At 45.1% G+C, this 144,179-nt stretch overlaps 2 protein-coding genes, 2 long non-coding RNA genes and 1 pseudogene across 10 annotated transcripts; 1 reads left to right on the plus strand and 4 right to left on the minus strand.

Annotated features, from left to right (window-relative positions):
• Nucleotides 1-35,110: 35,110 nt before the first annotated feature.
• LOC120670188 lies at nt 35,111-37,366 on the plus strand. 2 transcript variants are annotated; one of them, XM_039950252.1, is made up of 4 exons: nt 35,111-35,280; nt 36,071-36,205; nt 36,335-36,505; nt 37,124-37,366. In XM_039950252.1, the coding sequence occupies exons 1-4, from the start codon at nt 35,119-35,121 to the stop codon at nt 37,181-37,183; spliced, it is 528 nt and encodes a 175-aa protein (XP_039806186.1). In that variant the 5' UTR covers nt 35,111-35,118; the 3' UTR covers nt 37,184-37,366. The 2 variants fall into 2 exon arrangements, with proteins under 2 accessions (XP_039806186.1, XP_039806185.1); XM_039950251.1 differs by having other exon boundaries at nt 35,141-35,280; nt 35,981-36,205.
• A 1,127-nt stretch (nt 37,367-38,493) lies between these two features.
• Nucleotides 38,494-84,505, minus strand: LOC120671201 (annotated as a pseudogene).
• Nucleotides 84,506-86,443: 1,938 nt separating this feature from the next.
• On the minus strand, nt 86,444-89,919 carry LOC120669899. Of its 6 annotated transcripts, XR_005672877.1 has the most exons (6): nt 89,215-89,740; nt 88,837-88,986; nt 88,664-88,740; nt 88,308-88,586; nt 88,107-88,233; nt 86,444-86,883 (listed from the first exon to the last, which is right to left on the minus strand). XR_005672877.1 is itself a non-coding variant. In XM_039949787.1 (3 exons), exons 1-3 carry the CDS (start codon nt 89,249-89,251, stop codon nt 86,664-86,666), a joined length of 384 nt encoding a protein of 127 aa, XP_039805721.1. In that variant the 5' UTR covers nt 89,252-89,726; the 3' UTR covers nt 86,444-86,663. The 6 variants fall into 6 exon arrangements, 1 of the variants encoding a protein (XP_039805721.1); XR_005672876.1 differs by having other exon boundaries at nt 86,444-88,233; nt 88,308-88,582; nt 89,215-89,848; XR_005672874.1 differs by having other exon boundaries at nt 86,444-88,233; nt 89,215-89,744.
• Nucleotides 89,920-96,509: 6,590 nt separating this feature from the next.
• LOC120670704 lies at nt 96,510-97,317 on the minus strand. Its single transcript, XR_005673331.1, has 2 exons — nt 97,133-97,317; nt 96,510-97,050 (listed from the first exon to the last, which is right to left on the minus strand). It is a non-coding gene; the product is annotated as an uncharacterized LOC120670704 (long non-coding RNA).
• Nucleotides 97,318-103,220: 5,903 nt separating this feature from the next.
• LOC120670703 lies at nt 103,221-104,129 on the minus strand. Its single transcript, XR_005673330.1, has 2 exons — nt 103,503-104,129; nt 103,221-103,418 (listed from the first exon to the last, which is right to left on the minus strand). It is a non-coding gene; the product is annotated as an uncharacterized LOC120670703 (long non-coding RNA).
• Between the last annotated feature and the right edge of the window lie 40,050 nt (nt 104,130-144,179).

Consider the following 144,179-nt stretch of genomic DNA (forward strand, 5'->3'; position numbering starts at 1 on the left):
TGTCATCACCGGTTCAACCGGTGAATGCTTTTTCCCAGTAACTAGCTGTTGCTGCTCCAACGGCTACTTGATCAATTGCACCGACACTCTTGAAAAGCACCGTCGGTTTAACTGGTGTATGTAAGCTTAGAAACCCCCAAAAAACAAAGTCTCTGGACAACTGCACCGACGCTTGTCTTCTGGCATCGTCGGTTCAACCGACGCCAAACCCTAGCCTCAGCTTCTGGGTCCATTGCACCGACACCATCATTTTTCCATCGTCAGTTCATCCGGTGCACTCTGCTGTCTCAGTCTTCTCTAAGCTCATTGCACCGGTGTATGTAATTTGCCTCACGTCGGTTTAACCGGTGAGAGCAAATTACCTCTGTCTTGGTCCTTTCGACCTGATTTCTTTGGGGTTTTGTATCTTTTCATCCCTTGGACCTATAAGCCTGATAATGATCATCTTAACATATATATTTGTCCAGTTGTGTGTGTCATCAATCGCCAAAACATTATATTGAAATATGGCATGAGAGGCCATTTTCGCTACACTATGCCTATAAGCAGTCTCGCTGCCCTGGGTCTAACAAGCCCCCGAGCTCTTCATAGCCGAGTCCTGCAGGCGTCGAGTACTTGGCTGGTGTCTTCGAGTACTTCAAGTAGTCAGAACGTCTTTCTGGTTGCTTCTGGGCCTTCCTTCGGATACGTCGAGTAGTCCTCCAAGTAATTCTGGTTGCTCCGAGGCTGTGAGGTGCTCAAGCCCCGAAATCTTGATCATATATGGTGCGCGAAGTACTCGCGCTCCATATGGAGTAGCCTCCGAGCCTTAGGTTGAATCGCAGAATCAAGCTAAGGGTCACTTCAGTCTTTTTTTCCTACTTTATTTTCCAAAAAAATTGAAAAATAAATCTCTGATGCACATATCCCGCAGCCCCCGAGTCTTGAATTTAAATCTCTCCATTTAGATTTAAGAATCATTGTAAACTTGTGACAAAAATGAAAACTTCCCTGAAAAGGAAAGAATTTGTTGGCATCCCAAATATTCACGAAATTGCCCCTAGAGACCGTATAAAGCCGGTTGAAAACTTCCAAGGGTTTTACCCCTTGAACTCCTAGCCACCGTCAACATCAGATTCACCTTTGCCTCTTGTCAGTCAGATTCTAAAAGCCCCTCTCTTAGCCCCCGAGCCAAAACTCGTGACTTTGAGATGGCTCTCAAGAACAACAAATCCAAGGTTGAAGAGGAAACTGTCGCCAATATGTCCACGGGCTGGCGTAAAAGCAAGATGTCTGAATCATTGGTGCAAGAATAGGAGAAAATGGGTCTCCTCCAAGAGCAGGGCGTGAGCCAATGGTGCGCTAGTGAAGGAGAAGATTACCCTATGGAAGGTACCCTTGAGACCGTTATGTTCCGAGATTTCGTAGAATGTGGTCTCACTCTTCCCGTCTCAGAGTTTTTCTATAGACTGCTTCAGTTTTGGGGAATCTAATTACACCATCTCACTCCTCAATCCATCTTGCATCTTTCCATCCTTACTCATTTCTGTGCGGCATTCCTTGGAATTCTTCCCCATTTCCACCTTTTTCAATATTTCTTCTTCCTTGCTCCGATCCCTAACGCCACCAATCCTACTGTTGTTGGGGGATATGAATTGGTACTCTGTCCTGAGACTTGAGGCGAGTACTTGGCTTATGATCCAGCTGGTAAAGGAGCCGAATGGAAGAAGTTCTGGTTCCATGTTGGGAACTTTGAATCTCCACTTCCAGAAAGAATTGCTGGCGCCCCCCAATTTCAAGAAAGCTGGTCGAGTAAAGGACCTGGTGACAAGCAAGTTGAAAATCATTCTTCGTGTGATTGCCATTATCAAAAACAAAGGAGTTACTGGAGATCATGTGGTCTTCTCATTTATTAGTCACCGGATGCAACCGCTCCAGCTCCGAAAGCATCCTGCCTTTAGATATGAAGGCACACAAGATTCCACCAGGATGTCTCCAGAATCGATGGCTCAGTCTGAAGTAGTCAAGAGGTGCTGCGAAGTACTCGACAACTTCGACAAGTCTTTGATACTTCGAACGCTCTTCTGGGCACAGAATCCTCCCGAGAATGCATGGGTATGTATTTTGAAAACCATGTCGAGTACTTATAGTTAACTGTTTTTGATCTTCTGACAAATCCTTGGATTCTTTCTTCAGAAAAATTATAAGACCTGGTATTGTATGCCTCCTACTTCTATAGATGCTGAATTTGATGACAGCAAGAAACGAAAGGCGACTCCCAGATCTATATTGCAGAGAAAAGTTCCTCGTCTTGATGCCGGCCAGTAAGTATATAATATTCTATTGATTTTATTCTGTTTGCCTCAATATTCTTATTCAGAATCTTGCTTTGCTAGGATCCAACATCTTCCGGCACATGAGAAAGATCAAGTTCAAGACTTTCGCAACTGGGTGTCGAGTGGTTCAGAAGGAACTGGTTGATCAGCCCCCGAGTCACCTGTAATTGGGTTGATCGAGACCCCAACCGCCATTTTGCCAAATGTAAACACAGCTAAAAAATCAAGCGAGCCAAACTCTGAAGCACCTGAAAATACTCCTGTAGCTGCTGAAGGAGTCTCCAAAGCTGGTGGGTCTGGAAGTAGTGGAGCTGAAGGGTCGAAAGGCCCTGCTGTTCGACTAGTGCCTTTCTAGTCTATGCCTCAGTCAACCCAGGAGGAGTTAGGAAAAGAACTGTTTGATGATCCACTGTTGTCTCTAGACAACATGAAGAAATTGGCAGACTCTACGCAGTGGAGCTTTAAATTTACCAAGGTGAGCCATGTGCCACTACTTGTCTTCGTCGAGTAGTTGTTGAGGTCTAACCAGTCTTGCCTTGAATGTCCCAGGATGTAGCCAATCGCTCCTTCCTGAAGTCTCATGCTCTGTATAAGACTGTAGACAATCGGAAAACCTTAGAGGAGCCAAAAGCCATGATTGCCAAATGACTAGATGAATCCCTTGCTGCTCGTAATAAGCTCTATGAAGCAAATCAACAGCATCATCTAGAGATTTGTGATATGAAGCGCCAGATCACAAATCTTGAAGAAGAAAGATCAAGGCTTCAGGAAGAAAATTCCAGACTTCAAAAGCAATTGCAAACTGCCCAAGCCTATAAGTATCCAATCTTTTGCTTTGACTTTGCTTTGTCAATGATAATTACTGAAAAAACCTTGCATCAGGTTCTCTAGAAGACCATACTCGACTAGTAGCAGCAGCTCAAGCTCTTGTGGATGTGGTTGGTTCTGAATAGGAGTCGTCGAATAACAAGTCCTTGGTGGAGCGTTTAGAAGAAGCTCCCCACAAAATTTTTGATGTCATGGCGGTTACCTCCAAGAATTACCTGACCCACATGATAGGAGTTGTCAAATCTTATTTGCCTCACTTCAACTTAGCTCCCATAGCTAAAGGAATATCTCCCACTTGTTCCGATGAAAAGTTCCGGGACTATTGTAAGGAATCAGAAGTGATTGGTGAGGAAATTCTGAAGAATATGGCAGAGTAGACTTCTTATAACAACTCTTGTAATCTTCATTGGGTTCTTGTCAATGTTCATAATTTGTATCCTCTTGGTGTGTCTTCAGAAGCATTATCTGATACCGTAAGATAAGTACAAACTAATTGATCAAGCAAGTAGAATACTCGAATGGAGTAATCCTTGAAGTTAATCATGTAGGGTGAGTCCCGTCGAACTACCCAGGTAGATAAACTTGTAAAGATATCTATAAACTACTCGAGGAAGCGAGTAGTATGTCCCAACCAAGGATTGGAGTAATCCATATGACAAAACTATTAGGTACGAACCCGTCGGGTTGCCCAAGACATAAATGTCAAAGGGATATCCAAAAATTACTCGAGCAAGGTGAGTAAGGTGTCCTTTAATCAAGGACTGGAATAATCCTTAAGGCAAAAATGATAGGTATGAACCCCGTCGGGCTATCCAAGACGTAAATGCCAGAAAGATATCCAAAACTTACTCGAGCGAGGCGAGTAAGGTGTCTAACTTGTAGACTGTAGTAACTACTAACATTGACCTGTTAGGGCGAACCCCGTCGGGTTGCCCAAGATGGACAAAATGTAGTAGTATCCATAACATACTCGAGCGAGCGAGTAGTTTTGCCTTTACTGCAAGGCTGGAGTTCTTTATAGTTGACCTGTTAGGCTGAACTCCGTCGAGTTACCCAAGATGGACAACTAGTAAAGGTATCCATACACCTTCTCGAGCTAGGCGAGTAGGTTGCACCCTTATATTAAGGACAAAGATGCGGCTTTGTGTAGTTATCCTGATGGAGAACTGTGTAAGCTATCCTGGATTGGTGATGCTGTCAGCTAGAGAAATTGCCTTTAATGTAGTCGATATGCCAGTAAAGACCCTTGCTTTATTAAACAAATCAACTGACATCACCATATTGCTTGGATCAAGTGTAGAACTTGCACAAGTGCTCAATATTCCAGGAATTCTGTACCTCATTGCCATCTGCATCAGAGATTCTGTATGATCCTGGTCTTGTAACCTTGGTTACGATAAATGTTCCTTCCCATCTTGAATTTAGCTTGTGCAGTCCTGTCTCATCCTGGATCCTTCATAGAACTAGATCTCCAATGCTGAAGGATCTTTGCTGGATGGGTCATGGTAGCGTCTGACTCCTTGAAGATATCTAGCCGATTGAGTTAGAGCGTTGACTCCGGTCTCTTCGACTGAATCTAACTCAAGTTGTCGAGCTTCATCTGCTTCTCCTTCTTGATAAGCTTCCACTTTTGGAGATCTCCACATGATGTCTGCCGGAAGTATGGCCTCTGACCCGTAGGTGAGAAAGAAAGGAGATTGTCCAGTTGCTTTGCTAGGCTAGGTTCGCAGTCCCCAGACTACATGTGGAAGTTCTTGAATCCACTTGCCACCTTTCTTGGTGTTGGCATCGTAGAGTCTTTTCTACAAACCGTTGAGTACTAAACCATTGATTCGCTCAACTTGTCCGTTTGCCCGAGGATGAGCTACTGAGGCATATTTGACCTTGATGCAGGAGTTGTCACAGAAATCCCAAAAATATTGTGACGTGAAGTTAGAACCAAGATCTGTAATGATGGTGTGAGGAAAGCCGAATCGGTGGATAATGTCAGGGATAAAATCCACTGCTCTGTCGGACGAGATCTTGACAATGGGCTTGTACTCGATCAACTTGGTGAACTTGTCAACTGCTACCCACACATGATTGAATCCTCCTGGAGCTACGGTTAATGGTCCGATCATGTCCAAACTCCAATAGACGAACGACTATGATGGAGCGATTGTTATCAAGTTATGTGCTGGGACGTGAGTCTTCTTGCTGAAGAATTGGCAGCCAGGGCACCGTCTGACCAGGTCTTCTGCATCCGAAACAGCTGTTGGCCAGAAGAATCCTGACCTATACGCCTTGCCGACTAGTGTCCTTGATGCAGCGTGATTGCCACAAACTCCTTCGTGTATTTCTCGAAGGATGTCTTTGCCTTCTTCAAGAGTAACACACTTCATGAGGATGTCTGAAGCAGAGCACTTGTATAGGTTGTCGCCAACAAGGACCAAACCCTTGCTATGCCTGATGATGCGGGCAGCTTCAGCGCTTTTAGGATCAACATGTGGTGGAAGCTTGAACTCCTTGATGAAGTCGATAAACTGAGTCCGCCAATCTTCTTCAATCATCAGTACTTCTCTGACTGTGGCCGGGGCCTCCGTGTCAGTGGCTTGTTGGCTTTGTGCCTTAACTGATGGGTGATGAAGTTCATGGACAAAAACTCCTGGTGGAACAGCTGCTCGAGTAGATCCAAGTTTGGAAAGGACATCGGCTCCCACGTTGTTGTCGCGATCGACGTGGTGGATTTCCAATCCAGAGAACTTGTTTTTGAGCTTTCTGATTTCTTCAACGTATGCATCCATGGTATCCTTGTTGATGTCCCATTCCTTATTGACTTGTTGCACAGCGAGTAGAGAATCACCGTAAATGAGTAGTCGCTTGATGCCAAGAGAAATTGCTAGTCGGAGACCATGTAGCAGTGCCTCGTATTCAACTTCATTGTTGGAAACCTTGAATAGGATTTGGAACACATACTTCAATTGCTCTCCCTTGGGGGAGATGAATAGAACTCTGGTGCCACCTCCGTCGAACTTGAGTGAGCCGTCAAAGTATATTACCCAATGCTCTGGAACGTTGTGAGGTGCTAGAATATGATTTTGCCGCCATTCAGCTAAGAAGTCGACTAGTGCCAGTGACTTGATTGCTGTTCTTGGCTTAAAGTTGATTTCCAAGGCTCCTAGTTCAACTTCCCACTTTGAAATCCGTCCAGTGGCATCCCGATTGTGGAGTATATCCCCCAATGGGAAATCAGTTATTACTGAGATCTTGTACTCGTCGAAGTAATGTCGGAGTTTCCTGGAAGGTGATTAGAATTAGATACAGAAGTTTCTGAATTGATGGATATCTAACCTTTGATTCAGAGAGTACTTCGCTGATGAATTAGACTAGTCACTGAACGCCATAGGCATGGCCTTCCTCCGGGCGTTCGACAACTATCACCGTACTGACTACATGAGTAGTCGCAGCGATGTAGAGGAGTAGTTCTTCGCCAGGTAATGGAGCTGTCAGAATCGGTGGTGACTGGAGGTGATGCTTGAGGTTTTCGAGTGCTTCCGCGGCTTCTGTAGTCCATTCGAATTTATCTTGTCGCTTCAAGAGCTTGAAGAAGGGTAAGCCCCGTTCGCCAAGCCTAGACAAGAATCTATTCAAGGCTGCCATGCAGCCTGTAAGCTTCTGGATGTCCTTGATGGTAGCTGGGGCATCCATGGCCATGATGGCGTTGATCTTCTCTGGATTGGCTTCAATTCCTCAGTTACTGATGATGAATCCGAGTAGTTTTCCAGAGGGTACGCCAAAGATGCACTTGGTTGGGTTGAGCTTCCAGTGGAACTTCCGGAGGCTGTTGAAGGTCTCTTCCAAGTTAGTAATAAATTGATCCTGGGTCTTGGTTTTGACAACGACATCATCAACAAAGGCTTCAACATTGCGATGTAGCTGGTCGGAGAAGCACAGCTGTATCGCACGCTGGTAGGTAGCACCAGCGTTCTTCAACCCGAAGGACATGGTCTTGTAGTCGTATGCCCCGTAAGGGGTGATGAAGGCCGTTTTGATTTGGTCTTCTTCTTTTAGGGCGATCTGATGATACCCTGATAGCAGTCGAGGAAGGAAAACAAGACACATCCTACCATCGAGTTGATTACTTGATCAATGCATGGTAGCCCGAAAGGATCCTTTGAGCAGTGCTTGTTTAGATCGGTGTAGTCGACACACATCCTCCACTCGTTGTTGTTCTTCTTATGGACGAGCACAGGGTTAGCCAGCCATTCGGGATGATAGACTTCCTTGATGAACCCTACTGCGAGTAGTTTTGCCAGCTCTTTCTTGACGGCTTCTCGTTTGTCCGGTGAGAAACGCCGTAACCGTTGCTTCTTTGGTATGGCTTTAGGGTCGACCTTCAAAGCATGCTCGATCAACTCCTTGGGCACCCCTGGCATATCTGCTGGTTTCCACGCAAATACATCTTGGTTGGCCCTACGGAAGTTGACGAGCTCGAGTTCCTATTTATCACCCAGTCTTGCTCCGATGATGGCTGTTTTAGAGTCATCTCCCTCTTGTAACTGGATAGTCTTGGTGTCCACATCACCGATTGGTTTAACCGATGATTGGCTTGGCTTCTTGGAAGGCATCGGCTCCTTGAGTGAGAGTTCCTTAGTAGCAGCAAGTATTTCGCTGACAGAACTATGGACTCGGATTGTGGCTGCATGATCTATTGCTTCCTTGTCACACTCGAAAGACTTGAGGAGGTCTCCACATAGTGAAAGGACTCCTATGTTGCCTGGCATCTTGAGGAGCAGGTAGACATAGTGCGGTACTGCTATGAACTTGGCTAGTGCAGGTCTTCCCAAGATAGCATGGTAGGAAGATTCGAAGTTGGCTACTTCGAACTTGATGTATTCTGTCCAGAAGTTCTGTTCTGTACCAAATGTAACTGGGAGAGTAACTGAGCCGATTGGCGTAGAGGAATTCCCGGGGACGATGCCGTAGAATAGAGCCTTGCTTGGAGTAAGCAGACTCATGTAGTTGAGACCCATCTTTGCCAAAGTACTTGCAAAGATCAGGTTGAGTCCACTTCCGCCATCAATGAGTACTCGAGTAAGGTTGGAGCCCTGGATGACTGGATCGAGTACTAGCGGGAACTTTCTAGGTTTAGAGAAGCTGGTCCATTGATCTTCCCTGGAGAAGGTAATGAGGACCTCACTGTATTTTAATGGCCTCTGAATTGCTGGCTCGACTGAGAGGATCTCTCGGAGTATGAGCTTTTGAGCTCGCTTGGAGAAGCTGGGATCTCATCCGAATATGACATTGACAATGTTTTGTTGTTGTTGGAAACCATCGTGGTCTTTCTTGTCATCTTCATCATCTTTGCCTTATTTTTTCTTAGGGGTGTCTGCAGGTGCCGACTGGAAGGATTTATGCAGGATCGTGCACTCCCACATCGAGTGGTTGCTCTTGGGGTGGATTGGACATCTCTTGTTATGAAGAATCTTGTCGAACTGGTCCTACGGCTTGTCGCCCTTCTTACCACACGGGGTGCAATCCATAGTACCGACTGTGTCGTCAGGCTTGCGTTTACACGCAGGATCTCACTTGTTGCTGGGCCCTCCACGGTCATTGTGGCGCTTCCCATTGTTGTCACTGTTGCGGCGCGGGAAGCGACTGCGTTCTTGCTCTTCTTCATCTGCCCAGCGTTGCATCATGTCTCGTAAATCCACCACTGTTTTGGGGCGATTACGCCCGAAGTCGCGGTACAGAGATTGGACTGTGATGCCGCTCTGGAAGTAGTCGATGACGTCGTCATCGGCGAAGTTGGGGATGGTGGCTCTTGTATTGTAACACCCGGTTTATAAAAGGACATAAACCGAGCAATCATATACGTGCCAGGATCAAGTCACACGTATATACAACAGAATGAACAGTATATCACAGCACATATCACGAATAAGACATAATAAATCGAAATACGAATGTTATTTATTACATTAATGACAAAAATGTCTGATACAGCGGAAGCGAAGTACAAATACGATAAAAACTCTCCGAAGCTGAGCAGGGCGCCACAGGGACGTCGACTGGGAGACGAAACGCCTATAAGTCCTCGTAGTCCTGGTAACGCTGAGCGAACTCCCTCGCATCGCAGGAACTGATCAGCAGTAGAGTAACCGAGAGGAAAAAGTAGAGAAGAGGCAAGAGTGAGTACACAACTTGTACTCAACAAGTATAACACAAACTATGAGGCTCTAAGGTTGGCTGACTCAACTGCATTAGCTTTTAAGTCTTGGCAAAATTTTATTAAAGCTAATTACTACAAGTGGATGAATTACCATAAACCCAGTTACATAGTAATTAATCAAGATTAATCATGTTACTACTGAGAACCAAACCAAAACCACCAAGGTAACCCCGAGAGGCACCTCCCACGTCGGAAGGAGATAACCCCACTAATCAAAAGGAGGATCTGGGCCGCTCATGACCGTGAGCACGGCTAGTATACCAGTTTTACACTCTGCAGAGGTTGCACATCTTTACCCACAAGTCGTGAGCTACGCCAGTTGTTCATCACACTTCCTTAGGTGAGATGACTAGCAAACTCACTACGAGGCCGTTACAAAGGACACGTTGGTAAGGTGTAACCGCTAAGGATTCAGTCAATGCAACGATGGTGTCCACCTCGAGGGGGTACAAGACACACAGACCAGCCTCGTAGCCTGACCACCATTGAAGCTCGACTCCCCTCTTGCCCCGTCGGTAAGTTACTCCCGAACCAAAATGGCCTAATTAGTAAGCCAAGACCGTCCCATTCCAGTCTTGTGGTAGTGCTGTTGTCCCAGGTTGTTGCTCTATGAACCGGTCCTTATGGAGAGTAGCCAACCAGGCAGTAAGCACCGTGCTGGCCCCCTAAACCATGTTTCTAACAAAACCAATTTTAACGAGACGTGAACCACTCAAGCCACACAGAGGGTCACTCTCAGAAATAAGTTTCATATACCATTAATCAAATTAATTAAAAAGGACCAAGTGTGTTATAGCGCGGCACCTAGCACAACTAACCAAAATGCAACCCAAGGATATATATAGAGGATATAAACTGGCTAGGAAATCCTTATAGGCATACAGTATTAAAATGCAGTATGAAATTGTATTTAAAGATGATAGGTTGTTCATGTTATACTTTCCTTCCTCGTACTGCTCCTGCTACTGCCCAAAGTAGTCAGAAGACGGCTGCTCCGGGTACTGGTACTGGGGCTCCTCCGGTAGCTCAACGTCTACTCACGAACACATGGACAAAACCAGGGCACAACAATAAGCATACAAGCAAACACTAATAAAAACTAAGAAACAGTACATCAATACATAAAAACAGCACACTAAACTAGTCTAAAACTATTCTACGCGTCACAACGATCGCGTGGACATAAAGAACACCTAAAACGGAGCTAAAACGCATAATCTACGCTAAAAACAAGACCCAGGGACCTTTTTGTAAGAAAACTGAAGTTCCAGGGGGTTTTCTGCAAAAACCGAAGGCCTAAACGTAATTACCGGGTAGATCTAGGGTCTAACTCGCAAAAGAACTAAATCTGGATGGCGGGTTCGAAATCTAAAAAGCTTAGGGTTCAAAACATAAAAACCAGGACTGAACTGTAAATACTTTTACACAGCTCAGGACGGCGGGTTAATTTCCATAAAGCGCAGGGGTTCTTCAGCAAAAAGGTCAGGCCGAACCGTTATGGGTGGCTTGAGGCTGTTGGATCTAGATCTGAGGGCCAGGATTAGATTGGTCCTGGATCTAATCCGGATCGTCCACGCAAGATTGGACGACCAGGGATGAGCTGGACCGCGGGCGGCGGCGCTGGGTCGCCGGAGCACGGCTCCGCGGCGGTGAGCTCGCCGGGGAAAGCCAATCCGGCGCTCCCGGGGTCCGCTCGGGGTTCGGTTTGGCCATGGAGCACCGCCGTGGCGTGCGTAATGCACTGGAGGCCACAGGGAGGCGGCTCGGGGCTCGGACGGGGTTCGCCGGGGTGAGAGGCGGCGCTGGATCGCCGGTGAACGTGCCAACACGGTTCTAGGCCTCGATTCGGGCTCGGGGATGGCCTACAGGCTCTAGTATCTAACGCAAAAGAGAGAGGAGGTGGAAACGGTCCTCACCGTGGCCCGAATCGGGCGGAGATGAAGTGCAGCGGCGTTGGGGGTGAGGTACGGCGGCGCGGCGTGGACCGGCGTTCGCGGAGGAGGGCGCTGCTGGGGTCAAAGTCGAGGAAGGTGATCTCGAGGAAGGTCCTGGCGCCAAGGAGGAGCTCCGGCGGCTGCTCTTGGTGGCGGAGCTGGCCTGGATGTGCTGGACCTCGGCGGCGCAGAGGTTCTGCGCGGTGGAGCAGAGGCGGGGCGTTGGGGGGGCAGGCGGCGGCTGTGGTGTGGAGTCGTGGGGGCTCAAAGAAGGCTGGGGTGGTGTTTAAAGGGGGGGCACCAGGATCTCGGCGTGCGGGCCGTTGGGCACGCGGGTGAGTGTCACGACAAGGATCACGGGAGGAGACCGGTGCGTGAGCGGAGGGTGCGGGAGGAGGGAGAAGGGGCCGACAGGTGGGTCCGGGCGTCCAGAGAGAGAAGTGGGTGCTGGTTGATGCGGCATGCGGTTGAGTCTCTGGCGCATGGGCCGCGGTCACGCGGGGAGAGGGAGGAGCGGGCCGCGTGAGCGGTTGGGCCGAGCGGGGTGAGCCGGCGGGCGAGCGCGCTGGGCGAGCTGACGAGCGGGGCGTTAGGCTGTTGCAGGAGCGGTAGGAAGAGGACTGGGCCGGTGCGGGGTAGACGGGCCGCACGAGAGGGAAGGGAGGATGTTGTGGCGCAGCTGGGCCGCCGGGCTGGCGCGCTGGGCCAGGGAGAAGGGGGAAAGCTGGGCTACCACAGGGTAGGGCTGGGTTTGAGCTGCTGGTTTTCCTTTCCTCTTTTCTTTTCCTATTCAAACTAACTCAACCAAATCTATTTGAATTCAAAATTTAATTTGAATTCAACTCTAACACCCAAACAAGTAAAACAATGCACCAGCATGAATGCACAAACATGTTGACCCTAAAATAATTTTAATTACTTTATGAAGCAAAAATAAATTATAAATGCAAGGCTAAACAAATTAAATCCTAGAAAATTAAATAAAGCCAATTAAATTTATTATTAAATACTGAAATTTAATTTAGGGTGCTCTGTAACACTCGGTTTATAAAAGAACATAAACCGAGCAGTCATATACATGCCAGGATCAAGTCACACGTATATACAACAGAATGAACAGTATATCATAGCACATATCACGTAAAAAGATATAATAAAGCGAATACGAATGTTATTTATTACATTAAAGACAAAAATGTCTGATACAGCGGAAGCGAAGTACAAATACGATAAAACTCTCCGAAGCTGAGCAGAGCGCCACAGGGACGTCGACTGGGAGACGAATGCCTAGAAGTCCTCGTAGTCCTGGAAGCGCTGAGCGAACTCCCTCGCGTCGGCAGGAACTGAGCAGCAGTAGCGTATCCAAGAGGAAAAAGTAGAGAAGAGGCAAGAGTGAGTACACAACTTGTACTCAACAAGTATAACACAAACTATGATGCTCTAAGGTTGCCTGACTCAACTGCATTAGCTTTTAAATGTTGGCAAAATTTTATTAAAGCTATTTACTACAAGTTGATGAATTACCATTAACCCAGTTACATAGTAATTAATCAGAATTAATTCAGAAACCACTGAGTACCAAACCAAACCAAGCCACGCGGGGAAACCTGCCTCGTCAAAGGAAGATAACCCCACTAATCAAAAGGAGGATCTGGGCCGCTCATAACCATGAGCACGGCTAGTATACCAGTTTTACACTCTGCAGAGGTTGCACATCTTTACCCACAAGTCGTGAGCTACGCCAGTTGTTCATCACACTTCCTTAGGTGAGATGACTAGCAAACTCACTACGAGGCCGTTACAAAGGACACGTTGGTAAGGTGTAACCGCTAAGGATTCAGTCAATGCAATGATAGTGTCCACCTCGAGGGGGTACAAGACACACAGACCAGCCTCGTAGCCTGACCACCATTGAAGCTTGACTCCCCTCTTGCCCCGTCGGTAAGTTACTCCCGAACCAAAATGGCCTAATTAGTAAGCCAAGACCATCCCATTCCAGTCTTGTGGTAGCGCTATTGTCCCAGGTTGTCGCTCTATGAACCGGTCCTTATGGAGAGTGGCCAACCCAGCAGTAAGCACCGTGCTGGCCCCCTAAACCATGTTTCTAACAAAACCAATTTTAACAAGAAGTGAGCCACTCAAGCCACACAGAGTGCTACTCTCAGAATTAAGTTGCATATACCATTTATCAAATTAATTAAAAAGGATCATAATGTGTTATAGCGCGGCACCTAGCACAACTAACCAAAATGCAACCCCAAAGGATATATATAAAGGATATAAAGTGGCTAGGAAAGTCCTTATAAGCATACAGTATTAAAATGCAGTATGAAAATGTATTTAAAAGTAATAGGTGTTGTTCATGTTATACTTGCCTTCCTCGTACTACTCCTGCTGTTGCTCAAACTGCTCAGAAGATGGTTGCTCCGGGTACTGGTACTAGGGCTCCTCAGATGGATCAACGTCTACTCACGAACACATGGCCAAAAACAATGCACAACATAAACATACAAGCAAACACTAACAAAAGCTAGGAAACAGTACATCAATACATAAAAACAGCACACTAAACTAGTCTAAAACTATTCTACGCGTCACAACGATCGCGTGGACATAAAGAACGCCTAAAATGGAGCTAAAACGCATAATCTACGCTAAAAACAAGACCCAGGGACCTTTTTGTAAGAAAACTGAAGTTCCAGGGGGTTTTCTACAAAAACCGAAGGCCTAAACGTAATTACCGGGTAGATCTTGGGTCTAACTCGCAAAAGAACTAAACCTGGATGGCGGATTCGACTGTAGGACGAAAGCCTAGATAGAACTGGTCGAGTTTTAGGACTTCTTCTCTCCAATCCTTGTCTGCTGAAACTATTTTACTATTATACCCCTTGAATTCTATGCCTTTTACATCATGAGTATCAGCTAGGTGACTCTTTTATAATATTACGATAGCACGTTCTGCGACGCGTTGTGTTAGTCGAGTCGCGTGCTAAACTCGGCTAAGTTGTGAAATTTGTATGCTTGTTATTATGCAAATGTTTGATTTGGATCTTTGGTTGATTGTATAGTTTAGTAGTTAAATTTGTTTAAAGAAAATCAGTCTTGAGTTAAAGTTAATTAAATAATAAAATGAGTTAGAATGTTGGGGGTAAAACCATCCACTCTATCCTCTCTACCTTATCATGCCTTGGGTTTCTCCTGTCTTGCTTGTTGAGAAGAAGGATAGTGCGAAGAGGATGTGATATCCAGGGATTCACAGACGAGGATGTCACCGACGAGGACGTCAGTTTCTGTAAGGGGGTAGGGATGTGACACCCCGTCCTACAGATAGTACAAGAGAAGTTGAGAATCTCTCAGTCGAAACAGAAGAGTTATGCTATAGTTCCTTTTTCCCAGATTTATGTAACACCTATCTGGAGTTTTTCTCTCTTCCTTGACCTTACCAATCTGTGTTTCCTCTTTGCCCCAGCTCAGATGTCGGCAGAACAAAAAGACCTTGGGGACAGTGCAATGGGTGATGGTGAGAAAACTTGCCCATGTTGCCAATTCTATGGTGTTCCTTGTCGTCAAGCTCGTGCGACTGAAGATGAAGCCACAACTAGGAGGAACCAGAGGTTGTTCAACGGTACAAAGAGAAAGATGTCTCATCAAGAGCAGCTAGCAGAGGATTCCCTTTTCCTTGACTGTCCATCGGTCGATGAGCTACAGACCATCCAGAAGAGAAAGGATCTTGAGTGCTCTAGAGATACACAGGCCAAGAACCAAGCTCTCCATGATTATGTTGATGGGTTGACTATCACTATGAATGTGATTCAGCCACGCGGTCGCAGGGAGTCCAAAGAGCAAGCAGCAGAAATGATGCAAGATGTGATGCTAAATTCACATGGAGGTCAACCAAGTAGCGCCATTCACCACCACCGCATGTGCTACCAATGCGGGCAAAAAGGTCATTATGCCAAAAGTTGTCCACAGAAGCACCTTTCACCGACTCCACGGCAGACAGGACAGTAGGGGCGCCCAGCCCAACCCAGGACGCCACGACAGGGGAAGGTGAACCATGTGACGGCCGAGTCAGCGGCCGAGTCTCCGAACGTGGTTATTGGTACGACCATGGTCAACTCATATCCAGCTATGGTGCTTTTCGATACTTGTGCTACACATTCCTTTATTACACAGTCTTTTGTCGAGCAGCATGGTATTCGTACTAACACATTAAAGAAGTGCATGTTAGTATCTTCACCTGGAGGACAATTGAGGTCTCATATCTCCTGCCCCAGAGTCAGTGTTTCCATAGGGAGGGTAAAGTTCAGTGCAAATCTGATGGTGATAGACACTAAGGGTATTGATGTGATTCTGGGAATGGATACTCTTGCCAAGTGGGGAGTCAGAATTGATTGTGCTCAGCGGTCAGTTCACTTGTTAGCATCTAATGGCCAAGAGGTGACAGTCAGTGCTACAGAGCCTTCTGGTTTTCTTCATCAGATGGAGGCTAGACCCACGGATGGTATTCGCGTGGTGTCTGAATTCCCGGATGTCTTTCCGGAAGACTTGCCAGAAGAAGGAAGAGGAGTTGATGAAGACATATCCTAATCTCTTTGCTAGCCAGCCCAGAATCTCGGGACGAGATTCCTGTAAGGGGGTAGGATTTGTAACACCCTAAATTAAATTTCAGTATTTAATAATAAATTTAATTGGCTTTATTTAATTTTCTAGGATTTAATTTGTTTAGCCTTGCATTAATAATTTATTTTTGCTTCATAAAGTAATTAAAATTATTTTAGGGTCAACATGTTTGTGCATTCATGCTGGTGCATTGTTTTACTTGTTTGGGTGTTAGAGTTGAATTCAAATTAAATTTTGAATTCAAATAGATTTGGTTGAGTTAGTTTGAATAGGAAAAGAAAAGAGGAAAGGAAAACCAGCAGCTCAAACCCAGCCCAACCCTGTGGCAGCCCAGCTTTCCCCCTTCTCCCTGGCCCAGCTGCGCCAACCGGGCGGCCCAGCTGCGCCACAACATCCTCCCTTCCCTCTCGTGCGGCCCGTCTACCCCGCACCGGCCCAGTCCTCTTCCTACCGCTCCTGCAACGGCCTAACGCCCCGCTCGTCAGCTCGCCCAGCGCGCTCGCCCGCCCGCTCACCCCGCTCGGCCCAACCGCTCGCGCGGCCCGCTCCTCCCTCTCCCCGCGTGACCGCGGCCCACGCGCCAGAGACTCAACCGCACGCCGCGTCAACCAGCACCCACTTCTCTCTCTGGACGCCCGGCACCACCTGCGGCCCCTTCTCCCTCCTCCCGCACCCTCCGCTCGCGCACCGGTCTCCTCCCGTGATCCTCGCCGTGACACTCGCCCGCGTGCCCAACGGCCCGCACGCCGAGATCCCGGTGCCCCCCTTTAAACGCCACCCCAGCCTTCTTTGAGCCCCACGACTCCACACCGCAGCCACCGCCTGCCCCCCCAATGCCCCGCCTCTGCTCCACCACGCAGAACCTCTGCGCCGCCGAGGTCCAGCACGCCCAGGCCAGCTCCGCCACCAAGAGCAGCCGCAGGAGCTCCTCCTTGGCCCCAGGACCCTCCTCGAGATCTCCTTCCTCGACTTCGACCCCAGCAGCGCCCTCCTCCGCGAACGCCGGTCCACGCCGCGCCGCCGTACCTCACCCCCAACCCCACTGCGCTTCATCTCCGCCCGATTCGGGCCACGGTGAGGACCGTTTCCACCTCCTCTCTCTTTTGCGTTAGATACTAGAGCCTGTAGGCCATCCCCGAGCCCGAATCGAGGCCTAGAGCTGTGTTGGCACGTTCACCGGCGATCCAGCGCCGCCTCTCACCCCGGCGAACCCCGTCCGAGCCCCGAGCCGCCTCACTGTGGCCTCCAGTGCATTACGCACGCCACGGCGGTGCTCCACGATCAAACCAAACCCCGAGCGGACCCCGGGAGCGCCGGATTGGCTTTCCCCGGCGAGCTCACCGCCGCGGAGCCGTGCTCCGGCGACCCAGCGCCGCCGCCCGCGGTCCAGCTCATCCCTGGTCGTCCGATCTTGCGTGGACGATCCGGATTAGATCCAGGACCAATCTAATCCTGGCCCTCAGATCTAGATCCAACAGCCTCAAGCCACCCATAATGGTTCGGCCTAACCTTTTTGCTAAAGAACCCCTGCGCTTTATGGAAATTAACCCGCCGTCCTGAGCTGTGTAAAAGTATTTACAGTTCAGTCCTGGTTTTTATGTTTTGAACCCTGAGCTTTTTAGATTTCGAACCCGCCATCCAGGTTTAGTTCTTTTGCGAGTTAGACCCTAGATCTACCCGGTAATTATGTTTAGGCCTTTGGTTTTTGCAGAAAACCCCCTGGAACTTCAGTTTTCTTACAAAGAGGTCCCTGGGTCTTGTTTTTAGCGTAGATTATGCGTTTTAGCTCTGTTTTAAGCGTTCTTTATGTCCACGCGATCGTTGTGACACGTAGAATAGTTTTATACTAGTTTAGTGTGCTGTTTTTATGTATTGATGTACTGTTTCTTAGTTTTTATTAGTGTTTGCTTGTATGCTTATTGTTGTGCCCTGGTTTTGGCCATGTGTTCGTGAGTAGACGTTGAGCTACCGGAGGAGCCCCAGTACCAGTACCCGGAGCAGCCGTCTTCTGACCACTTTGAGCAGCAGCAGGAGCAGTACGAGGAAGGAAATTTTGACATGAACAACCTATCATCTTTAAATACAATTTCATACTGCATTTTAATACTGTATGCCTATAAGGATTTCCTAGCCAGTTTATATCCTCTATATATATCCTTGGGTTGCATTTTGGTTAGTTGTGCTAGGTGCCGCGCTATAACACACTTGGTCCTTTTTAATTAATTTGATTAATGGTATATGCAACTTATTTCTGAGAGTGACCCTCTGTGTGGCTTGAGTGGTTCACATCCCGTTAAAATTGGTTTTGTTAGAAACATGGTTTAGGGGGCCAGCACGGTGCTTACTGCCTAGTTGGCCACTCTCCATAAGGACCGGTTCATAGAGCGACAACCTGGGACAACAGCGCTACCACAAGACTGGAATGGGACGGTCTTGGCTTACTAATTAGGCCATTTTGGTTCGGGAGTAACTTACCGACGGGGCAAGAGGGGAGTCGAGCTTCAATGGTGGTCAGGCTACGAGGCTGGTCTGTGTGTCTTGTACCCCCTCGAGGTGGACACCATCGTTGCATTGACTGAATCCTTAGCGGTTACACCTTACCAACGTGTCCTTTGTAACGGCTTCGTAGTGAGTTTGCTAGTCATCTCACCTAAGGAAGTGTGATGAACAACTAGCGTAGCTCACGACTTATGGGTAAAGATGTGCAACCTCTGCAGAGTGTAAAACTGGTATACTAGCCGTGCTCACGGTCATGAGCGGCCCAGATCCTCCTTTTGATTAGTGGGGTTATCTCCTTCCGATGAGGGAGGTGCCTCTCGGGGTTACCTTGGTGGTTTTGGTTTGGTTCTCAGTAGTAACATGATTAATCTTGATTAATTACTATGTAACTGGGTTTTTGGTAATTCATCCACTTGTAGTAATTAGCTTTAATAAAATTTTGCCAAGACTTAAAAGTTAATGCAGTTGAGTCAGCCAACCTTAGAGCCTCATAGTTTGTGTTATACTTGTTGAGTACAAGTTGTGTACTCACTCTTGCCTCTTCTCTACTTTTTCCTCTCGGTTACTCTACTGCTGCTCAGTTCCTGCCGACGCGAGGGAGTTCGCTCAGCGTTACCAGGACTACGAGGACTTCTAGGTGTTTCGTCTCCCAGTCGACGTCCCTGTGGCGCCCTGCTCAGCTTCGGAGAGTTTTTATCGTATTTGTACTTCGCTTCCGTTGTATCAGACATTTTTGTCATTAATGTAATAAATAACATTCGTATTTCGATTTATTATGTCTTATTCGTGATATGTGCTGTGATATACTGTTCATTCTGTTGTATATACGTGTGACGTGATCCTGGCACGTATATGATTGCTCGATTTATGTCCTTTTATAAACCGGGTGTTACATGTATCGAAGAAGCGCTTGATGTAGGATCTGATCGACTCGCCTTGCTCCTGCTTGCACATGGACATGGCGTGTCGAGTAGCTACTCGATGTAGCGACCCTTGGAAGTTGTCGATGAAGGCCTTCTTGAAATCATCCCACGAGTGTATGGACTCGTGTGCCAAGCTTTCGAGCCATGTGAGGGGTGCGGGCTCCAGGTCCATCGGGAAGTAGAGGACCTTGGTGTTGGTGTCTCCCCATGCAACACTAACAGCAGTCGAGTATAACCGTAACCATTGAGCAGTGTCTTGCTTACCGTCGTACTTCTGGATGTTTGTCGGCTTGAAATCCTTTGGGTACTCGATGTTGTCGAAGACTCTACTGAGGGCGGGGAAGCGACCGGAGTTGTCCGCAAGCTGTGCTCTACGTCTTGCGTTGATAATATCCGTGCGTCCATGATGGAATCAACTACCTCTTCCCTGTTGTTCCCGCGGTTATTGTTATTGTGGTTTGGCTGAGGCTTAGGGGCTTGGTTTACTGGTGGTTGGCCGCCCCTAGGGCGATGGCTGCTCGAGGCTTCTTGATCCTCTTGATTTCTTTGGTTTTGCTGCTCCTGTTGGTGTTGACGCTGGCAGCCTCCGGGGGTACGGCTTGCCTGAGGTATGACTGTTGCAGTAGCCCTTGATCGTGTACCGTGGAGTGATGACAGCGTGTTCTGTCTCTCGAGTTGTTCAACAGCGTTCTTGGCGAAATTTATGACTCGTTCTATCTCTGGATTCCGGGGCATCGTCATGAGTCGCAGGGTTGCTTCTGTCATCGCAGCAATTGGTGTTCGGAAGACCGGGTCTGCGACGTTGTTGAATTCGTTGTTGAGGTTGCGCGGAGGAAGACGAGCACGTTCAGCTGCATGAACCCTGCGCTCCTCTTTACATCGATTTCTTGCCCTGCGAGCTGTGCGAGTAGCTTCATCTTCATCTGGTGGAGCATCTTGAGTCAGATTATCTACTGAAATCTGATACAAGGCTTCGTTTGGATCATGCTGACTAGCTTCAGGTTGTTGGATGATGACTGGAACCAAACGTTCAGGCGAGAAGCTTTCCAAATCTGATTCATAGTCAGCCAGAACAGTTTCTCTGGAACCAGTTTCCCTCTCATTTGCGAGGGGAGTACCGTGTTGAAATGGAAGATCATCAATACTTGCGACTTCCCGAAGGTTGTCGAGTAGTTCCGCGAGGGTATGACTTCGGCAATATTTGAGTTGCATCTTTGCCAGCGCATTGGTGATGCAATCCAGGCTGTCTTGAGGTGACTTGACTGGATCTGGGTATACGTCGAAAACGTGTGCCTCCCGGCTAGCGGTGACCAAGTGGTTTTCGACACGGAGTAGATAATCCAAGCTATTTTCATAGATGGATTTAATCATCTGTTTATAAGCAGATGATGAATTGTGCAAGCCGAAAATGGGTTGAGCAAAAGGTGTCCCAATCTGATTAGATTTCGGTTTGAGATTGATCTGAGTCTAAGTGGAACTCGAGTTGTCTTCGAGTTTCGCCTCGATGTCCTTGGCGAAGTCGGGAAGCAACATGATGCCGTGATTGTTTGATCCAATGAGTTTGTTGGAATCTTTCAACGTGGTGATCTTCAGTGCGGGAGAGTTGGTTAGATGGCTGTCGAAGCCGCCCGAACCATTGGCGATGCAGACCCACGAGCCGAAGATGAAGGTGATGCCTTGAGGAGGCGCCATGGTGCTGAAAGCGAAGGTGGCCATCGAACTCATCGATGAACTCGCTGAGTCCCCTACCTGGTGTGCCAGCTGTCAGTGTTTACCACCAAGACTGCTCAGGGATATCCTTAGCAGTAAGGTTTGTAGGTAGGGATCGACGGCTCTGGAACTCGATGGTGCAAGGAACACAAAGATTTAGACAGGTTCGGGCCGTGAGTTGGGTAATACCCTACGTCCTGTGTGGTGGTTTGTATTGCCTTAGGTGTTGATTATCCTTTGGAGGGGGTCCCTGTTTGCCCTTATATATTCGGGGGGACAAGGTTACATGGAAAGTCCTAGCCGAGTACAGTTGGAGTCCTACTACAACACAATCAGGTAGTTTCCTTTGTACTGCAGCTAGTTCTATGCCTATTCGGATAGTTACAAGAGAGGTAAGGTACATCCATGAGTTATCCCTTACTATAGAACATTCTATGCCTATAAGCAGTCCCGCTGCCCCGGGTCTGACACTGTTGTCTGTGTTCGGACTGTTCCCGGCCCACGACCCGGCAGACCCTTTGTGGCTAGACCGGATGGCCAACCTGCACGTGGTTGCGGGTATCGACCCCGTCGGAACTCTTCGGACGACAGCACAATTCTTTAATGCACTGTATCGTGTGCAGGTGTTCCAAAGTCAAGCCATGGCTCAGCTGGTCGACCAGGCTCAGGCGCTGCAGATGACCGTGCAGCTACGAGACGAGCAGTTACGTGAGACAAGCGATGAGCTCAAGAGGTAGGACACGATCACGGACCGCGACGCGACGCAACAGTTTTTGGCGGATTAGCTCCACGACCTTCAGTTGGACCTCGACAACGCCCAGGGGCAGCTTCACCTGCAGGAGCACGCGCAGGACGCTATTCATCCTCCACCCGAAGTGATGCAGGTGGATGGAGAGGACGAGCCCCAGGAGGTGCATGGTGTTTTCGAGGTGGACTTCGAGGATCAGGCTCCACAGCTCACCACATGCTGGACATGTATCCATTTCAGCGTATTCCTTACGAAATAAAACACAGTCATTGACGCATGCATGTATTTTTTGGTAGTCTAGGCCAAGATCACGGACTACCTTTTGCACCTTCTCTAAAGTGTTTGGAACACAATGACCTTCAGGGAGCAAAGGCGTGAACAGCTGAATAATAGCCTATAATGCAATATTACTAAGACCGAATTTGCACTTAATCTGAAATAGCCTCACAATGAAAGATACCTTAGTAGCCTCTTTGAAACCTGGATAAAGTTCCCTCTTTGCCTCTGTTAATAATTTATAGAATGTCTTGGCACTTTCATTCGGCTCTTCAGATTCAGTATCCATGATCTCTACATGTATCGAACAATGGATTAATGACTCCATCATATCCTTTACAGAATCACGGTCACCAGTTCCACCTTCATTGCCAACCCCTTCACTGATGCCTCCAAATGAATATTTTTCTTCTCCTTCCCCTTGGATAAAACTTTCAGAAAAGCCTCTATGAATCAAATGAGATCTAACTTCTTTAATTGTTTTGTAGGACATTGAGCGACATCTAGTGCATGGACAGGGTGACGTTTCTGCTTTCAATGTTCCAGCAAATGTATGATCTATAAACTTCTTGAATCCTTTTTGCCACTAATCTGCTTGTTGCGGCAAGCGCATCCAAGACCTATCATTGCCCAAAGACATGCTCCCTAATCTCTTCAATTAAAATCACACACTGATTAAAGAGATCAATATGGCCTGCATAAATGACAATGAAAAAGGCACGTATGGAATTAATGATCTGCACAACAGATGAGTGTACATATATAATATCTATGCAAATATGTGCTCATAAATTCCCTATTGGATCTTTAGTGCTGATTACATGTACTACGTACATCTCAATTCAATTGGAAAACATAAACTTCATTTATTAACATACGCACAAAAATTTTACTACATTAGCTGCATGTTTATTTTATTTCCTATTTGATGCAGATTGCCTAGAATTACAATCAAACCTCAATAATAATCTTTAGTCCAGATTTTCATCGAAGCCATGCCAAGCCCCAGCCCTAAGATTAATTAGTCTTACTCCTACCGCAATTGCACAACTAGTTTGTACAAATCATCAGCCATGAGCCATGAATTAATAGGAAAAATAAATAAGATCATGGAGCCCTAACCTATATATATACGTACTGTTGGTGGCCCACCATCCAGAGGCAGCCGCCAACCGAGACGAGAGTCCGATCGATAGCGCTAGGAGAAAGTTCGACGATGCCCGGCCGCCTGTTTGTTGCCCCGCGCGCCCTAGCTTGTGGTCGCGATCAAACCTCGCGATTGTCGGGCGGCAAAGCGCGGCAGCAGGGGTCGCGCTTCCCGATCGTCGGCCAAACCGCGGCAGGAGGGTCGCGCCTCGCCATCCAATCTGGACGGCATCTGTTTTTTTTTCTTGGGCCCACTAGTTAGTTAATTGGATCCAATAATGTATGTATCATGGATTAGTTCACATATAGGTTGTAATGCCGCAAGTAATGACATATGAGTTGTGATGATGTGGTGGTAAGACATGCTTCCCTTCAGGGTGAGGTTGCGGGATCAACTCCTGTTTCTCTTGATTTTTAAGCAAAATTATTTTCTCTTGTCCAACATTTATTTTCTCTTGGCCAACATACTAATAAATAAATTAATGCCAAACATAAGCAAAAACATCCGTGTATTGCAGTGCTAATGCTTGTAAGTTTGCTCCTTGAGACCACGTTCAAGCTCCATGTAGGGTTTTTTTTTTCTCATTTTCAGATATTCTTCAATGTGCGCCACATTTATTGCAACAACCGAATAAACCATACAGCAACAAAAAAAATTAGTGGCAATACCATATTCTTTCTTGTAACCGCTTCTATATTTAGATGCAATATAACCACTAGTTTTGTAGCACAACATATCGGTGGCAATATTATTTACCAATCGCAATGACTAAGTTTTGTGGCAAAAACACTTAATTATATATTGCCACGAAAACAAACTTTATGACAACAACAACCTCACTGTGGCAAAAAGATCATCATCTCAGAACCAGATTTGTTATTGTGGTGAGAGCATCAATATTTTGCAACCAAATTACAAAATCGATGCAATACCACCTATCTAATGCAACTAATTCAGTGTAATTGCAAAGATTTCAATGGCAATAGGCCTAAAATCTAGTAGTGTAGGAAACTACGTATATCCGATATTTATACCAAGTTTATTCATAGCAATGCATGGGCAAAATTATCTAGTATAAGAAATACAAATTATATAATCATACGTCCAATGTAAATATTCAGGCTACATAATTTACATCATGGCATCTATGGTGTATTGACTATCCATATCTCTCGCCTCACGTCAGTCGCTGGCTAATTTTAACTGCCGTTGTGGGCCACGCGTCGTGGGTCTCTGCGACTACTTTTGAGAGGGGAGCGTCGTCAGCAGTTACTGCATCACGGGCACGAGTTGTTAGGTATCGGTCGGATTGCATGGGAGCGCCATGCATGACCACTGACTCGCTGGCGGCAGCGCAGGACGAAGACTCGCTGCCGCCCATGCTTCCATTGATAATGGGATCCAATGCTTACCGGTAGCTTCGTTCTCTCCCTGATTGCTCACCGGTCACCGCGTTGGCGGTTTTATCTTCTTCTCTTTTTGTCATGCAAAATTATTTCCTTCAAGAACATAATTCTTAATTGCTTTTAAACGCTAGTTTAGAGCGCTCATCTCGGCGTGCATGATGTTTATTCATTTTATTTTGTTTTAGTTCATGAAACTACAAACAGCGTCCTTATGAGTCTATGATGTGCTAGCACAACACTCATTTTTAGAAATCTAGGCATTTTTCGGTATATTTTAATTCCAAAATTAACAATGTGATTAAACAATATTTTCATGACTATAGTGAGTGAATCTAAACATGTGCAAGTGTTTAAGATTAACACAAAATTGAACAAAATAAAACATATGAGTTTCAGATTGTACCCCAAGACGGGACCAGTGCCGGAGGCACCGGTTGCGTCGTTACCAGCTGGAACAGAACTCATTCTATTCGACTGGCCTTGCTTAATGTAGCCAAACGACGTCGATGCAGGATGATGTTCGCAGTGAAGTCCCACGAACGATCTCCAGGAAGTAGACGAAGTAGTCGTTCTGGTCGCCGGGATGTAGACGAAGTAGTCGTTCACGCCGCCAGAAAGTAGACGAAGTAGCCGTTCAAGGAGCAAGCAGTCGCGTTAAGACGCTCCCAAAAACCTAATTGCCCGCTATCCCGTGCAGGACCTTCAGCGAGCAGAGGTTCCGGAGGCCTGCTCTCGCTAGAACTGTGTGAGCAGTGCTAGCGATGGGGATTGCAGAAAGCAGCTGAGGGAGAAGGGAGTGGTCTCCTAAGCAGGAGTACCAGAAGCAAGAGCTTGTGAGTGAGTATGAGAGGAGACGGGCAGGTTTATATTGTTGTGTGGTGCTCTCAGATTCAACGAACCTGGACACTCTACTAGCGATGGGGATTGCATAAAGCAGCTGAGGGAGAATGGAGTGATCTCCTATTCAACAACAAAACGTTCTCATCGCACCGCACCGCACGTCCGGCCGCGCCGCACCCACGGCCTCGGCCCGCCCCGACGAGCGAGCGCGTGTGCGTGTGGCTCACCAACCTCCTCTTACCGGCTTCACAAGTGGTGTACACAGGGTTCACCCTTTAAGTCGGATGAGATCTTCCTCAAATCCCGATACGGAATTAAGCAATTGATTCCCTAGTATTTAATAGTGGGCTTTGACAGAGACTTTTCAAGCCACACTAGAAATGTTCTCATTCCCTTCTTTATATACCAGTATTTGGCAGATACTTTTAAGTTGAACTTCCATCTAGGACAAAGGCTACACTTATTCACAATTGTACAATGGACTATGCCTTGAATTGACAGTCTTGTGCAAACAAGTTTGACCAGAGCCCTACACTGGTACTAGGATGCATAAGCATCCTCGTTGTTTGGAGCTTATAAGTCGTACTCCAGGCCTTTCATGAGTTCCTAGAGAGTACCCAATTCTCATAGACTATGACTAGTAGTCAGACTCATATAGGTGTATTCCTTTCATATGTTCTATAGGACAACGTCTTTGTTTCAAGAAAATAACTCATTTGTTTTAAACAAACCACCTGGAACACATTAAGATATAGACCAACCTGCCATACAAATTAGAAGAGAAATGCACTTTATACACGGAATGAGCCTTTTTACAAAGGTTTTCTTCCCTCAATCAGACTTTAGTTTGTTTCACCAATCTACTTCACGGGATCTCCGATCACGTAGGACAGGTCACCACTATAGAATGACTCACATGGGTTTCAAGCCCAATTCCATAGATGCATTATCTATCACATTCTGTGAAAGACCCTTTGTAAACTAATCTGCCAGATTTTTAGCCGTCTGAACATAGTCCAAGGCTATTACTCCGGAGTTTCTCAATATTCTGACAGATTTCAACCGCCTTTTCACATGTCTTGATGACTACATGTTATCTTTTAAACTATTCACCTTGACAATCACCGTTTGATTGTCACAGTTCATTACAATTGCCGGTATCGGTTTTTCAACTATCGACAAGTCCATAAGGAGCTCACGAAGCCACTCAGCCTCAACAGTGGCGGTATCTAATGCTATGAGTTCTGCTTACATAGTTGACCACATTAAGATGGTCTGTTTGCAAGACTTCTAGGAAACAGCTCCACCACCAAGTGTAAACACATATCCACTTGTGGCCTTTATCTCATCAGCATCAGAAATTCAGTTTGAATCACTATACCCTACCCTAGGGTACCCGATGTAGTGAATTCCATAGTCCATTGTGCCCTTTAGATGGCACATTACTCTTTCAAGAGCCTTCCAATGATCATCTCCCGGGTTTAAAACAAACCGGATCAGTTTGCTTACAGTAAACGAGATGTCAGGTCTTGTTGTATCAGGTCTTGTTGCACTAGCTAAATACATCAATGATCCAATGATCTGAGAATATCTCAACTGATCTCGCATTATCCTTTTGTTCTTCCTTAGAATTAAACTGGCATCATATGGTGTTGAGATAGGTTTATAGTCGCTATAAACAAAGCGACTTAATACCTTCTCCACATAGTGAGACTGTGTAAGAATCACCCCACCATTGCTCTCTTTTACCAGCTTTATATTAAGGATAACATCAGCATCTCCCAGATCCTTCATCTCGAAACTTTGAGATAAAAAGTCTTTCACTTCCTTAATCACATTAAGGCTAGTGCCAATGATCAGTATGTCATCCACATACAAGCACAAAATCATTCCTTCAGCCCCACCATAGCGATAGTACACACATTTGTCAGCTTCGATCACAACAAAGCCAGCAGACGTCAAAGTTCTGTCGAACTTTTCATGCCACTGCTTAGGCGCTTGCTTGAGACCATATAAAGATTTCAACAACTTACAAACCATTCCTCCTTGACCCTTTGATACAAACCCATCTGACTGATCCAGATCTCCTCTTCCAACTCTCCATTGAGGAAAGCCGTCTTAACGTCCATCTGATGAACCAGAAGACCATAAGGGGCTGCCAAGGAAAGTAACACTCGAATTGTGGTCAATCGTACAATTGGTGAATAAGTGTCAAAGAAATCTTCTCCTTCTTTTTGGGTTTAACCCTTGGCCACAAGTCTAGCCTTGTACTTTTCAATAGTACCATCTGGCCTAAGCTTTTTCTTGAACACCCACTTGCATCCAACAGGTTTACATCAATAAGGACGTTCAACAACCTCCCAGGTTCCATTAGACATAATAGAATCCATCTCACTCCTCACTGCTTCCTTCCAATAGTCAGCATCAGGAGATGAATATGTCTCTTCAATGGTTCTTTGTGTATCATCCATAAGGTATACAATGAAATCATCACCAAAAGACTGTCAAAAGACTTTACAGTCTTTTGCTCTTTCTAGAAGCATTATTGTTATCCTTCTCAGGATTTTCCACAAGTGTATGTTCATTGTGTTCTATCGGCTCAGTAGAGCTATCATCCTCGATAAACTCTTGCCTAGATGAACTTGTTTCGTCTCTAATGGGAAAAATGTTTTCAAAAAATGTAGCATCTCTAAACTCCATTATTGTACCAACATGCATGTCAGGTACTCCAGATTTCACTATTAAAAATCTATACCCAATGTTGTGAATAGCATAACCTAGAAAGACACAATCCATAGTTTTAGATCCAAACTTACGTTTCTTGGTTATTGGCACACTCATTTTGGCCAAACAACCCCATGTACGTAAGTATGAAAGTGTTGGCCTTTTCTTCTTCCATTCCTCGAATGGTGTTATCTCTTTATTCTTTGTAGGAACACAGTTTAGGACATGACATGTAGTCAATATACCCTAACCCCACCATTCTTTGGAAAGTCCCGCTGTATCTAACATGGCGTTAACCAAATCAATTAGAGTGCGGTTCTTTCTTTCAGCAACCCCATTTGACTGAGGAGAATAGGGACGCGTCCTCTCATGAATAATACCATATTCCTCGCAGAATGAAGTGAATAAATTTGATAAGTACTCACCACCATGATCTGATATAACTCTTTTGATCTTTCTCTCAAGTTGGTTTTCTACTTCAGCTTTATAGATTTTAATGTAGTGTAAAACTTCATCTTTTGACTTCAACAAATAGATGTAACAAAATCTAGTGCAGTCATCGTTCAAAGTCGTGAAATATCTTTTACCACCTTTTGTCAACACGCCATTCATTCGCACAAATCAGAATGAATTAATTCTAAGGGAGCCAAGCTCCTCGCCTCCGCGGCCTTATGAGGCTTGCGAGTTTGTTTTGATTCAACACATACACGGCACTTACAATTTTTGACAAAAGTAAACTTTGGAATAAAACTCAAATTAGCTAAGCGCATCATACAACCGAAATTAACATGATAAAGCCTCGAATGCCAAACATTTGATTCATGAATGTTAATAACATTGTATGCAACTTTATTACAAACATCTAACAAAGACGGAACAAGCCTCCGCTTTCATAACCTTTTCCAATGAAAGTACCAAACTTATACAAGACACATTTATTGGACTCAAAGACTAACTTAAAACAATCTCTACATAGTAGAGAGCTGCTGACTAGATTCTTCTTGATGGTGGGGACATGCTGCATGTTCTTCAGCTGCGCGGTCTTCCCCGAAATAAATTTCAGATTTACCGTACCAACACTAAGAACACGCGCATGCGATCCGTTACCCATCAGCAAGGAGGAAGTCCCTCCGACTTGGTAATAAGAAAACAAAGAAGCATGAGCACAAACATGAATATTAGCACCAGTGTCAACCCACCACTTGGGTGAACAAAAAACTGAAAGAACTGTAGGTAATAAATTATTGTACCCCGATGTTCCTCCAAGCTCGCTAATTACCATGTTGGCAGACTTCTTGCCTTTGTGCTCTGGACACTTAGCAGCAAAGTGTTCCTTACTCGCGCACACATAGCAAGCTTCCTTCTTCTTCTTCTTGAAAGTGGTTGTCTGCTTAGCCTTTGATTGGTTTAGCGGTGGCTTTTTCTTATTCTAGTTGGAGTTGTTCTTCTGAACAAGATTGGCACTTGAAGTACCAACAACTCCTTTCCCATGTATGTCTTTTGCTCTCGCCTTCTCTTCAACATCAAGAGTCCCAATGAGTCCATCTATGGTGAACTCTTGTCTCTTGTGTTTTAGTGAAGTAGCAAAGTCCCTCCAAGAAGGTGGCAGCTCAGAGATAATACCTCCGGCCACAAACTTATCGAGTAACACACATGGAGACTCTTTGCTACAATTTTTGATATCTTTTGCCAGAGTATGTATTTCATGAGCCTGTTCCACCACAGAACGATCTTCGACCATCCTATAGTCTAGGAACTGCTCCATCACATACAACTCACTGCCGATATCAGACACTCCATATTAAGCCTCAAGAGCATCCCACAAAGCTTTGCCAGTTGGCAGCCAGATATAAAAATCCACCAGGTTTTCAGCGAGGACACTAATGATGCATCCTCGAAAGAGGTTATTGGCCTCATCGAACGCACTCCTTTCCTCTGGAGTGAACTGTTCAGGCTTCCCCTCTTTTACATCCATCATTCTCAGTGCTATCAACCATAGTATAAGCCGCTCACGCCAACGTTTGTAATTAGAACCATCAAATGGTGGTGGTTTGATTGTTGCCGCAGAGCTAGATACCGAAAGCCTATTAACATGATCAGGTTTTTGGATTGTTAGAAATCTAGGCATTTTTTGGTATATTTTAATTCCAAAATTAACAATGTAATTAAACAATATTTCCATGACTATAGTGAGTGAATCTAAGCATATGCAAGTGTTCAAGATTAACACAAAATTGAACAAAATGAAACATATGAGTTTCAGATTGTACCCCAAGACGGGACCAGTGTTGGAGGCACCGGTTGCGTCGTTACTAGCTGGAATAGAACTCATTCTATTCGACAGGCCTTACTTGATGTAGCCGAACGATGTCGATGCAGGATGATGTTCGCAGTGCAATCCCACGAACAATCACCAGAAAGTAGACGATGTAGTCATTCTGGTCGCCGGGATGTAGACGAAGTAGTCGTTCACGCCGCCAGGAGTAGTCGTTCAGAGAGCAAGCAGTCGCGTCAAGACGCTCCCCAAAAACCTGATTGACTGCTATCCTGTGCAGGACCTTCAGCGAGAAGAGGTTCTGAAGGCCTGCTTTCGCTAGAACTATGCGCGCAGTGCTAGCGATAGGGATTGAAAAAATGCAGCTGAAGGAGAAAGCGATGGGGATTGCAAAAAGCAGCTGAAGGAGAAGGTAGTGGTCTCCTAACCAGGAGTACCAGAAGCAAGAGCTTGTGAGTGAGTATGAGAGGAGACGGGGTAGGTTTATATAGCTGCGGTGCCCCGGCGTAGAGCGGCGAGCGAGCGCGCGTGTGGCTCACCAATCTCCTCTTACCGGCTTCACAAGTGGTGTACACAGGGTCCACCCTTTAAGTCGGTTGTGATCCTCCTCAAATCTCGATACGGAATTAAGCAACTGATTCCCTAGCATTTAAAAGTGGGTTTTCAATTCTTTTAATTGCATTGATGAAAATAAATGGGCCAAGCCCATAATTCCAACACTCATCTCAGTAGAAAATAAGCAAGCTTAGATTTCACCTCCCCAAGAAAATTCTCCATCCACTTGTAGTGAAATTGTGCGTCAGGGCACACTGGCGCACGAGCGTAGAAAAAACTTATCAATGTCTGTTTTTATTTTTGTTTTTCCATTTCTCCCATTTTTTCATAGAGGGTGAATCGCAACTGTTCACAAGCATGTGGAAACTCAAATGTACACTAAAACTCTGCTTGCCCTCAAAAAAATAAGTTACGTTTTTTTTTTCAAATTTCAGTGCTAAAATTTAAAATTAATAATGGTTATTAACTACATATCAAAATGAACCTTTTTTTGGAAAAGGGAAATTTTATTGATTTCAAGCACAATACATCAAGGTGATACATCGTTTTGAAATTTTTCCGACCTCTACCTAACCGACACACAGTCCAAAAGAGTTTGACATAGAACCTTCGACACTAATGACTGTCAATCATAAGACTAGACCGCCACCCATATACCCGGGCAAAAAAAATCCTTGGCCCCCTATTTCAAGAAATGAGATGCCGCTACAAACTTGTCCTGCAAAGTATGCTTTTGAAGGATAGATTTTTTTGTTATCGAACACCACAACATTTGTGCATAGTTGAGTAATTAACCTGCAAAAAGAAAGATTTTTTTGTTATCGAACACCACAACATTTGTGCATAGCCAAATAGACCAACACAAGGCTGCCGTGCCCAGAAGTACTAGTGGCTTATATTCTTTAGGAATTCTATTGAGCCAGCTCCCAAACATAGTAGGCATATTTTGAGGTTTTGGTATGTCCTAAGCCGCATAAAGCGAAGCCCATACCATTCTCGTGAATCGGCAGTCAAAAAACAGATGTTGTATCGTTTCATTTTCATGACAGAAACAACACTGTTGGTTCCCCTGCCAATTCTGTTTTGCAAGATTATCTTTTGTAAGAATAACACCTCGTCTAAGATACCAGAGAAAAATTTTTATCTTGAGTGGGGCTTTTAATTTCCATATTCTCTTATTTAGGTTAGGAGTGTTCTGATTGATTAATCCCAGATATTGTGATTTTACCGAAAAGATACATGTCTGGTAGACGTGAGACAAGATTATTCCATATCACCAACTTATTGCCAATTAGATCTCTACGCCAGGAGAGATTCGTGATCTGTGTACTCAGTACGTCAGCCAGCGTATCCTGCTTCTTTCTGACAATATTATAAAGTTGTGGGTATTGATCCCGTAAAGGACTATTTCCTAACCAAGTGTCTTCCCAGAATCTTACTTGAGACCCATCATTTATTATGAAAGTCCCAATCTTAAAAAATCACGTTTTACCTTCATCAGGCTCGCCCAGAAATGTGAATCTCCACTCCTCCATTGGACCTGTACCAAAGGTTTAGATCCTAGGTATTTATTGCGTAAGATCTGCTGCCATGTACCATCTGTTGTTAACAGATGGTATAGCCACTGACTGAGCAAAGCTATGTTTTTTAATTCCAAATTGTGAATCACTAGTTCCCCTTGATCCCTTGGTTGGCACAGGATGTCCCACCTTGATAGCCGATACTTTCTTTTATGTTCATCACTTTGCCAAAAAAATCTGGATCGAAAATAATCCAACTTTTTACGAACCCCTTTTGGGATTTCGAAGAATGACATCATGTAGATGGCAAGCTACTAAGAACAGAATTAATGAGTGTTAAACGACCTCCAGTTGAAAGATGTTTACCTTTCCAACTATTAAGGTGTTTTTCAAACCGTTCTTGGATCTTCAGCCAATCACTATTAGACAATTTCCTACCACAGACCCTACGAAAGTATCACAATAACTGATCATTGAGTCTGGGTGCTTGCAGTAGGCATTGGCTTTGTACCTAGGAGGAAGAGGATCTGGTGTAATGAATGGGAATACCTAAGTATCGGATTGGAAAAGAACTTGGGTTACAGCCATAGATTCCATGTACTGGCTTTCGTAATTCTTTGCTTCTCCAAAGCAGAAGATTTCACTCTTATAGAAATTAATTTTGAGGCCTGATAGCTGCTCAAACGCACAAAGAATAGTCTTCATGTTATGAGGGTGCTCCAGGTTATGATCCATAAAGAGGATTGTATCTTCAACATGTTGTAGTATAGATAGCCCATCATCTACCAAATGAGGCACCACACCACTCAGCAAACCTTCTGATTTTTCTCTCTTAATGAAAAGCGCGAGCATATCGGCTACTATATTGAAAAGGATAGGTGAGAGTGGGTCACCTCGCCTAAGTCCATTCTTTGTTTGAAAATATGGACACACCTCATCATTGGCGTTTATTGCTACACATCCGCCTGAGATGAAAGACTTAATCCACTCAATCCACTTGTGTTAAAAGCCTTTCAACCGAAGCATCTGAAATAGGAAATTCCACCTAACTTTATCGTAGGCCTTCTCGAAATCTATTTTGAAGATTACTCCACTCTGATTCTTGCGATGTAATTCATGAACCGTCTCATGCAAGATCACAACTCCTTCTAAAATGTTTCGGCCGCGCATAAAAGACGTCTGTGAATGGCTAATTATGTTGTCGGAAACTGAGTTGACTCAAATTGTTGCCACTTTCGTGAAAATTTTGAAACTCACATTCAGGAGGCAGATTGGCCTATATTGTTGAATTTTATTGGTTTCTTGTGTTTTTGGCAATAACATAATGACACCAAAATTTAGGCTGAAGAGAGGAATATCACCGTTATGCAGATCATGGAACATTTGCATAAGGTCTCCTTTGATGACGTCCCAAAACTGCTGATAGAATTCAGCTGGGAAGCCGTCTGGACCTGGCGCTTTCTTATGATCCATATCAAAGATTGCATCTTGAATCTCCTTTTCAATGAAAGGGGCTACGAGGAGTGTATTTTCTAGTGAACTGACTTGAGGAACATCATCCGTTCTATCGCCTGGAGTAAAATTATTCTCTTCGGGAGGACCGAATAATTCTTTGTAAAATTGGGTGATGTAACCTTTTAGGTTGTGCTGACACTCAATTTTCCCGCCCTCGTGTTCTAGGGAAAAGATACGTTTCTTACGATTTTGCTATTTGCAACCATCAAAAAGTATCGAGTGTTATTATCCCCCAAAAGAACATCAGTCACTTTGGCACGTTGATAATACTTGAGTTCCTCCTCTCGCAAGAGTTTTATCAAGTCATCCTGGGCGGATTCCAGTTGATTCCTCTCCTCATCTGTGAGTGTTCTAGTTTCAGCTTAGGTGTCAAGGTTCGTAACTATCGATTGGAGGTTTTCCTTTTGTGTTTTATATACCCCATGGTGGTGGCGAGCCCACCCTGCAAGTGCTTTCTAAGTGCCCCCAATTTTCTATTCCAGTGTTGCCCTGAATTTTGTTCGCTAACCGGTTTATTCCAAATTTCTATGACCCGCTCTCTAAAATCCTCAAGGGATAACCAACTGAGTTCTAATTTGAATTGCTTCGCATGTCCCGTATAGAATGAGTCACCTGTTTCCAAAAGTAGCGGGGTATGATCTGAGACGCCTCTGTCCAGCGCATGCACCGTGACCATAGGATATTTAAATTCCCAAAATGAACCTAAATGGTCGCTAAAACTAATAAGTATTTAACTTAAGATCAAGGGTAGTTGGGTTAGGTTTCATATGGTGGAACATTTTAAGTTGGGTTAGATTGTTAATTTGACTCGCGTGCTCATTAAATAAAGGTGCTAGTGTGGTATTTACTATTTAGATAAATAAACTGCGCATCCTACAGCGCTTAATTACACTTTGCATTACTTCCATTCAATTCTGCGGCGCTGGATACGTATCCATGCATATCATTCAGCAGATCTGCATGCACTGAACCTTTCGCTTTTCCCAGTGTCCAGCCTTTTGCTCCCTGCGGTTTACGTGCAATCAATGGCAGACGCTCCCGCTGCGTGCCCGGCCACCGCCACGAGAAAATGCTCGTACATATAAATCTGCACGCGCGCTGCACCACCGCCCTGTCTGCACTGCACAAGCTCCCGGGTCTCATTGTGTGTCCTGATCTGCTCATCGGTTCCACTTGGATCTGCTCGACAGAGAAAATAAGCTACAGCTCCAACGACGGCATGGAGATAGAGGTGAGTCCAAAGAAGCAATATGTGATAATAAGCACGATCTCATAGTCTTTTATTTCTGCTAGAATATATGAAGCTTCTTCTCTCTTCCTGACCCAGGGTACACTACTAGAAAACAAGCCTTAGGTCTACCCCAAAAGTACCAGTATAGGTACCGGTTCATCTCCATACCGATACTTTTGGGGTGGATGGAATTTATAAATGAGCCTTAGGTACCGGTTGGTAATATCAACCGGTACCTAAGGCTCTCCATAGGTACCGGGTGGTAATTTTTACATTAGTACTGAGTGGTGCCACCAACCGATATCTGTAGACGAGCCTTAGGTACCGGTTGATGTTACCAACCGGTGCCTTAGGAGTCTTAGGTACCGGTTGGTAACACCTACCGGTACCTTAGGCTCATCCATGGGTTGCTTGAAAAGGAAAATATCTCCTTCTCAATCAAAACTACTGCGTAGGTGAGATGGTAAAGGAGAAACGCACGAGGCTAGAGGTCGCGGGTTCAATTCCCAGCCAAAGGATATTTTGGTACAAGGAGCCCTTAGGTACCCGTTATTTTATCTGATACCAAAGGCTCGAGCCTTTGGTACCACTTCCGAGGTACCGGTTACAATAACCGGTACCAAAGGCCAATTTGAACCGATACCCTTAGCTGTTTTTCTAGTAGTGGTATATATGTTGATGTTGTTCATGCATGTGCCAGAGGATGATGGGGTGCCAGATCCCGGCGTTTGGTGTGTGGAACTACTGTAACGACCTCTCCATCACGCAGTACTTCGACTCCGCAATGCAGGCACGGTTGATAAAGCGCTGGGACCGCCGCGGCGACGGCTTAGTTGCCGTCGAGAAGAGCATGGTCTGCGGCACACCTCTTGTCTTGTTCAGGACCCCGTCGGCGTCTTTTCAACGCAAGCCAGCCCAGATAAAGGTATGTTGTTGTGTACGTAACTCGTGCTGTGGTTTGAAGTAAATGTACGAAATAGCTTCGTCCTTATATAACTACTACTCCAGTGATGCCACTGATTTATTTGGTGTCGTTTTAAATCTGGTGCGTCAGGTTATAAGGAGAGAAGTGGAGAACCACTGCAGTTCCGACGAGCTGGAGGACGGCGCCATACAAGCTGATGTGGTTGGAGCATATGCAATGAAGCGTAAGGTTGTCTGTAAACCTGTGGATGAGGACCTGTACAAGGTGCCTGAGCCTCTGCTGTACCGAAAACCTAGAAAGGTACCAGCAATATATATGTATATATAGTAAGCGTACAGTAGAAAACACAATTATTTCATATTAGATTGCATTTTTTCCACTGATTTCTCATGAGGTCCTGAGGTCAGAGATGTGCTTGCCATGCTTAATTTATTTCGTAATTTATAATGGTGTCTCCTGTCTTCATGGACAACATCTATGGCCGGTGTTAAAATATATGATCATACATGCCCTCTAATTGAAGAGTATATCTTGAGCATTTATACTCAACAAGAGTTAGCTATAGTGACATGCATCATTCTGTATCTAGTATGAGAACATATCAGATGCAAACCACCCCCTTCGTGTAAACTGTGTAAACTTCAATCTGGACCACTAGATCAACATCCAAGAAGTATGGGGATTGGGTAATTTTATAATTAACTGCCCACCTCTAATAAAAAAAAGTACCAATTCATTGTTTGATACATTCTCCACAGATCATATTTTTGCTTGTTAATTTCTACTAATGGGAGGGACACACTTCTTAATCTACTAACTATTTGTATGACTATACATGAACCCTACATTAAAATTGATCCAAATTAAACACTGTTGACTGTACCTGGCCTTACAAGGATTGTATGTTCAACTTTTCAGACGAGGAAGGTGGTCTGGAGTATGTGGATTGGATGCCTGGGTCTGGATTGCATTGCTTAAGAAACTGCGACATAGCTTATATATTTCTAGTTTTATTTCTTTAGTTCAGAAATAATTATTGATCCAGCAGAGATCAGCACGTGCTTATTCTCTTTGCTCTAATTTACTATGCAATTATTTTATTTATATATATCTTTTTCTTGGATAAATAATAACTGAGTATGAAATCTTTGAAACTTAGTATTATTTGTACCAAATGTATTGAAGTTTGCCCAGGGAATTTTCCATCGAAGTTAAAATATCACGACGTTAACCGTGGCGTTAGCTCTTTATCGAGCATCTCTCCATCATAGTAGAACTCTCATTTAGAATTCATGGCCTTGTTATTAATAAGGAATCCTATGAGTTCATCCGACACTACCATAATCCTATCCGCCGTGGGAGCTTCATTCTTTATACTCATCACCTATAATTTGGGAAAATAAAGATGAATATATTAAATCATGACATCAACATAACGAGAAACAAAATTGTGAATGCTGCGTGAATGAATGTCGGGTTTTTGCAATGTAAGTAACCAATAATCAATCTGGGAAAACTATTGATTAAACAACAATGTCCAGGATAAACACAATATACTCCATCTTTCATTCTCATTATAAGACCTAATCTATATCTCCAGAACATGCTTTTCTACATTTCTCGTGCAAGACAATACAGAAAGAAAGATAATATAGGGATGTGCCTAACAAGATCCAGAAGATTGAAGTCAGTGGTGGGAATGTAAAAATTTATGCTATAATCTCTAAGCATATCGTAATCATCTTGGATATGTTCGCTTTAGCACTTCTGTACCTTGCATATGTTCTTGATGTGTCTTGTGCTCCAATGGACTTCAGCACATCAAGGGTATATATAGCCCAAACAATTTAAGGAGTCATTGCTCCGATGGTTACTTAAAGTTTGGGTAGGCAAAAAAACTCAAACTCCCACTCCACAGTCGGAACTTCTGGTCACCCCTTTTCTTTGCTTCGTATCTTGATCATAACTTCTCACTCGAGACTCCAATTTTAACAGTTTTAGACTATAGAAAGCTTGTGAAATGCTTTACACGAGTCTCCGTAAAACTGCCAGATTGAATCAATTAATATATTTTATTCATAGGATAAGTCCAATTCATTCCTCTCTTTATCCCAGCTATGGTGGCCCTTTTTTTAGTTGCATCCTTGTATCCTATGAAACTCTACAAGTGTTCATTACAAGGGTTAATTCTTGACATACATGTTATTCCCAATAAGTATATTGCCACTGAATCATCAAAATCACAAATAATGACATAGATGGTAATTTTTCATAGAGCAAAGCACATATCCAGATAACACATTATGGCACATATATCTGAAAGTGTTCAACAGTGAAGGGTTTGCTTGGGTTTTATGTCTGACACACAAGTATAGCTGGGTAGCTTCCAGATTTTTGCTCCATCAAGGCATTAGTACAATATTCTTTTCTCATATCGTAATGAAGTTTACCATGTATATGACACATCACCTATCTATATAGTACTACATGCATAGTCTTGTGGGGATTGAATAGCAAGTATCTCTTATTTGATTACTCTTTTTTGCCTTGGACAGTCCCCTTGTAGATTTCTTATAATATGGTGCAGACTCGAACAAAACTCTAGATATGCACTGTTTACTGGCTTGGTTTCACAGTTTTGCAACACTAGAGCCAGCTTGTCGGCCTAATGCTGGAGATGCCGGTGATCTCCCATGCGACAATTAGGGCGTTAACTTCGTAGCTACCCTCGTATGTGTACACAGTCTCCATGTCGCAGAATGCCTGCATGCATTTGTGCATCACATATACATATGCGGCTCTAATTATATAGTGAACAAACAGAGGGCCAGACTTTCCAATGACCAGAAAAGACAGCTAACTAACAATTACAACCGTCACAACAACATACCTTGCCAACGTGGAAATCAGTGACAATGCCATTGCCACCAAGGAGCTCCCTGCCGAGCGCCACCGTCTCCCTAGCCTGCTTCGTGATCCATGCCTGCAAGATTGATTGTCATAGCTATTGTGATGTCCATATGTTTTTTTTTAGGAAAATGATGTCCATATGTTACAATACGAGTTCTTGGCAGTCAATTTTTCAATGAGTTCTGGACCCACAAAATTAAATGAAGAATGGGTAGCACTGAGCCACCAACTGACCTTGCCCAGGCTGGCCTGGCCGATGGTCATCTTACTGGAGCTGTGCAGCTTGCAAAGGCGCCAGCCGAGGAGCCACATGGCCTGGATGTTGCCAAGCATCCTGACAAGCTTCTCTTGGTTCAGCTGGAACGCTGCTAGTGGTACGCCGAACTGTTTCCTCTCCCCCAGGTACCTGATCAAATGCAGTACAGTTAGGGCAGCGCAGCAAGAATGAGTGCATCAAAACATTGTCAACAGAAGCTTATTAGTTGAAGTGTTGTACCTCTGGCATGCGTCGTACACCCCTACTGCGATGCCGATGCTGACCCACGCAGCCATGACACGACTGAAAGCAAGAGACTGCACTTAAGGACAGCAACGTTGTTTAGTTCCCTACCTATTGTGGACTACCAAGCTGTTTTTAACATATGTTTGGGTATGTATGTATGTGGAAGATATATCTATTACATTCACAAGATCCTGAAAAGAATTGGCACAGATCATCAGCAGAGACGAACACATTCTCCAGCTCGATGTCGCAGTTCTGGACAATTCTCATTGAAACCTTGTTCTCGATCTTGCTGGTCTTCAGACCAGGGCTTCCTCCATTCACAATGAACCTGATATTATGGTTCGACACAAGAAAAAAATTTACATACAAAGTTTATGTGAACAAGACCAATGCATACATAATCTGCCTTACCCATTAACCTGGTTGGTGCTGGTATTCCGAGCAAAAACAACCAACACATCTGCAAAACTGCTGTTCCCAGGCCACCGTTTCCTACCATTTAGGACACACCCTCCAGGAACCTATTAAAGAAGTTCAGATTATATCACAAAATTGATCAAATTATAGTAGACAATCAGTCTAAAATAAGTGTATCAACAAAATGAGTAAATTTGAATACAATTAATAATTTTTCGTATCTTGGCTGAAGACATAGAATTGAATTTTTATAGACATGAGGTCCAGAAACAATGGGATCTCAACAAATATTTTTAGAAAATGGATAAAGATCCGACATTTTACATCATTCAATGCATATGGCCATTTTGTCAATTATTACATCATCATCATGCCAATGACGTATTTCGAAAATTGTGAAGGTAAATTGCTCAAGATTACATGATAACTCATATCATGCACATAATCCAAAGAGAAATCATCAGCCACTCTTTGTCATCAAATAATATAGAGGAAAACATGAAGGCAATGATTTGGTGCAACAGTTACCTTTCGAGCTACAGTGTTCAGAGAGCTTGCATCACTACCATACTCTGGCTCTGTCATGGCCTGAAAATGTGCAAGGTAAGTTAAAACATGCTATAGGCGCTTAGCCATCGAATTGAATTGGACAAAGTGACATGGAATTGACTGTTTTCACTTACATAAGCGCAAACCTTGTGCAGTTTGCTCAATGACGGCGAATATTTGTCCTTCTGCGCTTCAGATCCCAATTGTGCTGCTCGATTACCACAATATAGACATATACGTACGCAGACAGTTAAGTGTTTGCAAGCTATAAATACCGTCTAACTGCAGTTGAGCTGCTAGGTGATGCTACATCTTACGGTATATATCTATCAAGAATCGCTCTAGTACTCCCCTCCTGAAAATTAGAATGAATACTAAAGCACCTTTACACAAATTAGTTAATTTTATTGCACACTGCCCTTTGGGTGATGGCCTTTCGCGGTGAGCTCCCCTTCCATTTCTCCACTTTCTCTTCTTCTTGCATGCCCAAGCACCCGCACGGCCTCACCTGAGCGCTGCCGCCCGCCGCCGACCATCACCGGCATCTCCCCGAGCTCCAAAACACACTAATTAGCTTTGCCACTTCTCTATCTGTCTCTCAGGCCACCGACCATCGCTGGCACCTCCCCGAGCTCCAAAACACACTAATTACCTTTGCCACTTCTCTCTCTGTCTCTCCTGTGTCCTTCTGCCAAATTTTTGGCACATCATAGCGCCAGGGAAGCACTGCACTGGCGAGCCCCCGCCGCCGGCTGAGCAGCGCCACCACGCCAATGTGTCCTCTCCGCAGTCAAGGCACTCGGGCCCTGCGCGCGTGCTTTCCGAACAGCAGCCAACGGTCGCAGATCGGATCTTCTCCGGTCAAATAGGAGGGGCACCGGTTAGAGCATCTCCAAGAGATGAGCTAAAAATCCTAGCTAAATGATTAGGTAAAACACTAGGTAAAAACTAATTAAAAAGCTAGCTAAATGGTTGAGGTATCCAACAGACTAGCCAAATCTTGCCTATCTATATTCAAATCACCTTCTTCTTCCTCCTTCCAATCCATGTCCACCGGCGCGCCGCTCGCTGGAGCCAGCCACCGCCGGCGACCCAAGCCGCTGGGCCGACAGCAGCAGCACCCAACCGGGAGGCGGCAGCGCCGAGCCGCCGGGCTGCCAGCAGCAGCACCCCGACTGGGAGGGGGGCGGCGCTGAGCCGTCGGTCAGCCAGCCGCAGCCTCGCCGGCAGGAGGAGGGCGGCGCCGAGGCGCGCCGACGCCCAGTGTTGACAGCAAAATTTGGCACCTGCTGAGGTCGACCGGTCTGATCGGTCGGGCCGACCGGTTAGACCAGTCTGGTATGTACAGTCCGAGTAGAATTAGGGCTGTTGTAAAGAGTCCTCATGTAATCCTACTCGTGAAGGGGTACGTCTTCCCCGGCCTATAAATATAAAGGCTAAGGCCGATTGAGGTTATTCCCAATCGAATCAATACAAAAAATCGCATTACTTTTATCTCTCAAACCCTAGCCTTTTCCAACCCTAAATTGCTTTCTTCCTTCATCCCGGCGGCGTTTGAAGACGTTCTGAGTGGCCTGCCGACCTCAGAGCAACCCTATGATCACGAGCTTTGACGGGGTTCCTCCCGAGCTCGCTGTTCTATGTCTTCGCGAGTTCCTTGCCTGCACCGGTCAGACCGATCGGCGAAACCGGTCAGACCGGTCCGCCCTGGGTTTTCGCTTTGTTGATCGTTTTGACGATCGTCGCGCGTTCTAGCGCATTCGAGTGTGTTGGCGCAATTCTGTGTCAACACACTTTTTGGCGACTCCGCTGGGGAATAGATTAATCTGGTTTTAAAACCGATCTAATCTAGATTCTCCGAGAAGATGGGTACTCATGGTGAAATCCACAACGACAACGTCATCAAGGCGATCATGGAGGAACTCACTGAAGAGGAGCGCAAGGCCTACCTCATCGCTGAAGAGCACCTGAAGGAGCAGTTTCTTCAGGGATTCAAGAAGGAGCGAGGAGGCCTATTCAAGAGGGTCGGGGAGTTCGTGATGCCATCGTTCAAGGTAAACCAAGACAAGGTTGAGGTACTTCCTAATGATCCCTCTGAATTAGTTAAGCAATTCTCTCTCATGGTAGATTCGAAAATATCTGCTGCGCAAGTAGCTGCGGGAGAGACTCTTGCTGGGCTTAATGATGAAATTGCAGCGCTTAAAAAGGGTAAAAGTGTCGACAGTGGCGCTCAATTCACAGAAGCAGATTCGGCTGGCACGTCTTTTACCCAATATCAATTCTATGGGATGCCGCCGAACTCGTTCCCCGGGCAAACTTCGTCGCCATCTACTGTCCATGCGCCACCGGTCCCACCGGTCTCCTCGACCGGTCAGACCGGTTACGCGACCGGTCAAACCGGTCTGATGGGACAGCAGCCAGTGCCCTCTGTGCCGCACACGTCCAACCCTAGTTCAACGTCCCTAGCCGAACTAATGAGATGGTGATGTATACAGGGCCCCATGTTACGTCACAGCAGGGATCTGGACCTCATCGAGGACCGATTCCTAACACTAACGTGGCTTACTCCGGTCCTACCATTCAACGTGTTTCATCCTCTTCGTATACTTCGGCCAATGGTGCTTCTCAGGCCGATTTTAATAGATTTAGAGAAGATTTGGCCGGTGTACTTAAATCTAAACTCGGGATTGATATGGGTGGGTCGCGTTTATATCAAAAGCCATATCCTCCTGAGTTTGATTTTATTTCATATCCTGCTGGTTGGTGCGTTCCCGAGTTTGTCAAATTCAATGGTGAAGATTCTCGCACGACTTGGAAGCATGTTAGCCAATATGTCTTGCAATTGGGGGAAGCGGGTCTTAATGATGCTTTGCGGGTTTGCTTGTTTTCTTTGTCTTTGACTGGAACCGCTTTCTCTTGGTTTTCCTCGCTAGGGACGGGATCTATTTTAAATTGGAATCAATTAGAGCGCAAATTTCATGATCACTTCTATAGTGGGGAAGCTGAAATTCGATTGTTAGATTTGACGTCGATTAAACAAAACCGAGATGAATCGGTTTTGGATTACTTCCAAAGATTTAAAGCTTTAAAAAAATTGGTTTTTTAATTCATCTCTTTCGGAGAAGGATTTGGCGGATTTAGCGTTTAATGGCTTGCGTTCTTATTTGAAGGAGAAACTTGAAGGTTTTGATTACATTACGATTAATCATTTGCAAATGCGAGCTATTGGCACCGAATTTGAGTACAAAAATTCTAAAGATACTTTCAAGCCTCATCGGTCCAACACACATGTTCTTGATCATGATTCGGATAGTTCGGACGATAATAGTAAGGAAGTATATGCCGCTGAATTTGTTTGGCCATCAAAGGCCAAACCCGGTTCGGTTCCGTCTCTCAAGCCGATTCAAAAGAATCGGCAAGAGGAGCTGAAATTTACTTTTGATGTTTCTAAGTGTGATCGGATTTTGACGAATTGCTTAAAAATGGTAACATCTGATTGTCACATGCTATTCCATCTTCCGACGAACTTAAACGACATGCATATTGTAAGTGGCATAACTCTACATCTCATGCTACTACTGATTGTAATGTTTTTCGTCGACAGGTACAATCGGCCATTAATGAAGGATGATTAGTACTTTCTGAGATGCAAATTGACAAAGCTCCTTTCCCTGTTCATATGCTGGAATTGAACAATCCAAAGGTGCTCATTCGGCCGGAGCAAGCCGAAGGAGCTAAGGGGAAGCATGTTGTCATCGGTGATCCAAGACCGATGAATACAAGTGACAAGATCCTTGCCCGGGAAGTTATCAAAGAGAAGACTGATGATGGCAAGGATACATTGAAGATCATTGTCGGAAATCCAAGACTCGGGGGGCAAGGAAGCTCTCCACCAGAAAATCGGTTTGCTGATCAGGCGCAACCGGTCAGACCGGTGTCTCCGACCGGTCAGACCGGTTCTTCCAGCCAGTCTGACCACCCTGGTGACCGTCCCCGGACTTTCAAGCCAAAACGTCCGGAAGTGGGTACTTGGAAGACCAATGAGGTGAAGGTGCAGGGAAGAGCTACTAATCAGAAGCCCACCTTCAACCAGTTGTCGAACAAGTACACAAAGGCCGTTCAAAACGATCGGCCGCTAAAAAAGAGACCGCGATCACCACCGCACCAAGATCGTCCAGCGTCCCCGAGGAGGGAGTTCTGCCGGTGCAGAGGTGATGTTGTCACATTGTATCCTCCTCAGAAGATGTATGCTACCATGCCATAGATGCCACCGGCGTCAAATGCTACAAATCCGGTGTGGGAGCATGGAGGGACATGGATGCAGTGTTTTCCGATGCCTTATCCTCCACATTATCAGGGGGGAAAGCTCCAGAGTACCAGTACATGACCGATTGGGACCACGCCAATCTGGTCTAGTGCAACAGGCTGCACCGGTCAGACCGGTCACCTCCGACTGGTCAGACCGGTCTCATCAGATGCCGGGCCAAGCTCCTATTTCAAGATTCGAGTATCGCGTCAAGGAGAAGAAAGGGGAACAGAAGCCTATGGCCGACCTAGAGAAGTTTAAAGCCGATGTTGTGGTTCAAGATGCCCAAAAAGGATACGAGCAAGAAATCGATGGATATAGATACATCGGTTGACGTTCCTTCGCAAAAGCCGGTCCTGGCCAATGATCATGAAGCTGGTAGCAGCAAGAGCACGGCGGACAAGTACCATCAGCCTAGGTGATGCCCTTCGGGTTTAACTCATACACAAAAGAGGAAATTGCAGCGCCTTCGCAACAAAGAAAAGAAGGAGCTGGAGAAAGAGAAGAAGAGGGATGAGGACTTCAACAGATACAGGCCCATGTTCCTTCAGAGCAAGGTTTGGAAGGCCAAGACAGCTGATCAGCCAGCCAGACCGGTCGGACTGCTTCAGCCGACCGATCAGACTGGTCAGACAGACCGGTCAGACCGCTCTAAGCAACCGGTCAGACCGATCGAGCCTTCTGCAGAGCCAGCAGCCGAATCGGCGCCACCCATTTTGGTTTCTTCTGATGACGAAGCCCTAGCAGTTCCTCAGACAGCCGAAGACGAGGAATTGGTGGATTATGAAGCGTCTCCGGAGCGCATCAATTTGGAGATTAACGTGGTACACTTGTCTTCGGATTATTTTGTGGTTCCAGAGGAAGACATGGCTCATCTTCAGTTTGGTCCCAGTGAAGCTGTGTTCCAGAAGCCAAGCGAGAAAGACAATCACCTCAAGGCTCTTTACATGAGGGGACACATTAACGGAAAGCCGGTGACTCGCATGCTAGTGGATGGTGGGGCCATTGTAAATCTTATGCCCTACTCATTGTACAAGAAGCTCGGCAGCCAAGACGAAGACTTGATCAAGACGAACATGACAGTCAGCGGCGTTGGAGGGAGCGAGCCTCTTAGCGCCAAAGGAGTTGCTTCCATGGAGCTCACCATTGGGAGTAAGACGCTTGCTAAAGCTTTCTTCATCTCAGAAGTGCAAGGTAACTACAATTTGATTCTTGGGAGGGATTGGATTCATGCAAATCAGTGTGTTCCTTCTACCTTGCATCAATTTCTTGTTCAGTGGATCGGCGATGAGGTTGAGATTGTCCATGGGGACACTTCATCCTTTGTTGCTTTAGCCGATTCGGATTCTATTAGTGCACACGACAACGTCATGTGTTTATCGGGCGTGGACTTGTCCGATTATGATTTGATCAGTTGCACTAAGGATGGTTTTGTTTCTGCTGTACTAAAGTCGATGGATAATCGGCTAAATCATTTAATGTAAATCAGATGAGTACAACAGAAGCTCCAGAAGCGACCGGTCAGACCACCCGTGCCGACCGGTCAGACTGGTCCTGTCCCGTTCGGCACACAGGGCCGACCGGTCAGACCGGACACCTTGACCGGTCAGACCGGTCCAACGCAGAGTGGCTGCAGCAGAGGCTAGATCAATATCGGGCGCGTACGAACAATATGTGTGAAGCCATTGAAGATTCTGGTGATCTAGATAAATTGGGCCAAGGATTTACATCGGCCAATCCTTTAGAAAAAGTAGATATTGGTGATGGAACTATTCCTAGGCCGACTTTTGTAAACAAAAATTTATCGGCTGAATATAAAGCCGATTTGGTTAATTTATTGAAGGAATATGCTGATTGTTTTGCTTGGGAGTATCATGAAATGCCTGGTTTGAGTCGTGATCATGTTGAGCATCGTTTACCAATTAAAGCCGGTTTTAGACCTTATAAACAACCGGTTAGGCGTTTCAATCCCATTATTTATGACCGAATTAAAACTGAAATTAATCATTTACTTGATGCTGGATTTATTCGGTCTTGTCGTTATGCTGATTGGATCTCTAATATTGTACCCGTTGAGAAGAAAGATTCAGGGAAAATTAGAGTGTGCATTGATTTTAGAGATCTTAATAAAGCTACTCCCAAGGATGAATATCCTATGCCTATAGCCGATATGTTGATCAATGAGGCTTCCGGACATCATGTTATTAGTTTTCTTGATGGTAACGCTGGTTACAATCAGATATTTATGGCTGAAGAAGATATATCTAAAACGGCCTTTAGATGTCCGGGATTTGTCGTTTTGTTTGAGTCGGTGGTTATGACTTTTGGTTTGAAAAATGCGGGTGCTACTTATCAAAGAGCTATGAATTTAATCTTCTATGATTTGATTGGTGTCATCTTGGAAGTGTATATTGATGATATTGTCATTAAATCGGCCGGTTTAGATCATCATTTAGCCGATTTTTTAGAATTGCTCTTGAAAGGATGCGCCGGTATGGTTTAAAGATGAATCCACTCAAATGTGTTTTTGGTGTATCGGCTGGAAAGTTTCTTGGCTTTATTATTCATGAGGAGGGAATAGAAATTGATCCTAAGAGAGTTGAAGCCATGAAGAAGGTTGAAGCCCCTACATGCAAGAAGGATTTACAGAAGTTCTTGGGCAAGGTAAATTTCTTGAGAAGATTTATATCTAACTTAGTCCGGGAAGATCGATGCTTTTACTCCTATTCTTCGGTTAAAAGATGAAACCGAATTTACTTGGGGGGCAGAACGGCAAGAAGCATTTGAGAAGATCAAGATTTATTTGTCTTCACCGCCCGTACTCAAAGCACCTAGGAGAGGAGTACCTTTCAGAATTTATGTGGCTACTGAATAAAAGGTTATTGGGGCTGTTTTGACTCAAGAGACCGAAGGGAAGGAATATATTATTACATATTTGAGCCAACGACTTATTGATGCAGAGACGAGGTATACATTTATTGAGAAGTTATGTTTGTCTCTTTATTATGCTTGTACCAAATTGAGACATTATCTATTATCTAGTACTTGCATAGTAGTTTGTCAAACCGATGTGATCAAACATATGTTACAAAGATCGATTTTGAGTGGTAGAATCGGTAAGTGGGCTTATGCTTTGGTTGAGTATGATTTGGCTTGTGAACCTTTAAAATCTATGAGAGGCCAAATTGCAGCGGATTTTATTGTTGAGCATCGGATTAATGACAAGCATGATTTAGAAGTCGGCTATATTACTTGCACACCATGGAAGTTGTACTTTGATGGATCGGTTTGTGATGATGGTCAAGGGATTGGTGTTGTTCTTATTTCTCCGAGTGGTGCTGTTTTTAATTTTCAAACCGATTGGAAGAAGAGTGCACAAATAACCAAGTTGAATATGAGGCTCTTCTATTTGGCTTGGAATTCTTGCAATCCATGGGTGTGAAGCATGTTGAAGCCTTTGGAGATTCTCTTCTGGTGGTGCAGCAAGTATCTAAGGTATGCTAGTGTTATAATGGTTCCCTAAATGCATATCTTGATAAATGCCTCGATATTATTTCTTCTTTCGATGAATTTATTATCAAACATATTCCGAGGGAAGAGAATGGAAAGGCAAATACTCTGACTCAACAAGCATCTAGCTATAATGTTACGAAAAAAAATTTCAACATTCGCAAGCCGATGCAAACGATCGGGGTGTCTGGTTCTGGACGCACAGGTCCGATCGGTCAGCGAAACCGGTCTGACCGCCCAGACCGGTCAGACCGGAGACCGGTCTGACCAGTGATGCAGCTGCTGGTTCTGATTCGGCCAAAAAAGATGATTCAATTGTCTCGGCCGAAGCCCAGGATTGGAGGGTTCCTCTTATGTCATATTTGAGAGATCCTGGTCGTGGCGCAGAGAGAAATATTCGGCGTTTGGCTTTCAAGTATGTTTTAATTGACAATGAACTTTATCGTCGAACTGCCGAAGATTTGCTCCTCAAATGTTTAGACTCGGATCAGGCTCGGGTTGCTATGGGTGAGGTTCATGAAGGTATTTGTGGTACTCATCAATCGGCTCCCAAGATGAAGTGGTTACTCAGAAGAGCTGGTTTCTATTGGCCCACCATGCTATCCGATTATTTTAGATACTATAAAAGGGTGTGAAGAATGTTAACGATTTGGTGATTTGCAATTGGTGCCTGCTGCGTTGATGCATCATATTATTAAACCATGGCCGTTCCGAGGTTGGGGGTTGGATTTTATTGGACAAATTAATCCTCCATCTTCAAAGGGGCATCGCTTCGTGTTAGTTGCTACAGATTATTTTACTAAGTGGACCGAAGCAGTTCCTTTGAAGAATATGACACATAGGGAGGTAATTGAGTTTATTACTGAGCATAGTATTCATAGATTCGGCATTCCACAAACTTTGACAACAGATCAAGGTTCTTCATTTATATCAAAAGAGGTGCGTGCCTTTGCCGAATCTTATAAAATTAAGTTGCTCAATTCATCTCCATACTATGCTCAGGCCAATGGGCAGGCCGAGTCTAGTAATAAGATTTTGATCAAACTTATCAAGAAGAAGATAGAAGAAAATCCTAAGAGGTGGCATGAAGTGTTATCCGAAGCATTGTGGGCTCATCGTATATCTAGACATGGTTCTACTAAGGTTACTCATTTTGAGCTTGTGTATGGTCAAGAGGCCATTTTACCTGTTGAGGTAAATCTGGGTGCATATAGGTTGGCAAAGCAAAATGACCTTTCCGCTGTTGATTACCATGATTTGATGATGGATAATATTGATGAGGTGACCGACAAGCGTTTGAAGGATTTGAAGGAGATTGAGAAAGACAAGCTTCGGGTGGCCAGAGCTTACAACAAAAAGGTAAAACTTAAATCTTTTCAGGTTGGGGATCTGGTTTGGAAGACAATTTTGCCTCTTGGGATGAAAAGTAACAAGTTTGTCAAGTGGTCGCCAAGTTGGGAGGGTCCATACAAGATTGTCAAAGTTATCTCCGGAAATTCGTATATGGTGGAGATGGTGCAAGGTGAACGTCTACCCAGGGCTATCAATGGGAGATACTTGAAGAAATTCTATCCTAGCGTTTGGCAAAGTGCGTGAAGACGAGGATGGCCGGTATTGGATATCGCCCATAGTTTTATTTTTTGAATTGTATGCTCTGTGTAAAACATGTACATCAGGATAGTTCTTGCTTTTTGGCTTGTGAAACTTGTGGCGGAACCACCCAAAACTACTGGGCCCGGGTGCACTGATCTTTGTTGCTAAGCAACTCTGACCCAAATTGGCACTCACCGGTAGTTCCTCGAGTGAAGCCTCGATAAAAGCCACGCTATTCCAGGATCAGCAGACAACACTCACACGAAGGTGAGCCCAGAGATTACAACACAAATCATTTCATACATCTCAGAGTGATTGCAGCGGAAAGAAAATTTATTACAAACCATGTTCGGAGTAGCAAGGTACTACGGAGTTCCAACTACTCAAATTATTCAAGTCTCATCGTTCAGCGGAAGCAGTAAAAGATAACTAGCGACATAACGTGACGCATCGATAAGCCCATACGAAAGCGTCACTCAGTAGGAGGGTGATTAGCACCAGCTGAAGGGCCATCCCACTCAACAGACCAACCCGGAGGCAGAGTACACGGCCAAGTAAGACTCGCAAACAGATCTTCGAAGTTAGTACCTGTAAAATAGTGCCACAAGCAAGGCTGAGTTGATCCTTACTTTTAGATTTTAATTAGCCATTTTCTAGTTAGATTAGCCAGTCTAATTTGCAACTATCTCTACACAAACATGGTAGAGCAACCATTTAATCAACCAGCAGTATTATCATCATCATGTTCCACTTGTTACTCTGTGTGACCGAAAATATTAAGCAATCTCAAGCCGTGAGAGGCGGACGATTCCGAATCGAATTTCAACCTGGCCAGGGGAACCTAGACCACACGCATGGGGATCGACTTTGCTCCCGCCCACGCTACTTTTCCCCTTTCTTTCCAGTACGTGGATCCAGCACACCCTCCCCGACTACAGAGTCCGACCACTCTGCACCCGTACAGTCGCGACATAAAAATAAACCCTACTTCTACCAGGAGGGTGCGAGATCGTTCCACTCGCCGGTCCAATCAGGTACTTAAGCTTACCGATTACCATATTTCTCGGTATGTGGCTAGTACTTTCAAATGCTTAACGAAATGAGCCACACACCGCGGCCTTAGCCATTTTTGACTACACCAGCGGGGTATCACAACTACACAACCCCGCCCGTTGTTCTTACATTTCAACAGGAATTAAAGTCAGTACAATTCCTATTTGCTCGCGAGAGGCAGGAAATCACTCGACTTCTACCGTACCTATTTAGTATGGCAACTAGTCGATAAAAAGATCCGGTATCAAACATAGGTTCCTAGGGATCATGCATCTACGGTTTTCGATCAACGCCTAGAAAACTTAAATGCAGAAAACAAAATATTACAATACATTAATAAATAGATAGTTGAATGATAATTCGGAAAATAGTGGGATTATGCTCCGGGGCTTGCCTTCTTGGGCACTGTCAGGCAGAAAAGCCTCTTGGGCTTGGCCCAGGTCCTGAGACAAGTTAGTACAGTTCAAATTGACCTCCTGCTCCGCACGAGAGTCCGCGGGCACCAGTTCGTAGTCTCCGTCCGCGAGATTGACCGCTTCTGTATGCAATGCCAGATTATGAGTTATTCATGGATAACAATTTCTTTCCTTCACGATAAAGTTGAAGTTCACAAAGTTAATTTAGTGATGATTTCACATTTCATTTCATGGGCGGTCGTTTATAGAGTAGTAACCACAATTATGTTTCTTCATAATTGAGTGGGGGTTTTAGTTTTCACTTTTCAATTTCAACACATAGCACGCTTTCATTATTTCTTAACAACACAACTACTAATGAGCTAGTGATGCAACACTAAAGTAACACAGATCCAAACTTAGGCATTTCTGGTATAAATTTCAGCATCTAACTAAAAAGCAATTAACCATAACAAAACTTTTAAGTAGGTCACTCTAGTTACTTCATCTTTTTGTACAGAACGTTTAATATGGGTTCTAGTTCTACAAATTTTGCGAGAGCAACTTCATAGCATATACTCAGTACTGAAATTTTTCCAGATTTTATTCGCTTATACAACTATAGTGAAAAAAAGAACAAAAAGAGCAAGCTTTTAACTAAGATTAATTATACAGAGAGTTTTACTAGTGATATGGCTCTCAAATTTTTACCAGAGACTATTCATGAGTTAGACATACTCCAGAAAATTTTTCAAGATTTAACTCAATATGATAAATTAGTTATGCAGTTACTTAGCATGAGTTTGCTTAAATTTCTCAAGGTGCATTTAACCAGTATTGCATCTGAACTTTTTATTACAGGTAGAACATACTCTGAAAATGATCATGCCCAAAATTCATGATCAGAAACATTGTAGATTACTCAGAACAAAAACAGTAAATCTAGCCCTTAGATGCTAAGTATGATTATTCACCAAAGAAAAACTCAGTGACTGCAGCTCAAAATTTTTAGACAGGAACACAGGGCTAAAAAGAGACTTCAGAAATAAATATAGACTTTTCTGAGCCTAAGAACTATATATGAAGAATTAAGTTGATTAAAGAAGCATAAATCATGGTATATAGCAAATGAATTCTAATAAATCTGAAATTTAGGGATTAACAGGGTTTCAGTTTCACATGCATGCAGTAAAAATTCCAGAGCAAGTTAATGTGCATATTGTCCAGTATTAATTCGAGAATGTCAACAACAGATTAGAGAATCTTGATTGTTCCAACATGATAACTGTTTTGGTTGGGTATCATCTTTTTACTGTGATCTTAATATTCCATTAGTGATGACATATTCAAAAATCAAGGTCATTTGTTGAGTAGAACTTCCTGAACATGCATAGGGTGGTTTTCTTATTCTTTTTCCCAGATTAAAATCGGTTGAGTTTCTGCAGATGTGACTGTTACAAAATTTGTAGATCTTGTTACAAGGATTCCAGATCAATTGAGTTTAAATTTTTTCCGATTTTTTTGTGATTTGTTTCGCATTTTAGAAGTTCACTGGTATACACTCAAAATCTTGCAAACACTCCCTTAAACAAAAAAAAAAGAAATTACAACCGGGCCCTTCGCCGGCCTTCTCCGCCGTGGCATCTTGCCGGTGGTGTTCTGCGATGCAGGGCTTACCGGGGCTGCCACGGGGAGGCGCGTGGGAGAGTAGGGATCGAGGAACACCTACCCTGGTCGGCATTCGAAGGTTTGGTGCACGGATTCGAGCTCGTCGGCGTCAATGGCAGGGCGGTTGTTCGGTTCGCCGGTGCTGGAGGTGAAGGAGGGCTCGGGGTAGGGGAACAGGGCGCGCATGAGCACCGCGTGAGCTTGTGGATGCTCCTGGGGTAGCTGTCGTGCTCGGTTTCCCTCGGAGCTGGCCGGTCCGCGGTGAGCCCGAGCTCGCCGGCGGCGGCGCAAAAGGGGAACGGCGTCGGGAGGAGGATTTGGCTCGATTCCGCGCGCGTGTAGCTTAACTAGGAGGTGACAAAGCTGCAACGGTGGTCGGATGAGACAATGTAGGGCTGGGTTAGCCGGTCCGCGCGAGCTGGATCTCGGTGGCCATGGCGGAGCGGCGGGAGGAGGAAGGAGGAGAAGGGGCGCGACGGTGGAGCTCTGGGGGTTCTTATAGGCCAAGGAGTTCCTGGGCGAGGCAAGTGGTGTCTGGGGGAGGTCGATTTGGCCCTGGGCAACTCGACGGCGAGCGGGCGGAGGAGGCAGCGGCGCTGCGCCGGCCGGGGTGTCGTGGCGGCTCGGGGAGGTGTCTAGGACGCGTGTGCGCGTGAGGAGGTGCCAAGAGGCAGCTAGGTGGCGCTGGGGGAACTCCCCGGGTCCATTTGGCCGCGGGTGCGCGGTGGACGAAGTCCACCGGCGGCGTACGGCAGGCGGCGGCCGAAACAGAGCAAGCCGGGAGAGAGAGATGGAGATAGGGGCTTTTCTGCGATTTCTGAAAATCCAGGGACCTCTCGGTAATCGAAAAATATCTCCTATTTAGAGGGCTCAAATGAAACAGTGTTGAATACCAATTTTGCATAACTTTTCAAGATCTACAACTTTCGTTTTATGCAAATTTTCATTTGGAACTCACATGTTAAACTATTTATCTATTTGCAACTTTGCACAAAAGGACTTTAGTTTTAAATTAGTTTTTGACTTAATTTTGGCTGAAGTTCAATTGAGCACATGTCAATTGAAGTACCTCCCATGAGCCAACTAAAATTTTGTGCTCTTTTTTAATTAAATTTTGAGTAGCTTTTCACTCTTTTTCTTGTCTCCTTTAATTTCTTTTGTATAATTTGTCTTTTATTTGACCCTTTCTCTTTGAATCAATTTCCCAAATTTTTCTTTTAACTTTAACTAAGATACATTGATTGTATTTAAATGTACTGACACCTGAGGTGTCACAACCTACCCCCCTTAAAAAGAATCTCGTCCCGAGATTGGATGATTGAATTGAGGTAGGGAAAATGATATACCTGAGGTGGAGCTAAGAAAACCAGGATAATGTCTATTAAGATAATCTTCCGTCTCCCAGGTGACTTCTTCTTCAATGTGATGAGAGCACTGATCTTTATACATTTTTACCACCTTTCGACGAGTACCTCTCTCTTTTTGATCCAGAATTCTGAGTGGATATTCGGTATATGAGAGATCGAGCTCCACTAAAATTTCTTGTTGATCAATGATTCCCGTAGGAACTCGAACACATTTCTTGAGTTGGGATATGTGGAAAACATTATGGATGGCGGCGAGTCGTGAAGGAAGTCGCAAACGATAAGCCACGGGTCCACATTCTTCAATGATTTCATATGGCCCGACATAGCGAGGTGCTAGCTTACCCCTGACTCCGAAACGTTGAACGCCTCGAGTTGGGGACACTCGTAAGTAGACGTAGTCACCAACCATGAACTTCAAAGGATCCCTTCTTTTATCAAAATAACTCTTTTGCCGAGACTGAGCTGCTCGGAGATTTGCTTGTACTATTTTTACTTTCTCCTCAGCCTCGACCACTAATTCGGGTCCAAATAGTTGGCATTCTCCAGTCTGGGACCAACTCAAAGGAGTACGACACCGTCGACCATACAAGGCCTCGAATGGTGCCATCTTCAGACTGGCCTGATAGCTGTTGTTATAAGAAAACTCAGCCAAGGATAAACATTTGTCCCAGTTCTTGTCATAATGGATGACACATGCTCGAAGCATATCCTCAAGAATTTGATTCACCCTTTCGGTCTGTCCGTCAGTCTGTGGATGGTAAGCTGAGCTTCGAATTAATTTAGTTCCGAGAGCTTCTTGGAGTTGCTCCCAAAACCTTGCCACAAACTGAGGACCACGATCCGATATAATTGTTTTGGGTATACCGTGAAAGGCAATTGCAGTGAACCTTGCGACTGAGCGCATCGGCTACAACATTAGCCTTGCCCAGATGATAATGAACCTCCAGGTCATAATCTTTGATTAATTCCAGCCATCTTCGTTGCCTCATATTCAGCTCACTTTGAGTGAAAATGTATTTGAGACTCTTATGGTCGGTATAGATATTGCAATGAGTGCCCATAAGATAATGTCTCCAAAGCTTGAGAGCATGAATAACGGCGGCTAGTTCAAGATCATGAGTGGGATTATTTAGCTTGTGTGGCCGAAGAGCTCGGGAAGCATAAGCTATCACCCGATTGTCTTGCATTAGAACACAACCAAGGCCAGTACCTGAAGCATCACAATACACGTCATAGGGTTTATTGTTGTCAGGTTGAGCCAAAACTGGCGCAGTGGTTAGATGTGCTCTCAATGTATGGAATGCTTCATCGCACTTTGCATTCCATTTAAACTTGACATCCTTCCTTAGTAGTTCTGTCATGGGCTTAGCAATTCTGGAGAAGTCTGGAATAAATCTGCGGTAATACCCCGCCAAGCCGAGAAAACTGCGAATCTGATGAACTGAAGTAGGAGGTTTCCAATCCATCACTTCTTGCACTTTGCTGGGATCAACTGAGATGCCTTCACTGGAAATAGTGTGACCCAGAAATTTGACTATGTCTAGCCAGAATTCACACTTTGAGAATTTTGCGTACAGTTTATGATCTCTTTGACGTTGAAGAACAATGCGCAGATGTTGCTCATGTTCCGCCTCGTTCTTGGAATAGATCAGAATGTCGTCAATAAAAACCACGACAAACTTGTCAAGTTCTGGCATAAATACCGAGTTCATGAGATACATGAAATAAGCCGGAGCATTGGTGAGACCGAAAGACATAACCAAATATTCATAGAGACCATATCGGGTTGAGAAGGCAGTCTTGGGAATATCACAAGGCCGAATTTTAATTTGATGATACCCCGAACGGAGATCAATCTTGGAGAAGATCTTTGCTCCAGCCAACTGATCAAATAGTACATCAATGCGGGGAAGTGGATATTTATTTTTGATGGTCACCGCATTGAGAGGCCGGTAGTCAACACACAACCTCAGACTATCATCCTTCTTCTTTACGAACAATGCTGGACAGCCCCAAGGTGAAGCACTTGGGCGAATAAAACCCTTGTCCAACAGTTCTTGTAGCTGGATTTTTAGTTCAGCTAACTCTTTAGGCGGCATTCGGTACGGCCTTTTTGAAATAGGTGCTGTACCAGGCTGAAGTTCAATGACAAATTCGATATCCCGGTCTGGTGGCATACCAGGTAAATCGTCCGGAAAAACATCTGCATATTCACGGACTACTGGAATATCTTCGAGACGAATATCTTTCATGGCATAGGCACAAGAGTTATGACATTGATGATGAGGTAAATATAGAACCGAATGACCATGAGTTGGAGAATTTATTTCAACGGCTCGGGAAGAGATATCTAAAATTACCCCATGTCTTTTCATCCAATCCATTCCCAGAATAATGTCCATACCTTCTAGTGGCAACAATATTAAAGTGGTAGGAACGGTTTTACTACCCAAACTTAGTGGCGCATTATTAACAATTTGGTTTGATGCAACTTTACCACCCGGAGTAGATATCATGAATGACCCTTTCGTGTGACAAAAATCTAACCCAACCCTTGCTCCGAATTTAGAACTAATGAAGCTATGAGACGCACCAGAGTCGAATAAGATAACTGCGTGGTGATGGTTTATGGAGAATGTACCCGACATAATTGGTGCTCCTTCTGGAAGGTCAGCCAAGTTGGTGAAATTAAGTCGGCCCTGCCTGACTTGAATGGTTTGCCTCTTGCCCTTGTTCTGATCATTTCTGCGAGAAGCCTGCCCTTGAGTTTGTCCCGCCTGGGGGCACATCTTGGCAAAGTGATCCGGACTCCCGCATCTGAAACAGCGGTTATTATTATCAGGGCGAGCGGCTGGCTGAGTATTCGGCCTAGGGCCGTTCTACTGCTGCTGAGGTGCAAATCGAGCTTGCTGAGGAAACCCGAATCGAGTCTGCTGCTGCTGTTGAGGAGGCCGAATAATCCAACGCCCTGGCTGAGGGGCCTTCTGAGAGGGTGCGGGTGGGCTATTCTGCACAATACGATACCTCGGTGTAGAGGCACTCGAGGGTCCAGCAGGTGCCTTGCGCTTCTTTTCAGCGTGGTGCGCAGAAATAAGATCCTCCTGAGAGATAGCCATATTCACCAATTCATTGAAAGAGTCTGCACGGACAAGAATTAGCCTTTCTTGTAACTTGGTGCTAAGGCCTCGACGGAATCATTCACGCTTCTTAACGTCGGTATCCACGTGATGTCCAGCATATTGACACAATTGATGGAATACTTGGGCATACTGCACCACAGTACGAGTGCCCTGAGTTAAGGCCAAGAACTCGTTGAGCTTACGGTCCAGAAGTCCAGCTGGAATATGATGATCTCGAAAAGCCAATTTGAACTCATTCCAATTCACCACATGATCAGCCTGGTAGCATCCCGTGGTAGTGATCCCACCACATACGAGCTGATCCGCGAAGTTGCTGCGCGGCGTAGCGAGTCTTGTTCGCTTCGGAACAAGGAGTAGTCAATAGAGAAAACATGGACTCGATTGTGCGAATCCAAGCGTCCGCGTCCAGAGGCTCATCCGCTTTATTGAACAGCGGAGGCTGAGTACTGAGGAAGTCTTGGTAGCTCGCTTCTTGTGCTTGATGAGCATGATGCCCACCCCGCGGGTGCTGCTGAGCTTGAACCAATTGCCGCAAAATTTCCATCTGGGCGGCAAGAACCTCAGCGATACCCACTGGTGGAGGAGGTGGAGGTAGATCGCCATTCCCCCCGGCTCCAAAACCACTAGGGGTGCCTCGAGTCGATCCAACCATCTGAAATGTGAGTACTTTTGCATTAGACTCAACATTATCATCATCTCGAATGGAAATTACCACTCAAGATGACATGTAAATATTCGGAATTGCTTAAATCACGTCGTGCAGAAAAACCAGTGATACAAAAGCGCTCATAACTGGAGTTCTGTACATGATATAAACCTGAAACTTTTACAGGGGATAGCTACTTCCATGAGCTACAACTTTGGTAGTCATTGCAAAGTCAGATTTCCAGAGTAGGTTAGTTGAAAAATTCATTTACTCCTCCTCGGGTTTCTCTGTTTTACAGAAAACAGAGCTTCTGTAATTGGTGATTATCTCGTGCGTTACTAATCCGTTTGGGCTGAAATTTTGCGAGTATTTCCACGATGAAATTTGGAACAACTTTGGTATTCAACTCAGGAGCTAAATCCGAAAGGAAAAGGGGATAAAAATTCGAATCTTGCTGCTGCCTTCAGCTTTTCACAGATCACTGATAATTCACATTAGTAACATTAGGGATTCATTACATCCATCATCCTCTCATTTCTACTTGGTTACTACTAACATCAGTACTAAGGGGGTTACTCAACTCTAAGTTAGCCTAGTAGACATGATCCAAAAGTACGCTACACTAAGAGGAGTCTACAAAAGCTAAGAAAACAGCGCCTCGGTCTACATGTTGACCGATGCCTCACTCGCCGCGGGAGTGTGAACCTCAACCGGTGCGGGCTGCGGCGCCTGGTCCTCGGAGTCCATCTCTGAAATGCCCTCGATCTCCTGGGGCTCGTCCTCCTCGTCCACCTGCATCTCGTCGAGAGGTGCGTGAAGGGCATCCTGCGCGTGCTGTATCGCGTGGAGCTGCCCCTGGGCCTCGTCCAACTCAAGCTGCAGGTCGTGAAACTGGTCCTCCAGGAAGTTGATCGTAGCGTCACGATCCATCACCGTGTCCTAGAGCTCGTGAACCTGGCCGTGGAGCTGGGCGATAAGAGTAGCCCTGCTCTCGAGCTCGGTGCTAGCCTCCTGAAGCTGTCCATCTCTCAGCTGGACCGCCAGGTGCAAGGCCTGAGCGTGGTCCACCAACTGAGCGACGGCGTAACTCTGGTAAGTGTGAAGTCTGTAAAGACCGTCCAAACACATCGCTGTCATCCGAAGTGCCCCGACCGGGTCAAGGGTAGCGACCACGTCCACGTGTGCCATCCGGTCGAGCCACAGTGGGTCTGTCGGGTCAGGGGCAGGGAACAACCCGAACGCAGTCAGAACCACCTCCAGAGGGTGCGAAGAGCAAAAAGCGGTCATCGCCCTCATAGCGGTAAGCTCCCAAGTGTCCAGCAGGTAGTGACCGACCATCTGAGTCACGATCGGCTCCCACCCGTTGAGCGGGTGCTGCGGGATCACCATCGTCACACTGCAGCGACGAACTCCGTCCTCCACAAACTCGTGGCCATCGTAAATCGGTGGCTGGAGGTAACCGGCTGCACTCAAAAGCTCCCAAAGACGGCGGGGAAACCCGTCCCAGTGCAGGCAAGCGGAATGCACGTGCCCCTGCGCGTCAACGACCAGCAGCTCTTCCATCTATCCCAACAAAAGACCGATGGATCAGCTGATGGTAACAAGAACTACTAACGCTGGTCAGTGAAGGAAATTGCCAAAACTGTAGATAGTTTGCTTCAAAAATTCTTGAAAATTTAGACAAGATTCCTCTGATATTAAGGAAGGATTCATCTAGTCATCACGAAGATCAATTCGGACTCTGTGGGGGTGATATGCTCAGGTAATCAGAGTGATGTCAACCAGGAAAACTGAGTGTCCAGAGAGGGTGTATTTTGTGCATAATTCTCAAACCAGTTGTCAAAAATTATTACAATTTTTATGGTATGATCATAACTTAGTTGTCTACAACTTTCATGTTGAACGATTTTTCGTTTGAACAACTTATAAGGGTCGAAAAATTTCAGTTGTCTATACTGTTCCGAGTTATCAGTTTTACACAGTGTTGATCTAAAATCACAAATACCAAGCTAGAAGGCTTCAAAAATTCTCAAACTTTTACAGTAGTTTGGTGATTTAGGTAGCTTCATTTCATATTACTGACCCAAGTTGGTTTGAATAATTTTAACAGAGGTTAAAATTCGTGGAAACCGATTTCCCTGAAATTGCAGACTATCAAGATGCTCCTTAAGATAGGTTTTTAGCCAATTTGATTGGAATTTCTTCCGAGGATTTCTTTGTTAACCATTTTGAGGATGAATGCAGAACCTATTCGTCCTCACCAAGGAAAAGAATTGCCAAGTAATCTTGGTCTTACGCAACGACTTTGGTGGCATACATATTACGTCTCTCACTATATAGTTACTCGATATAACTAGATAGCCTAGAATTCGGTTTCGAGTTAGCGTACCTGCAGAAAATTGACAAATATAAATTGAACCTTTCGTGCCAGCACTCACAAAAGCGTTCCCATACATTACCGGTCACTATAGAACCGGCATCCATACAATTACCGCCGTATGAACAACGTTAAGCATACGTTATCGAAACAACGTATTGACTGAGTACCGTCTTTGACGGGGAATTGAATTCCAATTTCGAACCTTTACTCCCCATATATTCAACCGAAGTTGGTATATGGGCAGCAGCTCAAGTAGGCCACTGCTTGAGCTCCAGCGTTCGGCTCGCATCACCGACGGGAAGGTCAGACTCCCTCAGCTAACTGAGTAAGCATACCTTCATGGCGATGATGTAGTTGCAGAATTTAAATTATAGAATTTAAATACTGAAAAGTAACGTGCTGGAAGTTAGCCATACAAAATAAGCCACCTGATTATACCCATAAGATTCCCTAGGGCTTTACGTCCTAGACTTGTCCTTGGAGATCCTAAACTCTTTCAAAAACTTTAGTAGTTTTGAAGTCAAGTTTTAAATTGTTGTTTTGAAAACCGAGGTTGCCATCCCTGGTAGGCTGTCTGCGAGCTCTAATGCCAGCTGTGGCGGAACCACCCAAAACTACTGGGCCCGGGTGCACTGATCTTTGTTGCTAAGCAACTCTGACCCAAATTGGCACTCACCGGTAGTTCCTCGAGTGAAGCCTCGATAAAAGCCACGCTATTCCAGGATCAGCAGACAACACTCACACGAAGGTGAGCCCAGAGATTACAACACAAATCATTTCATACATCTCAGAGTGATTGCAGCGGAAAGTAAATTTATTACAAACCATGTTCAGAGTAGCAAGGTACTACGGAGTTCCAACTACTCAAATTATTCAAGTCTCAACGTTCAGCGGAAGCAGTAAAAGATAACTAGCGACATAACGTGACGCATCGATAAGCCCGTACGAAAGCGTCACTCAGTAGGAGGGTGATTAGCACCAGCTGAAGGGCCATCCCACTCAACAAACCAACCCGGAGGCAGAGTACACAGCCAAGTAAGACTCGCAAACAGATCTTCGAAGTTAGTACCTGAAAAATAGTGCCACAAGCAAGGCTGAGTATACTAATACTCAGCAAGACTGACCCGTCTCCGGATATACCATAGTCCGATAACTAGACATGCAAGGCTTTTTGGTTTGTGGGGTTTGTTTGCAAAAAATGCCGCTAAGAGTTGATCCTTACTTTCAGATTTTAATTAGCTATTTTCTAGTTAGATTAGCCCGTCTAATTTGCAACTATCTCTACACAAACATGGTAGAGCAACCATTTAATCAACCAGCAGTATTATCATCATCATGTTCCACTTGTTACTCTGTGTGACCGAAAACATTAAGCAATCTCAAGCCGTGAGAGGCGGACGATTCCGAATCGAATTTCAACCTAGCCAGGGGAACCTAGACCACACGCATGGGGATCAACTTCGCTCCCGCCCACGCTACTTTTCTCCTTTCTTTCCAGTCCGTGGATCCGGCACACCCTCCCCGACTACAGAGTCCGACCACTCTGCACCCGTACATCGCGACATAAAAATAAACCCTACTTCTACCAGGAGGGTGCGAGATCGTTCCACTCGCCGGTCCAATCAGGTACTTAAGCTTACCGATTATCATATTTCTCGGTATGTGGCTAGTACTTTCAAACGCTTAACGAAATGAACCACACACCGCGGCCTTAGCCATTTTTTACTACACCAGCGGGGTATCACAACTACACAACCCCGCCCGTTGTCCTTACATTTCAACAGGAATTAAAGTCAGTATAATTCCTATTTGCTCGCGAGAGGCAGGAAACCACTCGACTTCTACCGTACCTATTTAGTATGGCAACTAGTCGATAAAAAGATCCGGTATCAAACATAGGTTCCTAGGGATCATGCATCTACGGTTTTCGATCAACGCCTAGAAAACTTAAATGCAGAAAACAAAATATTACAATACATTAATAAATAGATAGCTGAATGATAATTCAGAAAATAGTAGGATTATGCTCCGGGGCTTGCCTTCTTGGGCACTGTCAGGCAGAAAAGCCTCTGGGGCTTGGCCCTGGTCTTGAGACAAGTTAGTACAGTTCAAATTGACCTCCTGCTCCGCACGAGCGTCCGCGGGCACCAGTTCGTAGTCTCCGTCCGCGAGATTGACCGCTTCTATATGCAATGCCAGATTATGAGTTATTCATGGATAACAATTTCTTTCCTTCATGATAAAGTTGTAGTTCACAGAGTTAATTTAGTGATGATTTGACATTTCATTTCATGGGCAGTCGTTTATAGAGTAGTAACCACAATTATGTTTCTTCATAATTGAGTGGGGGTTTTAGTTTTCACTTTTCAATTTCAACACATAGCACGCTTTCATTATTTCTTAACAACACAACTACTAATGAGCTAGTGATACAACACTAAAGTAACACAGATCCAAACTTAGGCATTTCTGGTATAAATTTCAGCATCTAACTAAAAAGCAATTAACCATAACAAAACTTTTAAGTAGGTTACTCTAGTTAGTTCATCTTTTTGTACAGAATGTTTAACACGGGTTCTGGTGCTACAAATTTTAAGAGAGAAACTTCATAGCATATGCTCAGTACTGAAATTTTTCCAGATTTTATTCACTTATACAACTAAAGTGAAAAAAAGAACAAAAACAGCAAGCTTTTAACTAAGATTAATTCTACAGAGAGTTTTACTAGGGATATGGCTCTCAAATTTTTATCAGAGACTATTCATGAGTAAGCATACTCCAAAAAATTTTTCAAGATTTAACTCAATATGATAAATTAGTTATGCAGTTACTTAGCATGAGTTTGCATAAATTTCTCAAGGTGCATTTAACCAGTATTGCATCTGAACTTTTTATTACAGGTAGAACATACTCTAAACAAGATCATGCCCAAAATTCATGTTCAGAAACATTGTAGATTACTCAGAACAAAAACAGTAAATCTAGCCCTAAGATGCTAAGCATGATTATTCACCAAAGCAAAATTCAGTGACTGTAGCTCAAAATTTTTAGACAGGAACACAGGGCTAAAAAGACATCTCAGAAATAAATATAGATTTTTCTGATCCTAAGAACTATATATGAAGAATTAAGTTGATTAAACAAACATAAATCATGGTATATAGCAAATGAATTCTAATAAATCTGAAATTTAGGGATTAACAGGGTTTCAGTTTCACATGCATGCAATAAAAATTCCAGAGCAAGTTAATGTGCATATTTTCCAGTATTAATTTGAGAATGTCAACAACAGATTAGAGAATCTTGATTGTTCCAACATGATAACTGTTTTGGTTGGGTGTCATCTTTTTACTGTGATCTTAATATTCTATTAGTGATGACATATTCAAAAATCAAGGTCATTTGTTGAGTAGAACTTCCTAAACATGCATAGGGTGGTTTTCTTAATCTTTTTCCCAGATTAAAATCGGTTGAGTTTCTGCAGATGTGACTGTTACAAAATTTGTAGATCTTGTTACAAGGATTCCAGATCAGTTGAGTTTACATTTTTTTCCAATTTTTCTGTGATTTGTTTCGCATTTTAGAAGTTCACTGGTATACACTGAAAATCTTGCAAACACACCCTTAAACAAAAAAAAGAAATTACAACCGGGCCCTTCGCCGGCCTTCTCCGCCGTGGCATCTTGCCGGTGGTGTTCTGCGATGCAGGGCTTACCGGGGCTGCCATGGGGAGGCGCGTGGGAGAGTAGGGATCGAGAAACACCTACCCTGGTCGGCGTTCGAAGGTTTGGTGCACGGATTCGAGCTCGTCGGCGTCAATGGCGGGGCGGTTGTTCGATTCGCCGGCGCTGGAGGTGAAGGAGGGCTCGGGGTAGGGGAACAGGGAGCGCACGTGCACCGCGTGAGCTTGTGGATGCTCCTGGGGTAGCTGTCGTGCTCGGTTTCCCTCGGAGCTGGCCGGTCCGCGATGAGCCCGAGCTCGCCGGCGGCGGCGCAAAAGGGGAACGGCGTCGGGAGGAGGATTTGGCTCGATTCCGTGCGCGTGTAGCTTAACTAGGAGGTGGCGAAGCTGCTGCGGTGGTCGGATGAGACAATGTAGGGCTGGGTTAGCCGGTCCGCGCGAGCTGGATCTCGGCGGCCATGGCGGAGCGGCGGGAGGAGGAAGGAGGAGAAGGGGCGCGACGGTGGAGCTCTGGGGGTTCTTATAGGCCAAGGAGTTCCTGGGCGAGGCAAGTGGTGTCTGGGGGAGGTCGATTTGGCCCTGGGCGACACGACGACGAGCGGGTGGAGGAGGCAGCGGCGCTGCGCCGGCCGGGGTGTCGTGGCGGCTCGGGGAGGTGTCTGGGACGCGTGTGCGCGTGAGGAGGTGCCAAGAGGCAGTCAGGTGGCGCTGGGGGAACTCCCCGGGTCCATTTGGCCGCGGGTGCGCTCGTCCACCGGCGGCGTACGGCAGGCGGCGGCCGAAACAGAGCAAGCCGGGAGAGAGAGATGGAGATAGGGGCTTTTCTGCGATTTCTGAAAATCCAGGGACCTCTCGGTAATCGAAAAATATCTCCTATTTAGAGGGCTCAAATGAAAAAGTGTTGAATACCAATTTTGCATAAATTTTCAAGATCTACAACTTTCGTTTTATGCAAATTTTCCTTTGGAACTCACATGTTAAACTATTTGTCTATTTGCAACTTTGCACAAAAGGACTTTAGTTTTAAATTAGTTTTTGACTTAATTTTGGCTGAAGTTCAATTGAGCACATGTCAATTGAAGTACCTCCCATGAGCCAACTAAAATTTTGTGCTCTTTTTTTAATTAAATTTTGAGTAGCTTTTCACTCTTTTTCTTGTCTCCTTTAATTTCTTTTGTATAATTTAGTCTTTTATTTGACCCTTTCTCTTTGAATCAATTTCCCAAATTTTTCTTTTAACTTTAACTAAGATACATTGATTGTATTTAAATGTACTGACACCTTAGGTGTCACAAAACTCACCAAAAAGCAGGGGGGCGTATGTTGATAGCCAAATTTGGCACCTGCTGAGGTCGACCGGTCTGGTCTGTACAGTCCGAGTAGAATTAAGGTTTTTGTAAAGAGTCCTCATGTAATCCTACTCATGAAGGAGTACGTCTTCTCCAGCCTATAAATATAAAGGCTAAGGCCGATTGAGGTTATTCCCAATCGAATCAATACAAAAAATCGCATTACTTTTATCTCTCAAACCCTAGCCTTTTCCAACCCTAAATTGCTTTCTTCATTCGTCCCGGCAGCGTTTGAAGGCATTCTAAGTGGCCTGCCGACCTCAGAGCAACCCTACGATCATGAGCTCCGACGGGGTCCCTCCCGAGCTCGCTATTCTAGGTCTTCGCGAGTTCCTTGCCTGCACCGGTCAGACCGGTTTGCGAAACCGGTCAGACCGGTCCGCCCAGGGTTTTCGCTGTGTTGATCATTTTGACAATCGTCGCGCGTTCTAGCGCATTCGAGTGTGTTGGCGCAATTCTGTGTCAACACCCAGCCTCACCGGCTGGGGGGCGGCGCTGAGAGGAGCGCAGGCAGGGGACGCGCTCGATACGCACCGAGAGGGAGGGGTGGCATCGAGGCGTGCCGGCAGTGGAGGCTTGGCGGGCCGAGCAGGCCGGCAATGGAGGCGCGGCGGAGGAGGGTCATGTGCGGGAGCAGAGTGGTGGGAGGGCTCGCGGGAGGGGTGGGGACGGCGTGCGAGATGGACATTAAGTGGTTGGGGAGGGCGCAGTTAGCTGTCACTTCGGGTGACAATTGAGGAAACCATCGCCTCAAAGAAAGCGCTGTGCAGGTTCGGTGATTCGAGCTGTCTCGGCCCAGGTTGAACTGTTTCACAGCCCACTGCACAGTTCGACTTTTTCCGCGTGTGTTGCCAGCTATTGAAAATAGAACCTGCCATACATGCAGATATAGACAAAATGCTGACATCACCCATATACATGTAAATCCAAAAAAAAAATTATAACTATAAAACTGAACATTCAAATTAAATTTAGATTGCACCATTATCTTTCTTGTGATAAGATCTTCAAAACAAGACCACACTTGCCTATGTTTGCTTGATATTTTTAAAAACATTTTATTAACATCAAAAAATTAATTTTAAAATAATGTGAACAAATATTTTCGCACCAAGAACAAATAATTATTCTTACGAACAAAAAGTTAAACATCACGAACAAATAATAATGTACAACGAACAAAAATAGTAAACAGTGCGAACATTTGATTGTATAGGATAACTACTGAAAAATAAATATTCCGAATAAATGAATCAACATCACTGAACAGTTTAATCTATAAAAGAGAATAAATAATTTAGCATTACGAACAAATTAGTTATACACATCCGACAATATTCTTATGAGTATATATACACATATTAAACAAATTAATATATAAAAAGTAAATTATAAAAGAACTCTACAAGACAAGTCTATGCTCTACAACTTACATCAATTCGTAGTTAACAAGTTAGTTAAACAAAAGAGTAAAATGCACCAGAGGTCCATCAACTTGTAGGAGGGTGTCACTTAGGTCTATCAACTTCGAAATTGCATTTTTAGGTCCATAAATTTGTAATTTGTGTCATTTAGATCCACAAACTATGAAAGTCCATTTCTAGGTCCATAAACTTGTAATTTGTGTCACCTAGGTCCATACCTCTCCACCTAGCTTTCATGCACTAATATCATACCAACATGAATCTACATGATGTCCACATGTTGCTAGAGTTTCGCTAGAAGGGTGAAATTTGAGCTCCGATTTTGAATCAAGAGCATATGGAGAGGAGATAGGAGGGATGAAAGATTTATTTTGGAGGTTATTGACTTGTATCAGGATTTAGAGGGGAGCTTACGGACTGCCATCAGTGAGTTTTGGAGCTTAGATCAAGATACTACCCCGTAATATGGATGGAGAGGAGGCGGTGATGGTTGGGAAACGTGGGGGATGTCATAGAGAGACTCAATAACATGTATACCGTGGTAGAAGATATTATCTCCTCGGTGGCACGGGTAGCCTGATATGGTGGTGCTTGGTGTTGTGGTAAAAAATCTCGTGACGATGTTAGACTTGGGTCAATCCAGAGTGGTTCTTGATGAGTGGTTGAAAGATATTCATCGACAACGATATTGGAGCTACCTTTGTGGGCGCGTCTGTGGCAACATGACTGCTCATGGATGAAGTTTATGGATCTAAAAATACACTTGTGGACTTTATGGACCTAAGTGACACAAATTACAAGTTTATGGACCCAAAGTGCACTTTCAGAGTTTATGGACCTATGTTTTTAAAGTTTATAGACCTAACTGACACAAATTACAAGTTGATGGACCTAAAAATGCACTTTTAAAGTTTGTGGATCTAAATGACACACACTTACAAGTTGGTGGACCTCTGGTGCATTTTACTCTAAACAAAAATATGAAAAAAAAGAATAATAAGAAATGGAAAAAAATATAGGAATCTTGTCGTGCTGCGCTGTACCTCTGTGCACTGTGCGCACATGTGCTCTGCGTGTCTGGTCTAGCTACACGGGTGCTGCACGGCCCACGTGGGCCGCTGCTGCATGCTGGCCCGCCCGGTCATTAGCGCGTCTTGATTCTTCAGGCGATGGATCCTGAATATGCAGCCCGCGTGATGTATAGTCGCGGCGGGTTGGGGAGGGATACAAAACCAGATACAATAGAGAGTAAGAAGGAGAGACTGTAGGATCACTTTTTTGCAGTGTTTTTCATTTATACAGTTCCGAATGAATTTAGCTCATCTCTTGGACCCTAAATTTTTTGCAGAAAAGCTAATCATTTTTCCTAAAATCAACCCATCATCTACATATGTTACAAAATAATTATGTTTCAGCCCACATTTTGAACCCGCCATGTGTTTTAGTGTTTTAGCATGTTAGACCTTAGGTTTTTATATAAACTTATGTTTCATCCTCTGGTTTCTTTCCAATTAGCCCTTTTGATAGTTTTTCTCGCAAATAAGACCCATCAAAGCTATTTTTAGCGTATCTTCAACGTTTTAAGTCCGTTTTAAGCGTTCTTAGTATCATTTTGATTGTTATAGCATGTAGAACCAGTTTTAAGCCTTTTTGTTCATGTTTTTGTGTATTATTTAAATTTATCTCCATTGTTTGCTTTTATGTACTTGTGTTCATTTGCTTGGCTTGTTCGTAATGAGTAGATGAGGAGCCGTTCAAGAATTTTCAAGAGCAAGAATTTGAAGAGTGTGAGCAGCAGCGAGTGAGGGAGGCAAGTATATTCCTTGGTCACATTTTTGTCATAACACGCTTGCATGCATTAATTGACCAGGTTCCTATTATATCCATTTGTTATCCTTGTCCTTGAGAGCTGAGTCATTTATTAAAGTATTTGGGTAGCTTGCTTAGTTGGTAAATAATGGTTATGGGTGGGTTATGAGATACTTGCTACTTGACATCATGTCTTTTGGAACAATGAGATGAACCAGTGAAATAATTAATTTAAACCATGGAACCATCCGAAAAAATAGTGCAACCATATGGCTCTGGTCATGGCTAATTAGTTAGATATATGTAGCATGTTAGTGGCTTACCGAAAGGCGTATAGTGGGGTTGTGATGATGGGTTCACTGCCACGCTTGGAGGGAGGTTCACTCACGCAGCTGTTAAAACCATAGCGGGCTACTACTTGTTAGGGTGTCTACCCATGCAGTCATACCTCGGTAGTATGTTGAATGTGCCTAATCAGCACTATGTGATGGGTAACATGACTTGTGGGTATAATGTGCAACCTCTGTAGAGTGTAAAACTGATATATCAGCCATGCTCACGGTCAATAGCGGCTTGGACCCTCACATCATATTTTAATTAGAATCTGTGCTATGTTTCGGTTGTTCAAATGTTCCAAGTTCATTTATTACTCAGCTATCCTCTGAGTAATAAATGTTGAAAGTTTCATTTAGGACTTAGTAAATTGGTTGTTAATGTTCACTGTTTAACTAAAATGCTTACCGCTATTTTGAGCCAACTTTATCCTTGTTTAAACCTTGGATGTCATTTATTTCCTAATATATTTGATGAGTACCAACCATAAGTGAACTCACACTTGCTAAATCAACACAGCTCAAAACAAATCATGTTTGAGGACGTTCTAGAAGATATTTAGGTGTATTAGGCATACATTCCCCCCAGTAAGCTATACGTGGATTTTGGATGATCCGCTGTTAGAATTAATGCGAACTGAAATGCTTATTTATTTATATTCGTGATTTTTGTTTGGCTTGTAATAAATAACCATGGTAATTTATGACATTATTATTGTTATTCACTTTTCATCATCATATGTGTGTAATTTTGATACTGACGCACATATGATCTAGAGTAAAATGCACCAGAGATCCACTAACTTGTAAGAGTGTCATTTAAGTCCACGAACTCCAAAAGTGCTTTTTTAGGTCCATCAACTTGTAATTCGTGTCACTTAGTTCCATAAACTATGAAAATGCATTTTTAGGTCCATAAACTTGTAATGTGTGTCACTTAGGTCCATAAACTCCGAAAGTACATGTTTTAGGTTCATGAACTTCATCCATGAGCAATCGTGTGGCTATAGACCCTTAAAGGTCGCCCCGATATAGCAGTACATGAATATCTATCAACCCTCATCGAGAACCAGTCTGGGTTGAGTCCACACAAGATTTTTCACCACAACACCTTGCACCATCATATCCGACCACCCACGCCACGGAGGATATAATATCCCGTACCATGGTACACATTGTGTTGAGTCCCTCTATAACCTCCTCTATCTTTCCAAAGCAATCAACACCTACTCTCCACCCACATTACGGTGTTATATTCTGGATCTAAGCTCCAGAACTCATCAATGGCAGTCCGGAAGCCCCCTTTGAATCTCAATACATGTCAATAAGCTCCAAAATAAATCTCTCATCCTCCATCTCTTCTCCCTATGCACTTGATTTGGAATTGGGCTCAAAATTTACCATTCTGACGAAACTACAGTAATGTTTGGGAACCGTGTAGATTCATGTTGGTGCGATATTAGTGCACGAAGGCTAGATGGAGGGGTATGAACTTAGGTGACACAAATTATAAGTTTATGGACCTACAAATGAACCTTTAGAGTTTGTGGGCCTAAGTGATACAAACTACAAGTTCATGGACCCAGAAATGCAATTTTGAAGTTGATGGATCTAAGTGACACCATCTTACAAGTTGATGGACCTCTGGTGCATTTTACTATATGATCTATCACTCGATTTATTCCTTCAATATCGGGTGTGACATTTTTATTAGGGACACTTGTCCAATCTATAGTTGAAAACATTTCTCTCGTCTATGGTTTTAGAAAGGTTAGAGTTGGGATCTAAAACTATTTTTTCTTATCAAGTCAAAATTCCATGTCCACCAACCCAACTTAAAAACTCTTATTCCATAACAATGCAATTACTTATAATATCTAACCCCAGAATATGTAGCTATATTCAGTTGAATTTATCGACTATTGTTGTACAACTGCCGCAGATATATCATGTAATCTTTGGGAAAATATATATCTCGTGTTGATACAATGTCTCTATTTTAGTTAAGGATATATGCAATTATCTGTAGACTCCAGCCAAATCAACATATTTGTCATTTTTAGGATTCCTACTACAGGTTGCCAATCAAAACATTATTAACCACAACCAGTGTAAAGGGATAAAAAATTTTAGCCAAAACATTATGTAAAGGGATAAAAAATTTAGCCAAACCCTAAACCCTATTTGTGATTTTGGTAATTGCACAACAACATAATCAATAGGGCTAACAAGTTATGAGATAATATTTGTAGGATTTCAAGATTTTATGAATGAAATCAAATATGTCCAATGCACTGCAGAGATGTGTCTAGTTCACCGTCGAGACACCAAAACATAGTGAAAAAGTAGAGATAGAATATATTTGAGGTGTCCAAATGATAGCCGCGACGGATTGGACAAGTGCAACAAAATCAAGTAGCACCTGTTTAACCGATGACCCTGCACCGGCCAGACCGATGGGCATCGGTGCAATTTTTAGTGCAGGTGGAATAAAGTCAAAGAAACTTAATTGCACCGGTTAAACCGACGGTGTGTAGAAGGGCATAGGTGCTTTCACCATACTATTATCCAGAGAGCATGTCAAGGGCACAGCAGTATCTTGATCAGCACTAGTTGAACCGACGGTGTATCGGAACAAGGCGTCGGTGCAATGCCACGTCAGAAGCAGAGAGCTGAGATGAAAACTTGAAGAACGGTTGAACCGACACCAAGGCATTGGTTTAACCAACGGCTGCTACGTCAGCAGCAGGTGTGCGTCAGAAGCTTAACAACTACATGGAGGGTTAGGGTGACCGGTTGAACCGACACCTCTTATTCAAAGGCGTCGGTTTAACCGATGCTAGGCTATTTTTTTCTAGCCATTGGTGGCCTATATATATGCCTCACCCCAGAAATTTGAAGCTTGCTGGACTTCAAGGAAACCCCATACACATTGAAGAACACCTCCAAGCCATCCAAGTGCAAATTGATCAAATTCATAGACTTACCACAAACTTTGTGAGTGTTAGTGCTAGAATTAGCTCTTAAGAGATTGTGAGAGCAAGGTTCTTTATTGGACCAACGTGTATCTCGGTGTGCCGACCTCATTAGAGTCTTGGTAGCTTGCCGGCTAGTCTTGGAACCTCCGTCTTGGTGTGGAGCGGCATTGACAAACTTGTGCGGGGGACGTGGGGACCCCCATCCTTCGTGGAGAAGCACCTTAGTGGAAAACGGGACCAAGGTGACCGGGAACTTGGGTAAGGCTTTGTGGTAAGTCAAGGTGTCCCTGGAATAGACTTGGTGGCTGAGAAGCAATACTCTTGATTGAGTGCTTCAATAACGTGGACTAGGGATGACATTTGCCTACCGATACCACGGGATATATCCTTGTGTCAAGAGTTCACTTCCTCTCATCCCCTCTTTACATTTCCGTATTTCATATTCCAACTTGGGTGCTTTTACTTTCTTAGAATAGATAAAGCTAGGATTGGCTATAGGATACATAACTCTTTTGGAATGAGTGTTTCACACTAAAAGAACCATAGTTGCATATCTAGATAACATGCTGTTGACATCCAAAATTGGCAAATACCGAGTTTGCTGGTGAATCTAGGCGAACTGGTCAGACCGGTCCTATAAACTGGTCAGACTGCTTTGGGTAACTTTGTCAAAATGCTGATTGGACCAAACCATTCTGTAGATCTTGTCGAGATGATCGAAATGCATATATAGATCGTCCAATTCGGAGTCCGGATGAGGGAGTTATGCCTCCCGGAAGACCTGCACCCCGGTCTAACCGGTTAGACCAGACCAGGGCGGTCAGACCGGTCCAGAAACCGGTCAAACCGGTCCGAAACAGCAAATCCGAGTTAGTAATTGTATTTTAACACGGGATTTGTTAGGGTTCCGACTCCTAATGGGTACATACCTCCCAACCCTATATATGAAGGGCCACGACCGATTGAGGTAATCCCAATCGAATCAACATGTTTATCCTTTACTTTTTATCTCCAAACCCTAGCTTTTCCAACCCCTTGCTATTCTTCGCTCGTCTCTACGGCGTTTGAGGGCATTCTGGGTGGCCTGCCGACTCCAGGACAACCCTAGATCTGCGAGCTCCGACGGGGTCCCTTCCGAGCTCGTGGTTTTAGGTTTTCGCGGCATCTCTGCCTCAAGCTGTCTGACCGGTCTACGTAGGACCTCGCTGGTGAGGATCGTTTGTGATCCACGCATGCTAGCGTATTCGTGTGTTGACCAGATTTGCATCAACATATTTTGGCGACTCCACTGGGGACGAAGAAATCTTTATCGGCAGCTATGGCCGATGATATCATAGATGCATCTGAGATCGATCTCGAGGACATCATCGATGTTGAGTACGACGACATACCTGAGGAGCGCCGCAAGCAATTCGAGGCCCAGCTCAGGATGGAGCAAGAAGAGGCCACGAGGAGATTGCTTGCATGTTATGAGAGGACTCGGCAAGGTGTGATCAAGAAGGAAGAATTCATCATGCCGACGTTCCCATCTACAGCGACAAGCGAAGTAAGCACTCCGTCTCCTGATTTGGTTGAATAATTTCTGTCCATCATAGGAGATAGGATTGTTGATTCATGTGACCGTACAAATGATCTATTGCGCAATCTTGTCAATCAAGTGCGAGGTTTGGGTGAGGGAGAAGTCCTGGATCATAGTTATTCTATTGAAACCCTTAACCCTAGTTCATCGGCAGCATCTGCATTTATATCACAACCGTTAAATAGTATGCCACTGAGCTATTTCGCTGGGCAGTCCCCGCCACCACATTAGGCCCTACCAAACTTGGCTGAACCAGTCAGACCGGTCCTACCGACCGGTCAGACCGGTGTGACGGTGGCCAGCCCGGCAACACTAACAAGGTTTGCATCAATTCATTGTTTGGCTGCCCCTAGCCAAACGAATGAATTGGCAAATTTTGATTCCTCATATACTACTGTAGCATGCAGTGTGCTGTCTATTTTTCCACGAGGATCGGGTGTCCATCATGGGCCGATTCCGGACGATGTGCATAATGATTTGTTAAGGTGTGCACCCGTTAGTTCTGTACAGATGATGTCACAAATTGATCCTATCACACATCGTCTGACTTCTACGCACAAGCATCTACAAGTAGAAATTATCAAGCCAATCTTGCAGAGGATCTGGCTAATATGATTAAAGCCAAACTCGGACTGGATATGGGTAGATCTCATTTACATCAAAAACAATATCCCGATGACTTTGATTTGGTTTCTTATCCTGTTGGCTGGTGTGTTTCTAATTTTATAAAATTCAGTGGTGCGGATCTGGCTAATATGATTAAAGCCAAACTCGGACTGGATATGAGGAACTTGGGAACACATTAGTCAATATGTGGCTCAACTTGGAGAGGCTAGTTCTAGTGATGCTTTGCGAGTTCGCTTGTTTTCTTTATCTTTGACTGGAACTGCTTTCTCTTGGTTTTCGTCATTGCCTCCAAATTCGGTCCGCTCTTGGAATGAATTAGAACAAAAATTCCATGATCACTTTTATAGTGGAGTCAATGAGGCGAAATTGACAGATTTGACAAGGTAGAGAGGAGTCTATCCATGATTACTTTACAAGATTTAAATATGTAAAAAACTGATGTTTCAATTTGTCAATTTTTGAAAAAGATTTGGCTGGTTTGGCTCTTGGTGGTATATGCTCTCACTTTAAAGAAAAGCTTGAGGGTTATACTTATTTTTCGAATAATCAACTTAAAGTTGCAGCTTTAGGCCAATAGTGCAGATTTAAATGGGCCAAAGAAACTTGTGAATCTCATCAGTCCAATAGACATGTTGATTGTGAATCCGATAATTCGGACGATGAGAAAAGGGGAGTTTGTGTTGCTGAGCTTGTATTGCCTTCAGAGGCTATACCATATTCTTGTTCATCACTTAAGCCGATTCAAAAGAATCGGCAAGAAGAAGCTCGTTTTACTTTTGATGTTTCTAAGTGTGATCGCATATTTGATGAATTGCATAGAAACGGAAACATCAAATTGTCTCATGTCATACCGCCGCTTGATGAGTTAAAGCGGCGTGCATATTGCAAGTGGCATGATTCTTCTTCTCATGCAACCAATGATTGCAATGTTTTCCGTCGACAGATACAATCGGCCATTAATGAAGGACGATTGGCTTTGCATGAGGTGCAAGTTGGCAAGGCGTCGTTCCCTCTTCACACCATTGATCTGAACAATGCCAAGGTACTCATTCGGCCAGAATAAGCCGAAGGAGCTAAAGGAAAGAATGTGATCATTGGTGAAGAAAGGCGGAAGAATGACAATGACAAGATTCTGGCCATCGAAGTGATGCTAGAAAAGACTCCAGATGGCAAGGAGTCATTGAAAATTACTTTGAGGGCTTCAAGACCCGGGGGGCAAGCTAGTTCCTCGCAGAACTCTAGTCGGCCTGTCACTCAGGTGCGACCAGTCAGACCGGTCATCCCCAGGGCCGACCCAAAACATTCAAGCCCAAGGCTTGGAAGTGGATACTTGGAAGGTGAATGAATCAAAGGTGCAAGGAGTTGTGAAGCAGAAGCTCACTTTTGATCGGTTGCTGAACAAGTATGCAAAGGCCGTTCCAAAAGATTGGTCATTAAAAAAGACACCAAGGTCACCTCTGCATCAAGGCAAACCTGCATATTCTAGAGGAGAATTCAGCAAGCACAGAGGAGATGTCACCAACTTGTTCCCTCCTCAGAAGGTATATTCTACTATGCCCTGGATGCCGCCGGCATCGGATTCTTCTTGCCCAACGTGGGAGCACGAAGGGATTTGGATGCAATGCTATCCGATGCCGCATTCACCATCTCACCAGAAGGGAGGAGACTTCAGAAGACCTGTATTTGAATGGTTAGCACGATCGGTGCATGACCAATCGGGATATCACCGATTAGGTTAGAGACAACAGCCTGCACCGGTCAGACCGGTTACCACCGACCGGTCAGACCGGTCCCACCAGGGACCAGGTCAATTTCATTCTCCAAGACAGGTGTACCGCGTCAAGGAGAATAAAAAAGAGGTACAGTCCACTGCTAATTTAGAGAACATCAAAGCCAATGTTGTTGTGCAGATCGACAATTTCAAAGTGGCTGTCAATGAGGCGGGCGCAAGACCGATGGTTCTTCGTAAATCGATCGATACTTCTGTCCAGAGGCCGATCGTGGCTGATGATCATAAAGCCAGTAGCACCACTATAACATCGAAGTACTTTCAACCAAGGTGGTGTCCGTCAGGATTGACTCGTACTCAAAAGAGGAAGCTGCAACGTCTACGATGTCAGAAGAAGAAGGGACATGAGGATGAAAAGCTGAAGGCTGGGCAATTAAAAAAATGCAGGCCCATCATCCCTCAGAGCAAGGTGTGGTGGGTCAAGTCAGCTGACCAGCCAGCAGGACCGGTCGGACCGCCCTTACCGATCGGTCTGACCGGTATAGCTGACCGGGGTGACCGCCCTGACCAACCGGTCCAGCCTATAATTGAGCAGAAAGCCAAATCAGAAACGCCCGTTTCAGCTCCTTGCAATGAAGAAACATTACTGGCGCCTTCGGTACAAGATGATGAGGAGCTAGTGGATCATGAGGATACGCCAAGAATGCAGCAACATGGAGCTCAACGAGACTTTAGTGCTCGGGGGGCAAAAAATTGACAAATGGTAATTTACCTCATGAAGTTTTTATTCAATAGATCAGTTTGCAACAGGTTCTCAAGACTTTGATTATGTTTCGAAGTCTTACACTAGTTCAAGAATTTAATATTAGCAAAAAAAAGCCGAATTAGAAGTTTTTCAATTCGAGCTAGGAAGTTTGCAAACTGTCACTGAGGGAAAAGGTAGAGATACTTTAAAACAATGAGCATCAGGTCATCATGTTCAAAAGATATTTTCATGCTAAAGACTGATGTTTAGTAATGCAAGAAGGCACATCATGAACAAACCGGTCTAAATGCCATTGACACTAATCTGACCGGTTGGGCTGCTACTTCGGATATTGAGGTTTCACAACTTATTGAGGCCGAAGTTAGTAGTTAAAAAGCTTGTTGGACATTTACATAATCCAAGACATATTGGAAGACAAGGTGAAAACAAATCAGAAGGGTTCAAGAATAATTTGGCCATCATCCAATCAAGATATTGCAGCGACCGATTGACTTTATAGCAATTCGGTCATGTTATACGTCCACAATAGCTTACAAGTGTGAGAATGATTTTAATTGGTGTTTCAAAAGTTCACAGCCGAGGTCATATGTACTCAGGCTTGGTTCACTCACACAAGACGCATTAATGGCATGGAGCAGGACTGAAGTAAAGATATTGAGCAGAATCAAATGATTGGCGCAGGTGATTCTCATTGTTTCAGTGCAATTGGGATTTGAGAGATGTTTCTTGGTACGCAGGCTTTACCAAGAAACAGGGGGGCATATGTTGACATCTAAAATTGGCAAATACCGAGTTTGTTGGTCAATCTGGGCGAACCAATCAGACCGGTCCTATAAACCGGTCAGACCGGTTTGGGTAACTTTGTCAAAATGCCAATTGGACTGCACCATTGCGTAGATCTCGTCGAGATGATCGAAATGCATATATAGATCGTCCAATTCGGAGTCCGGATGAGGGAGTTATGTCTCCTGGAAGACCTGCACCCCGGTCTGACCGGTCAGACCAGACCAGGGTGGTCAGACCGGTCCAGAGACCGGTCAGACCAGTCCGAAACAGCAAATCCGAGTTAGGAGTTGTATTTTGACATGGGATTTATTAGGGTTCCGACTCCTAATGGGTACAGACCTCCCCACCCTATATATGAAGGGCCACGGCCGATTGAGGTAATCCCAATCGAATCAACATATTTATTCTTTACTTTTTATCTCCAAACCCTAGCTTTTCCAACCCCTTGCTGTTCTTCGCTCATCTCTACGGCATTCGAGGGCGTTCTGGGTGGCCCGTCGACTCCAGGACAACCCTAGATCTGCGAGCTCCGACGAGGTCCCTCCCAAGCTCGTGGTTTTAGGTTTTCACGGCGTCTCTGCCTCAAGCTGTCTGACCGGTCTGAAGAACCGGTCTGACCGGTCTGCGCAGGACCTCGCTGGTGAGGATCGTTTGCGATCCGTGCGTGCTAGCGCATTCGTGTGTTGACCAGATTTGCGTCAACACATGCTTTATTTAAGTTTATGAGCAAAATAGTTGGAGCCATATATTAAGATTTTAGATTGCCTAATTCGCCCCTTCCCCCTCTTAATTAGACTACGTGCATCCAATTCCATTCACATAGTGCCACCATATAGAGCGTGTCCATGTCATAAACATCATATATTGTGGATCAACTCACAGAGACTACGTTAGTACTTACCAATGGAAAGCATGGCAAGACATGATTGAACCAGGAAGAATGAGGCTACGCTTGCATCCACACGAGCAACCTCTGATATGCAAATACTGATATGCAAATAGCATAAGCGGTCGCTGATAACCCAGGACATTCATGGCCCTGAAAACAAGGGTAAATGTGTGATCCAAGGTTTAACATTCTCTCTGACCTGTTTAAGCAAATTATATAAAAAACCTAGTTATCCATATACATACTGTTACATTAACATATATATTTACCCAGAGTAACACTAAACCCCGCAAACTAAGCACTTAAGACAGCTATGCTTGAAATTTCACCAAATATCCCTCACATTAGCTAGCACATTCTGTGGAATCCTAAATATGACGACTTAAATATAAAGATATGAAAGATCCTAGCTCAGTGAACAATAGACAATCATTTAATTTTCATCTGGATTTTCACAAACAATACAAAAACAAGGAAACCCAGATCCTGTCACCATCCTTCGACCTCTTCATAGCTACCAACTTTCGCCTTCACCTCACTTTTCGACTAAGAGTTGGGTTGCAATATGGACAAAGACTTTTCATCAACATGATGGCTTAACCCTGGAGTTAAGCTGATATATTTCATCTGGATTTTGACAATAGACAATCATTTAATTTTCCTCTGGATTTTGACAAACAATACAAAAACAAGGAAACGTAGACCCAGTCACTATCCTTCGACCTCTTCATGGCTGCCAACTTTCGCCTTCACCTCACTTCTCGACTAATAGTTAGGTTGCAATATGGACAAATACTTTTCATCATCCTGATGGCTTAACCCTTGATTTAAGCTGATATATTTCCCATTTCCATGTGTATATAAGTGATCTAGGAGGATTTATGCATTTTACTATTTTTCAAACTATGTTACTTAAGTTCTCTGCAGCCATTTATCGGGCAACCCACTTACATCAATTTGAATTATAATACAGAATGTGCGTACACAAATACATACGGACCTTGATGATGCCTCCAAGGAAACCGAGAGAGCCCAGCTTTGGAATAAGGTGGAACGGAAATTCTGCTCTCTCCCAATACTATCAAAGGAACCCACAGAAGAATCATAAAGTAAATTAAGCATCAGGAAGCACAACTGTAATATTAGATCGAAGGAGAAAACAAAATAAGTACTTATAAACCTAGAGGCTAGGTACAAGCAGACCTTGGGTATTATTGGGGCAACTTCATTCTCCATAAACCGCCGGATCTTGATTTGTAAACTGTTCTCCTCTGGCATCAGCAATTCATCAAGTTGATAGTAGTCGGATACTAGAAATCAAACAAAACATGTGTCACTTATAGATGATTATATATTCGGGGGAAAAGTTCATTTTACTATCCTCACCAATCTACTTCGTCTGTCTGCCCCCACCTTCCCTGCACAAACACGCCCCACCCCACCGCCACCCCCACCTTGAATAAAATTTAGGTTTAACTTACTCTCTCAAACTATTTTGATAGGTCCAATCAACCCTATAACGAAATCTATTAGTTAAGGGAGTAAATTGATCCTAACTTTTATTTGCAGTTGAAGCGGACAAAGTGAATTGGTGAAAGTGAGTGGCAAAAGGTTTCACCGAATTAGTTATTAGATCGATGCAGGAGGGCATATGGCTCAAACTTGTTGAAATTATTGGTGCAAAAAGGGGGATGTTGACAGCCAAAATTGGCACCAACCGGTTTGACCGGTAGGACCGAGCGGTCTGACCGGTCAAGGCACTGTGACCTGTCCGGCAGGGGCCGACCGGTCTGACCGGTCCAGATAGAGTCCGAGTACAACTAGATATTTTTATAGATTTAGATCTGTAAATATGATTTCTTGCGGGATAAGTCCACCCCACCCTATAAATATAAAGGGTCACGGCCGATTAAAAAACAATCGAACAAAATCAATACAAATTCTACTTTTTATCCTCTTCTCCAAACCCTAGCTTTTCCAACCCCTCTGCTGTTCTTCCTTCGTCTCCGCGACGTTTGAAGGCATTCTAGGTGGCCTGCCGATTCTAGAACAACCCTACGTGCGCCTACCCTGACGGGGTCCCTCCCGGGTTCGCGTTCGTCGGCCGTCGCCGATTCTCACCGGCGACCGGTCTGACCGGTCCTTTAGACCGGTCTGACCGCTCCACGCAGAGAGAGCTGCATCGAGCTCTTTCTCACGCCGCACGATCTAGTGCGTTCGTGTGTTGACCGAGATTTGCGTCAACATACTTTTTGGCGACTCCGCTGGGGAAGAAAGATCTTGGTTAATAAAACCGATCTAATCTACTCCAAGAAGATGGGCTCTAACACAGAAATCGACAAGGAGAACATCATCCCTTCATATGAGCATCTTCCGGAGGACGTTCGTTTGCTGCTGGAGGAGCGCAAGAAGAAGCGTGATGAAGAAGATCTACAAGCGGCGCTTGCGAGCATCAAGGTCGGTCGAGGTGGCAAGGTCACCAAGATCAAAGAGATCGACTTCACTTCTACCTCCTCGGATGCATCTACTGAGGTAACACCTGCTGCAACTGCTCCACCTTCTGGTGTTACTATGGAATAAATTCAGAAATTGTTAGCTGAGCGTGATATTTATTGGGTTAATTGGCTTAGCTCTAAGGAAAGGGAATCGGCTGGTAAGAAACCAGAATCAGCCGATGAACCTCCATCTGTTTCTACTTCTGAATTTTATGTTCCTCAACCATCGGCAGCATCTCCTATGAGTCAACCTCAATATGGGATGCCAATAAATTATTTCAGTGGTCAAACTGTTACACCCACATACACTGATCCTATTATGAGTATTCCTAGTTCGGCCAACATTAGCCGAACGAACGAGATTGTTCAGTACACACCACCAGAAATCTCCAGGAATTCAGTGCCACACCCCGGTCCTATCTCCGATGAGATGTTCGACCGATATGTGCAGCGTTGGCAAAACCGGCAGAGACCGGTCAGACCGGTTCCCCCCAACCGGTCCGACCGGTCGTACCGACCGGACCGACCGGTCCATCCGGTCAGTTTGTTTCAAACCAGCGAGAGGTATCTACATCCACACAGCCAAATTCTTCAAGTAATTTTGATAAAATGCTTACTGATTATAAGAATGATTTGGCTAATTTGCTTAGAGAAAGTTTTGGAGTGGATGTTAGAAGCAAAACCCGCACATACCAAAAGCCGTATCCTACATCGTTTGATTCGGTTGCATACCCTGCTGGTTTTAGGTTGCCTGAGTTTGTTAAATTCAGTGGAGAAGATACTAGGAGTACTTTTGAGCATATTAGTCAGTATCTTGCCCAATTAGGAGAAGCTGGTTCAATAAACGAGTTGAAAGTGCGTTTATTTTCTTTATCCTTAACTGGAACCGCTTTCTCATGATTTTCATCATTGGCACCTAATTCTATTGTCTCATGGGAACAATTAGAGCAGAAGTTCCATGAGCACTTTTTCTGTGGGCATGATGAGCTTAAATTGTCTCACTTAACATCGGTTAGACAATCGCGTGATGAATCTGTCAATGATTATATAAGACGATTCCGCGATACAAAAAACCGATGCTTTAGTGTGAATATTGCAGAAAAGGATTTAGCTGATTTGGCTTTTAATGGCTTGCGCTCTCATATTAAAGAAAGATTAGAGGGCTATGATTTCTTTACCGTTACTCAGGTGCATCAAAGAGCTTTGGCTATAGAAAGCCGAAGCAAAGAGCCTCAGGAGTCTCAAAGACATCATCGTTCTAGTGTGCATACTTTAGAATGCAATTCAAATTGTTCGGACGATGAATCTAATGATGTGTATGCTGCTGAGTTTGCTTGGCCATCTCAAGCTAAACCATTTACTTGTTCTGCTCTTAAGCCGATTCAGAGAAATCGGCAAGATGAGAAATTTACTTTTGATGTATCCAAAGGCGAAAGGATATTTGATGAGTTATATAGGATTGGATACGTCAAGATGTCACATACTTTACCGCCGCCTGAAGAGTTGAAGCGGCGAGCATATTGCAAGTTTCATAATACTTTTTCACATGCTACTAATGATTGCAATGTGTTACGTAGACAAATTCAATCGGCCATTAATGAAGGACGATTGGTTCTTTCTAATATGCAAATTGATCAGACTCCTTTCCCGGTCCATATGTTAGAATTGAATAATCCTAAAGTGCTAGTTCGGCCGAGTCAAGCCGAATCAACCAAGGGGAAGAATGTAGTTATTGGTGATGAAAGACCTGAAAGGAAGCTGACACAGAAGATCCCTCAAGGTGCAAAAACACTCGGGGGGCAAGACAAGAAGAAGGCCGACAACAAGTCGACCGGTCTGACCGGCCACAGCGGCGGTCTGACCGGTTCGACCGGTCTGACCGGTCATGGGACCGGTCTGACCGGTGCGCCCAGTAAATCTGGGAACTCCTCCACAATTAAGACAAGGCCGAGTTTTAGAGAACTCTTGGCTAGATATGAGAAGAAAGGGAGTGCTCAGAGACAGAAGGGGCCACCAAGCAAAGTCAAGGATACGGGATCATCGTCAAAACATCAAGAACAATCGAGTCAGAGTAATTATACTTCATCTAGTGGACCGATTGCTCCATGGTATTGTTAGTATCCTTACTTTTATACACCTATGGATTATAGTAGGATGCATATGCAATCATATTATATTCAATATCCTCCTATGTATCCAAATCATGCATTATTACAAAGACCGATTGTTGCTAGCAATAATCCGGTCAAGCATGATGTTGATTGCAGCAAAGAGAATGGGAAGAGCAAGGAGCAAGATTCGAAGTATTTACAGCCGAGGTGGTGTCCCTCAGGTTTGTCTCATACTCAGAAGCGAAGGCTGCAACGTATGCGCAAGAAGGAGGCAATGGGACAACAAGTGGAGACCGTGCGAAAGACGTCAGCGACAATGAAGAAGGTGTGGCGGCCCAAACAAGTTGTTTCAACATTGACTTGAGCAAAACATGGCCGATGTAGTGTTAATCATCGCCCTTAGACAATTTTGGCTCAGAAGAATGTTTTTTGGTAAGCAAGCTTTACCAAAAAACAGGGGGGCATATGTTGACAGCCAAAATTGGCACCAACCGGTCTGACCGGTAGGACCGAGCGGTCTGACCGGTCAAGGCACTGTGACCTGTCCGGCAGGGGCCGACCGGTCTGACCGGTAGGTCCGATCGGTCTGACCGGTCCAGATAGAGTCCGAGTACAACTAGATATTTTTATAGATTTAGATCTGTAAACAGGATTTCTTGCGGGATAAGTCCACCCCACCCTATAAATATAAAGGGTCACGGCCGATTAAAAAAACAATCGAACAAAATCAATACAAATTCTACTTTTTATCCTCTTCTCCAAACCCTAGCTTTTCCAACCCCCTCTGCTGTTCTTCCTTCGTCTCCGCGACGTTTGAAGGCGTTCTAGGTGGCCTGCAGATTCTAGAACAACACTACGTGCGCCTACCCTGACGGGGTCCCTCCCGGGTTCGCGTTCGTCGGCCGTCGCCGATTCTCACCGGCGACCGGTCTGACCGGTCCTTTAGACCGGTCTGACCGCTCCACGCAGAGAGAGCTGCATCGAGCTCTTTCTCGCGCCGCACGATCTAGTGCGTTCGTGTGTTGACCGAGATTTGCGTCAACAGGGGAACTAAGTGGTTTCAGTTTCCTACACCAAAGCGTCTAATCATTCCCACCAAATGCCACAACAACCTTGATTAGAGGCTTTTAATTTATTAAAAGCATCTAATCGTTCCCACCAATCAAAACTTTGCACTGAGTAGTTAAGTTTGTGGGTGTGTGCAGTTGACGTACCTGCTGCTGGAAAGGCTAATGCTGCCGGTGTTAGCCGAGGGCAAGCGACGGACATGTCGAACGCCGGCCTTTGAAGCTCTGAAGGCCTCATGTTGTTCTTTGGAACGATCTCCACAGAGACTGTTTTGGTATTGCCAAAAACTGTAAGCGAGAGTTAGCGCGTTGTTGTATAGTTGTACATGTGTTTTTATACAACACGAACTGGATGCAGCAATGGATCGGAGGCCGGAAACACTGACCAGCTGTCTAGTACTCTAATGTGTACGAGATGGAGTACTCAACCCATGTGGAAGTTCAAAAAAATGGTATCAACGCGTTTAATATAGTGAAGCTTACTTAAACATATGGTAATTGAGAATTCTAAGCACATATTAGCACTCCTACTCTTGCTGAAGTTTCTGAGTCTTGGCTAAAATTTAACACACCCCAATAGCACTTCTGTTTGGATTGGCTAGTGCTAAACTTTAGTGCTTTTAGTACTGGTTGGATCCAAATGACCCCTAAGTAATTAAGGCTTTAACACAAGTCAGGTGTTAGTATTACGTTTGCCAAAGATTGGCACTCGAAACGTTAATGTCACTAAGCTCCACCCGTGCAGTTGTCGGCACAAGGAGCTATAAGTATATATGTCAAAGTTTTTTTTTCCAATGACTGATGTGGTTATTATGATTTGACCCCGAAAGTTTGTGTTTTTCAATAAAAACTGTAATGTTGGAAGTGCTGCTTCCAAATCTACAAATTTATTTCTGGCAAAAACCTGCCACTTTAAGGATAGATGATTGGCTAGCTTAGTAAGTTTATGATAATTGTAAGTTGACCTACATGCTAAATATGGCGGCTACATGGAATTTGAATATCATTATTTTAAGGCGGCTACGCGGTTTTCGCAGGAAGAAATAGGTGGCTACAGAATGACATGAAAGTTGTCACATGCACCCGCTGACTTCCAAGATGGGTTTATTGTTGCGTACTCCTTATGTAGGGATCCTTGGAAGGATAAGCCCATCCACTCAAAAATACTCTATTTTTAGACAAGTTGCGTGTCAAGTTTAAACTCTCAATGTCAAAATATTCTTTCTAAAACATAATAAAAACCATAAACGTGGGTACGGTGGTTGTCATCTAGCATTTGCGTTTAAATATAAGCTTATTTATTTTTGGTCTCGCTCTTTGAGAGCACAATCCAAAAAGCCAGAGGCTGGAACAGTAGTAATGAATGGCTTAGATAACGTATGCACGGAGACAGGAATAAATTTCCTTTTTCTAATAGAAAATTGTGTTCAAAAGTACGCTTAAAACATACTTGAGTGGCTTTTTTCGGAGCAAATATACTTATAGGCTTTTTTCACATGATGCTATATCTCATATGCGTATTGGCTCATGAAAAATGCATGCTCCACCATTTCTTCTAGGCCACAAAAACAACATGCATCAGGAACAGGAATATGACTGTTTTAGTTGTGTTCCACCAGTTAGCAGGCAGTTATGAGCCATTCTCCATAAAATTATTTTCATTTTTGGTGGCGCTTGGATGGTCCATAGTCGTTTCCGTAATCCATATGTCTCCCAAAAATCTGAGGTTTCACCTTTATCATTTTCACTTAAAAAGCTATGAAAGCTTTCCAGTCTTGTAAGAGAATATGCTGATTTGACTGTGTATGTGCCTGATTTGGAGTATGACCAAGCTGGGAAGTCGTCACAATGAGTATGACATAAGGTTATTGTAGAATACTAGGTAAGTGCCCGTGCGTTGCAACGGGATAGCTAATTTTTTTTATAAAAACACACAGATCGCACGATAATAATAATATATATAGTAAAATTAAATATCAATGTTAATAACATTTAATCCAAAAAGCAACAAGAGCAACAAAATTTTTCATGAGATTTGGAACTGTGTAAGGATTATCATCGAGCAAACATTAATATATCCATATTTTGCTATATGTTTTAATTTGTAGTCTTTTAAGAAACTTTATGTACAGATTATCACACAAGCTTGCTTAGTCTGAATACACTGTCAATGCAGTTCAATGCCAAGGAGAATTACTTCAATAGTCTCAATTATAAAGTTAACATTTTTCAAAAAAAAATCACAAACATGTTCTCCAAATAAATAAACTTGTACAATTCCACCCTAAATAGATAAGTAAGATTTTATAGTAACAAAAGGAACTGATCAATGAACATAACTACTAATGGCCCTTTTCCCCACCCCCTTCTAATTTAACTGGCTCAGTCACCTTATCTCATGAACTGCTGCTCCTACACCCGCTGAAGCATAGGAATATATACATGATATAGTAGCAAAGGCAGTGAAGGAGATGGAGCTCACATGCCTCCCTGTTCACCTGCAGCGTCCACTCGTCCTCGGGGTCGGACACGTAATAGTCGTAGATAATAATATTTATAAGCTTTTGCTTCTCGATGGCCTGGTAGCTGGTACTCCATGACATTGGTGATCTCCCCCTGTTGGCATTGTCGTCAGGCTTAAAGCATAGCTATCAGGTACTGTAATCACACATGAAGCAAGTGTTTGTGGCACCAATCGCAGTAATTTTGAAAACACAAAACAAACTACCAAGAGATTTTGGCAATTAAATTCAAGTTGACTACTTAAAGCATATTTGTAATGGGCTAATGGCTATCAGGCATATCACCATCTACTGCTCCCAGTGACTGATTCTTGGCAACAATTCATTCCTTAGATGCTCAATTCAAAAATATTTCTTCTAAACTGATATAAACAGAACCATATGACCGATTGGCCAATTAAAAAATTTGGCGCAACTGAGGGTCTTGGTGACTACTTGTGGTCCCAATGATGCAACATCTCCACCAGTAATTAGTACATATTCTAATACCTCGAAGTGGTGACAATATTACTGGGACAACAGTATTTCAAAAGTTTTTATTAGTGCTGACGACCTAAGTATGGTACATTAAATTGTAGGGCACTAATATTCATTATGCAGTTGAGAATTTATTCTAAACCTTGTGCTTCATGACTTAAAGTTTTAGGTCTTAATAGGCACACCATATCTAATATGCAAATGGATAAATCTCTACCAAAAGCGTCTGCACCTGCAATAGGAATAGGAAAAATAAATGCAGTTCCAAATGAGCTACAGGAAAGCAAATAAAAGGTTCCCTAGATGAATCCTGAATTCATAAATGAGCACTGTAAGTTTGTCATTTGATTGTCTATTCAATTATTCAACATCATGATTTCATGAAGGAATGGAACATGGTTCTAGAAGTATCTGCCTATAGTGAATCCCCTTCGGATTCCTAAGTTTACACAAGCATTAAAAATAATTAAACTTTACTCATAATATAAATTATCTGTAATATTACAAATAGAGCCTTTGTAGCCGAAGAAGTATAAACCATATGTTTTTTAAGTGAACAAGAAAGCAAATCAAAGAACATAATATCTAGTACTGAAGATATTGGGCAAAATTTCATGGCAATGCTTGTAGTAAAGCTCAGAATGAACCATTACGAGCAAAAAAGCAAGCAAACTATTAATGTGATCAAGACTGTTATAAATTTAAGCGCACATTGGCTCTACTAAAGAATGCCATGTTCTCAGTATAGAAGGCAAAAGCAGGATTTGATGATATAAATTTAATGAGACTGAGAGTTGCACATAGCTATGACTATATGAGAAAAAGATTAGGAAGCCATACTGATCCAAACAAGAAGTATCAGGATTCTGTCTATCATCAAGTATCAAGGGGGCAACTGCTTGCCTGACATGCTTCAGCTCATCGCAGGCAGATCCAGCATACTGTTTACAGTTATAGGTCCTGCATACTATTTACAGCAAAAGGTTAAGAAAGTTAGCAACTGCTTTGCCGAAGGTTTGTATACGATGGCATGTAACCTACAATGAAGTGCCTGAATGGCCTCATGCAGTGTAAACCATGCGTCGCACTGCAATGCACTCTTGCATATCTCGGCAATGGCACGCGCAGCGAGCAGTGGCTCACCGCCCTCACCCTCATGTACCCTTTTGTGTCCTCTCCTCTAGCGACCAGTGGAGACTACGAGAAGTTGTGGAGGCACGAGCAGCACCACAAAAGAATGGAGGTTGAGGCAAACCATCAGGCAACCCATCACCAAGTGCACTGCCTTGAATCATGACGAACTTCACCATTGGTTTCTGCCTAATAGCAACAGAGATTACTCCATAAATAAGTAAAACCTTACTTTATCAACACTGAATGGTGCAGAAACGCAATACCTTGTCCTCAAAATCATGAGTTTTGCTGACTCCCTCATTTTTCTAATGTGGTCATGTGGAATCAACCAAATTAGCACCTGCATAATTATAGGCACAAATTACTTGAATAAGATCAACGAAGCAAGTTATCAGTAACAATGATCAACAACACGATGCCAAGAGTTAGTATAGACCAGTGGCAAGTCTTGAACTGGCATAGCAGGTGGATCGTTCATGCACATGAAGAGCAGCAAAAGGGGGCGACAGAGGCAGTGCCAAGATCCAGCAGGCTGCCCGCACTATCCCTGGCTCTATCATCTTTCTCAAGCCATCTTGTGCTTTCTCTTAGAACAACAGCAATGCACAATTAAAATGCACCCAATTGAAGCAAGTGACTAAAAACAAAGCCACCATTTTCGTAATGACTCTTCTAAATCTCATATCTAGCTTTCCGTCAACCGTCGACCTATTCTAGAACAATAAACGAAAATTTTTATGTGTATGCATACTGTAGGCAGGCATTGAAGCAACAAAATAATTGTAACGATGAGCATTGGGGGTAACAAAATTACCTCCTTGCGACTGACAGTATGTTAAGCCTGAAACCATGCAGATGCAGTGAACCAATGCAAAATCAGGTAACAGGGCCCTTGGGGCATTTCATCGAGCAGTTCAAGGGCACAGGCCACCAAGCGGAAAGGAAACAACAGATGAGCTTGACTGGTGGCTTCACGGTGATCGAAGATGAAGGGAATCGGAGCCAATTGAAACACAGCATCATCCCATGCAAAGGGACGACTTACATGGTCGTGGAGGCAAGGTCGGAGCGCCGGTGTCAGTCGAGCCTCCCAGGGAGGTGGCCGGGTTCGTGGCCGCTGCTGGCATCGAAGATATGGCACATGGAAGCATATTCGTATCCACTGTACAGAAGCAGAACTTGATACAAGAACAGAGCACATGGAACAAGAACCACGAGGCAGGAGGGAGAGTGAGAGGAAGCAGGAGCCGGCGGGGACGACGGCAACGGAGACTCGACATCACGGGTTTGGGAAGGGCGGTGGCGGGCTAGGTGTACCTGTGGAGGTCCAACGCCGGTTGTCCTCGTCGCCTGATCAAGCCGATGCAGGGAAGTAGGGGACGTCGATGCAGGTGCCGACCCGGACCTTGGCAGCGTCCGCGTCGCGGACCGGGACGGCGCTGATCGGCCCGGTGTGCTCCGGTGCGGCGGCAGGCTAGGTGTACCTGTGGAGGTCCAACGCCGGTCGTCCTCGTCGCCGGATTACGCCGATGCAGGGAAGGAGGGGACGTCGATGCAGGTGCCGACCCGGACCTTGGCGGCGTCCGCGTCGCGGACCTGGCCGGCGCTGATCGGCCCGGTGTGCTCCGGTGCGGCGGCGGGCTAGGTGTACCTGTGGAGGTCCAACGCCGGTAGTCCTCGTCGCCGGATTACGCCGATGCAGGGAAGGAGGGGACGTCGACGCAGGGGTCGACCCGGACCTTGGCGGCGTCCGCGTCGCGGACCTGGCCAGCGCGACGGCGTGGGTGATCCGGCTGCGGCGTCGGCGTTGGTGATCCGGAGCGCGATGCGGAGCTGCGCGCGGCGGCGTTGCGGTGCGCGATGAGCGGGATGGGAGGCGGGATGGAAGGCGGGACGATGGGCCTGCGTGGAAGCGTTGATCACGGATATGCGATGGGTGGCAGGGTGGGTTTTGAATTTGAATGGATCCTATGGCGCTGGTGCACTTGTTCGTCTGTCGTGTGATCGGAGGGTCGAGATAGAGGCCTGGCTGACCCAAAACCATGGTCGCACCAAGCCGGCGTCCCTCTTATACAATTTTTAGGAGTAGAGAGAAGACATTCTTAGCATCATCTTCGTTTAAATATGATTGTATCATCTCCACATTCCAGCTACCTGTAACCTCATCTATAAGAGCATTCACATTCAAGTCATCCGGTACGGGAGCAACTGGTTTACGCCTGTAGGAATTTTTAATCCAGTGATCCTTAGTTATGTGGATAATTTTTCCATCTCCTACTCTCCAGATGACACCCTTCATCATTAGCTCCTTACTAATGGCCCGTTTTTAGGCCCGTGCAGCCCATGCAACCGCACAGGGCCCCCAAATTTCAGAGGCCCCCCCCAAAATATAATGAGTATACTAGGTATAGTTATATAGTAGGCTTTGTTTTTGTTATCTTTTGACCCAATACGAAGCAATTGTGGCCCAAATATGTCACAGAAGAGGAAACGTGCTGCTCGATCATTGTCTTTCGATCCAATCCGCAGACCGCATCGCAATCATTTCCACTTCCGCCGCCACCGCTCGACAGGCACGACGTGAGTCGCCACATCTGCACTTCCACCTTCCGGACTTCGCTGGGCACTCACAGGCCGCAGCAATCGAGCAAGCTTGCACAATAGGCCACTAGGGCCCCAGTTCATAGTTTCACACAAGGCCTCCGGATTTGCCAGTACGGCCTTGCTTACCATACATAAGGCTGCACCATGTGAAAGATGAACTTCGATGTCGGGGCGCATTCAAGAATGTGCATTGAGGGAAGTGGCGCCCTTTGAGTACTCTAGCACAAAGTGAATAAGGTTCAGTAAGAATTTCCTAAAATTGCTTGCCCAGCATTGCTTGGTTGAAGAGTTAAATATCTCGAAATCCCATTCTTCCCATAGCTTTAGGGGTTGTCAGCCACTCCCATGAGCCCCAGTGCATTTTCTTCTTACCATCTTCAACACCCCACCAGTAATTGTTGTCCTCATTTTGTTATAAACTGCAACTGGCAACCAGAAGCAGCTCATAATGTATATTGGGATTGCTAGGATGACTGAATTTAACATTACTTCCTTCCCGACTCTTGAGAGAGCTCAATCACTCCATCCTCTTACCTTCGTCCACATTCGGTCAGGTAGGAAATTGGAAGTGCTTGAAGGGGATCTCCCTAGTCCCTTCCCAACTTGACATTCCAAAATAATTTTATTGAACGGCCTCAGAGTGAACATTAAGGTATGTCTTTACTCTCTATTCTTCACCTTCTCTGGGCAATGATCACCAAAAAATAATGAGGATTTTTTAAAATTGATCTGTTGTCCTAAACCTTGACTATAAAGTCACAGTACTTCATTGAGAGCTTGAAGGTTCTTGACATTCCCTCTGGTAAAGAAAATGCTATCATCTGCAAAAGGAAGGTGGGATATTGCTGGACCAAATTTTCCATTTTTTACTCCTTTTATTTACAGTCAGCTTTTTTTTCTTCATTAAACAAGATAGGCCTTCCGCACATAGAAGAAAGAGATACGGACTAATAGGATCTCCTTCTGCACATTAGACAAAAGGCTGAAAGAGTTCACCATTAACCCGTAGAGCATACCTGACCTTTGTCACACATCTCATTACAGTATGAATCCATTCGTCAGATAAACCCATCTTGTTCATAACTACTTGAAGGTATTTCCATTCGACTCTATCATAAGCCTTCATCATATCTATTTTCAGAGCAAAGAATGGTGTATTGGCCTTTTGTCTCATAATAGTATGCATGCACTCATATGCAACTAAGACATTATCTATCTATAATAAGCCTGCCAGAGATAAAAGCACTTTGCTCAGGCTTTGAAATCTTCGGAATTAAAACAATAGTTGTACCACACAGGCCATCCAGCATAACATCACCTTGTAAGAAGCTCCAAATAGCTGAGCAGATATTATTAGCCTGAAAAAATTGCAATGACGCCGGTAGAACAACACCGGGAAACCACCATGGCCAGATGCTTTTGTGGGACCATCTGGAATAAGGCTTCACGGATCTTCTCGCCTGTATAGGGTTGCACAACACTTCATTGGTGTTTTGATCTATCATACATGGTATGACCCTAAGAATACTATCGATGCTGTCATAATGCTCGGTAGAAAATGGTTTTACATAGAAATTATGAACCATACTTTTAAGCTCTTCCTTGTTTCAGATTTTGTGCCATCATCTTTCAACAAATATGAGATTCTACTAGTTTTCCTCCTAGTAGAAGATCTGGCATGGAAAAATGAAGTATTTCGGTCACCCTCTTCGAGCCAATCCATTCTAGAGTGCTGTCCAGCCATAATTTCTTCACATCCGAACAAGTCACACAGTTTACGTTCAATTGCCCTCTCTTCATTTGAATAGGCTGGTGTGGATCTTGAGGAACGATCCATTGCCAACCGGTGTTCGAATTTCTTGATATCCTTTTGGATGGACCCAAAAGTATTTGTGCTCCACTATTTCATAGAAATTTCGATTTTGCCCAAATTTGACCAAATGGACTAAAGGTTCTTTGGGCCCACAAAGCCCTCGTTCCATTTCCTTTCCACAACTTCATTATAGTGTTGCCCTTGCCCATATCGCTTCATATCTAATGTTGTGATCAAATTTACTCTTGTCTTTGTGTCCCGAATTACTATTGATTGATATTAGAATGGCATAGTTATCTGAAGTTGATGTGATGATGTTTTGACCATGGTATTCATCAAGAAATTCGATAAATTTTCCATTTTCTACTGCTCAGTCCAAGCGAACTTTAACATTATTGTTCCTTTCCTGCCTATTGTTCCATGTATAGTTTGGCCAAGAAAAACCCAAATCAACCAAATCACAATCGTCTAGGCATTCCCTAAATAGTCTCATTTGATTTTCCCCTCTATCTCCTCTGCTCAAATGTTCATCCTTACTCAAGGCTTTGTTGAAATCCCCAGCACAAATCCAAGGTCCAAACCACATGGAACGTACAAAAGAGTAGGAGATCCCAAAATTTATGCCGCTGTTCAGTTTTGGGCTCACCCTATACAAAAGAGGCTCTCCACCATTCATTTGCTTCTGAACAAACCAGCTCCACTCCACTAAAAAGTAGCTCCACTCCATCAATTTTGTGGAGCAGGTGCTCCACCAAAACTGGAGCGGGTGAAGTTGCTAGATATTACCTACCATACCACTGTTAAGTGGGAAAAAATGGTTCGATTCTATTCTATTCGCAGTCAATAGGTCTTCTTCCCCTCGCATAGAGGCTCCCCTCGTTGGATTTCGCCAACCTAACGCCGGAATCCCGCCACCGCCGACGTTGGGATGCGCCGCCGCCGCTGCCCATCAGGATCCCACCGCCCATAGCCCCGCCGCCTCCCGCCCTCGCCAAAACTCGCTGCTGCGGCCCTTGGTGTGGACCGCCGCCTCCCGCCCTCACCGAATCCCGCCGCCGCCGCCATCCTCGGGATCGCGCCACTACCGCCGCCATCGGGTTCGCGCCACCACCGCCATCAGTTTCGCACCACAGCTGCCTGTTGGTTCGCGCCGCTGCTGTCGGTCATCGAGTATCCCACCGCCAACATCGCCCTTGGTGCTCCTCGCACCGCTGCCCACCCTTGGGGCTCCTCGTGCTGCTGTGGATATCATCAGGCACGGAAAAAGAAAGAGCCGTGAATCACATGCGCGGAGGGAGAAGCCTTCCTCTCTATGACAACTTGGGCCCACAATGGTTAGTGGAGTGGAGTGGAGCCAAACATGATGAGAAAAAAATTGATGGAGTGGAGCTGGGAGGTGGAGCAGATTTCCTGGAGTTGAGCATCTTTTTTGAGAGTGGAGGCTCCAAACAGACCCTTAGTACCACCAGATTTTTTTCAGTGCGATCAAGGTCACTATTGTTGTGATGAACAATGGAAACCTAATCATGCTAAGTTTTATACCGTAGGCTCCATCGTTCTCCCGTGAAAGCCAATTCCATACTCATGTCTGATTTGAATACTCTGCACTTCCTGAATACACACATGCCTTATGGTCTGCTTAGCCCGGCCTATTTGATTTATGTATTTTTCTATTTTTTAGTTTCCAATTTGATACACTAGGCCTATACTGTTTTTGTAAGATTGTTATAATGAGTAGGATATATTGCTTGAGCCCCTTGGGCTGATTATGTAGGAGTACATGGCTTGGAGGACAAGTAGCCTCTCATAGAGATAAGGAAGGTTATTCTGGGATTATAATCAATCCTAAACTAACCATATCCGAAGTTGCCTAATACTATACTCTAACATCCCCCCGCAGTCGTAGCGGTAACAACACGAACGGACATACTAGAGAACAATGGAGATATCCCCTCTCAGGCATAAAGCTGGTGCGAACGCTTTGACTGGAGTAGCTCATGCAAATGATAGCCCTTAGTGCCGAAGTAGCCAAGGTCGAGGCGGAGGTGGTCGAAGCCGTGGAGGAGGGCACGGTCCGAAGTGTCAACGAAGGCGTACGAATGCACAAAATTAGCAGTTTCTTGCCAACATGTTTAGAAGGACGATGAGCCGACTACAATGTTAGATGCTGTAACTAAAGAGCATGAAAATTGGTTTTGCAGTAAAAGCATTTTCCTATAAGTAATCATAAATAGATCAATTTTCAGCTACTCTAAGCAAGATAAATCGGGAAAGGCATGCAAACTTATCTAAACAAATCCAAGAAAATTATCATAGAAACTAGGCATGAAAACAAAGCTAACAAAACTGGTTTTACTATTTTCTCACTTTCCAGCAAAAAGTTCTATATTAAACCATTTTCAGACAACGCATAAGGAAACAAGCTAAAACTTTGATTAACAGCAAGGAAGCATGTGAACAAGTTGCACCACTGAAAACTACACCTCACAAGAAGTCTAACAAAATTTGGTTTGGCATTTTTCCAGCAGTATACAAATAACTAAACATTAAACTCACTTTTGCAAGATAAAACTATAGATAAATCTATAGCAAGGTAACATGCAAAACAATATTTTTCCTAAGTAGATCTCAGCTAGAGGAATCCAACAAAACAAGTTTTGCATTTTTCCGAGGTATGTAGAATTTTCTACACATTTTTCAACATTGCAACACAAATAAACCTAAAGAAACCCTAACAAAAATTGCTAGGTCCACCCGAGGACAGCCACACCCGCATGCGCCCCCGGGCCAAGTCAAGGCAGGCCGGGCGGCCTTGACCCGGGGCGTGCACGGCGGAGGCAGGGCCGGAGCGGCCAAGGAAGGCGCGCACGGGGAGAAGGAGGTGGCGGCGAGCCTCACCGGCGGTGGCGCAGGCGAGGAGCGGCGGCGGAGGAGCGGCGCGACGAACAAGGGCGGCGGCGAGCGGAGGCGCTCGCCGGCGGCCCTGCAGGGAGGGGGAGGAGGCCGGGTTAGGGCCCAAATCGGTCAAGGATGGGGAGGACTAGGTGGCGCGCGTGCTAGATCGGGGAGGACCTCACCGGCAGCGACAAATCGCAGCGGCGACGGAGCTCGGGGGCGGCGGCAATGGAGAAGGGGGAAGGGCTAGGGTTTGAGGCAGGGAAGCCGGTCGGGCACGGGAGCTAGGGGGGAGGGGGAGCGGGCGGCCGTGCGGATAAGGACGCACGCGAAGCGAGGATCGCTGGTGCGTGGCGCGAGGATGGCCGGCGGCGGCGACGCGTGCGTGCGGTGCTGAGCGGAACAGAGAGAGGGGAAGAGAGAAAGAGAGAGAGGCTGACAGGTGGGCCCGGCGAGGGATTTTCATTTTCTTTTCTTTTCTTTTCTTTGGGCTGTGACAACTCTCCCCCCCTTAAGAAAATCTCGTCCCGAGATTTAGTTAGACAAGAGGGGAAGGATAAAACTCGGAGTTGGTTGAGGCCATATTCACCTAGACAAGATAAACATCTAAGAGATGATGCACAAAGGCAGTGATGATGCGGTGTGATACATTCCTAGGGTTTTCTTGATGGTGACTGTGTCCACATATAACATCTAAAAAGATGAACTTCATAAACTAGTAATTTGGCCCGTGCTAACGCTACAGGTAAAAAAAATCTTTTAATGCAGCATAACCGATAAGTTAATGTTGGGTATACTAATAAGAAATGGAGCTACATATCAATCATGAAACAGTGGGCAACAAATATGCAGGTGACCAGGTCTGCATAGGCTATTTATGAGACATGTTTGTTTGTGAACATAAAAGTGGATTCTCTATGGCTTCCTACAATCCTCACACTTAACAGTTGCTCCTGATTACGGTTACTGAAAGCATTCAAGCCATTTATAGTCACCAAAGTATACAGACTACTATTTTCAAAGATAAATAAAACAAAGCACCAAGAACATAATTGCCTAGAAAATCCAACTATAGAGAAAGCATCGATACTGGACTCTGTTCCACCATCCGCCATCACACATCGGCATCTCCAAATTGAATCATCCATGTAGCATCACCAATAGAGTGAGCACCGGTCACACAAGCTGTCAAGCAGCATGGTTTGGATCCTAAGTTAGAAGCATAACTATTCATATTAACATTCATTTGACAATAACCATAGGTATGCCAAATCAGATCATTTGTGATGCATCTAAAATGTCTAAGATGCTTCCAATCCCTCCACCGAGAGAGACTCCCTGATACAGCTCCAATCAGATCCCAACACCTCATAAATACATATATATTAGAAAAATGTGTTTCCACAGAAGGAAATGATACCTTTTCTCTTTCTTCTCATCTTCTGAAGGCAACCAATTGACAGTATAAACAATGGTAGGGAAATTGACGCTGGCTGAACTTGCACAAGAAAAGGACCTCTATGGATCTATCTAGGATCACAAAAAAGATTGACATAGGACCATCTCTCTTCCATAAGAGCACCAAAGAGGACCAAAAAGGTTAACTTGCAAGAATGTCATTCAAAATCACTTTAAGGACAACAGTTACAACCTAAACCTTGGAGTTCTCTCCATGCAACAACGATTACAAAAGATAAATCACCAATGTGATTTCACATAAAAGAAAGATTATGACATAAGTACATAAGCTGGATGATCAATTTAAACTGCTATTTCTAAATGGGTCTAGTAATCAATATTTGATCCAGGTGGTTGCGCTATCAGAGTGCAAACCAGCCATGGTTCCTAAGCTCAGTTATATAGGCAAATTCTGCTAGCACCATTGGTAAGTGTCACCATATACCAGCTAGAAAAATGTCACCATATACCAGGTATATAAATAATGCTAGTAAGTGTGTCCGTGCTAACGGTATGGATAAATTGGATTCCTTCACACCTAAAATTTTCCAACGGCCCTACCATCTTCCTTGCCTCCACACCAAAGTTGGCGAGCACCTTGAGATTGTTTACCAAAACATGTCCCTTCTTGGCAGTAATGTGCATGGCATGCAGGAACCAACGAATTAAGGACATCAAACATTAATAATTGGTCATGTACCAAGAATATGGCAGAATCAAAATCCAAAACCAATACAGGTACCAATGTCAGGAACACGCCGGAGAAACGACGCGGATCACGTCGCCGGCGAGCTCACGGCCAACACAAAAACTCACGCAAACACAGAGAACACGATCTCGTTTTTGGTGCTGTCAAACTTGGCAGCTTTTCATGGTCTATTGCTATGCTTATATAACAGATTACAAGGAAACTAATTTGGCCTTCTCAATCCGGCCGAGCACAATCAGAACTTTCTAAAATAAGCCATTAGCTAAACTAGGAAAGCACTAATCTAGCACCCAAGGATTACTATCAACAATCTCCTCCTAAGCCTTGTGGTGCGAACTACATACATCAATCAGGCCAATCTTAGAACGAAGTTCATGGAACTTGGTTTTGCCCAGCGGCTTCGTCAGAATGTCGCCCAGCTGTTCTTCGCTCCTGATGAACTCTACCTCGATTAGACCTTCTTCAATAGACTCCCGGACCAGGTGGTACTTCACTTGAATGTGCTTACTCTGGCCGTGGAGTACTGGATTCTTCATCAAAGCAATGGCGGACTTATTGTCCACCCTCAGCATTGGTACTCTTGGTGTTGATCCCTGCACCTCAGCTAGCACTCTGGCTAGCCACAATGCCTGACAAGCAGCATTAGCAGCTGCAATGTATTCAGCCTCGCAACTTGACTGCGCCACCACCTTTTGCTTCATAGACTGCCAGGTGACTGGGCTGCTGCTGAGAAAGAATATCACCCCTGTCGTGCTCTTCCTAGCATCGACATCCCCAGCATAATCGCTGTCACTGAAACCCGTTAGATGAGCCTCCTCCTTCTTCCTGCTAAACCAGAGACCCCAATTCTTGGTTCCCTCCACATAGCGCAGGATATGCTTCACTGCCATGAGATGATCCTCGCGTGGCTCCTCCAGGAAGCGACTCACATATCCAACAGCAAACGCAAGGTCAGGGCGAGTGTTGACCAAGTACCTCAGGCTCCCAACGATGCTCCGGTATGCTGTTGCGTCCACCAGCGGCTCTGAACTGAACTTGCTCAGCTTCAGACGCGTCTCCATGGGCACCTGACAGGGATTACACCCTGCCATGCCGCTTCTCTCCAGGATCTTTGCAGCATAAGCACCTTGGCTGAGCGAGATGCCACTCGCGCCCTGCTTCACTTCAATGCCGAGGTAGTAGTGAAGCAGACCAAGATCACTCATCTTGAACGCAGCTGCCATCTCCTTCTTGAACCGCTTGATGTCGTCGCTGCTGCTGCCGGTGATAACCAGGTCGTCGACGTACACCCCGACCACCAGTTGTGCGCCCTGGTTTGGCCTGATGTAGATGGCATGCTCCGAGGGGCTCCTCCTGAAGCCGAGCGACAGCAGCGTGTCGTCTAGCTTCGCGTTCCAGGCACGCGGCGCTTGGTGCAGTCCGTACAGGGCCTTCCGCAGCTTGAACACCTTGTGTTCCTTGCCGGTGATGACGAAACCAGCAGGCTGCTCCACGTACACCTCCTCCTGCAGATCGCCGTTTAGGAACGCCGACTTGACGTCCATGTGGTGCACCTGCCACCCCTCGTGCGCCGCAAAGGCGATGAGCAAGCGCACCGAGTCCAGCCGCGCCACCGGAGCGAACACCTCATCGTAGTCGATGCCGTGTCGCTGCGCGTATCCCTTCACCACGAGACGCGCCTTGTGCTTGGACACCGCCCCGTGTTCATCCCTTTTGACCTTGAAGACCCACTTCAGCCCGATCGCCCGCCGCCCAGGTGGGAGATCAGCAAGCGACCAGGTCTTGTTGTCCTCGATCGACTCCATCTCCTCCATCATCGCCTTCCTCCAGCTTGGGCAGCGCTCTGCCTCAGCAAATGAGACTGGCTCATCGGGGCTCACTGCGTGCAGCTCCTCCATCAGCAGTGCTCGCGGCGCGAACCCGAGCGGTGATGTCGGCCCGAGGATGTTTTCGATCTTCCGGAACCGGAGCGGAGCCTCCTCATCATGGTCAGCGTCCAGATTGTCGTCGCCGCCTGCGGGTGGCGAGGCAAACTCCACTGCCTGCGCCCCGCCGGAACCTCCTGACGCCTCTCCCGCAGCGGCGTGTGGCGACAGTGGCGGTGTCGTGTCGCCGTCCGCAGGGGCCTCCCAAGGTGCCTCGACTGCACCCTCAGCAACCGTCGGAGGTCCCTGGCCCACGATGGAGTACTCCACCGTGAACACATCATCGTCGCCGTCCGCCACGCTAGAGCTGCTGCTGGCTGCCCAGTCCCACTGGGCTTGCTCGTCGAAGACAACATCCCGCGTCACATGGACGCTCTTGGTGATGGGATCGTAGGCGCGGTACGCCTTCGTCCCACGCTCGTAGCCGATGAAGATCATCTTGCGGCCACGATCCTCCAGCTTCGACAGGTGAGGTCGAGTGTTGCGGACGTAGACGATGCAGCCGAACGTCTTGAGGTGGTGCACTGCCGGCTTCTTCCCGTGCCATGCCTCGAACGGCGTCATGCCGTCCACACTCTTCGTCGGGCACCTGTTCAGCACATACACCGCTGTGCTTACCGCCTCGCCCCAGAACCAGCCAGGAAGCCCCTTCGCTTTGAGCATGCTCCTGGCTGTGGCCACCACAGTCCCATTCCGGCGTTCGACCACGCCGTTCTGTTGCGGACTGTAGGGCGCGGTGTGCTGCCGATGAACCCCGTCCGCCATGCAGTACTCCGCGAACTCGATCGAGGTGAATTCACCCCCTCGATCAGTTCGGAGTACCTTCAGCTTGACTCCAGACTCGCCTTCTGCCCGCGCCTGGATCTCCTTGATGGCAGCCGCAGCACGATCCTTCGAAGGAATCGCGGCTACCCACATATATCTGCTCAGGTCATCCACCAGAAGCAAGAAATACCTGTTGCCCCTTGGCGTCGCCGGCGTGATGGGACCGCAGAGGTCCCCGTGCACCAGTTCCAGACGTTCCCGCGCACGGTACTCTGCTTGCACCGGGAAGGATGTGCGCCTCTGCTTGCCCGCCTGGCAAGCCTCGCAGATCCTCTCCACCTGTCCGAGCTCTGGCAGCCCTCGAACCAGCTCCTCCCGAGCCAGCTTCCGGAGCGCCGCCATGTTGACGTGGCCGAAGCGCTCGTGCCAGCGCCACGCCACCTCGTCGTCGCGCCCACGCATCGCCAGGCACACCGGCTGTGCCATCTTGAGGTGGAGCAGGTACAGCCGGTTTGCCGCCCGCGGCGCCCTTGCCAGCAGTTGGCCGCCAGGCTCTCGGACCTTCATGACCCCAGAGCCTATCTCGATCTTGTACCCGACCTCTTCGAGTTGCCCGATGCTCACGATGTTCGTCGTCAGCCGGGGAATGAAGTAGACCCCGTCGAACGAGCGAAGCTCACCGTTCTTGCAGACGAACGTGACCGTCCCGCGTCCTTCGATGCGCGCCGCCGAGTCGTCGCCGAAACGCACGGTGCCCAGCACCGCCGTGTCCAACTTGGTGAAGGCGGCCCTAGACCCGGACATGTGGTTGGTTGCCCCGGTGTCCAGGACCCACGTCTCCGCCCCGCGCTCCTCCACCTCTCCGAGCTGGGCGAGCACCTTCTGCTCCCGGATCTCGATCTGAGATCCGGATCCCGCCTCCGCCGCTCCATGACTGCCACCACCATGCGCCTGCTCCGCCCTCTGTAGTGGCAGGACAGCACGCGGCAGCGGAATCGCCGTCGGGGAGGTGGTTGACGGGGATCCAATCGGCGGTGCCGAAGTGGATTGCGGCGGCGATGAATGGAGGATGGTCGGGGAGGCCTTGACGAGAAGGAGCGACGCCTCCTCATCCTCCTGGACGGCGTGAGCCTGCTCCTTCTTGGGCCGCGAGGGGCAGTCGCGGGCCCAGTGGCCTAACTTGCCACACCTCCTGCATTCATCACCAGTGGGCTTACCCGATGACGGCCCACCCGATGACCGGCCTCCACGCCCACGGCTGCGCCCGCGTCGTCCTCCTCCGCGACGCCCTGAGCCGCCGATTATGCCGCCGCCGGAATAGTTCGCCTCCCGCTTCTTCCGCCGGGCGTCCCACTCCTCCTCCGTGAGGTAGAGGCGCCCGTCGTGTTGCAACGACCCCGGAGCCTCCTCGAAGGCGTCCTCTGCCGCCTTCAGCCGCCCGACCAGATCGGAGACGGTGAGGGTCGTCACGTCGAGGAGCGTGGTGATCGAGATAACGATCTGTTTGAAGCGCGGTGGAACGCTCCGCATGATCTTACCAACGATCTTTCCTTCCTCGACTGGATCGCCGAGCGTGGCGAGGGTCGACGCCATGCTGTTGATGCGCAGCGCGTAGTCCTCAATGGACTCGCCTTCGCCGAACGTCGCCATATCGAACTTCCGCCGGAGTTGTTCCGCGGATGCTTTCTTGACGCGTTCGCTACCGACCCGCATCTCAGCGATGGTCTTCCAGGCCTCCTTTGCCGACTCCTTGCCGACGATGGCAGACACCATCTCCGGCGGCACCGCACTGCAGAGAGCTTCGAGTGCCATCATCTCGTCATGCTCGTCGGCGCCCCCCTTTTCGACGATGTTCCAAAGCGACCTCGCCTTCAACTTCACCTTCATCAGCAGTGCCCAGTCGGAGTAATTGGTCTTGGTGAGGACGGGGTAGCTACTCCCGCCGCTCACCTCACGAATCACCCGCTGGATCACGACGCCATCGCCGGCGGAGCTGTTGGCGAGCGTGTCACTCGGCTTCTTCTCGTCACCCATCAGTCCCCGGTCCGAAAACCGGCTCTGATGCCAAATGTCAGGAACACGCCGGAGAAACGACGCGGATCACGTCGCCGGCGAGCTCACGGCCAACACAAAAACTCACGCAAACACAGAGAACACGATCTCGTTTTTGGTGCTGTCAAACTTGGCAGCTTTTCATGGTCTATTGCTATGCTTATATAACAGATTACAAGGAAACTAATTTGGCCTTCTCAATCCGGCCGAGCACAATCAGAACTTTCTAAAATAAGCCATTAGCTAAACTAGGAAAGCACTAATCTAGCACCCAAGGATTACTATCAACAACCAATACACTGAACCATTGACATGGCCGCAATAAAAATCAAACTAACTCCCTTCCTTAATAATAAGTAAATTGACCAATAAAATAATTTTAGCTACCAATGTTGCCACAAGACACCAGAATCACATACTCTCCAATCTCAAGCAACAGCTTATGTTTCGATAAAAAGTTAAACGATAATTTGCACTGGGCATCACCATATGCATCCCAAGAATTTGATAAAGGTAATCTATCATCAACCAATCTGAACAGAGATGATTTTGCTAGAATTACACAAGAATTTTACACCATATGTCTGAAGGTGTATTCATTTTCACGGATAAAAGCAATCCAGGTGATATTACTTTGCACATACAAAACCTATTAAATAGGTGCATAATTTTCTAAGTTCTTAGGGAAATCGCAATAACAAAGAATACATACGCCTACCTGGAACAAAGACAAGAAGTCACGTAGCTGGCATCAATGCCTCATCCCTTGCGGATCCATACCAAACAGCTGAATGTACCTGGTAAGATCGCAAGGTAAATATCTCACATATGACAGTGTCGAAGCCAGCAATTAGTAGGCCTTCTTTTATGACATGATTTACCTGACTAAAGCAGACATGGGCTAAACGTTTCATCGAACAGCTTGACGGCGAGGGAAGCACTTGGAAAGCAGCGCAGGATCTGCAGGAGTGCTTTCGAAGGAGGTGTGACTTCCGGTTCCTCCTCCATATTGCACAGCAACTGATCTAGATCCAAGGCGGGCTGGATGTGTTGGAGACTGCGGTACGACGACGCGTCGAGGGGGCCTCATGGGGGAGTCGCAGTGCGAGGTGAGCTGCGGCGGACAGCCGTGGGCGGCGAGAGGAGCTGTAGCGGCGGCCAGCAGCGCGTGGAGCGGCGGCCGGCTAGCGTAGCAGCCGCGTCCGTGAGTGAAGCTGCAGGGGCATCCATGCCCGGCGAGGCAGCTTCTGCGCCGGCCGGCTTGGGGAGCCGCGTCCGGGCCGTGGGGCAGCAGCGGACCTCGAGCGGAGGGCAGCAGCGGCACCCGTCGTGGGCAGCCGCGGCCGGCGGGCGTGGCATCAGCGGCCGGCGGGGGAGCGGCGCGCCGGTGCAGGTGAGCCGCGACGCGCGGGAGGAGGATGGTCTGAGCGTCAAAGAAGGAGAAGGGAGGGTGAGAAAGAAAAAGGGTAAGGAGAGGAGAGCTGGGAATCGAACCGCCGCCGACGTGCGGCAGGAGCGCGGGAGGAGGCAGGGGAGGGGAGGGCGCGTTGAAGCGGACGATCCGAGCGTTTCTAGCCATTGATCTGAGTTGAATCATCACGGGATGAATCCTAGTTGTAGATTTCAAAGGAGTTGTAATCGTGGGTACAATTTTCTGGGTGTAGTAGAATTTGGTTGCTCAGCGGGGGACGTTTTCGTGGGTGGACACAGCGTAATTTAATATGTGCTTTAGAAGGTAGAGGAAATGGAACGTGGTATGGAGAGAACTTACTCATCGGAAAAGAATTCAGGGTATTCTTGACGTAATTGATCTTCACGCTCCCAAGTGGCTTCATTTTCGGTATGATTGCTCCATTGAACCTTTATAAACTTCACCATGTTACGCTTCACCTTTCTTTCATCTCGGTCAAGAATGACAATTGGATGTTTTTCGTAGGTAAGACCCGGTTGAAGTTCAAGTGACTCAAGGTCGACGGCGTCAGCTGGAACACGATGGCATTGCTTCAATTGAGAGATATGAAAGACATTATGCACTGCGGAGAGTGATTGAGGAAGTTCCAATTGATAAGCCACGGCTCCAACCTTCTTGATGATCCGAAAGGGTCCCACATAGCGTGGCGCTAATTTTCCTCTGACTTGAAAACGGCGTGTGCCCTTAAATGGAGAAACCTTGAGATAGACATAATCACCAATCTTGAGATGTAGTTCTCGGCGACGACGATCAGCATAAGTCTTCTGACGAGATTGAGCAATGCAAAGATTCTTACGAATAATCCTGACTTGGTCCTCGGCATCTTTCACCAAATCTGGACCAAAGAAAGGCCTTTCTCCCGATTCGGACCAATTGATCGGAGTTCTGCACCGTCTTCCATAGAGAGCTTCAAAAGGTGACATTTTGATACTTGCTTGGTAACTATTATTATAAGAGAACTCTGCAAATGGTGAGCAAGTAACCCATTTCTTCTCATATATAAGAGCACAAGCTCGTAGCATGTCTTCTAAGATCTGATTGACCCTCTCAGCTTGACCGTCGGTTTGAGGATGATAAGCAGTACTGTAGGTGAGATCAGTTCCCATAGTTTCATGAAGACTTCTCCAAAAGTGAGCGACAAATGGAGGACCACGATCCGAGACAATTTTCTTAGGGACACCATGCAAACAGACAATGCGAGTGAGATACAACTCCGCATATTGCTTAATTTGATAAGTGGTCTTAACTGAAGGAAATGAGCCGACTTTGTCAATCGATCTACAATTACCCAGATAGAATCATACCCTTGAGAAGACTTGGGTAACCCGGTGATGAAATTCATTCCAATTTCTTCCCACTTCCATGATGGAATAGGTAAAGGCTGAGGCCGGTTTGAGATGTTCGGCTTTAATCCTTTGACAAACATCACACTCGGAGACATACCGAGCGATTTCTCGCTTCATGCGAGTCCACCAAAATCTTTGCTTGAGATCTTGATACATTTTGGTACTGCCCGAATGAATAGAGAATTGAGAACTATGAGCTTCCTCCAGAATAAGCCGTCTGAGGTTATGATCTTTAGGCACCACAATACGCTTCCCAAAAAATAGAACTCCTTGATCATCCGTAGAGAAACATCGAGCTTTGCCCTCATTCATTAACTCCCGAATTCGAGCTATACCCTTATTCTTCTTTTGGACTTCCTTAATTTGATCATAAAGATCGGATCTGACTGTAAGAGTAGCAAGATAGACTTCTTTGACCATAGAAATTCCAAGTTTCCGGAGATCATCACAGAGAGTATGTACAGGAGGAGCTATGGTCAAGCAGTTGCATTGAGCCTTTCGGCTTAGTGCATCCGCGACGACATTTGCTTTACCAGGATGATAGTGCACTTCAATATCATAATCCTTGATCAGTTCAAGCCATCGACGTTGCCTCATATTGAGATCAGATTGAGTGAAAATATACTTGAGTCTCTTGTGATCAGTATAGATGTTGCAATGATTACTAAGCAGATAATGACGCCATATTTTTAGAGCATGGACAACAGCCGCAAGCTCTAAATCATGGGTAGGATAATTTTCTTCATGTCACTTAAGTTGACGAGAAGCATAGGCTACTACTCGGCATTCTTGCATAAGAACACAGCCAAGACCGATGCGAGAAGCATCGCAATAAACATCGAAACTCTTGGAAATATCTGGCTGAGCAAGAACTGGAGCAGTAGTGAGGCGATCCTTAAGGGTTTGAAAGGCTTGTTCACAGGCTGGGAACCACTCAAACTTGACCCCATTCTTCAGTAACTCGGACATAGGCTTCGCAATTTTAGAAAAGTTCTCTATGAACCTGCAGTAATATCCCGCAAGTCCAAGAAAACTCCGGATCTCATGGACATTCTATGGTTGCTTCCAATCCAGAACATCTTGCACCTTGCTAGGATCCACAGCAATACCATCCTTGGAGAGGACATGACCAAGAAAAGAGACCTTTTCAAGCCAAAACTCACATTTGCTGAACTTGGCATAAAGACAATGCTCTCTAAGTTTTTGGAGGACGATATGAATATGACGAGCATGATCTTCTTTGGTCTTGGAATAAATGAAAATATCATCAATAAAGGTGATCACAAAAACATAAAGTTCCTCCACGAAGATGCTATTCATCAGATACATGAAATAAGCCGGTGCATTGGTGAGGCCGAAGGACATAACAGTGAATTCATAAAGACCATATCTAGTAGAGAAAGCCGTTTTCGGAATGTCTTCAGTTCGAATCTTGATTTGATGATAACCCAACCTTAAATCAATCTTAGAGAAATAACGAGCTCCGAAGAGTTGATCAAACAAGATATCAATCCGTGGAAGAGGATATTTGTTCTTGATGGTGACTTCATTCAACAGACGATAATCAACACACATCTGTAAACTATCATATTTCTTCTTCACAAAAAGAGCCGGGCATCCCCAAGGAGAGGAGCTCGGACGAATGAAACCCTTATCCAATAGAATCTTGAGTTGTTTCTTCAATTCCTTCAACTCATTGGGAGGCATTCGGTAAGGCTGTTTAGAGACAGGAGCAGTCCCGGGCATGAGCTCTATGACGAACTCCACCTCACGATCAGGGGGCATACCCGGTAATTCTTCTGGAAAGACATCTGGATACTCACAAACCACAGAAATATCTTCCAACGCCGTGGCTTTGGTACTCGCCAAGGCATATAAACAAGATTCCACCTTGGCAAGAGACAGAAAAACTCTACTCCCAGAAGGGTGCAAAAGATCAATGGTGCAGGGCCCATATTTGATAACTCCGTCATGCTTACTCAACCAGTTCATCCCAAGAATCACATCTAAGCCCATCTTATCTAGGATAAGAAGATTAGCACGAAAAGTGGCTCCCTCAATGAGAATTGGAACCTTATCCACAAAGTTTCTAGCAATGATTTCCCCACCTGGTGATTCTATATGATATGGCACTCGTAGGTTTTGCATCTCAAGTTTACTATGCAGCACAAATTTTTTGTTGATGAACGAAAGAGTTGCTCCAGAATCGAAAAGAACCATTGCAGGGTGAGAGTTGATTAGGAGCGTACCCATGAGTACTTCAGCATTCTCCAGAATTTCTTCGGCGGTGGTGTAGGTGAAACGACCACGCTTAGGAGCCTGTTGTGGCTTGACTTCTTGACATGATGCTTGAGGCAGAGGAGTATTGGGTCTAGGTGCATTGAAGGCACCGTCACGCCTCGGAGAGGGGCAATCCCTGGAGAAATGACCTGTGCCACCACAATTGTAGCACGGACCCTTTGCGGTAACATTTGGATTGCTCCAATAGGCATTGATCGGCCTAGGAGCTTGTCCTTGAGGAGGTTGAGGGTGACGCACAATCCACATAGGACGAGGAGGTTGAGCACCCGGTGCCCGAGGTGGAAAAGGAGAAGGCCCCAGACGTGGACGTGAGGAGCTACCGCCTGCAGAGGTAGGAGTAGGACGCTTGTTCTTGGCTTCCAGATTCTTCATCTTGTGCTCGGCTCTGATGGCAATATTCATCAAGTCATTGAAGTCTTCAAACTTGGTAGTGGAGAGTTTGTCTTGTAACTCTGCGGAGAGCCCATCGTACAAACGTTCTTGCTTCTTGGCATCGGTGGCCACTTCGTCAGGTGCATATTGGGAGAGAGTGTTGAAGGCATTAACATAGGCCATTACGTCACGACTTCCTTGAGTGAGATTCAGAAATTCCTTCTTCTTGATATCCATGATACCCTTGGGAATATGGAAGGAGCAAAAAGCTGTGCGGAACTCCTCCCATGTGAAGCGGTGGTTGGCAGGGTGAGATGCCTTGAAGTTCCGCCACCAAACCCCAGGGGCATCATGAAGTTGATGAGCAGCAAATAAAACCTTCTCATATGGCTCACACTCAATAAGACCCAGTTTTTCTTCAATCACATTGGGCCAGAAATCCGCATCCAGAGGATCTTTGGAGCCACGGAAGATGGGAGGGTTGGTGCGGAAGAAATCCCCAAATCTGTTCACTTGAGGCTCAGCTCTTGGACCATTATTGCCGGCATTGCCCATCTGATTGACTATGGTCGCCATAAGTTCAGTTTGCCGGGCCAAGACGTCTGCGAGGTTTGGGTGAACGGGAGGATTAGAAACGGGAACCTCGTTGTTGCAGTTGTTATTGCCACCCGAACCATTGGCACCATCCCTCTCGGTTCCCGAACGCAACACCATCCTGTTAATAAACAAAACGGTTAGCGGTCAGGAATGAAAGATGGAGAATGATACTCAAAGGCAGGGTGGAAAGACAATGTGTAGATAAAAATCTAACACATAACCAAAAACTAGAAAAACATATCTAAGAGAAAGGGTAGATTTGGCACACTAAAATGAACAAGATCCAACTAGACAAGATCTTAACAACAACACACTCGATTGACGCAGCACAGAATTGGAGACCAGAAGAGAGAGTATGCATGCATGCGAAATATGAATGCAACATGACGTCTCCTCACATCGTGAGCACGCTTTAACGTTCTAACACTCACTTACGACCCAAAACAACCGCATTGTCTAGCAGCGCTACAACCCTCCTAATAGCGCTCAGGACAATGGGTGATTCCCACCTTCTCAACCCCGATAAAAGGCTTAAAAGGTTTCCAGAGGGTGAAAGGGTTTTCCTACGCTCCCGCTACTCATGAAGACAAGAGGGGTTAAGCATGTCTTAATTAAACGGGTGAAGCAGTAAGAAAGAATTAGCTCTAAGACAAAGGAAGAAAGTTAGCATTTTACCTTAAGTTCAAAGTTTTAATCAAAGTAAATCTTAGTGCAAGTAGTCAAATTTTATTTGACTCTCAACCCACTAAGCCAATTTTAGGTTCACTTCATAAAACCTTAGCTCTGATACCCGTTGTAAGAACCGCCCAATTTGATACTATTTTAAACGAACCGCCGGTCATTATCATCCAGATGAGAGTTAACACGTGCTTGCCGGAGAGCGTGCCACGTGTTGGCCCACTTCTAGAGACACGAATAACCGACACATCATTCATCCAAAATAATATCAAATCCGGTAGTCCCGGTATGTGCTCCAACATACGCCCAGAATCAGCATATGCACATACCGTTTACAATCGAATACATCGCCAATAATCTACAAAGAGCAATTTTACACACTTAATATTACAAGTTCAATATAGGTGGGTTTCAAACTTCACTTACAAGCCTTGGGCTCACAAAAGTCATATTAAACAGAAACATAAAGTTTATTGCATTTACATGCTCTCACGAAGCTCGATTACGATAAAGACGTACTAAAATAATGATGCCTTGCTCAAGGACATCATTACAGCCACCACGACTTACTCTTCCCCCGCGTTTGGATCAGCGGGGTAGAAGTGGCCGAACATCACTTTCTGGCTCACCTGCAACTAGGTTTAGAAAGCAACCTGAGTACAGAAGGTACTCGCAAGACTTACGCGATTACATATACAAGGATCATGCAATGGCTCAAGTAAAAGTTTTAAGGTTAAGTAATTATTGCATAAGCATTAGCTCTTACACTATCACCTATCAGAATTAATTAATCTTGCCCAAACCCCCAACAATTTTAGTACATTAAGAGTATACAAAATAATGAGTCACAGAGGTGCCATGAACCATTTCCATGATAATCGAAACTTTCTATGAAGAGCTCAACAGACAAAGACCTTGCTCATAACCGAGAGCACGACAATTCGTATTGATTATAACCTTGCTAGGGTGTACTACTTTACCCACACGATGCAAGGACCATGCGACTTACCCAACCGGTCAAAGTTGCATAAGGGGGTACTCGCGTCAACCGTTCCCAACATGGCTCGATCATTGAAATCTTCACACCTAGCTTACGCGTAGAGACTTAGTTTCCACCGGGGACATCTCTAAACTTTCCTACTCGTAGGTCCACCCGGGGACACCTCTAAGCCTCTCTGCATAGCCCTTGGCCACGTATCTAGGACTATACATCAATGATCAAGTCAAGGAAGGTAATTGGCTTATCCGTACCATTATACTGGATATGTGGTAGCATGAAAAGGTGCTCAAAGCCGACGTCATCCACGGACGGTCCTTAAATGATCCAAGCGGACTTGCCCATGTGACTCCATTCACTAGGCCCTACCATTTCGCTCGAACCTCGAGGCTACCAAATCCTTAACAACCAAACCGAACCAGTGCGAACAAGGGTAACCGGTAAATGTGATCCTCCAAAACATTCCTGTCTAGCGAGCGAAAGAAGTACTCTAAGCAGGGCTAAGCATCTAGTCAGATTAAGTAATTAACTAACTAACTAGTGCCAAGAACAAGGATGACAAATCAAGGAAGGATAATGCACGCAGATAAGTACAAGAATGCAATACATACTTAATATACATAACCCAACATTACCCGGTGAGATAACTAATTAACTCAAGTTAAATAGGAGCAAGGATTCGTGCTTATCTGCTTGCCTTGGTTAGCTTCGGACTCGACCATGAACGGGACTCCAGGCTCATGTTCAACGGACTCGGCGGGCTCCACGGGTTCGTTCTCCGACGGTTCGGTCACTAAAATGCATGAATGCGATGTAAGAATTAAGAAATGAACTTAACAACAAGCATAAATCATGGAAATAATTGAGCATGTAGAGAACAACACAAGGAACTCATGAAAATTGGTTTTGCAGTAAAAGCATTTTCCTATAAGTAATCATAAATAGATCAATTTTCAGCTACTCTAAGCAAGATAAAATGGGAAAGGCATGCAAACTTATCTAAACAAATCCAAGAAAATTATCATAGAAACTAGGCATGAAAACAAAGCTAACAAAACTGGTTTACTATTTTCTCACTTTCAACAAAAAGTTCTATTTTAAACCATTTTCAGACAACGCATAAGAAAACAAGCTAAAACTTTGATTAACAGCAAGGAAGCATGTGAACAAGTTGCACCACTGAAAACTACACCTCACAAGAAGTCTAACAAAATTTGGTTTGGCATTTTTCCAGCAATATACAAATAACTAAGCATTAAACTCACTTTTGCAAGATAAAACTATAGATAAATCAATAGCAAGGTAACATGCAAAACAATATTTTTCCTAAGTATATCTCAGCTAGAGGAATCCAACAAAACAAGTTTCGCATTTTTCCGAGGTCTGTAGAATTTTCTACACATTTTTCAACATTGCAGCACAAATAAACCTAAAGAAACCCTAACAAAAATTGCTAGGTCCACCCGAGGGCAGCCACACCCACCAGGCCAGAGGCCGACAGGTGGGTCCCACGGGCAGGCGCCCCCGGGCCAAGTCAAGGCAGGCCGGGCGGCCTTTACCCGGGGCGTGCGCGTGCCCACGGTGCGGCCTTGCTTACCATACATAAGGCTGCACCATGTGAAAGATGAACTTCGATGTCGGGGCGCATTCAAGAATGTGCATTGAGGGAAGTGGCGCCCTTTGAGTACTCTAGCACAAAGTGAATAGGGTTCAGCAAGAATTTCCTAAAATTGCTTGCCCATCATTGCTTGGTTGAAGAGTTAAATATCTCGAAATCCCATTCTTCCTATAGCTTTAGGGGTTGTCAGCCACTCCCATGAGCCCCAGTGCATTTTCTTCTTACCATCTTCAACACTCCACCAGTAATTGTTGTTCTCATTTTGTTATAAACTGCAACTGGCAACCGAAAGCAGCTCATAATGTATATTGGGATTGCTTGGATGACTGAATTTAAAATTACTTCCTTCCCGACTCTTGAGAGAGCTCAATCACTCCATCCTCTTACCTTCGTCCACATTCGGTCAGGTGGGAAATTGGAAGTGCTTGAAGGGGATCTCCCTAGTCCCTTCCCGACTTGACATTCCCAAATAATTTTATTGAATGGCCTCAGAGTGAACATTAAGGTATGTCTTTACTCTCTATTCTTCACCTTCTCTGGGCAATGATCACCAAAAAATAATGAGGATTTTTTAAAATTGATCTGTTGTCCTAAACCTTGACTATAAAGTCACAGTACTTCATTGAGAGCTTGAAGGTTCTTGACATTCCCTCTGGTAAAGAAAATGCTATCATCTGCAAAAGGAAGGTGGGATATTGCCGGACCAAATTTTCCATTTTTTACTCCTTTTATTTACAGTCAGCTTTTTTTTCTTCATTAAACAAGATAGGCCTTCCGCACATAGAAGAAAGAGATACGGACTAATAGGATCTCCTTCTGCACATTAGACAAAAGGCTGAAAGAGTTCACCATTAACCCGTAGAGCATACCTGACCTTTGTCACACATCTCATTACAGTATGAATCCATTCGTCAGATAAACCCATCTTGTTCATAACTACTTGAAGGTATTTCCATTCGACTCTATCATAAGCCTTCATCATATCTATTTTCAGAGCAAAGAATGGTGTATTGGCCTTTTGTCTCATAATAGTATGCATGCACTCATATGCAACTAAGACATTATCTATCTATAATAAGCCTGCCAGAGATAAAAGCACTTTGCTCAGGCCTTGAAATCCTCGGAATTAAAAATATAGTTGTACCACACAAGCCATCCAGCATAACATCACCTTGTAAGAAGCTCCAAATAGCTGAGCAGATATTATTAGCCTGAAAAAATTGCAATGACGCCGGTAGAACAACACCGGGAAACCACCATGGCCAGATGCTTTTGTCGGACCATCTGGAATAAGGCTTCACGGATCTTCTCGCCTGTATAGGGCTGCACAACACTTCATTGGTGTTTTGATCTATCATACATGGTATGGCCCTAAGAATACTATCGATGCTGTCATAATGGTCGGTAGAAAATGGTTTTCAATAGAAATTATGAACCATACTTTTAAGCTCTTCCTTGTTTCAGATTTTGTGCCATCATCTTTCAACAGATATGAGATTCTACTAGTTTTCCTCCTAGTAGAAGATCTGGCATGGAAAAATGAAGTATTTCGGTCACCCTCTTCGAGCCAATCTATTCTAGAGTGCTGTTGAGCCATAATTTCTTCACATCCGAACAAGTCACATAGTTTACGTTCAATTGCCCTCTCTTCATTTGAATAAGCTGTTGTGGATCTTGAGGAACGATCCATTGCCAACTGGTGTTCGAATTTCTTGATATCCTTTTGGATGGACCCAAAAGTATATGTGCTCCACTATTTCATAGAAATTTCGATTTTGCCCAAATTTGACCAAATGGACAAAAGGTTCTTTGGGCCCACAAATCACTCGTTCCATTTCCTTTCCATGACTTCATTATAGTGTTGCCCTTGCCCATATCGCTTCGTATCTAATGTTGTGATCAAATTTACTCTTGTTTTTGTGTCCCGAATTACTATTGATTGATATTAGAATGGCATAGTTATCTGAAGTTGATGTGATGATGTTTTGACCATGGTATTCATCAAGAAATTCGATAAATTTTCCATTTTCTACTGCTCAGTCCAAGCGAACTTTAACATTATTGTTCCTTTCCTGCCTATTGTTCCATGTATAGTTTGGCCAAGAAAAACCCAAATCAACCAAATCACAATCGTCTAGGCATTCCCTAAATAGTCTCATTTGATTTTCCCCTCTATCTCCTCTGCTCAAATGTTCATCCTTACTCAAGGCTTTGTTGAAATCCCCAGCACAAATCCAAGGTCCAAACCACATGGAACGTACAAAGAGTAGGAGATCGCAAAATTTATGCCGCTGTTCAGTTTTGGGCTCACCCTATACAAAAGAGGCTCTCCACCATTCATTTGCTTCTGAACAAACCAGCTCCACTCCACTAAAAAGTAGCTCCACTCCATCAATTTTGTGGAGCAGGTGCTCCACCAAAACTGGAGCAGGTGGAGTTGCTAGATATTACCTACCATACCACTGTTAAGTGGGAAAAAATGGTTCGATTCTATTCTATTCGCGGTCAATAGGTCTTCTTGCCCTCGCATAGAGGCTGCCCTCGTTGGATTTCGCCAACCTCACGCCGGAATCCCGCCACCGCCGATGTTGGGATGCGCCGCCACCTCCGCCCATCAGAATCCCACCGCCCATAGCCCCGCCGCCTCCCGCCCTCGCCAAAACTCGCCGCTGCGGCCCTTGGTGTGGACCGCCGCCTCCCGCCCTCACCGAATCCCGCCACCGCCGCCATCCTCGGGATCGCGCCACTACCGCCGTCATCGGGTTCGCGCCACCACCGCCATCAGTTTCGCACCACAGCTGCCTGTTGGTTCGCGCCGCTGCTGTCGGTCGTCGAGTATCCCACCGCCAACATCGCCCTTGGGGTTCCTCGCACCGCTGCCCACCCTTGGGGCTCCTCGTGCTGCTGTGGATATCATCAGGCACGGAAAAAGAAAGAGCCGCGAATCACATGCGCGGAGGGAGAAGCCTTCCTCTCTATGACAACTTGGGCCCACAATGGTTAGTGGAGTGGAGTGGAGCCAAACATGATGAGAAAAAATTGATGGAGTGGAGCTGGGAGGTGGAGCAGATTTCCTGGAGTTGAGCATCTTTTTTGAGAGTGGAGGCTCCAAACAGACCCTTAGTACCACTAGATTTTTTTTAGTGCGATCAAGGTCACTATTGTTGTGATGACCAATGGAAACCTAATCATGCTAAGTTTTATACCATAGGCTCCATCGTTCTCCCGTGAAAGCCAATTCCATACTCATGTCTGATTTGAATACACTCTGCACTTCCTGAATACACACATGCCTTATGGTCTGCTTAGCCCGGCCTATTTGATTTATGTATTTTTCTATTTTTTAGTTTCCAATTTGATACTCTAGGCCTATACTGTTTTTGTAAGATTTTTATAATGAGTAGGATATATTGCTTGAGCCCCTTGGGCTGATTATATAGGAGTACATGGCTTGGACGACAAGTAGCCTCTCATAGAGATAAGGAAGGTTATTCTGGGATTATAATCAATCCTAAATTAACCATATCCGAAGTTGCCTAATACTATACTCTAACATCCCCCCGCAGTCGTAGTGGCAGCAACACGAACGGACATACTAGAGTACAATGGAGATATCCCCTCTCAGGCATAAAGCTGGTGCGAACGCTTTGACTGGAGTAGCTCATGCAAATGATAGCCCTTAGTGCCGAAGTAGCCAAGGTTGAGGTGGACGTGGTCGAAGCCGTGGAGGAGGGCACAGGTCCGAAGTGTCAATGAAGGCGTACGAATGCACCAAATTAGCAGTTTCTTGCCAACATGTTTAGAAGGACGATGAGCCGACTACGATGGTAGATGCTGTAACTAAAGAGCATGATTGCATCTTCCTTCAGCAACATCAGCGTCGGTGTCCGCGTGCATGCGGCAATAAGCGTGTACTCGGACCCAGAGCCAGCTTGACGAGGACTAGCAGCATGGGTGGCACCATCGCCTGAAAAGTCAGTGACACCGGCGATGGTGGCTTGATCACGAGCGTTGGCGCTGCAGCTTGTGAGGGCACAGCGACAACCTTGTCCTCGGTAGTATTGATGATGATGTGAAGACAAACAATTGGGCGATGCAATCCGATCTCTGATCGAAAAAAGAATAGCAGCAGACAGGCCATGGGTATAGTCTCATGTGCCGCCTAGGAATTCCTCTCACCCTCCCTTATTTCTTTCCCGGCCAACACAAGAAAAAGAAATTAGGGAGACTAGAGAAAAGTGCCGCCGCCGGTGCTCCTCGATTCCTTCGAGGCAGCGCATGCCCTCCGCAGATGCACAACCCTCGCTCAGGTCAGCAGCAGGGCATCTGTGGTGCGGTGAGTGGCCGAGCCTACGCATGGGTCACGAGGAACCCAATGGCGAGGGTCTACGGGCATGAGATGGGTGGAGCCCCCACGGCAGCGTAGCCCGCCAGCGACACTGGTTGGAGAATGGCACGGTGGAGGAGCATGGAGGGCGAGCAGTGCGAGTAGCCCCCACTGCAGCCCGTCCGAGGGGCGAATCATGACAGAGGGCGTCGGCAACGACCGGCAGCACATCGGCCCGACTTGATCGCATCACCATGGGAGGTAGGTCCATCTACTTTGCCTGACCACGACAGAACGGCCGATTAGAGGGATCTGCACGCAGATACTATGAGGGCATTGCCCCAGGTGGAGATTGATCTCCCTAGGGGCGGTGCGAGGGCAGCGGAAGCCAGAGGTCTAGGGTTGAACCTCTACTCGTGATACCATGAAACATTGTTATAATGCATGGGATATTTTGTTTGAGCCCCTTAGGCTGATTATATAGGAGTACATGGCTTGGAGGGCAAGTAACCTCTCCTAGAGATAAGGAAGGTTATCCTCGGATTACAATCAATTCTAAACTAACCATATCCGGAGTTGCCTAATATACTCTAACAATTTTGAGTTCTCAAGGTGGCCAATTTGATACTCTTGATCTATACTATTTCCAGAAGGCAGAAGCTATCTGAACAAAAAGAATTGATACTGGTGGCTCAGTGCAATGATCAATGTTGAGATAGGGTATGGATGTTTGATTTGCGTTACTAAATGGCGCCATAGCATTAGCACTTAGCAGGGGCATTATTAAACAACCCGTCCTAATGGTAGAATGATATATTTAGTTAAATGTATGTGTGTCACCGGTATGCAGATCCTCTTGATTGTGTAACTATTCTATTATTTACTGTTACCGGAAATCTGGCATTGAAATATGCTAAAGTAGCAATTTTGGTTAGCCATCAAAGCAGTTCCAGGTGTTACTTTGTTATTGACCTCTTCTTTGAGTGGGATTGCAGGCCAAGTTGCATGGTGGGTTATAGTGAATTTTGGCGAGCTGATGTTCCCCATCAAATTAGGTGAAGCTTTGTCTACTGTTGTTCAAGTGGGACTGAACTAAAATGCATATGTATCTGAATTTCAGGTTCAAGTAACCATCCTCTTTCTTGGTGCTTGATATCTGAATATATGTTTGCTTATGCAAATGATTTCTAACATATATCTGATTGTTCTACCAGTAAAGAATTTGAACATTGTTTCCAATGAGTTAACAAGTAATCCTTTTGTTTATTTTAAGTTTACATATATGGGTTAACAACCTTTAGCACTGATACTTTTAGATGCTGCAGTGTACCTACCCTTGAATTATTACATAAAGTACTTCAGTTGCTATGAGCAAAGGGTAGCTTGCAAAGTCTTCTCAAGTTATTTGTTTCCCAAACCTTTCTTGATTTTTTTTTGATATGGGAAATTTTATTGATTTCAAGCACAATACATCAAGGTGATACATCGTCTTGAAATTTTCCCAACCTCTGCCTAAACGACACATAGCCTAAAAAGAGTTTGATAAAGATCCTTCCACACTAATGACTGTCAATCCTAAGACAAGGCCGCCACCCATGTGCCCGGGCAAAAAAATCCTTGGCCACCTGTGCCAAGAAATGAGAAGCCGCTACAATCTTGTCCTGCAAAGTTTGCTTCAGAAGGATAGCCCATGTACGGAGCCAGTGCGTAGTTGAGTAGATATCCTGCAAAAAGGAAGATTTTTTGTTATCGAACACCACAGCATTTCTGCACAGCCAAACAGACCAACACAAGGCTGCCGCGCCCAGAAGTACTAGTGGCTTATATTCTTTAGGAATTCCATTGAGCCAGCTTCCACACATACTAGGCATATTATGAGGTTTTGGTGTGCCCCAGGCCGCATAGACCGAAGCCCATACCATTTTTGCGAATCAGTAGTAAAAAAACAGATGTTGTATCGTTTCATTTTCATGACAGAAACAACACTGTTGGTTCCCCTGCCAATTCCGTTTTGCAAGATTATCCTTTGTAAGAATAACGCCTCGTCTAAGATACCAAAGGAATATTTTTATTTTGAGTGGGGCTTTTAATATCTATATTATCTTATTTAGGTTAGGAGTGTTCTGATTGATTAATCCCAGATAATGTGATTTTACCAAAAAAAACACCTGTCTGGTCTAAGTTCCATTTAAAGTCATCCCTTTCATGGCTGAGAATGATAGTTCATAGACGTGAGACAAGATTATTCCACATCACCAACTTATTGCCAATTAGTACATCATCCACCGTATCCTGCTTCTTCCTGACTATATTATAAAGTTGTGGGTATTGATCGCGTAAAGGACTATTTCCTAACCAAGAGTCTTCCAGGAATCTTACTTGAGACCCATCCTTTATCATGAATGTTCCGAATCTTAAAAAATCTCATTTTACCTTCATCAGGCTTATCCAGAAATGTGAATCACCGCTCTTCCATTGGACCTGTACCAACAGTTTAGACCCTAGGTATTTATTGCGTAAGATCTGCTGCCATGTACCATCTATTGTTAACAGGTGGTACAGCCACTAACTGAGCAAAGCTATGTTTTTCAATTCGAAATTGTGAATCCCTAGTCCCCCTGGATCCTTGGGTTGACACAGGATGTCCCACTTTGCTAGCCGAGACTTTCTTTTATACTCGTCACTTTGCCAAAAAAATCTAGATCGAAAATAGTCCAACTTTTTATGAACCCCTTTTGAGATTTCAAAGAAGGACATCATGTACATGGGCAAGCTGCTAAGAATAGAATTAATGAGTGTTAAACGACCTCCAGTTGAAAGGTGTTTACCTTTCCAACTACTGAGGCGTTTTTCAAACCGTTCTTGGATCTTCAGCCAATCGCTATTAGACAAATTTCTATAATGAATCGGAATACCTAAGTATCGGATTGGGAAAGATCCAGGGTTATAACCAAACAATTCCATGTACTGACTTTCGCAATTCTTTGCTTCGCCAAAGCAGAATATTTCACTCTTATGGAAATTAATTTTGAGACCCGATAGCTGCTCAAAAGCACAAAGAATAGTCTTCATGTTATGAGCCTGCTCCAGGTTATGGTCCATAAAGAGGATTGTATCATCAGCATATTGTAGTATTGATAGCCCGTCATCTACCAAATGAGGCATCACACCACGCAGCAAACCCTCTGCTTTTGCTCTCTTAATGAAAAGTGTGAGCATATCGGCTACTATATTAAAATGGATGGGTGAGAGTGGGTCTCCTTGCCTAAGTCCTTTCTTTGTTTGAAAATATGGACCCACCTCATCGTTGACATTTATTGCAACACTTCAGCCTGATATGAAAGACTTGTATGAAAAGCCTTTTAGCCGAAGCGTCTGAAACAAAAAGTTCCACCTCATTTTATCATAGGCTTTTTCGAAATCTATTTTGCAAATTACCCCACTCTTGTTCTTGCGATGTAATTCGTGAACCGTTTCATGTAAGATCACAACTCCTTCTAAAATATTTTGGCCACGCATAAAAGTCGTCTGTGAAGGGCTAATTATGTTATCAGCAACAGAGTTGACACGGATTGTCGCCACTTTCGTGAAGATTTTAAAACTCACTTTCAGTAGGCATATTGGTCTGTATTGCTGGATTTTGCTAGCTTCTTGTGTTTTCGGCAATAACGTTATGACACCAAAATTTAGACTAAAGAGGGGAAGATCACCATTATGCAGATCATGAAACATTTGCATGAGGTCCCCTTTGTTGACGTCCCAAAACTGCTGATAGAATTCAGCTGGGAAGCCGTCTGGTCCTAGCGCTTTGTTATGATCCATATCAAAGATTGCATCCCGAATCTCCTTTTCAGTGAAAGGAGCTACAAGGAATGCATTTTCTAGTGGACTAACTTGAGGGATATCATCCGTCCTATCGCCTAGAGTAAAATTATTCTCTTCAGGAGGACCGAATAATTCTTTGTAAAATTGGGTGATATAACTGTTGGTATTTCTTAGCGTCATCACTAGGAGTGGTTAGTTCCTAGCAACGTCGCCTCGAAAATGCCGTGTGGTATGTCTTAACGTTTACAAAAGGATCCGCAAGCGCATGGATATACCGTTGTAGCATTTCACCTGAAAGTATTCAGGGTATCATTATTTATATTTTCCGAAGGGATGGCTAGGTTGTGTAAAGTGTATTTACAAGTTCCATAACCATGACACGTATGAAGTAAGATGAAGACCACTGACTATACAGGGGTAAGTGACAAACATAGAACATCCAACTCTCATGAATAAAGAATAAACAAGCAATCCTAAGGTTAGTGGGAGCATAGGCAAAGATTCCTAATATACTATTCATGTTAGCAGATAAGTTACGTTAGCCACATACTTAGAGCTACAGGTGCCAGGAAATTAGGGATATTGGGGAGAATGACCCGCACTGGAGAACATCCAGTCCCTTTTCATCTTTACATGAACTCCTACACAGTACCCTAATGTCAGGGAGTACGCTAACCGAAAAGCAGCTTCCCGGCGGACCGACAGGGCTGTCACCACCTGCGGTCTACCCCAGTCACACCGTGGAGCACCGTCATATCCGAAAGACCCCGCATACCCGGGCACCATGCCCGCATATGAAGTCACTACCCTAGCACCCCCGGCTCCCCCACCCTTCGGATGGACAGGTAAGATGCTAAGGCAAGCCCGAAAGCACAACGAACCGATATCCTTACACAGATCATTTGGTCTAAGCAAGCAACTAGAATAACTTGATAAAGCACTGATCAAGGCTAAGCAAGCTAAGAACATAGCAAGATAACCAAGAATGAACTCAATATGAATAGCATAAAGAAAGTCGGAATACAAATCCATACCAGAGGCCGAGGATTGCTCGCTGACCCCGAGGACAACTGGATTAGCTAAGGAGATGAAGTACAAGCCTAGTTCCACTACCCTAAGGAGTACAAGTCACAAGAGAGTGTAGAGAGAGAGAGGCCTTTAAGTGGTGTGTGTGGTGTGAGGCCCCTTATGTAGCTCCTTGAGGTCGGTTCCCGCCAAGATAAATATGGAAACATCATCAACCGCCTTCAGGAGGATAAGATCAAGCTTCCCGCCAAAACTCAGCCTGTTTGGCTTACAGGTGGGGTCAGCCGAAACCCCCTGCCGCCTCTGGCTACCGACCTTCTCTGGTACATTGCCTGGTGGGTCCTGGTGTCAGATGGTCGGTGCCGGGGCTTGGTTTGTCGGTTTGGTCTAGTTTGTGGGCCCTCTTTTGTATGTGTCACGCCAGATGCGATCGTTTGCGACTTCGTCTGTGTATTCGTCGTGTTTTCTTCTTATTCTGAACTTGTGCTCATGAAATCATAAATCTTCGAAAACAACTGTGGAGCTAGGTTGGTGATACAAATATGCGAGTAAGAGGTATAGTTTTCCTTCTATTATGAGTATAGTTGACGGTCATATTTCGCACTTAACAACCGTCAACAACACCCCCAAGCTAGTCTTTTGCTCGTCCCTTAGCAAAACAAGGCGCTCGTTGTTGATCAGGAGTTGCTACAATATTGAATTTCTAACTTATACTTAGGCACAATCGAATGCTTCTTACCTTGATTTTGAATAAGTTGGCTTTTGTCTTACCTCTTACCTTACTCCTGTGGAGCTTTTAGCTTCACCTCATCTTTAGCGGTTGAGAGTCAGAACGGTATCGTAGAGTGCTCATATTTCTTTTCTTTAGTTCAACCATCAATCCGGAGGTTTTGTATAGTTTTTCAAAAATTATTTTATAAAGTTCCTCGGATGATCCCTCGGATCGCTCAATGTGTATAATTCCTCACCAAGGCTTTATTATGCCTTTCTTCCTCAATCTATCTCTAATGGCTATTTTTGTGGAGCTGTAGGTATGGAGGATTTGAAGGCATACTTGCTTCTCATATTTTGCTAAGTCAAAGACCGGATCCAAAGGAGAAACAAGTCATAAACTTTGATCAAGATGCGCAACTGTGTGGATATTTTTGGTGGATGGTGTATGAACTCCTTTGTATGCACCATCTCTCTCTTTTCTTTTTCTTTCTTTTTGGATAAGGGCTATCTCCTTTTTTTTGACATGCCTAAGCATGTGGCATACCTTCTTTGGGTATGCATATTTTATTCTCTTTTTTTTTGACATGCCTAAGCATGTGGCATACCTTGTTTGGGTATGCATCTTTTATTTTCTCATAGCCCCATATCTTTGACATATTTTTGAGAGAGAGCGGTGTCATACATGGACATGGAGTTTTATTTTGTGGATGGATGGAATTTTGCTTACTTCTAGTGTAGAAGCATCGCATGTGGTGGAAACGTGTACGTGATCTTGATCATGGGAGTATGAAATGAATCTCACTAAGGGTCACAACAATTTGACAAAGTTCAATGAGACAGCAAGTTGCATATGTGGAAGGTTTTGCAATGAAAATCAACATATGGCTTTGGATAGGAGTTTTCATATCATCGAGGAACTTTATTATATTTTTGTGTTTTCAAAAATTAGATACTCCGGATGTCAAGTATCACATAAGAGAAGATCATAGCAACTCTACTTAACCATATCATAGCTCACAACAACTTAGATTTGGTTCGTTCTTTTTGCTATCCACAAGTTTCAAGTTTAAGGTTTGAACAGATTAGCCACCAAATCCAAAACTAGGTAGAGCATGAAGTTGTAACTAAGCATATGAAGAAAATTAATAGAGCAACTATTCATCATCTCAACAAGGAAGACTTACACCATGCTTACTACACATATTAAAAGAAAATATTTTTGGTGTTTTTCTAGGCTTTGCAAATTTTTATTTGTTTTTTAGTTATGCAAATTTTTATGGATTTTCTGATTTTGCAAATTTTTATGGTTTTCATGCGAGGTTATGAAAGTAGTAAAGATAAATGATACAAGTTACCTCTCGTGGGGGTCCTCCCCCAAGCTAGCATCAAGATCACTATGGCTGATCGGGGTTGAAGCCTGTCCAGCAGCAGTATGCCCTCCAATCCTCCTGTCGCTGCAACTGCAACTGCTCCATGTCATGGATTCTTTCGCCTATATGACGCTGCCATGCTTGGGTTGTATCAATGTGTTGGCTCAGCGTCTCTTGTATGTTGTCGCCCTGCACCCGCAGCTCACCTAGCTGCTGGGTGATGGTGCCGAAACCTCGAGACGAGGACGTCCGTCTGATGAGGTTCGGGGCTCCACCGGAGCTGGAACTGGTGGACTGGTGGACTGGTGCCTGCCGTGTCCACTCCTCAGTGCTGGCACTGTGTCATGACGAACCACCGGCCTCATGCTGATATGAGTGATGTGGCTGCTGAGGTGGTGGTGTCGGCTCTGCCTCCCTTCTGGTCCTGTTTCTTGTCATCCTGCCAGGCAGACCAGAAGATCTAAGCCTACAACCTCCTTCTCGTGGAACGAGAGGGATGGTTAGCAAATGGCAATTATACAAATGAAACTCTGCATTGGGTAGCGGAATCTCATTTGTATATCCCAAGTAAAAGAAAATCAAAGAGTCATTCGGGCCTTTCTTGAGTGTGTGACCTTGGATCAAATAAGTCTTGTCAATATACGCACGGTCGCCCTCAATGAAAGGAACGGAATTCCTCTCTAAGGCACCGATACGTGTAGCGATACGAGTAATCAAAGAAGTGCACTCAATAGGACCCATCATCTTGAAATTCGAAAGCCATTGCCTAACCAAAGCTTGCGCGGGGAATATTTTAATCTTGTTGACCATGGCATAGAGTATGAGCAACTCGTCATTGCGCACGGGTCGGACATCATCTCTTGGAAAGAGAGTGATGGTTAACCATTTGTGCATCAACTGAAGAGTTGGATTATGAATATCGCTGCACCGAGGTGCAAACTTGCCATGGACAACTTGACCCGAAATCCGGCCCCAAAATTCATGACGATTAAAACTGTGGCAAGCTTGGTCGAGAGAAATCGGCCAGCGTTTATTGAAATTGAGGTGGCCGGCAAAAGTTTTCCAAGAAAGCAAATATTCTTTCCCGAAAAGTCAAAAATAAACCCCGTTTTCCACCTCCCGAAGAGTGCAAAGAAATTGGATGGTGAGGAGTCGAGAACCATACTCCTCAACGGGAATGAAGTTGTCCCATCCAATTTCATGCCAAACGTTAGAGAAGTCTTTGTACATACCTATTTTGATGAGGAGGTCCGGATTGAATGCTCGGGTGTGGACAAAGCTTCTGTTCTTAAGGATGGCGTAGCCTTTTTGTTCATGATCATCTCGCAAGTCGAGGTACGGTGCATCTTCCACATCAATCTCTATGACCTCGGCTTGCGGTTCGGCTTGCATAACTTCGTATTGTTCCTCTTCCTCGTAGTCCATCGTGCTTGGTGTCAGTGTAGGTTTGGGTATGTACGAGCTTGAGCCACCCCGAGAACGGGATGAACTTCCACCCGTCATCTTTTTGAATGCGCCAGAGACCTTCCGCCCTAAGCCTTTCATGATGGAACAAAAATACATGCAACTCGAGAACAGGTTACGTTAGTGATACTGAATTTGAAAGTTCTTACCTGTGAGTTGCTCCTTCTTTCTTGCAGCAAAGAAATGAGAAAGAGAGGTCTCTTGAATTCAAATCTTGAGAAAAAATCCAATGAAAACCCGAGAGCAAAGTTTGAGAGAGTTTGAGAGGGATTGAGTGAATGAGAGTTGAGTGTGAGAGCTCAAAACTCACCCCTCGGCCTCTATTTGAAGGGAGAATGGCCGGGCACTGTTGGGAGAGACCAGGCTCAACGACTAGTGTTAGACCCGGGGCAGCGGGACTGTGTATAGGCATAGAATGTTCTAAAGTAAGGGATAGCTCATGGATGTACCTTAACTCTCTTGTAACTACCCGGATAGGCGTAGAACTAGCTGCAGTACAAAGGAAACTACCTGATCATGCTGTAGTAGGACTCCAACTGTACTCGGCTAGGACTTTCCATGTAAACCTGTCTCCTCGGATATATAAGGGTGGGCAGGTACCCCCTCGAAACACATCAACACCTAAGGCAATACAAACAACCACACATGACGTAGAATATTACGCAACTCGCGGTCCGAACCTATATAAATCTTTGTGTTCCTTGCACCATCGAGTTCTAGAGCAGTCGATCCCTACCTACAAACCTTACTGCTAAGGGTATCCCTGAGCAGGCTTGGCGGTAAACACCGACAGCTGGCGCGCCATGTAGGGGGCTCACGAGTTCATCGGCGAGTTCGATGGCCACTTTCGCTTTCAGCACCATGGTGCCTCTTCAAGGCGCCACCTTCATCTTCAGCTCGTGGGTCTGCGTCGCCAATGGTTCGGGCAGCTTCGACAGCCACCTAACCAACTCACCCACACTGAAGATCACCACGTCGGAAAGCTCCAACAAACTCACCAGATCAGATGATCACGGCGTCACGCTGCTTCCCGACCTCGCTAAGGAGATCGAGATGAAGCTCAAAGACAACTCGAGTTCTACTAGGACTCAGATTAATCTCAAACCGAATTTTACCCGGATTGAGACTCCTCTTGCTCAACCCATCTTCGAGTTGCACAATTCATCATCTAATTACAAACAGATGATCAGATCCATCTATGAAAATAGCTCGGATCGTCTTTTCTACGTCGAGAACTACTCAGTCACCGCTAGCCGGGAGGCACCCGTTTTCGATGTATACCTAGATCCAGTCGAGTCGTCTCAAGACAGCCTGGATTTTATCACCAATGCATTGGCAAAGATCCAATTCAAGTCATGCAAAAGTCATACTCTTGCAGAACTACTCGATAGCCTTCGGGAAGTTGCAAGCATTGACGATCTTCCATTTCAACACGGTACTCCCCTTGTAACCGAGAGGGAAACTAGGTTTGGGGAAACTGTCCTAGCTGATTACGACTCAGACCTGGAAAGCTTCTCCCCCGAACGTTTGGTTCCGGTGATCATCCAACAACCCGAAGGCGCTCCTAGTCAGCATGATCCAAACGAAGCCCTGGATCAGATTTCAGCAGACAATCTGACCCGAGACGCTCCACAAGATGAAGATGAAGCTACTCACACAGCTCGCAGGGCAAGAAATCAACGTAATGGGGAGCGTAGGGTTCAAGCTGCTGAACGAGCTCGCCTTCCCCCATGCAATCTCAATAACGATTTCAACAATGTCGCGGATCCAGTTTTCAGAACCCCAATCACCGCGATGACAGAAGTAACCTTGCGGCTCATGTAGATGCCTCAAAACCCGGAGAAGGAGCGTGTCATACACCTTGCCAAGAATGCTGTTGAACAACTCGAGAGAAAAAACCCGTTGTCCTCGCTCCATGGCACCCGATCGAGGGCCACCGCAACAGTCATACCTCAAGCAAGTCGTACTCCTGGGGGCCATCATCGCCAACAACAGTTGGAGCAGCAAAATCAAAGAAACTAGGAGGATCAGGAAGTCGCAAGCAACCATCAACCCAGGGGTGGCCAACCACCAGCAAACCAAGCTCCTAGGCCTCAGCCAAATTGCAACAACAACAACAACTACAGGCACAATAGGGAAGAGGTAGCCGACTCTATAATGGACACACAGGACATCATCAACGCAAGACGCAGATCGCAGCTTGCAGACAACTTCGATCGCTTCCAAGCCCTCAGCAGAGTCTTCGACAACATTGAGTACCCGAAGGATTTCAAGCCTACGAACATCCAAAAGTATGACAGTAAGCAAGACCCTGCTCAATGGTTACATTTATACTCGACTGCTGTTAGTGTTGAAGGGGGAGACACCAACACCAAGGTCCTCTACTTCCCAATGGCCCTGGAGCCCACACCCCTCACGTGGCTTGAAAGCTTGGCGCGCGAGTCCATACACTCATGGGATGACCTCAAGAAGGCCTTCATCGACAACTTCCAAGGGTCGCTACATCGAGTAGCTACTCGACATGCCTTGTCCATGTGCAAGCAGGAGCAAGGCGAGTCGATCAGATCTTACGTCAAATGCTTCTTCGACACAAGAGCCACCATCCCCAGCGTCGCCGACGATGACATCATCGACTACTTCCAGAGCGGCATCACAGTCCAGTCTCTATACCGTGACTTCGGGCGTAATCGACCCAAAACAGTAGTGGAGCTACGAGATATGATGCAGCGCTGGGCGGACGAAGAAGAGCAAGAACGCAGTCGCTTCCCATGCCGTAACAATGACAACAATGGGAAGCGCCACAACGACCGTGGAGGGCCCAGTAACCAGCGGGATCCCACGCGTAAGCGCAAGCCTGACGACACTGTCGGCACCATGGATCGCGCCCCGTGTGGTAAGAAAGGTGACAAACCGCATGATCAATTCGACAAGATTCTTCACAACAAAAGGTGTCCAATCCACTCCAAGAGCAACCACTCGATGTGGGAGTGCACGATCCTGCGTAAATCCTTCCAGTCGGCACCTGTAGACGTTCCTAAGAAAAAGCAGAACAAAGATGACAAGAAATACCCTGATGGTTTCCAGCAGCAACAAAATGTCATCAACGTCATATTTGGAGGGGATCCCAACTTCTCCAAGCGAGCCCAGAAGCTCCTACTCAGAGAAATCCTTTCAGTCGAGCCAGCAGTGCAGAGGCCACTGAAATATAGCGAGGTCCTCATTACCTTCTCCAGGGAAGATCAATGGACCAGCTTCTCTGAATCTGGAAAGTTCCTGCTAGTACTCGACCCAGTCGTCCAAGGCTCCAAGCTCACTCGAGTACTCATCGACGGCGGAAGCGGGCTCAATCTGATCTTCGCAAGTACATTAGCCAAGATGGGCCTTAGCTACATGAGTCTACTCACTCCGAGCAAGGCCCAGTTCTACGGCATCGTCCCCGGAAATTCTTCCACTCCAATTGGCTCGGTCACCCTTCCAGTCACATTTGGTACAGAACAGAACTTCCAGATGGAGTACATCAAGTTCGAAGTAGCCGACTTCGAATCTTCTTACCACGCTATCCTGGGAAGACCAGCATTAGCTAAGTTTATGGCAGTACCACATTACGTGTACCTGCTCCTCAAGATGCCAGGCAATACAGGAGTACTTTCCTTACGTGGAGACCTCCTCAAGTCCTTCGAGTGCGACAAGGAAGAAATAGATCATGCTGCTACAATCTGGGACCCTAGCTCTGTCAGCGAAATGCTTGCTGCTGCCAAGGAACTCTCACTCAAGTAGTCGATGCCTTCCAAGAAGCCAAGCCAGTCATCGGTTAAAGCAACTGGTGACGTGGGCACCAAGACTATCCAGCTACAAGAGGGAGATGACTCCAAAACCGCCATCATTGGAGCAGGTTTGGGCAACAAATAGGAACTCGAGCTCGTTAACTTCCTTAGGGCCAACCGAGACATATTCGCATGGAAACCAGCGGATATGCCAGGGGTGCCCAAGGAGTTGATCAAGCATGCCTTGAAGGTCGACCCTAAAGCCACACAAAAAAAGCAACGGTTGTGGCGTTTATCACCGGACAAGCGAGAAGCCATCAAGAAAGAGCTGGCGAAACTACTCGCAGTAGGGTTTATCAAGGAAGTCTACCATCCCGAGTGGTTGGCTAACCCTGTACTCGTCCAGAAGAAGAACAACAATGAATGGAGGATGTGCATCGACTACACTGATCTAAACAAGCATTGCCCAAAGGATCCTTTCGGGCTACCACATATTGATCAAGTAATGGACTCTATAGCAGGATGTGTCCTGTTATCCTTCCTCGACTGCTAATCAGGGTATCATCTGATTGCCTTGAAAGAAGAAGACCAAAACAAGACGGCCTTCATCAGCCCCTACGGGGCATACGCCTACAAGACCATGTCCTTCGGGTTGAAGAACACTGGCGCAACCAACCAGCGTGCGATACAGCTGTGCTTCGCTGATCAGCTACATCGCAAGGTTGAAGCTTATGTCAACGATGTTGTTGTCAAAACCAAGACCCAGGATCAATTCATTACTGACCTGGAAGAGGCCTTCAACAGCCTCCGAAAATTTCGCTGGAAACTCAACCCAACCAAGTGTGTCTTTGGCGTACCTTCTGGAAAACTACTCGGATTCATCATCAGCAACCGAGGAATCGAGGCCAACCCAGAAAAGATCAACGCCATCTTGGCTATGGGCGCTCCAGGTACTATCAAGGACGTCCAGAAGCTTACAAACTGTATGGTAGCTTTGAACCGCTTCTTGTCCAGTCTTGGTGAACGGGGCTTACCCTTCTTCAAGCTCCTAAAGCGACAAGACAAATTCGAGTGGACTACAGAAGCCGCGGAAGCACTCGAGAACCTCAAGCATCATCTCCAGTCACCACCGACTCTAACAGCTCCACTACCTGGCGAGGAACTGCTCCTCTATATTGCAACAACTACTCATGTAGTCAGCATGGCGATAGTAGTCGAACACCTGGAGGAAGGCCATGCTTACGGCGCTCAGAGAGTAGTTTACTTCATCAGTGAAGTAATCTCTGAATCAAAGGTTAAATATCCATCAATTCAGAAACTTCTGTCTGGAATTCTAATCACCTCCAAGAAGCTTCGACATTACTTCGACGAGTACAAGATCTCAGTAATAACTGACTTCCCATTGGGGGATATACTTCACAATCGGGATGCCACTGTACGAATTTCAAAGTGGGCAGTCGAACTGGGAGCCTTAGAAATCAACTTCAAGCCAAGAACAGCAATCAAGTCACAAGCACTAGTCGACTTCTTAGCTATATGGTGGGAAAATCAAATCCCAGCAGCTCACAACGTTCCAGAGCATTGGGTAATGTACTTTGACGGCTCACTCAAGCTCGACGGAGGCGGCGCGGGAGTTCTGTTCATCTCCCCCAAGGGAGAACAATTGAAGTATGTGTTCTAAATATTATTTAAGGTATCCAACAATGAAGCTGAATATGAGGCACTGCTACACAGCCTTCGACTAGCAGTTTCTCTTGGCATCAAGCGACTACTTGTCTTCGGCGATTCTCTACTTGTCATCCAGCAAGTAAATAAAGAATGGGACATCAACAAAGATACAATGGACGCATACGTCGAAGAAATTAGGAAGCTCAAAAACAAGTTCTCAGGATTGGAAATCCACCACATTGATCGTGACAACAATGTGGGAGCTGATGTCCTGTCCAAACTCGGATCTAATCTAGCAGTTGTTCCACCTGGAGTCTTTGTTCATGAACTTCATCATCCATCAGTCAAGGTACAAAGCCAACAAGCTACTGACACAGAGGCCTCGGCCACAGTTAGAGAAGTACAGATGATCGAAGAAGATTGGCAGATCCAGTTCATCGACTTCATCAAGGAGTTCAATCTTCCACCACATGTTGATCCTAAAAGCGCTGAAGCTGCCCGCATCATCAGGCGTAGCAAGAGTTTCGTCATTGTCGGCGACAACCTATACAAGCGCACTGCTTCTGGCATCTTCATGAAGTGCGTTACCTTTGAAGAAGGCAAAGACATCCTTAGAGAAATACACGAAGGAGTTTGCGGCAACCACGCCCATCAAGGACATTAGTCGGCAAGGCTTACAGGTCAGGTTTCTTCTGGCCAACAGCTATTTCAGATGCAGAAGACCTTGTCAGACGATGCCCTGGCTGCCAATTCTTTGGCAAAAAGGCTCACGTCCCAGCACACAACCTGATAACAATACCTCCATCATGGCCGTTCGCTTGTTGGAGTTTGGACATGATCGGACCATTAACCGTAGCTCCAGGAGGATTCAATCATGTGCTGGTAGCAGTCGACAAGTTTACCAAGTGGATCGAGTACAAGCCCATTATCAAGATCACATCTGATAGAGCAGTGGATTTTATCGAGTTAATTCCCTGAATGCCATTGAAATTTTCAACAATCCGTTGAATGCCACTAAATGGCATTGAAGGGATTTTTTTGTGTCTATGACATGAGGGGTCAATGGCAATCAAGGGATTGGCTAAAATTTTAATGGCATTGAGGGAATTGGCCTCGATTTTATCTCCTACATCATTCACTGGTTTGGATTTCCTCACACCATCATTACGGATCTTGGCTCTAACTTCACGTCACAATCTTTTTGGGATTTCTGCAACAACTCCTGCATCGAGGTCAAATATACTTCAATAGCTCACCCACGAGAAAATGGTCAAGTAGAGCGCATCAATGGCTTAGTACTCGATGGCTTGAAGAAAAGACTCTATGATGCTAACACCAAGAAAGGTGGCAAGTGGATTCAAAAACTATCCCATGTGGTCTGGGGGCTGCAGACGCAGCACAGCAAAGCAACTGGACGGTCTCCTTTCTTCCTCACTTATGTGTCAGAGGCTAAAATACCCGCAGATATCATGTGGAAATCTCCAAGAATAGAAGCCTATCAAGAAGGAGAAGCAGATGAAGCTCAACAACTTGAGTTAGATTCAGTCGAAGATGTCAGAATCAATGCTTTAACCCAATCGGCTAGATATCTTCAAGGAGTCAGACACTATCATGATCGCAATGTTCAGCAAAGATCTTTCAACGTTGGAGATCTAGTATTACGAAGGATTCAAGATGAGACAGGATTGCACAAGTTAAATTCCAGATGGAAGGGTCCTTTCATCGTAACTAAGGTTACAAGACCTGGATCATACAGAATCACTGATGCAGATGGCAATGAGGTACCCAATTCCTGGAATATTGAACACTTGCGCAAAATTTATCCTTGATCCAAGTAACATGTGATGTAAGTTGATCTCTTTAATAAAGGAAAGGCCTTCATCAGCTTTCCGACTACATTAAAGGCAGCTTTCAACTTGACAGCATTATTTCTAATTACTCTCCAAAAAGTTCATCCAACCAGGATAATATCTGCAGATTCATACCGACCTGGATAGCTCCTTCTGGATAGCTTACACAAATTTCCATTAGAAAAACTATACAAGTCACATCCTTGTCCTTAATATAAGGACACAACCTACTCGCTAGCTCAAGAAGGTATATGGATACCTTTACTAGTTTGTCCATCTTGGGTAACTCGACGGAGTTCATCTTAACAAGTCAACTATAAGGAACTCCAGCCTTGTGTCAAAGTCAAAACTACTCGCTCGCTCGAGTATGTTATGGATACTACTCAATTTTGTCCTTCTGGGGTAACCCGACGGGGTTCATCCTAACCGGTCAATCTTAGTAGTTACTCCAAGTCTATATGATAGACACCCTACTCGCTGGCTCGAGTAGGCATTGAATATTTTTACGATGATTTCATCTTGGATAACTCGACGGCGTTCATCCTAACAGATCTATATTAGAAATTACTCCAGTCCCTGGTTAGGACACCCTACTCGCTTGCTCGAGTAGTTTATGGATATCTTCATAGTCTTTCTATCTGGGTAATCCAACGGGATTCACCCTAACTGATTAACTATAGAGATCATTCCATGCGAACATCCTATTCGATTGATCAACTAGTTTGTACTTATCCTACGGTATCAGATCATACTTCTGAAGACACATCAACAGGATAAAAGCAATATCTACAAAGACAAGATCTTAAAGTACTTTGCAGCATCTCTTGACTACTTCTGATTGAGCCATTGGTTCTGGCGACATTCTGGTAGGGTCCTGTGTCCCTTCATATCGGAAGGCTGGATGTTGTCGATGCTGGAGAGGCTGGACCCGACGGCTCACAAAGGAAAATACCACGTGATCTCCAGTAACTCCTTTGCTTTTCAACTTTGCAATGACTCTAAGTCCAAGACAACTGATTCAGATATTTTGCTTTTGCTCCAGCCTGTTGAAAGATTGGCAACTGCATCGTCTTCAACCTTGGACTTGTCTTTTTTGGGAGCCTAGCATGACATCATTTAGCCGAGTCATTGCTGGTCAAAGATGGTTCCCATTCCATAGACCAGCCAGAAGGTAAAACACTAGGCCAAGTCAAACTAGTGTTTGGATCTTCCAAAGTCATCCCTGAAAACAGAGTCACCAATAAGACTGAGTATACTAATACTCAGTAAGACTGATCCGATTAAGGGTATATAGTAGCCCCATATCTAGACATGCTAGGCTTGGAAAGGTTCTAGGTTTTCTTTTGCTGAAAAGCCACAAAGAGTATGTCCTTAATTTTAAATTTTAGCTTTCAATTTCTAGTTGTATTAATCATTCTAGGTATGCACCTATCTATACAAACATGGTAGAGGAATTAATTTCATTCAACCATATTTGGTATCTTCATTGTTCCACTTCTTACTCTATGAAGCAAAGGGATCAAGCTGTCTCAAATTCTGCGAGAAATGGACGATTCTGAATCGAATTTCCAACCTTGCAAGGATAAACCTAGCACACACGCTTGGAGCACTGTCGAGTCACTCCCAAGCAACCTTTTGCTTCTCATTCCGGTTCATGGATCAGGGCCACTCTCCCCGACTACAGAGAACCACCACATCTTTGTAGCCGCGGTGTTGCAACATAATTTAACTTCCTATCTCTAAGAGAGAGTGGGAGGTATGTCCACTTGCCGGGCCGATCAGTTACTAGGCTTACTGCGTACCATATTTACAGTATGTGGCTAGTACTTTCAAACGCTTAACCACAGCTACTACTCACTGCGGCCTTAATAATTTATCAACACAGAAGGATTTCAGCTATGAAGCTTGAACCAAATCCGTCCATGGTCCTTATAGTGATTGCAAGAATGTAAACAATCAACTCCTATAAAGCTCGCGAGTGACAGGTAATCACTTGACTTTTACCGGTCCTATTAGCATAGCATCTAAGCGGACTCAGTTCTAGTGTTCAATCAATGGGTACCTAGAATTATGCATCTAATGTTTTCATTCAACTCCAATAACTTAAATGTACAATAAATAGTAATAAATTGCATAATTTAAAAAATAATAGGATTATGCATCGGGTCTTTCCTGTAGTGGTGTCTATGGGGTCAGTAGGCTTTGGTTCTTTCGAATCGGAGTTCGGGACTTCAGTTAATTCAACAACGTTGGCCTGGGCTTCAGAAATATCCCCATCTGGTTTCTGAATAAGTTCGTACATTCTGTCTACTAACGGGGTGATTTCTATATGAAATGCAATAATTGAAAAATAGTGAGGTGCTTGAGTATAGCTTTCCTTCACTATAGAATTGTAATTCAACAAATCAGACAACCTAAGTTAACATGTCAAGTATTCTAACTACACAATATAACATGGAGAAAGGTTTTTAAAATAATCCATAGGAAAGATTTAATTAAATATTTAAGGACATAAGCAATACATAATGAAGAAAATTTTAAGAGCGCAAACTAGAGTCCACTAATAGGTTTAGAAAAAATTACATAGAGCTAGACATACTATATAGAACACATGGCTCAAGGCTCACAAGAAAAAAAACAGTTCTAGAACATAAGATATAAATAAAAAGAGCTATATCTTACTCCTATTTTTAAAATTTGCTACACAAGGCTTCAACTAAAACCCACAACATCAAACTTGTAGGGCTAATCACAAGGAAAACAACAAAATTGGTTTGACATTTTTTTTATTTTTTTACAATTTCCTAGGAATTTTCAAAGTTCAGATTGAAAAGGATTTGAACTTTTGCAGAAAGGACCCTGAGAAGATTTAAATCCAAGCAATCAGGTCCTTGGCCGAGATCAAAGGTGGGGAGGGGGTTTGACCGGCCGGATTCCGGTGAAGGGGGGTCGCCGGTGGCGAGGGCCAAGGGGCCAGGAAGCACAAGGGGCTCGAGGCGCACCTGTTGGTGTGCCTGAGTGGGATGCGGGATGGTCAGAGGGGGCTCATCGGTGAAGAGCAGAGCGCGGCGGCGGGGGTGCTCGACGGCGGCGGTGCTCCGGCAGGGGAATGATGGCGGGTTCAATGCGAAGCTAGCTAGGGGGTTGTGGTGGTCGGAGGGGCGCTATGGCGGCGGGTTGACGGCGGGCAGAGCTCGCCAGAGTTGAGAGAGGGTGCGGTAGTGGAGGAATGCTGGCGATAGGGCTTAGCCGGTCTATTTATAGGCCGCTGGTGAGGTCCAGGGGATGATCCCGATTGAGGAGAGGCGAAATCGACGACTAATCAAGCTTCTCCATGGGCGGCCGGTGAGGTGGCGCAAAGGGAGACCCTCGGGGCGGCATGGCGCGGGGCTAGCAGGCTAGCAAAGGTGGTGCTAGAGGTGGCAGGGCTTCATGCGCGACGCGTGGAGGCGGCGAGGCAGTTCGGGAGCCAGTTCGGCGCATCGTGGAAGAAAGGGGAGGCACCAGCGAGGAGAGGAGTGGGGCCAGGGAGGTTTAGGGAGGCTTGGCGGCACTCCAATCGGCGGCGCGGGCGACCGGTGGGCGGGGAAAACTGGCGGCGGCGGCGCTGCCGAGGCTCCGGTGAAGCTGGAGGTAGGGGATGAGTGGGAGGACTTGTCTGCAATTTCTAAAAAGTCCAGGGGCCTACATGTAAAGTAAAATTTGCCACTGAACTAGGGCTCAAATGAAAAAGTGCCCAAAATGAAAGTTGTTCAGTTTTTCAAGATCTACAACTTTCATGTTGTCCAAATTTGCACTAGATCAAAGGATTTGAAGTTATTTTCAAAAATTCAAGTGAACTCTAATTATTTAAGGAAAAAATACTTTTTGATAGCAAAATCACAACAAAATTGGACTAAATTGCAATAAAGCTGCCAAAGTAATGATTACTAGCACATTTGCAAGAAAGACCTTTACAAAGTTGAAATTACTCCCTAAGTCAAGACTTTTTGCAAAAAGGGACTTGCAATTTTTCATAATTACTAAAATACCCCTAATTTTACACTGAAAATTTTTAGCTATCAAACAAGAATAAACACGAGGTGTGACAACCTTTCCCCCTAAAAATAATCTCGTCCCGAGATTCCAAATTAGGAATGGACTGGGATGTTAGGTACCTGGATTCGTCCTAAGGAATTTGGGAAAATTTTGTTGGAGATAGTGCTCGGTTTCCCAAGTAGCTTCTTCCTCGGTATGATGTTTCCATTGGATCTTGTACATTCTAACTTTTTCCCTTCTGGTACTTCTTTCCTTACTGTCGAGGATTTCATTGGGTACTCCACGTATGATAGATCTGGCTCTACTTCCAGGTCTTGTTGCTCGATAAATTTTCAGGGATTTTCACACATTTCTTGAGTTGAGAGATGTGGAAGACATCATGGACAGCTGCTAACCAAGAAGGAAGTCGAATTCGGTAAGCCACTGGTCCACATATTTCAAGGATCTCAAAGGGTCCAATATAGCGGGGTGCTAGTTTTCCCTTTAGACCGAACCTCTGAACACCTTTTGTTGGAGATACTCATAGATATACGTGATCCCAACTTCAAATTGCAACGGCTTTCTCCTCTTATCTGTGTAGCTCTTCTATCTAGATTGAGCTGCTTTCAGATTTGCCTGAATAAATTTCACCTTGTTCTCCGCCTCAGTTACTAAATCGGGTCCAAAAATTTTGTGTTCTCCGATCTGTGACCAACTCAAAGGAGTTCGACACCTACGACCATATAACACTTCAAACGGTGCCATCTTCAAACTGGACTGATAACTGTTATTGTATAAGAATTCTGCTAGGGCCAGACATTTATCCCAGTTCTTGTTATACTGGATGACACATGCTCTGAGCATATCCTCAAGTATTTGGTTTACCCTTTCAGTTTGTCCATTGGTTTGAGGATGATAAGCAGAGCTACGAGTCAACTTAGTTCCAAGAGAAGCCTGTAGCTGCTCCTAGAAATGTGCAACAAATTGTGATCCGCGATAAGATCTGATCGTTTTGGGTACACCATGGAGATGAATTAATTGATCAAGATAGATTTCTGCATACTTTTTAGCGGAGTAAGAAGTATGTACTGGGAGAAAATGAGCAGTCTTGGTCAATCTATCAATGATCACCCATATTGAGTCGTGCTTCTGGGATGTATTGGGTAAGCCAACGATAAAGTCCATACTAATGTCCTCCCATTTCCAAGATGGAATTGGTAGGGGTTGAAGTGTGCCTGCTACCTTGAGATGACTGGCTTTAATCCTCTGGCAAACATCACACTCGGAAACATACTTTGCTATCTCCCTCTTCATTCTAGTCCACCAATAATTCTGTCTAAGATCTTGGTACATCTTTGTGCTAAGGGGATGAATGGAGAACTTTGAGAGGTGTGCTTCATCAAGAATTTGTCTTCGGAGTTGATGGTCTTTGGGAACCACAATGCGATTGTCGAACCATAAAACTCCCTTGTGGTCCATATGAAAACACTTGTACTTTTCTTTGCCTTGGGCCAACTTTTGTTTTATAATTTTGATACCTTCATCATGTAGTTGTGCCAAGATGATATTATCTTGAAATGTGGACTTCATTGCTATGTGATTCAAACTCCCTTGTGGAACCATTTCTAGGTTCAATTTCCTCATTTCATTGCATAGAGTCTCGCTAAATAATTCTGCCTCTGCACAATGGCAATGTGACTTACGGCTAAGTGCGTCCGCAACCACATTCACTTTGCTAGGGTGATAATGTACTTGAAGATCATAGTCTTTGATGAGCTCTAACCATCGTCTTTGCCTCATGTTCAGATCAGCTTGTGTGAAAATGTACTTAAGACTTTATGGTCAGTATAAATATTGCAATGCGTTCCCATAAGATAATGCCTCCATATCTTGAGAGCATGGATAACTGCTGCTAACTCAAGATCATGAGTAGGATAGTTCTTATCATGAGTCCGAAGTGCTCGTGATGCATAAGCAATTACCCGGTTATCTTGCATAAGTACACATCCAAGTCCGGTGCCAGAAGCATCACAATAAACATCAAATGGCTTGGTATTATCTGGTTGAGCTATCACCTCGTCCCGGGCGGTAACTACTGCCTGAAGCTCTTCCCTTTGAGTGATTTGCCTGTCCAGCTTGCTATGGATAACCTGTACCTCACTAGCCAAGTGGATAATAACACGACGCTGTAACTCCTGATGGCGAAGCTGGGCGTTCATGAATCTGACCATCAGACGCATCGTATCTCCCGTTGAGTCCCCAAGTAGGTGTGCACAGTGCTCCACCCTAAAAGACCACTCGGGGTCGTGGTAGTCTGCGGCGGGGAAAAGGCCGATAGGGTACTCTGCCACTTCATTAGGATGCTGCTTGCAGAAGATAGTAATAGCCTCTAAAGCGGCGGCTTCAATAGTGTCAGCGAAGCGGTACCCAAATGCCTCAATCTCTATGGGCTGCCAGTGAGCTCGAAAAGGTGCGGTGGTATGGTCATCTTCACAGTACAACGGGTAACTCCTTCCACTGTGTATGTGAAGCATTCATACTGTGGCGGCTCTGTGTAACAAAAGAGCTGGAGAGATTCCCACAGAAGATGAGGAAAACCCTCCCAATGGAGTCCGTTGGTGTGGGTGTTGCCCATACCAACCAGAGAAGTGCCCGGAACATCAGCCATCTGAAACAAAAATTCAAATGGTAAGATGTCGCCTAAAAGGGACACAAAAAGCTGTAAGGTATGATTCAGTGAAACGTAGAGTTTCAAAAGAATCAAGAGTGATCAAACTATAAACAAGGCTAGTAGATCACTTGAACATTCCTTGAACAAAAGATCAAGGGTGCAAAACTCGATCTAAGCTCCAGTAGTTTACCTTTCCTAAGGTCAACTAATCTAGGTTTTAGAATAAGGCAATCACCAATTTCTTACTAACCAATCAATCAAAATAAACACTCTAGGAATCCTTAAAAGATGTTCAAGCATTACTAACTTCGACAAGAAACAAAGCATTCAAGTTTAAATAATGCATGCACATTCTATCATCCTCACAACCAAAAATAACTGCCAAATACCTTTGATCTTACGTAGTTAGTTTCGGTGGCATAAATACGTCTCTCTCTATATTATCTAGCCAACAGATCCTAACCGCTCTTAACCTATCGAGCTATGGTTAGTATACCTATAGAAACACATAACATATATATAACTGATAGCCACCTTATAATACCCATAAGATTATCACCCTAGGGCTTTACGATCTAAACACAATCCTTAACGAGTCCAACACAGTTTTGCAAACACTTTGTTGAGCACATCTTTTATTCAAAACCCTTCTTAGGTTCGTTGTACCATCCGGGGTATACTTGCCTACTCTGATACCAGCTGTGGCAGAACCACTTTGAATTACACCAGATCGAGTGCGCTAAACATCTAAGTGTACCTTAACCGGTATAATCATTGGTCTGTCGGGTAACATCCCGATGTAACCACTGAATATCCGATCGTAACACAAGTATATGTCCCGCACGAAGGCGAGTCAGAGATACAATATTCCACAATATTTTACATCACACATATAAGAGGTGTAATTTACATCAGAATATTGAAACTAGTAAACTAAAAGTCTAGCTTTTACAACTTATTTAGAAGGTTCTAAAAGAGGTACAAGTAAGATATGCTTACTTTAGAAGTTCTGTAGCGGAATTCAAAAACACAACTATACACCAACGTCGTAGGGTAGATGGCATGGTAAGCCCAAGCATGACATCATTCAGCCGAGTCATTGTTGGTCGAAGATGGTTCCCATTCCATAGACCAGCCAGAAGATAAAACACTAGGCCAAGTCAAACTAGTGTTTGGATCTTCCAAAGTCATCCCTGAAAACAGAGTAACCAACAAGACCGAGCATACTAATACTCAGCAAGACTGATCCGATTAAGGGTATATAGTAGCCCCATATCTAGACATGCTAGGCTTGGAAAGATTATGGATTTTCTTTTGTTGAAAAGCCACAAAGAGTATGTCCTTAATTTTAAATTTTAGCTTTCAATTTCTAGTTGTATTAATCATTCTTGGTATGCACCTATCTATACAAACATGGTAGAGGAATTAATTTCATTCAACCATATTTGGTATCTTCATTGTTCCACTTCTTACTCTATGTAGCAAAGGGATCAAGCAGTCTCAAATTCCGCGAGAACCGCACGATTCTGAATCGAATTTCCAACCTTGCAAGGATAAACCTAGCACACACGCTTGGAGCACTGTCGAGTCACTCCCAAGCAATCTTTTGCTTCTCATTCCGGTTCATGGATCAGGGACACTCTCCCCGACTACAGAGAACCACCACATCTTTGTAGCTGCGGTGTTGCAACATAATTTAACTTCCTATCTCTAAGAGAGAGTGGGAGGTATGTACACTTGCCGGGCCGATCAGCTACTAGGCGTACTACGTACCATATTTAACGGTATGTGACTAGTACTTTCAAACGCTTAACCACCGCTACTACACACTGCGGCCTTAATAATTTATCGACACAGACGTATTTTAGTTATGAAGCTTGAACCAAATCCGTCCATGGTCCTTATAGTGATTGCAAGAATGTAAACAATCAACTCCTATAAAGCTCGTGAGTGACAAGTAATCACTCGACTTTTACCAATTCTATTAGCATAGCATCTAAGCGGACTCAGTTCTAGTGTTCAATCAATAGGTACCAAGAATTATGCATCTAATATTTTCATTCAACTCCAATAACTTAAATGTACAATAAATAGTAATAAATTGCATAATTTAAAAAATAATAGGATTATGCATCGGGTCTTGCCTGTAGTGGTGTCTATGGGGTCAGTAGGCTTTAGCTCTTTCGAATCGGAGTTCGGGACTTCAGTTAATTCAACAACATTGGCCTAGGCTTCAGAAATATCCCCGTCTGGTTTCTGAATAAGTTCGTACGTTCTGTCTACTAACGAGGTGATTTCTATATGAAATGCAATAATTGAAAAATAGTGAGGTGCTTGAGTATAGCTTTCCTTCACTATAGAATTGTAATTCAACCAATCAGACAACCTAAGTTAACATGTCAAGTATTCTAACTACACAATATAACATGGAGAAAGATTTTTAAAATAATCCATAGGAAGGATTTAATTAAATATTTAAGGACATAAGCAATACATAATGAAGAAAATTTTAAAAGCACAAACTAGAGTCCACTAATAGGTTTAGAAAAAATTACATAAAGCTAGACATACTATATAGAACACATGGCTCAAGGCTCACAAGAAAAAAAACAGTTCTAGAACATAAGATATAAATAAAAAGAGCTATATCTTACTCCTATTTTTAAAATTTGCTACACAAGGCTTCAACTAAAACCCACAACATCAAACTTGTAGGGCTAATCACAAGGAAAACAACAAAATTGGTTTGGCATTTTTTTTTACAATTTCCTAGGAATTTTCAAAGTTCAGATTGAAAAGGATTTCAACTTTGGCAGAAAGGACCCTGAGAAGATTTAAATCCAAGTAATCAAGTCCTTTACTAGCACATTTGCAAGAAAGCCCTTTACAAAGTTGAAATTACTCCCTAAGTCAAGACTTTTTGCAAAAAGGGACTTTTAATTTTTCATAATTACTAAAATACCCCTGATTTTACACTGAAAATTTTTAGCTGTCAAACAAGAATAAACACAACATTCACACATTATCTTATGTTTTAACTGTTAGACACCTGAGGTGTCACAGAAGTTTTCATTACTTATTCTGTCACGAGTATTTTTTTATTCTTAAATCTAAATGGAGAGATTTAAATTCAAGACTCGGGGGCCGCGCGATATGTGCATTAAAGATTTATTTTTCAAATTTTTTGGAAAATAATGAAGGAAAAAGACTGAAGTGACCCTCACCCTGATTCTACGATTCAACCTAAGGCTCGGGGGCTACTCCATATGGAGTGCGAGTACTTCGCGCATCATATATGATCAAAATTTCGGGGCTTCAGCACCTCACAGCCTCGGAGCAACTGGAAGAACTTGAAGGACTACTCGATGTATCTGAAGGAAGGCCTAGAAGCAACCAGAAGGATGCTCTAACTACTTGAAGTACTCGAAGACGCCCAGCCAAGTACTCGACGCCTGCAGGACTCGGCTACGAAGAGCTCGGGGGCTTTTCGGACCCAGGGCAGCAGGACTGCGTATAGCAATAGAATGTTCTAGAGTAAGGGATAGCTCATGGATTTACCTTACCTCTCTTGTGACTACCCGGATAGGCATAGAACTAGCTGCAGTACAAAGAAAACTACCTGATCGTACTGTAGTTGGACTCCAACTGTACTCGGCTAGGACTTTCCATGTAAACCCATCCCTTCGGATATTGTAACACCCTAATTTAAATTCCAGCATTTATTAATAAATTTAATTGGCTTTAATAAAGTTTTTAAGGTTTTAATTGTTTAGCCTTGCATTTAATTGTAATTTATTTCACAAGGAAATAAAATTTTAATTTAGTTCAACATGTTTGTGCATTCATGCTGGTGCATAATTTTATTTGGTTGAGTGCATAGGAGTTTGAATTCAAATTTCATTTGAATTCAAATAGTTTGAGTGGAGTTTGAAAAAGAAAAGAAATAGAAAAGAGAAAGAAAAAGAGAAAGAAGAAGAAAACCCAGCCCAACCCGCGAGTCAGCCCGGCCTTCTTCCCCTGCGGCCCGCTCCTTCTTCCGCGCTCGGCCCGCGACCGTTCTTCCGTTGGCTCAGCGGTGCCGACGGCTCAGCTTGTCCTCTCCCCGCTCCTGTCCGCGCCCGTGCCCGCGCACACGTTAGCCCCGCTGCCATGTGGCCCCCGCCTGTCAGCGCCTCTTCCCAGCAGCCGCGTTCGCCCGCTCGCTATGTGCTGCTGCCGCGCCAGGCCCCGCTTGTCAGTCTCCCCGCGCCTTCAGCCAGCTGCTCGCCCGCGCGTGCTCTCCCCAGACCGACCGCTTGGGCCCCACCCGTCGGCGCCCTCTTTCCCTTCCGTGCGCGCCTTTCTTTCCCTGACCGAGCAGCCCCACGTGTCGGCGTGTTCTCTCTCCCACCTTCCTTTCTTCCTCCCCGCGCCAGAACAGCTCCGCCCGCACCGCCGCGAGCTCCTTTCCTTCGCTGCCCATGGACCGCCCCTTCCACGCAAGGCCCACCGACCAGCCTCACCAGAGCCTTTCCTTTTAGAAGCAACGCCACCAAGCCCGGGATCACGACGAGCAGTTGCGCGATCCGCTTCCTCCGCGCAGATCACGGATGTGATCGCCGCTGCTTCCCTTTCGAGCACACACGTCCACAATCCTCGGCCCTGCCTTTTAGTTGGCCCCGCGCACCCCCCAGAACCCTACCACGCCTCGCCAAGGCCGCCACCGAGCTCCAGCACCACCGCCGCCCTGCTCCGCCGCGTAGAGCTCTCTGCCTCGCCGTGCTCACACACGCCAATGCCACCTCCGCCACCGGGAGCCACCGCAGTAGCCTCACCCTGCCGCTAGGAAGCTTCCCGAGCCGGTCTTCCTCAGGTTCAGCCTGTGCTTTGCTGGAATTTCGCCCGGAGCACACACAGGTGAGTCCTGTCCGCCGCCACGATTCCTCAATGCCGGCGATCCCCGAGCCTCCCTGACACCCGTAGCACCTCCGCAGGAGTTCCACAAGTCGAACCATGGGATCCAGGATCCCGAAGACACCCTACAGCACCTTCTTCTGTGACTCCGTCCTTTCGCCGCCGCCTGTCCTCGACGCCGGTGCCCCTGCGTTGAAGCTCCGCCCGATCCAGGCCCTCGGTGAGCACCAGCACGGTCCCCTCTTCCTTTTGCGCTAGCTGTCATGGACCGTAGGCCGCACCCGAGGCCGGAACGCCGTCGCCGGCGTTCTGCCACCGCAGCTCCGCCGTGGCAGCACCCCTGCAGCATCGCTCAGCCTCACCCGAGCCCCGTTTTGTCATGCACCAACCCTGCACACGCACGCCCGACCGTTTGCCTTCGGTTCCACACTCAGAGTAGCGCGTGAACAGGCACGCCGGCGAGTCACGCCGCCCAGAGCCCTACCGAGCCCTGTTTTTGCCCCAGGTGAATCACGCGTGACTCGCTGATCACCCAAGACCCGAAGCCCGATCGTTTTGACCCCCGGAGTGCAATTTTCAGCAAACTCCG

This window comes from Panicum virgatum, chromosome 4N, assembly GCF_016808335.1.
Source record: "Panicum virgatum strain AP13 chromosome 4N, P.virgatum_v5, whole genome shotgun sequence".
NCBI classification, from domain to species: domain Eukaryota; kingdom Viridiplantae; phylum Streptophyta; class Magnoliopsida; order Poales; family Poaceae; genus Panicum; species Panicum virgatum.

Bases quoted from the DNA above. Each gene is read 5' to 3' on its own strand.
- LOC120669899 (XM_039949787.1), bottom strand. From the start codon at position 89,251: ATGGTTTCAGGCTTAACATACTGTCAGTCGCAAGGAG. The intron at 88,234-89,214 runs GTAATTTTGTTA...TGCTGTAAATAG, and splicing joins ATACTGTCAGTCGCAAGGAG to TATGCAGGACCTATAACTGT. The intron at 86,884-88,106 runs GTATGGCTTCCT...CAATGCCAACAG, and splicing joins GATACTTCTTGTTTGGATCA to GGGGAGATCACCAATGTCAT.
- LOC120670188 (XM_039950252.1), top strand. From the start codon at position 35,119: ATGCTCGTACATATAAATCTGCACGCGCGCTGCACCACCGCCCTGTCT. The intron at 35,281-36,070 runs GTGAGTCCAAAG...TCCGCAATGCAG, and splicing joins ACGACGGCATGGAGATAGAG to GCACGGTTGATAAAGCGCTG. The intron at 36,506-37,123 runs GTACCAGCAATA...TCAACTTTTCAG, and splicing joins TGTACCGAAAACCTAGAAAG to ACGAGGAAGGTGGTCTGGAG.